At 48.5% G+C, this 113,653-nt stretch overlaps 3 protein-coding genes across 15 annotated transcripts; 1 reads left to right on the top strand and 2 right to left on the bottom strand.

Moving 5' to 3' along the window:
• Positions 1-28,913: 28,913 nt before the first annotated feature.
• pde1a (phosphodiesterase 1A, calmodulin-dependent) lies at positions 28,914-71,125 on the top strand. Of its 6 annotated transcripts, none has more exons than XM_018728955.2 (15): positions 28,914-29,226; positions 32,274-32,300; positions 60,338-60,451; positions 62,138-62,320; positions 64,032-64,098; positions 64,293-64,409; positions 64,774-64,914; positions 65,396-65,496; positions 66,425-66,550; positions 66,684-66,785; positions 67,026-67,146; positions 69,032-69,113; positions 69,375-69,495; positions 69,759-69,946; positions 70,087-71,125. In XM_018728955.2, the coding sequence occupies exons 1-15, from the start codon at positions 29,144-29,146 to the stop codon at positions 70,425-70,427; spliced, it is 1,914 nt and encodes a 637-aa protein (XP_018584471.1). In that variant the 5' UTR covers positions 28,914-29,143; the 3' UTR covers positions 70,428-71,125. The 6 variants fall into 6 exon arrangements, with proteins under 6 accessions (XP_018584471.1, XP_018584470.1, XP_018584472.1 ...); XM_018728954.2 differs by having other exon boundaries at positions 29,144-29,814; XM_018728956.2 differs by lacking the exons at positions 28,914-29,226; positions 32,274-32,300 and adding an exon at positions 45,813-48,894.
• Positions 71,126-72,761: 1,636 nt separating this feature from the next.
• ppp1r1c (protein phosphatase 1, regulatory (inhibitor) subunit 1C) lies at positions 72,762-83,234 on the bottom strand. 4 transcript variants are annotated; one of them, XM_018728906.1, is made up of 6 exons: positions 83,128-83,234; positions 82,031-82,091; positions 77,708-77,745; positions 76,944-77,010; positions 74,240-74,455; positions 72,762-73,141 (listed from the first exon to the last, which is right to left on the bottom strand). In XM_018728906.1, exons 1-6 carry the CDS (start codon positions 83,206-83,208, stop codon positions 73,077-73,079), a joined length of 528 nt encoding a protein of 175 aa, XP_018584422.1. In that variant the 5' UTR covers positions 83,209-83,234; the 3' UTR covers positions 72,762-73,076. The 4 variants fall into 4 exon arrangements, with proteins under 4 accessions (XP_018584422.1, XP_018584424.1, XP_018584420.1 ...); XM_018728908.1 differs by having other exon boundaries at positions 77,708-77,742; XM_018728904.1 differs by lacking the exon at positions 83,128-83,234 and adding an exon at positions 82,213-82,381.
• A 3,950-nt stretch (positions 83,235-87,184) lies between these two features.
• Positions 87,185-108,948, bottom strand: itprid2 (ITPR interacting domain containing 2). 5 transcript variants are annotated; one of them, XM_029247192.1, is made up of 19 exons: positions 108,851-108,948; positions 100,124-100,359; positions 99,900-99,936; positions 98,615-98,664; positions 98,016-98,069; positions 96,117-96,159; positions 95,949-96,032; positions 95,639-95,847; positions 93,475-94,118; positions 93,271-93,322; positions 92,310-92,398; positions 90,634-92,031; positions 89,790-89,864; positions 89,581-89,708; positions 89,315-89,459; positions 88,682-88,747; positions 88,043-88,384; positions 87,743-87,855; positions 87,185-87,623 (listed from the first exon to the last, which is right to left on the bottom strand). In XM_029247192.1, exons 2-18 carry the CDS (start codon positions 100,314-100,316, stop codon positions 87,748-87,750), a joined length of 3,717 nt encoding a protein of 1,238 aa, XP_029103025.1. In that variant the 5' UTR covers positions 100,317-100,359; positions 108,851-108,948; the 3' UTR covers positions 87,185-87,623; positions 87,743-87,747. The 5 variants fall into 5 exon arrangements, with proteins under 5 accessions (XP_029103025.1, XP_029103023.1, XP_029103024.1 ...); XM_029247190.1 differs by lacking the exon at positions 108,851-108,948 and adding an exon at positions 108,418-108,646; XM_029247191.1 differs by lacking the exon at positions 108,851-108,948 and adding an exon at positions 104,463-104,734.
• Between the last annotated feature and the right edge of the window lie 4,705 nt (positions 108,949-113,653).

Genomic DNA, 113,653 nt, shown 5'->3' with positions numbered 1-113,653 from the left:
TCATAATGACTTTGTCCTCTCGGTTCCTTGCACGTTTTATATACATAACTACACATTACACAGTGTAACACAAAGTTTATTATGTCTCTTTTTTGCATTTTCCATTCACTTTTGTTAGATTAAGCATACTTTTGCCGTTGGTTCATACTACATATGAGTTTTTGAAAAAATATTCCACATTCTTGAAATTAGCAAATTTTGGCACCGGGTTCCAAGCAAGGAGTATTCCAGTACCTTTTAGGATCTGATGCTTTCTAGAATGTTCTGGTACCTTCTAGAATCTTCCAAAGGCTGCAAAGTACCAAAGTAAAACCGATACTCCAGTAGAACTAGTGGTATTTTTGTAATCGGTAAACTTCAACCAGGCGTAATCAACGCAAAAATTCACATAACTAAGAACTCTGAAAAATTGTGTCGTGTTGTATGCTCAGCCCTGTCAAGAGGTGTTGCAGAAGCTTCTGTTTCTTGTTTGGCTGGATAATAACTGAGTATTTATTATATTTGAGTGCTTACTTTATAGAGGGGTGCGGTGGCGCAGTGGGTTGGACCGCAGTCCTGCTCTCCGGTGGGTCTGGGGTTCAAGTCCCGCTTGGGGTGCCTTGCGGCGGACTGGCGTCCCGTCCTGGGTGTGTCCCCTTCCTCCTCTGGCCTTACGCCCTGTGTTACCGGGTAGGCTCCGGTTCCCCGTGACCCTGTATGGGACAAGTGGTTCTGAAAATGTGTGTGTGCTTACTTTATTTATTGTAATTTAATCTAAGTAATGCCAACATGCGCTTCATGCACTTGCTGTCTGAGTACCCACAGTGATTCCGACACACTGGTGACACATATAAATAGATATTTTGAGCAAGAGAAAGTATAAAAGGCAGGACACAACATTCCGGGTGTCGCTGATGTAGGTGCAGGGCTTGTTCTACTCTAATGGCTCGTTTTCGTGCTGTTCTACTCATAATGGATTTCTGCATTTCAGGATCACGGCTGAGCCCAGTGTACTCACTCACTCTCTCTCTCTCACACACACACACTGTCTGAAGCCGCTGGTCCCAAGCAGGGTGGTGGTGAACCGGAGCCTATCCTGGCAACACAGGGCGCAAGGCTGGAGGGAGAGGGGACACACCCAGGGCGGGACGCCAGTCCATTGCAAGGCACCCCAAGCGGGACTCGAACCCCAGACCCACCGGAAAGCAGGACCCGGTCAACCCTGCTGTGCCGCTGTGCCCCCTAGTATACTTAGAGTTTGTGTAAATTTAAGAGGGTGTCATTTCTCAGTGATTTTGGGACCGACGTGATGACAACACACATTGCGTGTAAAGCCGCAGGTTGCGCCATTATTGTTTATTAACATCTGTGGCCCCTTAACTGTGTATTCTGCGCACGAGAGCTTTAATAAGGGTATTTTCAGCATTACAAATGTTACATGGTGACCATCGTTAAGGTCGATATACACGTGTTTTCATGATTGTGTGGATGTTGTCCTCTGGCAGATAGTAAATGTGGTCGCTTGTTCAAAAATCTACCCCTAAATGAGGGACTTCACTGTAATGTCGATAACATGCGAAAGCGACAGCGTGCGTCCCCCCATAATATCGAGTGTCTCCCTTCTTTTCTCACAGTTTATAAATCGCATGCAGTATAAAATATTTATCATTTATAATAATTCACAATAAATTCTGTAAAAACGAATACAGGTGAAAATGTGAAGTCATGGCAACCTCTTATCATATTATTAGAATATCATTAGTGCAGCGCAAAACGCACGCTGTGCACAGAATGAATGAAAATGGTCAAGTCTTGATATTTTTCAAGCATCCTGGACACGCTTGTTTGAGCAGGCAGAACAAAACCGTGGAATTCATTATATCTCCGTTCTGGCCGGTAGACTGTGCTTTGCGGAAAGAGGCCCGATGAGCTCTTTATGGCTCTTTCTTTTATACTCTATATGTATTATTATCGATTTTGTCGTTCTTATTCGGATGGCTGTGACGGAAGTGCTCAAGCATTTGTGCTGTATCCCACAGAGGAAGAGCTGTTGGGCGAAAGACACATGGCGTCTCCAGGGGTCGGTGGGCATAGAATTTTCTAGAACAGCCCCTTAAAGAACGGCTCCTTTGTATACAGTATTTCCTCTTTGTTTTCACCGGTGTCCCTATGGAATGAGCGAGCGGATTCGACTGACCTGCAGACTGCACGCACTGCCTGTCCGAGCTGTTGTCTGTAGTTAATGCGCTGTCTTTAACCCTGATTTACTGTGGTCAACAGCTGTTGCTCTCCAGTTGCCGCCGATGGTCACTCACAACATCCTGTAGATTTACTGCGCTCTTGCATTGCACCGTGCGTGTTTGATATCCTTAACCGTGCCGACGTGCTCTGCCATCATTGTGTCACGCTGCAGTCCAGGTGCAAGTCGCCCATGTCTAAATAAAGGACGGTAGGAACTCCATAGGAAAATCACGCGGAGATGAGGAGGAGATGAATCACATAGTTGTGGTCGCTGGCTGCGGGGTCTTCATGTCCGTACTCACACATACAGCGCTGTTTCGAAGTATGTGAACCCCTTGTGTCCTGTAGTTTTACCATGAAATGTTTATTTAATGAGAATCGGCCTTTCTCATGTGACATAAATTAAATTTATTCGCTTAGCAGACGCTTTTCTCCAAAGCGACTTCCACTGCACTCTATGTGGTGTTATCTGCCCACACACCTTATTCACCAGGGTGACTTACACTGCTAGATACACTACTTAGAATGGGTCACTCATCCGTACATCAGTGGAACACACATACTCAGGGTGCTGAACCGCATGTCTTTGGACTGTGGGAGGAAACCAGAGCACCCAAAGACTTACACTGCTAGATACACTACTTATAATGGATCACTCATCCATACATCAGTGGAACACACTCTGTCTGTCACTCACACACCATGGGTGAACCTGGACAACATGTGTTTGGAGTGTGGGAGGAAACCAGAGCACCCAAAGACTTACACTGCTAGATACACTACTTATAATGGATCACTCATCCATACATCAGTGGAACACACTCTGTCTGTCACTCACACACTATGGGTGAACCTGGACAGCATGTCTTTGGAGTGTGGGAGGAAACCAGAGTACTCAAAGACTTACACTGGGTCACTCATCCATACATCAGTGTAACACACTCTCTGTCACTCACACACACTATGGGAGAACCTGAAAAGCATGTCTTTGGACTATGGGAGGAAACTCATACAGACACGGGGAGAACATACAAACTCCACACAGACTGAGCAGGGATCAAACCCATGTCCTCTTGCACCACCCAGGCGCTGTGAGACAGCAGTGCTACTCACTGTGACACCGTGTCGCCCATAATAGGTGCGTAATGACCAATTCCATATGTTGCTGTAGAGGAAATCGTGTGTAGTAGAAACACACAGGTAGTGCAGGTGTAAGAAAAAGTGAAATAAGTTTATTGTAATATTTTATGCGATAATGATGACCATCCCTACAGGCAGGGTTCGCCTACTTCCAAGCAGCGCTGTACACTATACGTTAACCCACCTGCCTCTTGTGGTGAGCAGTGCCATTCCTCAATAAACACTAAAATAAATATTCTTCTGCCATTATGTTGCGTTCGCCCTTATGTGTTAATCTTTTGCCAGCACCACACAATCGTTCATCGCCGTGTAGTTCAGAGTGTATCGCTGCGTTTTCTCTGCCTGCATTCCGAGAGGCGCCTGTTGGAGTGTTTACACCGGTGCGGACTCGGGAATTTTTGGCGCTGCCGTTTATGAGATGTTTGACAGGTGACCCGTCCAGCAACTCGGGGCGGCGGCGATGCTTCGCACGGCTCGCTCCTCCCGCACTGGATGTCCCAGACAGGCCCCAGGGGTCTGCGCTCCCTGGCTGCTCACAGCTCCCCTTCCTTCCCCTGCTTCACACGTTTCTTACCACCGCTTGCGCACTGTGAGTCTCAATTTTGTGTTTTTCTGCTTTTGGAGACACTCTGTATATGGTTTCGTTAAAGGAGAGTTTATTAAAAATTATTGTATAGATAATACGTGAAATATTCAATAAATATTTTATACCTCATACCTATAATAATAATGATTTATTACATATTTTTATATTATTAATTGATTTATTTGTACAGTATATGTTTTATTCTATGACCATGAGGACCAAATGAATCCAAGCCCAACACCTTTATGCAAAGATTTAGAAGGATACATCAGACCAGATCTTTCTGAGAGGAAAAGGGAGAAGTATCAGAAAATACACTAATTCTCAGGCTGAAAGTGGCAGAGTAAAAAATTCTCTTTTTTTTTCAGTTTATTTTTTTGCATCTGATTTTGCCTTTATGTGCTTTTTAAATTTCTCTTTGTAGCGGAATGAACCTGACCTGTGTTTACGCACAAATGTGGCAGACCGCAGTAAGATGCACCCAGACAGAACAGACGTACGAGATCACCAAATTCACATTGCGTTCACAGTTTTTACAGCTCATGTCTGGTATTTCAGAGTGTTGGTTATTCTAATAGTGGCAGTAAGAAGAGGCGTACTGTTACCATGGAGACCTAAGTGCAGAAAATAAAGCTGAAAGTGGTGAGAAGTCCACAAATGTTGCACATATTTATTGGATAAATTGGCAAACATTTGCGACTAAATTGGAGTTTGCGGAGGGAGTGCATTATTGTTTTCAGCAAATGAGTTATTATTTTAATGTAGTTTGAATTAAATATTGCATTATTGCATTTTTTAAAAAATTGTTGTAGCTTTTTTACATTTGCATTTATTCGTTTAGCAGACGTCTTTCTTCAAAGCGACGCACATCTCATCGAATTTTTCAAGGCCTGACTTATTGGCCTAACCTGAGAATAAATCGAGTCCATCAGCATTATTAAACTCTTGTAAATATCGGGGTAAAGGTGACGTTTGAGTTACGAACAGAGGGAGTTATGAACAGCATCCCAGCACCAGCCTGTTTCCCCGTCAACGCCGAGCGCACGGAAAGCGCAAGTCCCAGCGTGGCCAGCAGAGGGCGCCCTGCAGCCGTACAAATTTCATCCTTTTCATTAGAGCCAAGTGACAGTTGTGGGACATGTAAAGTATATATTTCCAGGTTATTACCCACAGTTAACAAGCATCCCCAGAAATAAAGCATCGATATGTGTGGGTTTCAGATAATTCATTAGTGACGTGCCAGCGTGTTATATGTGCCCGTATGGGACAGATGGGCTGTGCTGGCAGCGGAGGCCTTTTGGGCGCGTGTGCCTGCAGGAGGGCAGTAAACCCAGGTCATGACATACTGCCTCGTCCTGGTACCGCTGATTGTGATGGTGCAACGGTCTAATCCCTTCTGCAGGAATTAAGCTTTTAGCCTCAATTTGATGTGCTTTTTTTTTTTATATCGAATTTGAACAATAATGCGGGTCAAAACACTCAATCTCCAGACGAATCATCACTAATGTTTCCGAAAATATGTTTATTATATACTTCATTAAATAACTTAAGCAGTGTGTCATTTATTATTGTATATACTTACTGCATATACTTAACTAACCCTCAAGCTTCTATTACAAACTTTGTGAAATTATGCACAGTATTAAGATATTAAGCTTCTTGGTGTCCGTTGTATGACTAAGCCTGTAACAGAGCGATATTTAACTTTTTCTTTGCAATTGTCCCTTTCTGATAGCTCTAACAGGGCAGAATAACCAACATGTACATTGTCATTACATGCAAATTTGATAACTTGTTTAGAAGTTTAATCGTCATGTAGAAACTGAATATAATTCAGTTTGAAATTTTTCTTCCATTTTACGGTTTATTGTGGGTTATTTTTCATACTGCACTCTACAAAACTGGGACCGATTCAGTCGGAACTGGTAAAATCATCCCCCGGGGTCAGTTCTTCATTAAACCATTAAAGCAGCCACATGTTTTGCTTTTCACTTTTTTGGGATTCATACTTCATTTATATGTACGCCTATAATAAACCGAGCTTCCACATGTGGGATTAAAGTCGTAGTTTTAACAGAGGTCAGGATTACACCGAGCACTTGATCCACTCTCTGATAATAAACGTCAGAAGTGAAGCTGGCGGCAGCAGCATCCCGGAGTTTTTCCAAAATAAGTTGTTGTCACATGGGCTGCGTGATGCTGTTCAGCAGAAGATGGGTTTTAATTTAGCCACCTGATTAAACCTTTTTGTCTCAATAATTCATTTAGGGATGTCATGCACGACTGGGTTTTCCATATCTGCCGCTGGGCGGTGGGTTAAATGCTGGAAATCAGTAGGGTGTTGTGGCTTGAGGACACCAGAAATGAAAGAGAGGGGAGAACTGGAAAAGAACATACCGGAGAGTCGTGTCATGGCGTTCAAATGCGGTATGACCACAGCAAACAGTGACTTTCTCTTTTTCATTCTAGGATTTTGTTCTCCTAAAAAATGTCATCTGACTGAAAGATCTTAGTCGTTTTCTACACGTTTAATTTTCGGGGGTGTCCCATCGACTTAAGGATCTCAAGTGCTACCCTGCAGTCGGAAGGAATTTAGACTGTTTCCACGTTTTGTTCTGTTGTTCCCTACGCTTGAAATCTCTGCATATTTTCCCCTTCGCTACCCATCTGTCCATTGTCCATAATCATTTTCCCTAATGCATGATCACGATGGTCCAGAGCCTATCTCAGAAGCATAGGACTTAGGCACGGTACACCCTGGACAGGACACCAGTCCATTGCAGGGTAGCCACACATTCACACCTTACAGGTAATCTGGAGTCATCAGTTCACTGGAAACACACATCTTTGGGCTGTGACAGGGAAGCCGCTCCGGCACAGGGAGAACATGTAAATAACATGCAAACTCCACACAGGCTGAGCTGGGTTCAAACGCACATCTGGACTCTCAGCCTGGGAACGGTGAGGCACCAGCGCTACCCGCTGTTCCTCATCCTCTTCGCTTGCACAGAAACATTGAAGACGTTTAGGACGCAAAGAAATTTTTCAACAACATTCTTGCCAATAATGAAAATTATTTTTCTTACTTTGCGGAGAGGCCTTTGGCAGCAATTACAGCTGTGTCTTCGTGAGTGTGTCTGAATGAGGGCTTAGACTTTGGAATATTTGCCCATTTCTTTATGCAAATTTGCTCCAGTTCTGCCAAGTTAGATGGAGAGTGTCGGTGGACAGCAATGTTCAGGTCATCCCACAGATTTTCAGTGGGAATCAAGTCTGGGCTTTGGCTGATCAGTTCCGGAAGATGGACTTTCTTGTTTTCAAGACATTGCTCTGAAGCTTGTGAGGTGTGTTTGGATGAACATCCAGGAGCAGGAAACTCCTTGCAACATTAAATGTTTGCAGTAAGGCTCTTGTGCAGAGCTGTGTTTGGCTTTCTCCATCTTCCCCTTGAAGGAAGCAAGCTTACCCAGGCATGCTGTTGAAAAGCAACCCCGTGGCATTAAGCTGCCACCACCACCCTTGACAGAAGTGGAGGAGATAGCTGGGTGATTGTGTTTGGGTTGTGCCAAACGTCATATCACTTTCTGGCCAGATGACTTTAGTCTGGTTAAACCATATCTTTTTTTCCTGGAAGGTTTTATGGTTGATGACATGGCTTACGGTCAGCTGTCATCCTAGACCAGTCACAAACTCCTTCTGCAGCCTGATCGAAGCTAAGGACTATGGCCTACACAAATGTTTAAAATAAATCTTGACAAAATATGTAAATAAACGTGGAAATGAGTTTATTTAAGTGAAACCTCATTTCATTTACATTGAAGTATGTTACATATCGCAGTAACGTTGTAATAATCTTATTTTATTATTTAGTTAGTGTTGTTTTCAAACTAAGCTTGCCCTTCACAGGTCAACTGAAGTTCATCCACGGACACCAAGGAGTCCATAGACCTTAGGTGAAGACCCCCTGACTTAGACACTCTCTGAAAAAGCATAAATGTAGCTTGTTCTGAAGAGACTGTTGATCTTTGCATCATGGCTTCCCTTTCATGCACTGAGCTGTGTGCCAGCCTCTTAAAGTTGTTCGTTTAGCTGATGCGGCTCTCCAAAGCAACTTCCAATTATTTACACAGCTGAGTAATTTTACTGGGGTAAAGTAAAGTACCTTACGTACATGCACTGCAGGTGAGAGTTGAACCTGCAACCTTTGGGTTCAAAGAGAGTAGTTCTAATCACTATGCTACTTTCTCAGGAGGCTTGAGTTGGTTCTCACTCCTTTTCATGGTGTTTGATCAGTTTGGTTGGAGGCCTGTTCTTGCAAGTTTGTACACACACACTTTCTGAACCGCTTGTCCCATGCGGGGTCGCAGGGAACCAGAGCCTAACCCGGCAACACAGGGCGTAAGGCTGGAGGGGGAGGGGACACACCCAGGATGGGACGCCAGTCCGTCGCAAGGCACCCCAAGCGGGACTCAAACCCCAGACCCACTGGAGAGCAGGACCCGGTCCAACCCACTGCACCACCATGCCCCCCTGCTAGTTTGTAGGCTGGGCTAATTGTAAGTGTGCTTTGGGGAAGTTTTAAAGCGTGGCCAATCTTTTCATAACTTTCTTCAGTTTTTTTTCCTCTTGTAACAACTTCCTTCATGACGATCACATCTGTCCCTTCGATCAGTAGTATTTATCCTCCACTCTGCAGCTAAACACAAACAAATTGCAAATCCAAACAGGCAGATATTGTTTCAATTCATTTTAGAAAATGTAATACACCATGATAAATTTTACATACAAAAGGGCTTATACTTGCAAATGAAGCTTTTTTTTTTTTTTGTTATTTTATTCAAGGGAGATGTACTGTTTGAAGGCACGACATCTATCATCCAAATAAATGGTTTGGCCCACCAGCTAAGAAGGCAGTTTTTTTTTTCTGGGAGTTTTTAACTGCTAAAAACTGTATTTTCTACACATTTCACCACTTTGTTTCATAACAATTATGTAATGCATAATTTTACATAATTTGAGGGCGCTTGAACTTAGCTGTGTTGAATACGTGGAACAATGTTTTCCTTTCAATTTACGCTGTTTCAAGTAGTGTAATTAAATCAAAAGTTGTTAAAAATGACAACGTATAGTGTACCTTTGCACTTTCCCTCCCAGGTGTTTTTCAGAACACCTTCTTGTGTTACATAAAAACATTCTTTAAATTTAGTATATACCACGTAATTAATAATAGTAATGCATAGTGTAATAAAAGTAATTTTTTTGTCCTGTTTTCCACCAACATCATGATGTGTCTCATATGTCCAACAGTTAGTAAGGCATGAGAAACAAAGAAAAGAAATATACAGATACAACACATTTTTTTTCCTGGCCTTGGAACTGAAGAAAAGGCTCCAGCGGGAAGGTCAGATGACACAGAGTCCTCTTATGAACCATCATGTCGCATCTTGCTCTCTGGAAGATCTTTATAAAATGAGCTTTATGACATATTGCTCAATAGTTCTAATTCTGGGGCCAGCATTTGGAATGTGACGATAATTTGCCCTGGGCATAAGAGGGTGTCATTGAAAGATGAGGCTGGTGATTGAACAAAGAATCAATTATCTTTTCAATTAGGAAGCTATTTTTGTGCTGGGGGGACGTGAGGAATCATTTCTTAATGTCAGCTATGTTTAATTCAAGACTTTACATTACCTTTGATGCGTTCTGAAAGTAGAAAAGTGGGAACCCGAAATGAAACAATCGTTCTGCGCACCGTGGGCTCTTTAGATCGTAAGCGAGCCAAACGACTGAACCCTGGCTTGCATAAATTCTGCTTTGTCTTTGTTTATCCCTGGAAGATGGACTTGGGAACACCTGCCAGCAATAGATTAGCGAAGAATGCGTTTTACCAAATGTCACAGACTCTGGGGTGTCCCAGCGAATCCTCCCCTGAGACTACATAGTGTGATGCTCAGACGAACTGCAGAGAACTCGCAAGCTACATCTTCAGGCCTCTGTAAACACAGTAGATGTTGGTTTATGACTCCAACTTTAGGAAAAGCTGAACAAAACCTTTGCTTTCATGAAAGTGTCGACCAGTCCAAACTCTGTCGCATAGCATAGGCTTGCAAAGTTGCACATGAATGAATGAGATGGTGCTGCTCATTTAGGTCTGTTTTAGAGCTGGAGGACCTGGGCTGCTCACAAACACTGGGGGCACCATGAATTCCTCTCTACGCAAGTGTGTTCTACAGGAAAATGCGAGACCATCTGTCTGACGGCTAGAGCTAAGCGCAAACTGCACCGTGTTAACCATGTTACGGGTCAACGAACCCAAGCGCTCCAGTCGCACGTCTATGATGCGAATGGGCGAGAAAGAAAAGAATTGAGGTGCCCCTCACCGAGAGGTTATGGTTTAGACATTAAGAGAGCTGTGCAGAAAGAAAGTCGTCAATCACCTGAGCTGAAACGGCTTTGTAAGGAGAGCGGAGCAGACTTCCAGAAGACCGAGAAGCTCATACAGGACGCGACCACAAGGCATTGCTGCTAAAAGGAGTTCCACAGGCTACCGAATCATGGGCCGCACTTGTTTTTGCACACATGACTTCAGCATGCAGATGTATTTTTGGTGGAATAATCGAAATTAAAATCTGATATGTTATTTGTCACGGAAGGTCACATTTATCTACTGTTTGGTCTAGCGGAGAACTACACTGAGGGGGGCACAGTGGTGCAGCAGGTTTGGCCTGGGCCTGCTCTCTGGTGGGTCAGGGGTTCGAGTCCCGCTTGGGGTGCCTTGTGATGGACTGGTGTCCCGTCCTGGGTGTGTCCCCTCCCCCTCCAGCCTTACGCCCTGTCTTGTTGGGTTAGGCTCCGGCTCGCCGCGACCCCGCTTGGGACAAGCGGTTTCAGACGGTGTGTGTGTGTGAGAACTACACCAGAGTCAGTCATGTCCTAATATGTAAAACCAGAGAATTCAAGTGGGATGTACTTTTGAATGTGTTCCTTTTGTATCGCCAGACTCTGTTTCTTGCCAAAAACTGCAGGCCACAAGTGTGTCTGGCCCCTGTGTAGGGACCATTTACAGAGAGGCCTGGGTTTACAGGGAGGAATTTACAGGACTAGTCTCAAATGATGGGACAGGCCATCTTATTTTTGTTCATTTTTCTTCAACGCACTGCAGGGCTGTTGATATCTAATTAAAATATAAAACAAAACTGATGGGATATGCAAACTGGCCGCGTGAGTCATTAAAAAATCTCTGCACCGGAAGTAAGACAAGTGTCAGATGAAAGGCATGACTGAATTCTAGCGTGCTGAAAACAAAAGGAGCCATGGAGACAGATCTTCTCTCATCATGTGGCTGGGAATGATTCCAGCTGGGCTTCTGTGATCTCCAGAAACAAACTGTACATGCTCTTCTTTTTAACTCATTTATTTATTTATCTATCTTTCTTTGGACGCTGTAAGTGCTGTATTCTCAAATGCGTATGCATATGCACGTGTGCTCGTACGCTGTGCGCTGTACGCTGCTGCAGTCGAGCAAAATTTCCCTCCGGGACTAATAAAGTTTAGCTCGTTCGTTCGACCGCTCGTTCAAAAGGGCTTTGCGTTGTTTCCCATAGAGGCATCAGGTGTCGTTTCTGCTTCGGTGACACAGAGTCTGGAATCCGCAGGTTGGTGCTCATGTGGAGAGGAAACGGACAACGGGGAGGATGACGAGGGACGAAGGGAACGTGACGCCAGCGGTAGCAGCAGCACCTCTGAGGGCCTTGCACGTTCGGGAAGAAACGGTTGTTGGGCCCTGCAGGGAGGAGGAGAAGGTCATGTGTAGTAACACATTCGTGATTCATTGCAGTTTAAGGAAGAGAGACCCTGAGCACAAAATGAGAACTAGAGAAGGATGATGTTACGGTAAGAAGGCCTAATCCTTGGCAGATGAAAGTTTACTTTGAAAGGATAGTCATTTAAAGAGAAAAGAGGTCGATAAAGACCTCCTGCAGTTAAGGTTAAAGCAGCAGCTTCATATGGAGATGAGTGAGAGTGTGTGTGTGTGTGTGTGTGTGTGTGGTGGGGGGGCTATGCCATTTTTTGCTGGAAGCTGCATGAAGACCTTCTACGGATCAGTCAGGCACCAGGACTACGTGAGCAGTATGGGAAATAACTGAACCGGATTCAAAATAGAGGCGAATTGAACGAGACGCGGTGCGTGGAACGACGGACTCATTCGAGAAAGAATTTTCGTCATGTCATGTGTGCCAGTCCCAGCGAGGCTCCCCGGGGTGGGGTTATGACTGAGTAGGCACACAAGCACACAAGCACCAAATGGCTTTCAGTTTCCAAGTGCTGCTGTGACCAGCTGGGCGGCGGAGCCATGTGGCAGCGCGGTGGTGTCCCCGACCCCCCTCGACTGGATGGCCAAGAATTTTTCCCAGCTTCTCGCAACACTGCAGCTGAAGTGCTCTGTTCAACCGCGAGCAGGTGGACACGGCAGATGTGGAAGCTTGTTGATCAGGAGTTTTCTGGAACGCGACCCGCTGCGAGGGTTTCATGGATGAGCTCCGTGGTCGGCGGTGACCCTCCGTTCTGCCAAGCGCTGCGCTGGACTGCTGGAGCCTCCTTAAACTTGAACATCAACACTTCCTGCTTAGGTTTATCAGCCGCTCTGTATTTCTCATTTTACACCAAGACGGCACAAGCTCAGTAGTTTTTTGCGACAAGGTGTTTTGTGAGGAGCAGTGATTTTTAAGCGTAGTACAACGCCTTCGATTCGTTCAGAAACCCTTCTTCCATTCATGCGTCGCAGAGGTTCATTTGCTCCCCCGGTGCATCTTATTAATGTGAAAGAGACTAAGGGCATTAGCCTTTTGTGGGATCCCTCCCCGCTTCAGCGGGTCCGTTAATGCTGCAGCCGAGGGGGCCGAGGGGGTAATTCCTCTCTCCCTGTCTGCCCAATTAGGGAGCCCTGAACGCCAACATGGCCTGTAATTAGTTTTGTACAACACAACTGCAGGGACAGGGTGCGAACACATTACTGTCAAAAACGGACATTACAAGCACCTTTTGAGGGTATGGCTAATCTGTCTCTAACAAGAAGCTAGAAGAGCTGTGAATAAACATAAAGCACTGAAATGATCTCCGCTCAGAGGTGATGACACAGGGCTACAATGCTTCTCTCTTGTTATAGTCAGCAATTATTCTTTTGAGTGTCAGTTGCATACATTTATCAGACACTTTTCCTCTAAAGCAACTTACACTGCTAAGCTATTTACTCCTATGCGCAGGTGGGTGGTTTTAATGTAAGACCTTCCTTCAAGGCTAGTACAGCTGGAGGTGAGACTTGAACCTACAACCTTTGGGTCTAAATTCAGCAACTCAAAGCAGTATTCTACAAGCTGTCTCAAGCCTCGTTGAGGTGCTCCATGAAGGATTGAAATCCTGAAGAAAAATAGGTTGTTTATTGGTTTTGTGATGGTGCAATCAAATTTCTTTTTACATTTACATTTATTCATTTAGCAGACGCTTTTGTCCAAAGCGACGTACATCTCAGCAAAAGTACAATTTATGCATTACATTGAGAGAAGGAGACATAGCTGCAGACATGAAAGTCTCAAGCAAACCTAATTTGTTACCTACCACTTGCTTCACTGAGGTTCATCGTTCAAGTAGGTGCATAAAACACAGGATAGACAAATCCTGATACCCTCCCACCAAATTTCTTTTTTTAATATTATAAGATACACAAACAAGCAAATACAATGCCAGAATAGTGGCTGAATAAAGGCTTTATCTGGTGATGCTCATGAAGTTACGGCGCATGAACATTTACACTTTACATGAGCTGGAGAGATCTTTTCGTAACAAATGTGGAATAATTACTGCTCAAAATAATTTTTTGCTCAGAGCCTATAATTCACAAAAAAAGGCTGTTTTTTTTTTTTTTTTTTGCAATTCTTATCCAAACACCTTGAAATGTTAGCAGTGCAGATGTATAAATGATGTTACCGTTAGAGGTTTCTGAGAGACAACCTGAATTTTATAACATTTAATAGTCAAAATAACAATTTATATACAGTGCATCAGATATGTAGTATATACAGTATACACACACACACTTTCTGAACCGCTTGTCCCATACAGGGTCGCGGGGAACCGGAGCCTGGGTGGACACACCCAGAACAGGACGCCAGTCCGTCGCAAGGCAACCCAAGTGGGACTCAAACCCCAGACCCGCTGGAGAGCAAGATGCGGTCCAACCCACTGCGCGACTGCACCACCACACCCCTGTGCCCCCCTCTATATACAGTATAACCACCTTATAATAAAGTTCTCCACCTTACTGGCTGTCATTTGGATTTTTTAGGCACTTATCCTTAGAAGCATTAATAATTGCTTGTAAGGAGTTAACAGTGAAAAATGTACTGACTGAAGGGACAAATAATACGTCTTACTCTCTTTCAGTTAATTTGGCTCTTAGCGTGTATTTTATGGACCCTTATGGACAGATATATTATAAAAAATGAGCAATGCAAACAATAACTGGGATGCTGTCTGTCACTGGCAGATATTGACTTTCCTCAGCATATTTTGAACAGAATTTTGGTCTCTGAAACACCTTGTTGGTAACTACAGGTCTTAAACTGCAGAGTAATCATAGTAATATTTTTACTCCGCACTAAAATGTCCTGTTTATATACCTTTCTCATAACTGCTTGTATTATAATATAAACATAGCTCTGCTCTCTTTGTACACAGACAGGTGACACATTAATCTTACTTCAGGGCACCGGTAAAAGTGTCCTTTGCCCCATTCTTCGTGTCTGCTGTCCTTCAAAGGGTTTCGCCGCACAAGCGTGTATTTTATTTCTCCATAGCAACGGGAGGAATTCAGCGAGCCTGTTCTCGCAAGCCTGCCTTGGCCACGATCAAATCCAATTCTCTAGCAGCAGCTCGCCTCGGTTCAAAAAGCGTGCGCTGTCCGCCCGGGTTTATTCCATGCCTTCCTCACACAAAGGGACAAGTTCCAGTTTGCCATCAGTGTGTGTGACCAGGGATGTGCCGCTTCCCCGGATGCTTCCGCAGAGCGCCGGAAAGAGGTGCACCAGTCATTCAGCAGGAACAGCGTCACCTTACCGCGCTTTTAACCCGCGTGAACGGCCGATAACTGCAAGGCGTGATGGATTGGAGGAAGTTGCATAAATGTTTTCTCTTTTATGGAGTGGAGGATGAAACGAGGGTATCGAATGCATTTGTATGTGAGTGAGAGAGTGGAGGGAGGAGAGGACTCTCATCTGTGTAACTGGCCCTTGAAGGACTTTCGTTTGCGTTCCCTCAAATTTAGCCTGCAGTGGGAAAAAAATCCCCTGTATGTGTTCAGCTCTGAGTCACCGCTCTATTGTTCTCTGCGGGCGGACAAAGGTTAGGAGACGCATGAGGTTTTGCAGTCCTGCAGACATGTTGAGCGCTCCAGATTACCGTCCGCATTATTCAGTGTGGAGGTAAGGCCATTAGTTATTGCCTTCGATGTGCTTTCTGCATGTCTCCCCTTAGTCGGGGTAACCTGCCTAAAAGGCTCATCTACTGAAATGATCTATTTTCATTTACTTTGGCTTCTAAAGAGGTAAAAAAAAAAAAATTGCAGGGCAGTAGAAGTGATCAAGTAAACCAGTAAGGATGATAAAATATATATTATAAGAAACCAAAATTAAGGACAAATACAAGTGACTTGTTGAGTACTGGCCATGGTGATCGTGATGGGTGTTGGTGTTGATAAGACGTGGTTGTAGAAACGCTAACGTGTTAGAAAAACTTCCATTGCTCCAGGCAGCCGTACTTGACATTCGATGCTGGTGCGTCATTTCGACTGAACGCTGCGGAAAAGTCGACGCATGGGGTTCCGCTGTGGGACCCTCGCCGATCCATCCACATGTGAAGATGACATTGGGTTCATTCAAAACTGAAGGATTGTTACACATCCTAATTAACACACTCTCTGTCTTTACCTGCTTGCCCAAGTAGAAGCGTAGTGGTCCAGAGCCTATCCTGGAAACAAAGGACACTAGGCAGGTCACAGTAGACCCTGGGTAGGATTCCAGTCGATCACAGAGTTGCTCCCCCCCACAACACATATACACGCACTCTTCTTCACACATCCAAATTTACCAAAACCGATTTGCAGGAAACCTCAGGCATCGCGGGGCGCCTTGGTGACAGGCAATTTAAGAAAAAGCTGTTTTTACCACAGACATTCATGAAAAGGCTGTTATTGATTGGTGGCAGTTCTTATATAATCATAATTCCGTTTAACATTTTTATGGCCTGTGCTCCTTGCGATGACCATTCTGTTTCATTAACTGGATCACTAAGGAACCATGTAGCTGTCTCCATGACATTTTGATTTCCATGAGCCTTTGCCATTTGCAGGAATCAATCAATTTTTTAGTCAACGTTGACCACTAAATAAAGAAGGATTGCGTTCTGCAGAAGAAAAGAAGACGTCATGATCTGCAGAGCTGAGGACCTAGTAGGTCTGACTGTGCTTCGCATGACAGTACAATACAGTGAGATGTGGTATGGTCCATATATGGTCGTATATAAATCCCACTACTCGTTGAACAGCGACATTTTGTAAAAATAATAAACGACATTTGTATAGCTTTTAGATGGAACCGCTGTTTTGTCAAAGGGAAGTACTGTATGACAAGGTGAAAACTAGGTAGGTGATAACAGTAAAGCTGCAAATTATACAGCACTTTGTAGATGCATGCCAATTCCTCAGCATTCTTATCAAGGATCACCGCATCTCCTTCGCTATAAACCTTGGATCTCATACTTTAGACACATCAATCCCAGGGATATGATAGCGACTGGGAAATTATTTAATTTCAAATTTATGCGCCAATGGCAGGAAACGACTAAATTTTCTAAAATTAAGCCTGCTACAATAATGCATTCTAATTTAGAGAGCATCATCAGACCTTCATATTTCAGCTGGAATTACAGGAAGAAATTATTCCAGAAAAAGAAGTCATTAATGGAAGTATTTTTAAACATGCGCTGCGGAAATGAATTTTGAGAGTCAAGATTCATGTGTAAAACTTAGCTTTTCAAAATCTGCAGTTTTTTAAATCTATCTATTTTGTCCAAATCACTTCTTTACATTATGAGGAGTAATAAATAGGAAATAAAGGGAATAAGAGTGTTATGAGAGTCGGTATTTTGTGTAATACATGACTGTCATTACCCAGTGATACACAGGACCTTAGACTCTGTATCAAGCCCAACCTGAAATTCCTAATAAAGAATATCTATGCATTCCAAGTGGTGGTTATTAGATCAGGGGTATAATGTTGTACAGTCTGAAAAGTTACAAGGCTGTGTGTTAAAAGCGTGTTTAGCAAAGAATATTTACAAAGCACATTAAAGCTAAAGGTGCTGTTTTCTTCAAACGTGTTCTTATCATCATGTCTGTGAACTGTGTTGTGTGCAGGTGAGATGGGTGCGTCCTTCTCCACTGCACAGCGCACATCCCGGGTGTTCAGGACAAGTGCCTATAGGAAAAGGGAGGCCAGCAGAGCAAGGGGTCGACAACATGTACAGATGGAGACGGACAGCATCAAAGATCCCAGGACCAGGTAAGGTCTCAAGAACTATTCCGAAAATTTGTCATGTTTCATTCCCATTTCTATACCCTACTCCATTTGTGTACTATATGGCATGTTGTATGTTTTCAGCAGGTCTCAACGATGTACCAGTGTCAAAAGCAGCTGGGCACATGGTAAAAACAGAAAAGAGTGTGCATAGAACAACTAATAAGGAGTTGGGTGACCCTTTGCGATCCGATCAGCTTTCGTCCTCCCTGGAATGCTGTCATGCTAGCTCTGAATTGTCTCTAGTGGGTCGTTTGCCTCCAGCACTTTGAGGGATGCAGGAGGTGCGGAACTTATGATAAAGGTTCTGTGATGTCTGGGATTTGCGACTGGGAAGTGCATTAGACTTCATCTCTGTTTCCACGAAACCTCCCTTGAGGCCGTTTAGTAGCGTGTAGGAACATTGCGAGGAAGCAATGATTGCGCAACAGGGTGCACCTGGTCAACGAAAGTGGGTTCGTATTCCTTGGCTGTTATTAGAGCACACGGAACGTCTCCAGACCCATTGACTCACAAGGTATCTGCCCATGTAATTACAGATCCACTAACAGTTGGGAACTGGCTGTGAGGCTTGACAATATCCTTTGGGCTTCTCCCAATGGGTGTAGGAGTAAATGATGACTTGTGAGACCACAGTACTGTTTTCCATTGGCCAGGGGTCCAAGTTTTATACTCTTTTCTCTAAGTTCTGCATTTTTTTATGCACTGGCTTTGAACAGCAGTTATATCATAAATACCAGCTTTGTGAAGCTCACAATGTATGGTTTTTATTGACTCTGTCTCACACAGGTGTCGATTCAGCTCAGCAATTTCCCAGACTGTTGTTTTTCGAATAATTGCCTTAAGTGCCTATCTATCCTTTTTGGGAAGCTTTTTTTGTTCTTGTTTCACAATTCCTGTCATTACTTTTTAAAAAACAGTTCTCCTTTGAGCAACTTTTGTTGTTTTGCATTTGTAATTCCAGCACTCTTTGGCCTCTTTCAAACTCCGTTACTTGCCTTAAGTTGCTTGAGAAACTTGCACATTAAAGCAGAGAGTTTCAGGCTTCTTTCACAGATGACACATACTTTAAATTGATATTAAAATCCATGACTCATCCATGTAGCTGCTTTTCTAAAAGTAATTCACATGCTTAAAATTTTCAGTTCTCTTTGTGTTTCCTTTCTCTTGTCCACTTCATGATTTTTTTTTTTTTTAAATTGACCATTGGTTCTTCAGTCAAGTTAAAAAATTGACAAAATAACAAATTCTGGTTTCTGAAAAAAATAAAAAACTTGCAAAGAATTATAGGATTGTATTATTACTGTTAGTACTTCTGTTGCACTCGAGTTACATATCTGGCAAGTGATGAGGTATTTAGCTAGTTGCTGTTGTGCATACGGCAGACTGAAAAACTGAGATTTATTCTTTTGTACTTTCTGGTTATTATACGTAATAACTGAATTGAATTGAGGGGAGTGCGGTGGCACAGCAGGTTTGACCGGGTCCTGCTTTCCGGCAGGTCTGGGGTTCAGGTCCTGCTTGGGGTGCCTTGTGATGGCCTGGCCTCCTGTCTGGGGTGTATCCCCTCCCCCTCCAGCCTTGTGCCATGTGTTGCAGGGTTGGACTCTGGCTCACCACAACCCCACTGGGGACAAACGGTTTCAGACAGTGCGTATGTGAATTGAATTGAAGACTTTATTGTCATTGTACTGCTGTACAATACAACAAAACTATAGAGGTATTCCCTGACTTCTTTAGACAGCAATATAAAACACAAACACTTAAGTATAAAAACAGAAAATTACACAATTTACAAAGATAATACAGTAAATAAATAGATGATACGATATTATACAAAAAAAAAATCCGACAGTGTTCAGCTGTTTCACAGCCCTGGGGAAGAAGCTGTTCCTCATTTTTGTGATGTGTAAGTGAATTGTCCTGTATAGCCTTGCAGAGGGGAGCAGTTTCGAAGAGGTGGTGTGCAGGGGGAGTGGAGTCCCTCATTGTTTTGGCGACTCTGCTCTGACATCTGGACGGATAGATGTCCTCGCTTGCTGTTTGCTGTGTACCGATGATGTTCTGAGCCATCCCGATGACTCGTTGCAGAGCCTTCTGTTCTTCTCTTGTGCAACTGGCGTACCATGCTAAACAACAGAAAAAGCAACATGGACAAAAACAGAGAACTTTTCAAGTCGAGGTCCACTAATGACACAGTGTACGCTTTGGAATAACATATATTCACATATCCTAGCTGTTACCGACTGTTCTTGCTTGTTTGATTTTCAGTGTAAGATAATCCTTGAAGAAGATCGAAGATGTAGATCACAATGGGAAAGAGCATTTCTTACTGAATTCATTAAAGTATATGCATGGGGAAAATGCTCTATTTGTAACTGTCTGACCTGCTAATGACATCGATCTTCTGATTCACTGCCTTGTTCATGATGAGGTGCATTTACTGCTAAGGAAAGGGTGGTCAATGACAAGAGATGGAAAGAAACTTATTGTGACAATTTCCCATCATTGTGGGTGGCTGTATGGGTGTAATGTGTTAAAAAATATCTTGTACGTGTTGTATTTACATATCTTCTGTCGTACGTCTGCTTTGCATTTCTTTCGATTAGTTTTTCGGAAATAAGAGGCGTTTATGTAAAATTAAGTTTACCGTTTGCTCCATTGATACAACTCAAAATGCTGTTTGCGGTTTTATTTAGTTTTTCTGCACAAACCGGTGTAACATAAATTAATAGGCATGATAGAATTAAAGGAGGGCAGGGTGACGCAGTGGGTTGGACCACAGCCCTGCTCTCCGGTGGGTCTGGGGTTCGAGTCCCACTTGGGGGTGCCTTGCGACGGACTGGCGTCCCGTCCTGCGTGTGTCCCCTACGCCCTGTGTTGCCGGGTTAGGCTCCGCGACCCTGTATGGGACAAGCGGTTCTGAGAATGTGTGATAGAATCGAGTCTGATGTGAAGTAATTGTTTCTTTTCTCAAAAAATAGTAACGTGTATGTTATTTATTTAAATCACGGCTGTGAACCCCTGCACCAAACACTGGTGGCTGGAGGCCTTGTTCTAGCCATCTTTGAGTTGCAGAGATACTCGTATCTGTCACATTCTTCCAAAATGAATGTGACAGGTAGCCATAGCAACATCCCACTCCGTTCAGCTGCTCACTTGAAATGCAGAAGACGACCCCCTATCAGTTGTGAACTGAGAAACGGCACATGGTCAGCAAGTGCACATTCACAGAAACGCTTTCAGAAGTAATCAAGTGGTCCAGCATGTTGCAAAAGTGATTAGATGTGCGGGAAGTTGATATTTGCATATCTACGGCTTCCTCTGGATTTTTCTAGCAGCGTGGAAGAAATACAGCTATTGGATCACGTGGAGACGAATGCTGTCGGTGTCCTGAGAAAGAACGATGAATCAACAGAGCTCCTCACAATGCGTGAGTGAAGGACAGGGCTGTACTTGGCACTTGGGTTGCACAACTGGGTTCCCGTCAAATCCCCATCAATACGGACGCACGCGCTCTTTTCTTTGTCATTTATAACACACGTCTAATTGTATCAGACAAAACACCTTCCACGACAAAAAAGCATCTAATCACATTTTTAACCAGCCAAAATATGAGAGGATTCATCCTGCTTAAAAACAATTCCAAATCTATACTGTATTTTGATAGAAGTTTTGGAGAACAGCCAATTCATAAGCATGTAAAATATTTAGAAGACATTGTAAATTATTTACATTTACATTTATTTAGCAGACGCTTTTCTCCAAAGCGACTTCCAATGAACTCTATGTAGTGTCATGAGCCCACACACCTTATTCACCGTGGTGACTTACACTGCTAGATACATTACTTACACTGGGTCACTCGTCCATACATCAGTGGAACACACACACACACACACACACACACACACACAAAATGGGGGAACCTGAACAGCATGTCTTTGGAGTGTGGGAGGAAACCAGAGCACTCAAAGACTTACACCAGTAGATACACTACTTACAAGGGGTCACCCATCCATACATCAGTGGAACACACACACACACACACACACACTCTCTGTCACTCACATCAATATTCTTTGAATAGAAGTGTAACATGAACATAATGTTAGTTTTTCATCACACTTACCAAATTGACAAGCTACATTAATGACAGCTCGAAATGACAATGTAAGTGGTGCACTTCCCATGGACAGCATGTCTCCTCTTGATGCTCGAATGCTTTTTTCTCATAGTTTTTTGACAATTTACACAAACGTAGCGCTTCCATTGAACGCTGCTGCCCTGCAGTTAAATCCTACTGTCGCCTACTGCAATGCTGGAATCCCTTTACACTAAAGGTGCGTTTTCCAACGACTGCTGGCTGTTTACCGAAAATAAGACAGGTGTAACTGCACTTGAACCACATGAGTCACCTGCTCCTATTGACTTCGATTACAGTGCATATTAATGTCACATTCCCACATCTCATTAAAATGCTAATCTCGCGGTACACTCCGAGTGTTCATGTGGAACCATGACGAATGTCCGAGCTTTCGCTGTTCATGTGACTGGTGGCATGTTTAAATTCCATCATTTTCACCGTTTGTGGAGTCATTTAAACAAAGGAAGATCGACTGCTCTTTTGTTTGCCTATGGTGGCATAGTTGGCAAGATCCAAAGTCATTCATTTCAGCTATGATAGTACCAGGAGCTTCTTCTTGACAAATGTTGCAGTATTGCTGTAAATGTTTATGACTCTCTGTGGACTTGTGGCTGTTTGGAGGACCTTCAGCAGATGCACCAGCCTCCCAGAGCTCACAATTGCAGCAGAATAGCATGTAGGGCCACATGAGCAGCCCTAAATGGCCAGTTTTACATTAGCTTGATGGGCAATACCTGGGGTGGGTAATGATCCTTGCAAATAGCATGATTCCACGGGTCTTTTTTGAAACTGGGCACTTACACGGTACTCAGAGAGGAAAACAAGAGCCTCTCAGGATGAGACCAGCCTGCTTTTCCAGGGGAGTTCCATCACAGCGAAGGTGTCAAGTCCAGCGCGAACCCAACTGGCTCTGAGCTGCTTGTGTTCCCGTGGTGAAAAAACATGTTTCTACTAATGAAGGACAAATTGACAGGCCGTGAAAGAATATGCCAAACTGCCAGATTTGAATTTGTGATTCAAGCCCTGTAAATGAGTAACAGTGTCCCATATGAATTAAGCCATCTATTTTGTAAGCTTCTGCTTGGGATGATAAAAAAAACCTTACAACTTAATTGTCAGGCATGTGCTTGTGTGCCGATACACAAGCGAAGAATTATTTTCCTGTGTTCTCGTTTCACTGGTTGCCCAGACCAGGGGATGGTTTTTCTCGTGGATTGGGCGTATGTGTTACACCTTCGACTTGTCCTATGCCTCATTTTTAATGAGCTGTTTTGCAGCGAACCCCTTTCATCAGATGTGTGCCTGGTGAGGTTTTTCCCTGGGTGGATAGTTGTCAGATATGATTATAGAGCCTTTTACCTGGGGATAGACCCAGTTGGGGCCAATCAATAGAACTTAAGACGGACCTCTTCTGCCTCCTGTAGGATTTCCAGCTGATGTGCTTGATAATGTCCTGAACTGATACGGAGAAACTGCAGCGCAGTCAGTCAGCATTCTCATCTCTTGTGTCAGATGTAATAAGAAAAACTATATTTCAAGCTCATAACATCAAGCTCCCAGGGTAGTTTGTTCACCATTTCGGTTTTGTTTTCCTGTGAATGGAGATAAGGAATACCATTCCTCAGATTTACTGTTTTAGGGCTTCGGATGAGATTTTCTTCTTTATTACGACAACAGGAACACTGGGTCACAGCAACATACAAAGGCAACAACACAGAAAAATCCGGCAAAAATCATGAGGGCAAAATGATGAGCGTTTCACTGGGCTTGCTCTGCAGAAATTGTCTCGAGGCTTCTGCCTCACAGTAAAAAGTCTTCTGAACGTTAAATCTTAAAGAGAATATGATCTGTGCATATAGCAGTATGTAAGTTAGCCTTGCAGTTTAGGCATAAGCATATTCTTAACCTTACATGAGGGAGTCTGAACAATTGACCTTTTCGAGAACTTTAAAGTGCACTTTAATGGCTGTTATTTATTTGGCATGCATGTTCAAGTTATTATATTAATTCTGCCTATCTTTTGACTGCTGTACCAGTGAATTCATGGCATTCAAGGTATTTTTCTTTCACGTCTTGAGAGGTCCCATTGTCCTCAATGTGGTTATCGTATTAAGATGTCTGACCTCTTTATTCCTTCTGTGTCCGAGGTGACTGTGATTTATTCCTGGTGGCATCAGCACTTCAAAGGTCAGACTTGAATATAAGACACTAGTGTTTGAATAGATCCACCCCCCACCCCCCCAGGGCAGTTTCACACTATTGGATAGATTGCAGCCTGCCCCACCCAAATCAGCGCCCCACATATTGCCATGGCATAAAATGGTCCTGATGTTAGCTCCCTAGCCAGCCGCTCATATGGCCTTTGGAAATAGAGCATGTCACATTCCAATGGTCTGTGTCACTCAGAGTTAACTTCTTTTCTCTAGCTGGAAATAGCCCTTTTTGTACAGCGTCCACATGTGGCATTATTTTACAGTAATTGCTGTATGATTCGGCGACGCTGCATTTATAATTTTCCATGGCTTCGAGCCTTCCTTTCTTGTGAACTTTAGCTTAAAGGTGTAGATGTGCTCATAGAAGCTAATATAATACAGTATTAAAAGTCACAGAGAGATTGTGCAGCTCAACTCTCAGACGAAGGAAAGCAGCTCTGAAAAATGGTTTAATCTGAAAGCTTTGCATGTTGCCCTAAAAGGAAAAAGAAAAAGCACCACCCAAATAAATAAATAAATAACGTGTGGCTTTAAAGCAATCCTTTAATTAATGTACATTTTACAGGCTTTTGACCTCACAGGCTGTTAATGAACCCTTTTTCCAAAGTGAATGTGAACAGGCTAATGGCTCGCAAAGGATTGCCGTCATATTCTGGAGCCTGCATGTAAATGAGCTTTATTTCTTACCCTCTCCTATAATGGGATAGCGGCGCATAGAGAGATAAGGGACGAGGGAATGGCCACCGAGCGTTCCGCTTCCTGGCTGCAGCACACAGGATGTTAACATCCCAGCACTGCAAGGTTTGATTTAGTAGCCAATTAATTAAGATGAAATATTCAGCAAAAGCAGAAGGCCGGATAAACAGCTGGGTTGTGTCTGCTCAGCATCAGGGACATGGAGAATCAGATCAGCGTGCTTTCATTTAACCTCTTTAGGCCAGCTTTGTAATACTGGCTCTGCATCAGAAGGATGTATCTAGAGGGCTACAGGGGTATTTTTTTCTTGAAGAAAACTCTTAAAGCCTAGGAACCGAGATAAGCAGAATAAACCCTGTGTCCTTGGGATATCAAATCAAACACTGTTCATTGGTCTAACTTCTGAAGGACTAAACTGTAAATGAATGTCTTGCTGTATTTATGTATGTGGCAGAAGATGGCGATAGAAATTGAAGTGCCAGTAATATTTCAGTGACGAAGCCTAGGTGTCCTTCAAAGCAGACAGTGAATTGCTTATAACATAATGAAATCTGAAGGTGTTCTGTTATTTCTGATTAGGTTCACAATCGAATAAGTAAAACCCATTGCTTTCACAGTCGACGGTGAAAAGCTGTACCCAAAGATTTTAATTGCTGGATGTCAAAGACCTTGATTTTATAGCAGTTTTATTGCTCATCAGAAGGGAAAAAAAAATCTACTGTTTTGTGGGACTCTTAATAAACACCCCTGAAGACAAAAGTTACCCATGCATTCGCAATTATTCAAGATGACTGAAAATTTTTGAGGATTTTTTTTTTTTTTTTTAAAGCATTTGTTCTTTTCACAGCATTCAAACGCCCTTTAGATGCATGTGGTTTGGTGTTCTGTTTAATGTTAAGATAACAGCAATACACCATTCTTTTAAAAAGAAATATACTTTATCAATCATTAAAATGTGCTTGTCTCAAAACAATAGCAAGACTAAATGAGGATTATAGAAAGCAATAATCTGTCCTAAATGGCAATCGCATTTAGCCTTGCAGAAAAATCATGCTATTGAAATGGTAATGACACCCTCCTTGTGACAGAATTGAATGTGGGAGTCAGTGATTAACCATTCAGCTTTTCATTTGAATTTCTTTGTTGGGAAGCCAGGCTTGTGTTGCCAGCCAGTGTGGCATTGTGAAGCTGATGAAATCACCTCACCGAAAGATCATTTGATACTTAGGGTTAGGGTATAAGTACATTCTCCCGTCGTGGAATAGCATTACACTCAACAAATCATGCCGGAGTATCAGACGCAATATGTTTCAAGAGTCGTGGTGCAATGAATTATTAATTGATTATTTGTGTTTTCTTTGCAGAGCTCAGTAAGAGAGATTTGCAGAGCATGAAAGCAACGCACAGTAACGCACAGATAAGAGGGGAAATGGACATCTCCGACTATAAAGTAATGGAACGCCACCTAAGCAACCATATACCTTAGCATATACATCAGCAACATAACACATGGGCGTATGTTGAACACAACACATGAATGTCAAATACAAAACCCAGCTATGTACTTGGACTTTTTGACCATATTAAAATCAAACTAATACTGAATGACATGTTTGCAGATAAGATCCTAACTGTAGTCACTCTAGCGTACCGCAATGACCTCCTGGTCTGAGAAACACCATTACATTTTAAGAGAATATCGACCGGTGTAGGCAGAGCGCCGGAGAAACTGACCCTAGATCAGTGTGAGAATTACTGCATTAAAATCAAGTGCCACACTGGAGAAGAGTTAACTGACTCCAAATCAGTTCTTCAGGGGAAAGTGGGCTCAGAATATGAACATCTATCTGAGAGGGTCTTCGTACTGTTTGTGTCGCTTTGTAAAGGATCGTAAGACTTTCCTATAGAGAAAAGTTTTTTACACTCTAAATGTTTGAAAATGTGAGTGACGGTGTGTCCGCGACTGGCATCACATTCAGGGTGCACCATCCTCAGCCTCCCATCCTGTGCTTCCGGGACAGGGTCAGGACCGCCGCAACCCTGAATTGGACAAACAATTACTGATAGTGAATGAGTGAAGATTTCTTGTTCTTGACCATGTTGTTTATATATGGTCATTAACCAGATATATATGAAACATCACTTACCCTGGATTTATAGATGTATTGCAGAAGGTTGTTTAAAACCCTTAAAGTCAAAAAATAACTCTAACAGTAATCTGAATTTTAATGGTTGTTCCATGGAGGTTCTTACAGTCATCAGATGTCAGCCAAAATTATAAAGCTTTGAAATTGGGGTGGCACGGTGACACAGTGAGTAGCGCGGCCGTCTCACAGTCCATGGGTCGTGCGAGAGAATGTGGGTTTGAGCCTCGCTCAGTCTGTGTGGGGTTTGCATGTTCTCCCTGTGTCGGCGTGGGTTTCCTCTGGGTGCTCCAGTTTCCTCCCACACTCCAAAGATGTGCTATTCAGGTTCCCCCATAGTGTGTGAGTGACACATAGAGAGTGTGTTCCACTGATGTATGGATGAGCGACCCAGTGTAAGTAGTGTATCTAGCAGTGTAAGTCACCTTGGAGAAGACGGTGTGTGGGCTAGTAACACTACATAGTATCTATTGTAAGTTGCTTTGGAGAAAAATGTTGCTAAATGAAAAATAAGACTTTACTTCTTTTAAGTTTTTTTTTAAATGCTGAAATCCCAGTAAACACTGTAGGCAAATGCTGTAAAAGGTAGAAAAATCTGAAGGAAAGCGAGAAGTGGCTGTTGTTACATTATTGATTATAGATATTGAACCCCATCTCTCTCCACAAAGAGAGAAAGAGACATTTTTGTCTTTTTGCAGAAGTGAGCTACTAGCACGCACTGGATAGGTGCGCCCTTTGTCCGATGTGTCAGCGAGGTCGGGACTCTTGTCAGGAGATGAAGAGAGCAGCAATCGCCCGGCATGCAACCTGTGAAAGAGACCGACACGCAGAGCTCTTATTACTGCAGAGTGGCCAGAACAAAGTTCTCCCACTCTTCTAGAGCATGCAGCCATGATAAATGCAGCAAAATTATGTAAGACCGAAAAACGGTGGGGAAGTCAAGTGCTCAAAGTGTCACGAAGCCTGTTGCTGCTGCTGTTTGTACTTGAGCGCCGGGCTCCCTTTGTCGCAGTGAACATGTGCACGCTCTCAATGCCACCACCACTCCCGGCATAGCCATTTGTGTAACAAGGAAATGTGGGTTGCCATGGAAACGCCCATTATCAATAACCACTTCTGAGAAAAAAAATGACCCATGTTTTACGTACAGATGCAGAATAAGAGTCGTCGTGGTTTAGGTTTTATGTTTTAATTTAAATGGACTCATTTGAGCTGCTGTAAGGCATGTTATGTTACCTTTTAATTTATGCATTCTCAAACAGCGCTGAAACCTAGCGGTGAGCCCCCATACCGAAGAGAAACGAAACGAACGAACAGCGTTCCCCCAGTTCGTTGCTATGGACCCATAGCCCTGCCCTGCAAGTGGTTATTATTCGAAAAACAGAACGGTACCATTTTTTGCGTTTTGCAGTCACTGTTATTGTTGTTACTAATAACAGACCACTGGTGAATTAGTTTGCCAAGTGCTCTTGGATGTGGCTCGCCTTGAATATTAATTGCATTAGCCTGAAATGCCATTGCGGTTTTCCTCCAAGGATGTGGAAACGTGAATGCGGAAACTAGAGCGGACTGAAGGACAGCAGGACTGAAAAACGAGGTGCTCCGTGAGACAGACAATTTACGAGCGTAATTCGAGGGAGGAAATCTCCTTCCTTGTTGCGGCCTGCTAATTTCAAAATGATTAAGTTGCGCCCTCTAAATCAACGTAATTTGACAGAAGACAGACCCTGAGGAATAATTAGAATTTAGTCTCCGCAAGAATCGTCCGTGGCATGCTGAGGCTCGGTCTAGCTAGTCTGCTCCAAAGGGGCACCGGTGGACTTCCACATCTCCGCAACATCCATCGCTGCTTCGGGTCTTACCACCAGGCTGAGTTTTCCTGAAAAAGTATTGAAGACCACAAAGGAGCGTGAGGGGGCATCCTTGTCTAATGTCACCAGTTTACACTTAATTTAGATACTCTCTGCACTGCTCTGGCCTACCCACAAGCCCCTGTTCCTATCCTTCTCGCCCCTCCACTCATCAAGGCTGGCTGCTTATTGGCAAACAATCATGAAATTTTCATCAGTTCTTCCTGTCTTCCGGCAGCAGCAGAGAAAGGGGGATTACGGGGGGTCGCCCGGGCTCCGTGCACAGCAGGGATTCGGGATGCTGTTGCTCGGGTTAATTCCATTACCGCGCCTCTCTGATACGGACGCTTTTACGGTGCTGCGTTATCCCTGCTTAAGCTGTCTGTTTCATGCTTTGTGAGGAAGACGGGCCTGGAAGCAGCATCCAAGACCGGCTCCACACGCACTCAGCTCACAGCAGCTCCACGTCGTGCCTTCATTTCCCCGGATGCATCGTCACGACCTCCGCCTGGCACGTCCATGTCGTCTGTTGCTCTCCGTCCGCCTGCGGTGCAGCCCTCGCCGTCTCTGCTCTCCGCGTCCAGCCGTGATGCTTCTGTTAGGTACGTCCTGATGCCAGCCAGCTGCCGGTTGACTGACAGGTGAACTCTGGGGGAGCACATCCGTGTGTGGGTGGGGGTGACTTTGCGAGTGTGTGGTTGTGTTCCATCGTGCCCACCTACACACCACTATAAAATCCAGGTTTGCTTGCGGTTAGGAGCTTTAATCACAACGGCGCCGCTGGGGTGCTCGAGATTTTTGTGTGCTTGGAGCACTCCCAGCATCACCGCAGCGAGAGCGAGAGAGCGAGAGAGAGAGCGAGCGAGCGAGAGAGCGAGGTGGGAGAGACAGATAGATTTGACCACCTGACAGCGGCGGAGAGAGCGGCCCCTTTGAGAGTCGCTGCGTTGCCGGAGAGAGTCTCTCGGCGGATCGCCGGAGCTGGGAAACACGCCGAGCCCCGAGCCGCAGCCATGTGCTGAAGACGCCGAGATCCACGCTGTGGATGCCGTTCCCAACAGCCTGCTGCTGAGCCGTAGGACACTAACCATGGAACCTCTCACCGGTGACACCGACAGCCCGGAGAGGGACTCGCTAAAGTACCCCACAACTGAGCAGACTGAGAAAATGTGGATGCGACTGAAGGGAATGTAAGTTCCGTGCTAAACATGTCTTTATTCGCCAGGTTGTCCCAGAGACTTCAGAAGCCCTCAACTCCTCCTGCTCACTTGTGTTTATTTTCCCCTCGAAAAGCGAAGTGGCATGATGAGCGTGCCGAGGAATGGGACGAAGAGGAATTTGTCAACTGATGGGATTTAGGCTATCCGGTGTTATTTGGGTGAATGGCAGATGATTTCTGATTGCTGACAGACAACTGATGTGACCGCGGTTGAGAAGCTTGCGATCTGCTGTGGGGTGAAATGTCACCTAGCGTCTGCAACGTTGAGGCATTCGCTGCTCGCCTTCCTAAACGCAGCAGTGAGTCGTTTTGCGGAGTTATCACACTCTTGTGCCGTTCTTGTTAGGGTACGTTCTGGTTTGTTGCTTCGCTCGCGTTGGTGCGTTTCCACGGACACGCAGCGCACGTCGGTGTCACCAGCAAACTGTGCTCCTGTTTTCAGATGCCCCATAAGGAGCATCCTGTCTTACGGTGATCGGACGTTACCCGGTTGCCCGGTGCCGGTCAGCGGATACTAGTTCTCCAGCGCTCCCGTGCTGAAACTACTGCACCGAAACACAGCAGCACGTCTAGCGAACCTCCCTTCGTTGCATGTCTAGGTGCTCACACGCTCACCACCCCATCTTCTCCTCTGTCACTTCTGATTTCTGTCTTTTGCAGAGCCTTAACTGCCAGTTAATGACCAATGGAAGCTGCCCTCCTCAGCTGAGTTGGAGGGAAAAACACATAATCACAGGTTGCAATTAGCCTGTGCTGGGGAATGTAAATGTACTTTTGCTGCAAACATGACTCGCAGGCAGCATTTCATCACTATGGCTTTGTTGGTATGGTGACGGATGCTCTAATGCAATAATTTCCTCAGGAACAAAACAATGGCAGAGCTCCAGTACACCACTGATGAAGAGTGCTCCGTGTGCCATGGGGGGGATTGTGGGGGAGGTGGGGTCCGTTTGGATAATCACAAGTTGCAGTGCATTTCAATGATTGTTCCGGCAAATCCGTGGAGGTTTACCGCAGTGCCATCGTTGGACTGCGAGCGCTCGTCCCTCACACACTTCTGTCTGCGGTCACGGAGGCATCGCTACCGGTGTTCCACCTGAGTGTTTTCGGAGACTAATAATGTCTGTACGAGTCAGTGATCACGGTGAGGAATAAGCGGTTGACCCAGTGATGACCACGAGGAGAACATTCTGTTGGTAAAGTGGGTTCTGTGATCCAGACCCCACTTTCTCCCCCAAAACCAAGGTTCTCGCCAAATTCCTCCCCCCGGTCTTGGAGCTGTGCTTTTCAACAGCTTGACGTTCAGCAGGGAGGTAGTCATTCCGCCCGCGACCCTCCCCGAACATCACTGTGCAGCCGAGAGTGGGGGGGGGGGTGCCGAGAAACCGTTGCCATGGAGCAGCGCAGACAGGAAGCCCGTCCATCTCAATCCAGAAGAAAGGTGTGGACGGCACGGCAGCGTGACGTTCTACTGGATGTGAGCATGCAGCGGGGCCACTATCCTATCGCAGGCACGAGTCTTTGTTCAGACCAGGATAGCGTTGCAAGCCAGAAGTTGTGTTAAAATCAGTTGTATTTCCCAAACACCTTTGAGAAACGTTCCCAGGTCATACGTTGAGGGCGGAACCTTGCGCACGTGCATCGCCGCAGCTGGGACCATTTAGCCACGCAGCCTCGACCGCTCATTCACCACCACATTATAAGACTGTTAGAGGTTGGCGGTGAAAAATTTTCCCTCCTGTATGTGGTCATGCCTGTTGAGTGCTTTCCGTTGGCTGTCTCAGAGTGCACATTTACGTTTCGGGCGCCTATTCTACCGATTTGCTTACGGCTGCAAGTTAGCGTTTCCTTCCAAAACCTGTGGATTCCAATTGTAACCCTGACACCTCTGTTTCGTGCCGCCGAAGGTTGTGGCCCGCGAAATGGGATCCGACACCACTTAACCTCCGCCGCAGTTCTTTCGGAGGCATTCGCACCGCACCTGCGCGATTCAGTTAGGAAAGAGCTGTGAACCGCCGAAGCAGCGAGGAAACCAAGACTTATACCACACGGAAGCGGAGAGGGCCGAACCTCACGTTCGTAACGATTAGTGCCGCTTTTCACCTTCTTTATCACTTTTTTAAGTGAACCTATTAACGTTTGATGTAACTCACCTAAAACTGGTATACTGAATTCGCAGTAATTCATCATTTAGGCATGGTTTTGATGGCTGTGATTATCATGTGTGTTATACCATCTGCTCTTCCTCTCTCAAAGGAAAGGGGCATATGCCAATCTGCCTCAGCTATTTAGAATTGTGCGAAAAAAACACGGGTACTAACGCACATAGTATTTGTTATTCAGCGGAGCAATATGTTTTTTTTTTTTTTTCGGCGATATTCTAAACTGCATTTGTACATCGGTCTAATGAACTCCCGTCTTGTTTTTCAGGCAGAAGTACAAAAACACCTCGCAAAGGTAAGCACTTGGTCTATTTATTATTGCTTATATCTTTGTCTGCGTCATTTTTTCCGGTACATTGCTGTTTGACTTTAACACAGCCGAAGCTACTGAGCGGTAGTAAATTTTAACCTTACTCGAAGATCACCAACCTGGTCATTCTCAGTGTTGGTCTGGTGAAGATCATAAGTCTGCGGTGCGTCGCAGCGCACATTATTAATGTCAGCCTGCTGTACAATCTTACTCGCAGTGTATGAAAATTACTTGTTTACCTAGATTGAGACAATTGGAGATACTAATTGCCAGGTTAAGATTACTGTGACTTTATTAAAAAAAAAAAAAAACATGACAAAGGTTCTGGGAAGGTATAAAAATACTATGACTAAATGATTGTAGTCGGAGCTTATTTGGATTTTTAACTTTTAACTGAGGTTGCTCCGTAGCTTGCGTTATTTCTCTAAGTCATGTAACTAAACATGTAATGCATTGTCGCCCTGGGAGGCTTTAGACTGAAAAATTTGTAGGTTATGGCTGGTATCTCTGTTGCCTGGGCGACACATCTGAATAGGGCTATTAGAAGTAAAAAGACAGTTGCACTGTAAGGATCCTGTGAAGTGAGTAGAGCCGTTCTGGCTCAGCACTTTCAGTGAGTTAGTCACAATTTCCATTTTTTTAATCCTTCTGCCCTTCCCCCCTCACCTGAGCGGTACCCTACCGCGATGCCCAACTCTAACGTGGCGCATTGCCAGCAAAGGCATAGTAAAGCGTCCGAGACAAACTCTGTGACCTACCCTACCTAAAAATCCTGCACTTTGCCCATCGGGAAGCCAACATTTATGTCGAACAAATCAGAGATGTTTTTTTTTTTCTGTCCTCTTTCCATTAATGTACATCCCACTGCCATCAGTGGGCCTTATAGTGAATATGTGGGATCGGTAATTCAGTAATAAGCACTTGAAGCTGGCATTCCTCTCCTATGGCAGTCACAGAAATCCTCTCACCAGTGCCGTGGTGTCCCATTTGAGCCACTCTGTCCCATCCAGCCCACTGACTATCATCAATACATTGGCTTGGTGTGGCTCACCAGGAAGATTACTGTGCTGCATAAAGCCCGATAAGTGACACTTGTGAAGGCGGCATTATGAGCTGCTGGTGTGAAATCTAATTCATGTACTGGTGTGAAAAGTGCCAGCACATACCTGTTGTTATGGGGAACACCTTCTCACCCCGATTGTACAATAGAGCTCCAGAAATAGGAGAAAAGGAAAAAAGTCAAATCTTGACTTGACCAATTACTCATATCGTTTTCACACATTACAGGGCAAATAGATGCAGATATGTTTGGTGTGGGATGCAAGTCGAAGCTGAACACTCGTCAGCCGAATACTTTGATGGGCACGCTGATTTCTCGCACGAACAGGAACGTGGCTTTTTAGTGTACTTCGGTTTATTTAAAGACAGCAGGATTTTCCTGGAGAATGCTAATCTAAACAGGTCCCATCTCTCCACCTTAATCAGTCTGAAGTCAAGAGTGTCATTTCGAAAATTGCAGTTGGAAAATGGAAAGAACATCCACCAAATTATCGTTTAAAATATTGTTGCCGACTTTCAACGTGTTCTAAGCTTTCGTGTCTCAATTCGAAGCTGGTAACCCCGAACCTCGTCGTGTCTCAAGGTGTCCACCTGGTTCTGGAGCACACGAATCTGGGTGAATTACAATTATCATTTGTCATTCGCCGGTTTTATTAAACATTCTTATCGCTTTCATTTTCCGTTGTTAAGATGAACTTGACAATGAATACGCATAATGCTCTCCTCTCCTGGCAAAATGAAATCTGACTCATAAGCAAAATGTACAGTTAAGTATGAATAGAAAATGGGTTCTTTATTTTGGAGGACAAAAGCTAGGGAGGGACTGCACCCAACTCTAAGGTTAATCAGGATTTGAACAAATCTGTATTTCAATGTCTTTGCACTAATATTGAAGCGCTGTTGATATTGCTTTGTGTTTGACTTAGCTTTTTTTTCAGCTCATGTGCCAATGGCAGTTTCTTATATGGTTTTCGGCAATGTTCATGGCTACTAAAACTTGACTTTCTATAATTTAGTCTGACAGTAAGAAGTGTGAGTTGAGAGCAGTTTAATAATGTCTTTCTTTTATCATTATTGAAGCTCATCATGGCGATAGCTCAAAGTGGCCAGGCTCCCAACTCCATCGAGACATCAGATGAGAAGAGAAGTTTAATTTCCACTAGGGGCCCCCATTTAACTGTTCATCCAAGCCCACATAGTCCGTACTCCGCTGAGGTCCTCTAAAAACGTGCTGCCTCTTATCCAGCTCATACCCTCAAGGTTAAAAGATACTGCTGAGCTACAGACCTAAATACACTTAATTACGCATTTGACTTTTTTAAACTGGTGTGGAAGTCCTAGGTACTTTCAGTTATGACAGCCTCCTCTCTCAAGCCTGATAGTTTCACTTTTTCCCTCAGGCCAGCCATGCGAGTTGTGGTGTTCATTATCGACCAGTATGCGTCCACTGGTATGTGTTCAGTTCAGAAGTACCGAAAGGAAAGAGCAATTCATTTTGACCACAAGATTAGAAAACAGCCTGTTGTGTTCTCATCGCCTCTTGTCTCAGTGACTGAGAATCTAATTCTCAGCGATAGAGGAGTGCAGTATTATCTGCGAGGAGAACGTTTACTGGAAGATTCAGTGTGCGTCTCCTCACATGTTCGCCAAGCGGTAAGAGACAGGACATTCACATCAATTTGTTCATTTAGCTGATGCTTTTCTCCAAAGTCACTTATAATGTTAAGCTACTTACAATTGCACCACACACACCGTCTGAAACCGCTTGTCCCATGCAGGGTCGTGGGGAGCCAGAGCCTAACCTGGCAACACAGGGCGTAAGGCTGGAGGGGATACATCCAGGACAGGACGCCAGTCTGTCACAAGGCACCCCAAGTAGGACTCGAACCCCAGACCTACCGGAGAGCAGGACCCGGTCCAACCCCCTGAGCCCCCCTACTTACAATTACTTACCCATTTATACAGCCGGGTAATTTACTGGAGCAATTTAGGGGCGATAGCTTGCTCAAGGGTACTACAGCTGGACTCCGTTGGTTCCAAAGACAGTAGCTGTACCCTCTACTCAACCAGCTGTCTCTGCAACACATACCGTGCACAACTCCATTGCAGCAGTATACTGAAAGTAAGGTAAAGCCTTATATATAATTTGTGGCTTTACATTACTTCCAGTATAATGATATTGTTCCTCTCTATGTACTGTGCTTGCGCAGATGAGGAAATTTCAGATCTCTTACTGCTCACAAAACACAGCCTTCAGGCGCCTGGCTGACCTGCAATGGGCGTTTTCGCAGCAGCCAGGCAGAAAACCCAGTCTGTCTTAAACCCTCGCTTACACAGAGGAAAGATAACAATTACGTTGTGGATCTAGGAAATTTCCAGTTACAGCTGGTGGTTAATTGGTGGTGAACCACATTCTGAACTAAAGGGCCCCATCTATAGCTGCGGAATCAGGAAGTAAAGGATGAGGGCTGAGAATTGAAAGAGTACCACATGAATGTATGTGAATCTATTTTGAAAAATGTACAGTGTGAAAAAATATTAGATTAACTGATTGGTGAACAAGCAAATTCATTATTAATATCACTAATCAATAATAAAAGTTAAATACCTGTTCCGCCTGGCTGTTCTGGCTGCAGTCTTCCAGTGTGTCTCTCTAGCTGAACTAGGTCAAGAACATTAAAAACAAAATAATTAAAATGTCAAGAAGTGTTTGTTTATTTATTTTAGGAGTCCTTCAAGGTCATTTTGGCTAGAGGAGTCTGTAAAACCAGTTCAAGCGCCTACTCTGAAGAAACTTCAAAACTGGAATGCTCAAAGAACTGAAGCGCTATATCAACACCCGTATCTTTGTTAAATCTCAATCGCTCTTGAAGGGGCCATAAATGGCATGAAATAAAAATAAACACAGACAAGAGGAGTCTTATTTTGTTGCCTTTTCCTTGCCGGGCAACTCAACGTATCTGCGAGAGCTGGTTTTCTCATGTCTTCTGTCTTTTCAGGAGGGGATTACTGGAATGCTGGTCCGGTGAACCACATCAGACGTGTAGAGATTATGCTGAGAGGGCACGGGGGACAGGCCTTTGACGCAGTTTCTCCGTCAGATATAATAAACTTCCAGAAAAACTGATGTTGTAAACAAGCTCATATTTTTTGCACTCCATTCTAATTTCACAAAGGCAAAAACAAAACATATAGCAATGTAATTGTCTACCAAATTTACACGCGCGCGCACACACACAGACACATGGTAAAAATATATGAAATATGAGTATATGGATGTAAAAATTCACTGGCCAAAATATGCATATATAACTATATTTTAAATTATGCATATTGCTATAGGTATCCCCCTTTAGGACCGAGAGAGCCATAAAATTCATAGCGGGTCTTCTCCAATTCAATCCTCATGGTGAAAATATGCTAGAAAAAAAGGCTGTTAGTTGAGGAGCCGGTCCTTGGCGTGATTACAGGTTCATGGGCCCTATAGTTACAGCCTCGTCACCTTAGATCACATTAAGCAAAGAACGCAGAAAGCTACAGGACACCGACAGATTAATCGTCTGTGGGCGTCATTCCCCAACGGCGCTTATGCACTGCAGAGATTCACATATTGTGCTTTTACCCACCGTCCATGGTAGTTTTGGCAGAAGTGATGATGGAAGCGATGTTTAAGATGAACCGTGTCAAGTTCACTTACAGGTGTCCCTCTCGCTCACAAGTGTCTAGTGTCTGGACTCTGTGCTTCTCGGTGGGCCTTCCGAGTAACTAGGTAAACTCGGGGTCCGTGTGGAGAGGGACTCGTCTCACCCAGCACATACTTGTCTTCCGGACTCCTAAATAATTGCACCAAATTTGAGAAAGCGGCGATAGGAAAATATAATGAGCTCGATGTAATGGGGACGCTTGAGTAATAGGCTGTTTGTTCTAATTCAGACGTCCTCATGAAACCTTTTCTCTGCGAAACCTTTTACAGTGAGCTGTCTATGAGGGTTTCCTCAAGCAGCTGTATCTGCACCACGGCAACTCGAGCAAAGAGGCATAGTAGAAGAGTTCTGCGTTCAATAGAGGACATGGGCTGTTTTAATAAACAGAGGAATTTAGTATGTTCAGTCTCTTAAGGACGCCAAAAGAGCTTTGAGGTGGGAGATTAAAAGGGTACAATTTGGCAAATGCCATTTTCCACATTATTTTCCCCATTTGTTCGACTGCACAAGTTATTTATATAGACATACTGTATGTTAAAAATTGAAATCAAAATGTGTTGCTCTGTTTCGAGGTGCTTCAGCTTCCTTGTGGAGCATGAGGTATGGATAGGGAATGGAGAAGGCTGTTCATGGGTGATGTGAAATAAATGCTTTTATGAGGGGAAACTTCTGATAGAGTCCATCCAGAGATTCTGGAAAAACATATTTCACCAAAAATGGAAAGAGGTAAAAAAAAAAAAATTAATTAATGAAAAATGGGGAAAGGGACGTGGTGGTGTGGTGGGTTGGACCGGGTTCTGCTCTCCGGTGGGTCTGGGGTTCAAGTCCCGCTTGGGGTGCCTTGTGATGGACTGGCATCCTGTCCTGGGTGTGTACCCTCCCCCTCCAGCCTTTCATCCTGTGTTGCCGGGTTAGGCTCCGGCTCCCCGTAACCCCATATGGGCTGAACGGTTCAGACAATGTAAATGGGGAAAAACACACACACACACACACACATTGCCTGAAATCTCTTGTCCCAAGCAGGGTCACGGTGAACCGGAGCCTGGCACAGAGCTGGAGGGGAAGGGGACACACACAGGACAGGATGCCAGTCCATCAGAGGTCACCCCAAGTGGGACTTGAACCCTCGCCCCACCAGAGAGCAGGCACAGTCCAACCTGTCGTGCCACCGCGCCCCCTAAATGGGGAAAAAATTTAAATTAAAAATAATAAAACAAAAAAACAGGCATTAAAAGCAATAAAAACTTTTAAGTACAGATGCAAATACATGCAAATGTACATTTGCACATAACTCTCTATGTATACACAAAAACTTGGTACATGTACTTTCAGAATGTGTGTACACTTATAGTTTGCGTTATAGCGTATATCAGCCTAGCACATGACCCAAGCGCCCGTTCTCAAAATTTGCAGAGCAGATTCTTTCTCACATGTGTCTTGCAGCCCTTGTTATTGGTTGTGTTCTGAAAAATGTAATTTAATTCAATTTACCTTTTTTACTTGACTCACATTGTTTTGTACAGGGACATACACACATTTGTGCATATTTATTTATGTTTTCATGTAAAACATCTATACATCTACTATGTGAACGTGTATATACATGAGCACATGGGCATGTATATAAACATAATATATAAAAATGAGAAAATTCAGGCACAAAGGATTTTCAGGCACACTGCCTCTCCCCATGTAGCTCGTTGTTCCGAGGACGGATTATATAAAATTTAAACATCCCCGCTCTATAACGTCTACATGAAGAAGCCCGCAGTTTGCAGAATGTAAATAGCAGGTCTTTGCAAACCCCTTGTTTGATTTTACGCACATACAATCTGTACATGCAAATAACTTGAAAGCTGTGTTTGGCGACAACCTTTTTTCCTAAAGGAGTGTAATTTTAACTGTAACACGTAAATCGGAAGTACATCAGGTGAATCTCTGAGAAGGACTCCATATGCGCCCGAGAAGGCCCTGGCCCTGTTGGTCCCTCGCCTTTCGTTACGCCAATTTCTTTTTTTATCATTTCTCCCCACCGGGCTTTTCCTCTCTGAACAAGGAGCAGCTGCGGTCTCGGTGGTGAAAGCAATCAGCGAGAAGTGGCCATCGGCGCAGGCAGGTATGCGCAGGCCTCTCAGTCGGGCTGGCACGCGTACAGCGAGTGGCGCGGGTGCCAGAGTGTTGCGGCGGCCAGCTATACCGGAGCGGGGCCCCTTCACATCCCTGAGCTTTCAAACAATTAGAACCTCATCTCATTGTCCGCAGAATGCCTTAAAGACAATGTTTATGCAGATCACTTATTGCCGAGGATTATGTAATATGCATTAGCACCAGTAGTACCATTTGCAGTCGTAGTATTTAATTTGACCACTTCGCAAATTCTGAATGGTATAATATAAAGCATTTATTTCTAAGTGAAGTATTAAAATGGGTGCGGAGTTGCTGTTGGCTTTCAGGCTGCTCTGAAGGTTTCATTTAACTTTGGTCAGTCACTATATACTTAAGGCTGACTGTATAAGCAGAGGTACCACATTTGTTCACATTATTAGAAGAGCCCCCCACCGCCCCCCCAAGCCAAGACTCCTTGTCAAACAATCTTGATAGAAAGCAAAAGTGCTGCTGTGCAATTTCCCCAAACTGTAATTACCTTTCGAACTCTCACTTAGAGGAAATGAGCTTGGAGGCTAACCAAATGTTACCTATATTGGGTATTTTTGCAAAATTTAAGATTTTATTATTTTGTCAAAAGAAAACACAGAGCCCCAAGAAACGTTTTTAAGGTTTCTTAATGCATGTGATACTAAAACTGAACACATGATGGAAGTGATTGCAAAGTACGTGTATTTCTTTCAGCTGCTCTAGCTGATCCTAATGCTGCGATACCATCAGTGGTTCAAAGCGTTTTTAAAAATGTTATCCCGGTGTTTTATAATTGCCGTCAACAAGAGAGTTTTGAACCCTGTTGCGGGAATAAGAGCTGCAAAGGACAAAGCATTGCTTCTCGAGATGAAAGTGAGTACAGTACGATTTGTGTACTCGCCCCCGAGTTCAGAGAAAGGTTTCTCTTCCTGTGAATTCTTCAGATGTTTTTGGTATCCTGCAGTCAGCTGTTTTGATTTATTTATTTATTTCGCGAGGGTTCAGAACACTCGCACCAGTCAAGCATAAGGTACGCAGATCATCGCTTCCGTTCCCTTTCTAAGGTGATGTGTCATTTTACGGTGTGCGAAAGGAAGGAGGGTGACATGACTGCGGCGCTCAAACAACACGCTTGCCTTGAGTGCGATCAGTGGCCATAATGCTCCAAAGAACCTGTCTCACGCACAGTCGAACCCCTGCTGGCAACATGTGCCTCCAAAGCCTGACTGAAGAGCAAGGCTATGAAAAGCAGCTGTGAAGTTTCTCTTTCCTCTTTTCCATGACATCACTTCGACTTGGAGGAGCTAAAGGCAGTCACCAGACTGTAACTTTTCCTGTCACACAGAAGAAGAACAGGACTCCTGGATGTGTCAGAAGGAGTTTAAACATGAAAAGCAGAACAGAACATATGGATTTTTCCGTGAGGAAGACGCTCAATGCAGATGGAGCACTATGTAGTGACGTGAGGATGTTTGCCGCATTGGACCCCGCACCTTCCTCTTGCTCGCTCTACATTCGGCATGCAGAGTCTGGTGAGCGTGAACCTGGTCAGCCTCGGACGCACGGTTCTCTCAACGCCAGTTTCACGGGTGGAGTATTGGGTCTGGTTAGCGTGACCCTGGTTAACCTCGGCCCTGAAGTCCTCTTGCCATTAGATTGCTTGGCATGAGCCAGTTGTTGTCTACCACAGCACTGCTCTCTCTTCTGACTTTCTTCCTGTCTCATAAGACAGCCAGTATAGAGACCTAAAAGTCTTCATAGCTCCGAAGTACCAGTTGCAACCACAGTTCTCCATGTAGGTGACAGCTGACAAATCCAAAGCTGTCTATATTTCAGCAGCAGAACATGACCTCGAAATGCAAAATGATTCTCCACTCATAGAAATCCTCCAGAGTCTTTCGTGTGCGTGATACAGGTCTTCCATTATTGCCTCTATCTCACAGTGGCATCATCACCAGTTGCGTCCCATTAGTCGCCCATTATTAAAGGTAATGGAAGTAATGCGCAGAAAGCGATGCCGTTACAGCGAGGGCTCTGTTTCCTCAGTGTGTGTTTGGCGTGACGCCGTCGCAGTATCTGAAGTTGCCATATGTGGCGAGAGAGCGTTTTTAAGTGAGTTATTGGAGTGGTGGGAGTGATGTCTCATTCGTAACGTGATGACTCAGAGGAGCACCTTCTGGAGATGTGCTGTGCTCGGGTAGGGGCGGGCTCATTAACGCGGCAAAGTCCTGCATTCAGCCCCGACGAAGGCCGGCCAGTAAAACATATCGACTTCATTTCCTCCTCGCGCTTCTCATTCAAACAGAGCTCCGAGCTTCTTCGGGTCTGATCAGTGACTCAGCTCCGCTAATGTTGTTTGTCATGGAAACCCTTGTTTTGATAAAGTGCGGGACGAAAAAAGAGAAAGTATCGCTTCCAGATGATTTTCATCGTTTCCGAGGCCGAGCAAATAAATGCTTAATAATGTCAGAACTATAAACCCGTTCATAACAAAGACAGAGTCCTCATACTGTAGCTGACACTGTCCAGAGTTCCCTTTTCTCAACTGCTTTTTACTGCTGTTTATAAAATCGTGGAACACAAAGCCAGAGTCCCGATGCGATACTTTCAAAAAGCCTGCTTTTGCGAACGAACACGTTTCATTCAGCGCAAATGAGTCGTCTGTGAATTTATAGTATAACGATGCAAAAACAAGCAATAAAGGGGATGCTGGTACTTTAGGAAAACACTGGAAAAATGCATGGTAAAACAGTTATAATGGCATCCAAATATAACCTCGGATTCCGTGCGACATGGCCAATACCAATACTCTGCTGGCACTCGCCCAAGGCTGGACGGAACGGGACTTAACATCCTGTGTGCCGATTGACGTTGCTCAGGTCCTGCAGCAGGAGGGTGAACAACAGCTGGAGAGAAAAGGGCTGAAGTGTTCGGGGGGGTCAACAGTGTTCTGCTCAACACCACCCCCCTCTTCTGCTTTTATGAGGTGCAGATTTGTGAAGCAGAGTGGAAAAAGTGTTTGCTTTGTCATGGTGGCTAAACTGTGCTGCAGACTGTGCTCCCAGTCTTGGGAAACACAGCAGGAGCGACGATAATAAGGCAGAGGGGTAACTTCTCCTTTCTCCTCGCCTTTCGGGGTGTGTTCCATTGGGCTGAGCTTGTCGGCAGGGTCAAGACAAGGTATACTCATGATAATGGCATGGATGCGATGGTAGAGCTGAGCTGGCTGATAAGCCAAACACAGCCGTGGGGGAATTAAAAATGCAGAGGGAAAGCCGATCAGTGTCCATTTTTTGCGATATTTAAAATTGGTGCCACCTAGTTAATGACGCTGAACCACATGTTAACACTAGAATAGAACTGAAAAGCAATCAATGTCCATGCATTTAGCAGGCAGTGTAAATGTAGCCCGTGATGAAAGAGCAGCCAGAGTCTACAGGGTAAGAACAAAGTTATTGGTGTTTTCCTCTATGGTGCATGGTCGTGCGGAAATTTTTGTTGCGATCGGTCGATTGAAAAATTCTAGTAAAGACGGGCTACTTTGATGAACAACCAAGTTTGAACGAAGCCAAAGACACCAGTACTACGGATCAAGAGGATTAAAATGTAAGAGTTATTTCATGATAGCGTGACACCCATTCCAAAAGCTTTGCCAAAAAATTTTTACATGAGCATGACTCATAGAGTTTTAAAAAATAAAATGTATTTTACTTGGATTGAATGTTTATGGCCTTTGGTCGTTTTTCTCTCTGCTTCTTCCATTATTTACCTGAATTTGATCCAACACCTGTATTATGGAATGCAAGACATCACGCTCAACACACTCAACTGACCACTGCGTTACCTGGTATCACCTTGTTTGCTCACGAAGCTGAGCTAATAAGGAGCTTCAAAATTAACCTCAAAAGTAGGAGCCCAGAAGGCTTTTCACGTTATCTCAAGATATAAACTTTAAAACGTACAAAATATGCCAGCCTCCAGTATAAATACGCTCCCTGTCACAGTTTCCAGGTAACACATTTCACAACAGCATACTTTCTTTTACAGAAATATGATGCTGTTCACGACTACGGAAAAAGTAATTACAAAATCACATATTTTTGTTCTGACAATTTTCTTTCATTTTCAGGCAGGCAGTGTTTTTATTACATTTTTCAACCTTGACAACACTTTCCATGAGAAAAGGCAACCGACTTCCTGTAGTTGGGCCCGTCATCTGAGTTCGTTCTTCATGAACATCACTAACAGCTCCTCACCTCTGTGCATACAGCACGCTACGTAGGAAATGCGTGCAACAGTAATAATGAAACTCAGCATCGAAATGTAACACCTAAGATTTATAAAGATCCCTTTCAACAAAATACTTCCAGTATCAAAGAGGTAAACAAACAGCACAATTACTTTAGGGAGTATCCATTCAAAACAAGCACCCACTGAGTACACTCTTTCAGGGGAAGACTTTCATTGTGTTGAAAATAGCATAAAACTTTGTAACTTAAAGTTATTAACGACCTATTGATGTCTGTAGACTCCGTTTCCAGTGTAAGTCTCCTAGGCCTCAACACTACTTTTGACTCTGTTAACCATGGCATTTCACTATCCCGATGTCATACCGTCTTTGGAATTTCACGTCCTATTTTACTCACTGCTGCTTTGGCGTTTCTCTCAATATCATTTTTGAAGTTACGAATGTAATGTGTGGTGGTCCTCAAGACTTGATGCTCCGCCCTTGCATGTACTGTATACGTGTTCCCACTTGTTCACACATCAAAATTACACAGGCTGAATCATCGTTTTTACGTGGGTGACACCTAGATCTGCATCCGCAGCTAATCTTGCTGTAAAGCAGCTGTCTCGGCACTCCCCGGCTGCATTTTTTTATTAATTCATGGATGGCTCAAAACCCTCAACATCTAAACTGTAACAAGACTGAGGGCATGCTTCTTGGTAGCTCCCATGACTTGTGCAAAATAAGTGCTGGGTCCATATGTGTGGATGGTACGGCACTTCATTTTCAATCTAAATGAAGAAACCTATGATGATGACGATGACAATAATAATAATAGACACACTGGCAGAAGCCGCTTGTCCCAAGCAGGGTCGTGGTGAGCTGGAGCCTAACCCGGCAACACAGGGCATAAGGCTGGAGGGGGAGGGAACACACCAAGGATGGGACACCAGTCCCTCACAAGGCACCCCAAGCAGGACTCGAACCCCAGACCGGCATTATTATTATTACTTTATTAATCATTTTGTTAATAATGGCTATCTGGATCATGCCACAGTGCCCAGGATTATATAACATGGACCAAGTATCCATTCATTTTTCCCTTCACTGAATTGTTAATCTGTGATTGTATTCTTCTCAGGGACATTCTAAGTAATGATGTATTACTAAGGTGAATGCAATGTCCGAAGAACAGGCTGTATGCCATAACCTTACATTTCACATTTTTGCCCTTCCTTTGATCCTGAATGTTAGTATTTATAGTTCACTGACTAAATGGTTGAGGTCATGAGAATAGAACCACCACAAAGTTCCTCTGAATTGAAGGAAGAGCTCAAATTCTATGTGCAAGTCTTTACATACATTGTTTCTTGCACTAAATTTTACATTTACCTGACACTTCTCACTAAAGCAACTTACAAGTATTTACCCATTTATACAGCTGGGTAATTTTACTGGACCAATTTAAGATAAGTACTTTGCTCAAGGGTACTACAGCCGGAGGTGGGATCAAACCTGTACTCTTGAGATCCAGAAGCAGCAGCTCTAACCAATACATTACCAGCTATTCCTTTCATATCCTTCTTGCACCAGATTATATGTTGATGGACGTTTGCAGCATTTTAAAGACCTGAGGTCTGAAATCCATATGGTAAGAGCAGAGCCAGCTGACCAGGCCAGAGCTGCTCAATTACTGTAAATAAGTTCTCAGTGTACCTGAACATTTAAGTACAAGAGTTGAATCATTATTTCCTGTGTTAACTAGCCATAAAAACGTAGACTTCTGCCAAAACTGAGGCAGCTAAGAGTTGAAATTGAAGCACATACACTTCACTCCACTAAAGATGAGAACCAGTGTAAGAGTTTTGAATTAGTGTTGCTATTTTTCCATTATCTGTTTATTGCATGTTTCCCACTACACTAAGTAACAATAATTATCTCATTACTACGCAGCACGACACAAAATGCAGTGCCTTAAGAAAGTATTTAATCCTGACTAGTTTTTCCTATGTGGAAGATATAGAGCTGGTAGTGTAGTGGTTAGCACTACTATCTCTAGATCAAAGGGTTGCAGGTTTGAGTCCTCTCCTCTAGCTGTAGTTTAAGCAAGGCACTTACCCTAAATTGCTCCAATAAAAAATTAGTCAGCTGTATAAATAAGTAAAGAGTTGTAGGTTTGTAACTATAATAATCATTATAACCTTAAGACTGTAAGCTGCTTTAGAGAGAAGAATCAGCTAAATGAATAAATATAAACTGCAGGTATCAAAATATATGTAAAGGGAATTACTTTGTGAGCTCATGCATGTAACTAATTTCAAAATGTGATAAAGTATGTTTTTTAAATATATTAGAAATAAAAACTTGAAAATGACTTAAGCAATAGATCAGACTGAAACATAGATGTTACAAGTCTACCTGTGTCGATCTGGAATCCATCTGTGTTCAGTTACATGAGTGGAGTACAAATATTATTGACTTTGCAAACTCTCACATCTGAAACAGCAGATCTGATCAGTTACACTGTCATAAACACCAAGGAACTGCCTGTGGAGCTTTGACATGCAGTTGTTAGGAGGCAAAAAGCTGGAGAAGGTTATGAAAATATTGGCAAAGCTCTCAACTCCTCCCAGGAACACATTGTTACAAAATTGAAAAAATATGGTGCAACCCAGACACCAGTAAGACCAGGCCAGCCTTCAAAAATGAACAACTGGATGTGAAGGCCAGTTGTCGGCAAGGAGATTCACAGGTTAGCTACACCACTAAGAGTGTAGCAGAACTCATTGGCTGAAATGGCTCATCTCGCTCCAGGTGACAATAAGCTCTTCAGCACTACACAGTTTCGGCCCCTTTGGAAGAATGGCTAATGTGACACAGTTACATCTGGAGACAGCCAAAAGCAAGACCCTGAGAGCTTCTGGGAAAAGATTTTGTGGTGCTGAGTTTGAAGTCGAGTGCTTTGACCTGAAGATGAAGGATTATGTTTGGTGCAATCAAAACATTGCTCTTCACTCAGGTAACACCTTTGCTACCGTCAATCATAGTGGTGGCAGCGCTGTGATCTGGTTGTGTCTCAGCAGGAGCAATTGAGAAGATGATTTCCTTCTAGGGTGAGATGGACAAATACAGGCTAATTTTGAAGGAGAACGTCTCACTTGACCAGAGACTTGATTTCTTGTGAAGATTTCTGTACTAATAGGGTATGACTTGAAACACATTGCAAAAGACTGAACTCTTCTAGGATGGCCCAGCCAAAGCCAACCCTTAAATCCAACTGAAAATCTGTGCTATGACCTGAAAATATCCAGAAAACTGACGCGATTGCTCTAACATAGCAGAGATGGGGCAAATTTGCATGGAGGAATGATTGATATTCTTCAAAATTTAAACGTCGAAAGCTCATACATACAGTATAAATCCACAAATACTGAGAACTTTGATAACGAAAATGAGAAGGACGCACTGGAAGAAAAAACATTTTCGAAAGAAACATTTTTGCATAACAATTGCACTTCATTTCTTTCATTCATGTTTAATTTCATTCTTACTGAACAAGGGAAACATTGCATTCCTGTTATGAATTTTAAGGTGTAACACAAAAGTGACGAGAGCTAAGGGGGGGATGTTTTCTGGAGCAACTGTACAGTACACATCTTGCACTGGCTACAGAAGTATACACTCTCCTTTTGAATGGATATTTATGAAGCACATAGTGAACATGCTGAAATGTCATGAAGTTTATGGTGACTTCAGAGACTTCAGCAGTCCAAAATGTCACTTTTAGAGCTTCCGTGGGGCACAGCTGCCAAAAGAGGCTTTCGGCACTATAGTGGAAGCAGCAGAAGGAGGCAAAGCGCTCAGTTTCTGGTCTGACGCAATGCAAACTGACGCAAGGTAGGAAGGAGAACTGCGCCCCCGTTGTTTCCCATGGCCACTGGATTCCAATTATTCAGCCTGCAAAGCTCTTATAAAAGCAGCATTTTGCCATCACACAGGTCTTATGCTGTGGGCCACCGCTAGGGATAGGGTTTCTTTTCCAGAATGCAGCTTGTTTCCTCGAAATCCGAGACTCTGAATAAACATGACTCATGCTGGTCATATACCACTCATGCCAGTCACACACTCTGACGGCCGTACAACATTCTCGAGCTCATCGAAAGTTAAGCAAACAGGCTTGTGACCAAAAGGTTGTTTAAATCTGAGGACTCACACTCCTATGACTGATGATGGGAACTTGGAGATTTAAGATAAAAATTGTAGTACTGGCTTTTCAAACTCCAGCAGCCATTTCCTGCATCGCAATTGCACCTTTCTGAAATTTTCTTGACTGAGAATATATTTGGAACACAGAAAGAAAAATATGAAACTGGGGTTCAATAGCAGATCTCCATCCCACAGGAAGAATAGCTGCTCGAAGTCCCTTCAAGGGAAAATAATGGCATATTTTCATATTGTTTCACTTTGCCTTTGCGCTCCTGACTGAATCACGTGATGCCTCTGACAAAATTTGAGCGTGCTTCGTTAAGGCCCCTCCAGCTATTACACTTGTGATGTTTTCTGTGCCTCTGGTTTAATCGCATGACCTTTGCTCGCTGTTTGAAGGAACTCCAGTGAGCTTGCGAACACCATCTTTGCCGAAGAAGAAGTGCGAGAGATAAAAAAGCTCTTTTGCATGATGATGCTCTTCTTTTACCCTCCTTGCACACGTCACTACTCTCGCAAGGACTGACCTTCCGGCCGTTTCCCCCGGCGAGGTGTCAACGCGCTTATCAGCCATCTCTCCTGCGGATAGGGCGGTCCCCCCCCCCACCCCCCGGCACGGGGGTCTCCCAGCGATTAACACTGTGCACGAGGACCAGAGCCTAAGCCTCAGCCTGCGAGAGCTGGCAGCCACGCCTCGCATAGTTCCCTCCACACATCATCCACAGCGAATCAGAGCCACATTGGGACATAATTACCACTTCCTGACACGGGGCCAATCCGTCCGACCAGCCATATCCGTCTTCATTAGAGTGCGTACAGACCATTCACTTAACAGCCGCTCCACAAAAAAAGAAAAAGCAGGAAAAAAGAAAACAGTCTTGCATGGGACAGCTAAGGCTGAGCAAAGGAACTTTCTCTCCACCAGAGTTGTAATATCAAAAAAAAAAAAAGACTGCAGGGCTCTCCGGCGGGGAGGGGCTGGTGAGGCTAACGCCTACAGCAGCCGAGGGTCTGGACAGGGCTCCCCCCGCTCTCCTCCTCTCCCGCTGCGGAGGAGCGCCTCTCCGATGTGGCCCCTGTGGCCTTTCTCACTGAGTTGTCAGGGAGGGAGGCGGCCGCAGGCTGGGCGCGCACTCCGCCGTGAGTAGCAGCCGGGGCAGCCACACGCAACCGGATTGCACCTCCGCCGCTCCATGGACGACTGCGTTACCATCAAGAGAAAGCTGCTCCACAGGCCCATCTTCAGGTACTGCGGGGTTGGGGGGTCAAGGGGGCTCTCGTGCGGCAACTTGCTGATCTTTGTGATTTTTACCTGTGTGGGGCACCCCTGTGTGCGTGCGTGTGTGTGTGTGTGTGTGTGTGTGTGTGTGTGTGTGTGTGTGTGTGTGTGTGCTTGCGCATGATGCGGAGCAGGAGAAGCGTGCAGGATGCCAATCTGACATCACTACTGACCCTAAAGGTGTCTCAGTCAGTGTTTGGTGTCACATTCTTTTGCTCTCATCTCCCTTCCTTCCTTCCTTCCTTCCTTCCTTCCTTCCCTATCAGGCTATGGGTGATATTCAAAGGAGCTCGAATTGGCTGAAGTCCAGGAATTGCCCTCGTGTGTTGTGGTTCGACAGCCATTAGACGTGGAACATTGTGCTATGGTTCATTGCTCTGCCCCATTATTTCGGGCAGGTTGCTAATAGCTTTACTTGCATGTAAAACAGTGGACTTTAACAGGAACCAGCTGTGTAGCAGGTACTGTCCAGTGCTTTACCGTTGCATAAACACTCTTCAGTCACTTGCCCGATGAGACGTTATTCAGCTCTGCACTTGTTGGTGAAACTGGAGTCGTTTCTCGCGGCACAAGCGCTCATCTTTTCACTCATCTCCAGTCCCTGTGGGCATTTACGGCTTTCCGAGTTGCGCACGAGCGCAGTTTTGTCTTTTCGCATTTGTTTTTTTGTAAACCAGATTCTGGCAGCTCAATGTGTTTCAAGGGGTGGGTCGCACCACTTGATCTGTCCCACGGGATACGGGAGGGGTTCCGCACCCAGGGCCGCCCCCTTGGGTCCTCAGGCCTCAGGCTAATGGGAAGACTGCATGGGAATAACATTTTTCTGGCATGGCATCTGGGCCCTGGCTCTTGGAAGAGGAAGCGAGGTGCTTGCTGTCTTCTGTTTATAGCTAGTGACATCCAAGGCTGAGTTTCAATTCCCACTGGACGTGGCATGATGACATCTGCAGTGGATCACGGCCCGGGTAGCCCAGGACAATAAACAAACCGACGTTTACTGTGAGACCAGAGGGGCCCAGTAGCTTTGCCCCCTCTTTGAAAGCCTCCGCACCGACCTTGTGACTGCTCCTAGAGCGCGGTGCTGGATTGCGGAGTCCTGTAGCTTTGGGCAGCAACACTGGGGTACGCACCGGAGCATGATCATCCCAGCACGTAGCAAACCACGACCGCAGCGGCAATATTTCGCAACGCAGATTGCGTCACATCCCAACCTGAGGGGAATGTTTTTAAACTTGCGATTACCGAACAATACGCCGTGAAGCAAAACTAAGGCGTCGATGAATCGAAAGAGTTCGTGGCACTTCTCCTTAGGTGTGTGCGCGCAGAGGAGACTCCTCCAGACCCTTAACTAAAGCAATGAGCAAATATTTCCCCTCCAAGGTAGACAGGTCCAGAGAGAGTCTGGGTGTACCTTATCATCATCCCTTCCAGTGCTGAAACTTGTACGCGTGTAACGCTTTCCCGACCTAAACGTGTAACAGAAAGCAGCTGTGTGATTGTTTCCCTTGGCCCTCCGGTGCAATCCAGCCTTGACATGCTACCATGAGGTACCGTATGGAAAGGCCATGTGCCACAAGGGCAGCTGGTCCGTTCGGGTGCTCTACAGTATGTGGCCGCGGTCTCCTTGTCTCATTACGAGAGGCTGCAGGTGGGTTCTATCTGTGGAGCCCTGCGGCTTCTCCCACTCCACCTCCCACGCGAGCGTTGCGCTCAACTCAAAGGATCTTTCAGGAAAGGACCCCAGGTGCGATACGTGCCAAAAAAGTGTCAGTGGGGATTTCAGTCCACCCACCGCTCGTTCCAGACCAGATCTCGCCGAATTACGAAGTGAGATTTGCAGTGCGCTCACACAATGACGTGCTTCAAGATTTTGCTGATTGCTCAAGTTTTTGCTCGAGTTTTTTCCCGTTTTGGCTCTTGCGTTTTAGGCTAATTTGTAGACATTTGTTTCGTGAATTTGTTATTGTTCTCTTGATCTCTTGCCCATCCTGACTATGAATTAGTTAATTAAATAGAATTAATCATTCACCCATTAGGCAAATAAGGTAATGTATTACGGGGGATGCGGTGGCGCAGCGGATTTGGCCCGTACCTGCTCTCAGGTGGGTCTGGGGTTCGAGTCCTGCTTGGGTGCCTTGCGACAGACTGGGGTCTGTTCTGGCTGTGTCCCCGGAGCCCCATGTTTCTGGGTTAGGCTCTGGCTTCCCGCGACCCTGCTCGGGACAAGTACTTTCACTCACTGTGTGTGGGTAATATGCATGATAATTACCTTCTGGTAAAAAAGTTTCACAGTCTTACGTTTACACCGCTACGATCGTTTCGTGTGCTGTTAACACAAAAAATTAGGTGACAATGGGGATGTGCGTTTTTCTCACCTCAACAGAAAAGGAATAAAGGTATTTCAAGTCACTTCTCCTGCTCCAAACTGGTCTCCGCCCCTGAAGAGCAAGTCCCACAAGCGATGCTTGTTGCTGAGGCTTGCATATTTTTGCTTTGGTTTAGGTAGGTAAGGTTGCCATGTTTTGGATTTCGGTTTGGTTGAAATCCCCAGCGGTGGGAACGTCCTGGCCTTGCACATATAATAGGAGGCACAGAACAGAGCTTCTCAGGAACATGAGTAAACAGGCCTCCTAAATGGCGCTGAAACGGGGCTCTGGCGGTTTTCGGCTCTTGGCCGGCGTGTCGCGTGTCTCGGCCGACTCTTGCCCCGTGTCCCCGCGCGTGGCTCCCTGTCGCGTGCCAGAAAAATCCGCCCCCTCTCGCTTCCTCCTTTGAAAAACTATAGGCTGACTTACACAATTAGGGGAGCCGCGTGATGTGCGCTGTTATGGAATAAGTCAGCGCAGCTGTTAGGGGGAAACAGCGAAGCACGCGGCCTGACCACCTTCCCCCATCAAAGGCGCTCTCAGTAATGAACTGTAAAGTCAAAGAGGAGAAATACTGTGACAAGGCCTTGTTTGCTCCAGGGACCAGTTTCATCTGTTTTACATTTGGCACCATCACGCGTGTTCTGCGTTTTCACTCACCCGGGTATCGTTTCAGCGTTGTCTGTAGTTTGTAAATGTTGATTTTAGCTGAAACCAGCAGATAAATAAAGAAGATTAATTAACTTGTCGAAACGGGGTTTTTTAGTAAATACGTTTTAAGAAAGTGCTCTTTCGGGTTTCCGCCACGCGAAAGACCCACTGTGACAGAATAGCACGTTACTTGGAGCAGATGAGTTCGAGCAAAATCAAGAGCGACGTGAGCAACGTGTTACTCAAAGTGTTCTGTTTGAAATGCCCTATAGTTGTTTATTCTTTAACATCGTATCCAGTGTTTGAATTTGGCAGCGTCTCCCTGAAATTGAACCCATATGATGCTCGCAAGAGACTAAATGAAAAGGTAAAGGCTACATTGGGTTTCCTCCATAAGGATTTCTATGCAAAGGCTCCGTTGATCAATTCTTTTTTCTGCAGGGGTTTTAACTTGAACTTGAACAAATCTATGGACTAACCTCTACGATCTATGAAGAAATCGCTGATCTCACGTGAAAAACGCACGGCCTATTTTCAGTCATGATGGCGTGGACCTTCAGCGGACCTTCAGCGGACCTTCATTCTACGCTCTTCCCATGTAAAAGATGCATTGCAGATGATGTAAAGGCATTATAGTTCAAGTTCAGTTCGAGTTCAAGTTCAAGTTTATTGTCATTCCTCTATATAGCTTGTAAACGGCGGAACGAAATGTCGTTTCTCCGGAGACCATGGTGCAACACAGAACAGGAGTACAAGACAGTAAATAAATACCCAGGACAGGAGTTCTTACGAGTTCATAGGCCACGCTGTAGAGGAAAGAGCTAAACTGTGACCTGACCTGTCCGACGTTGCACTGGTCTCATAGCATTGCTTAAGCATCCCATGAGAGATGGCCCGTCCCTCTAGAAAAACACACAAAGTTAAAATGAGATGGAGAATGGGGAAATGGAACATACAAGACAGACAGCTAAGTATAAACATCCCAGTGACGAGAAAAAAATCTACATTGGAGGCAAGTTTCTGCCATGTGCCATGTTCAAGCTGTTGGCCTCGTTTTCCTGTGATTTGGCAGTGCCGGTTCATAACCTCCGTGTCTCCTCTGCTTCTCCATCAGGTGCGTAGGGACTCCTTAGGTAGGATAGCGGAGACGGAAAGGCGGTGTTTGTTAATGCCGTGTCACCCGTGTTATTCTCCCGCACGCTCTCTGACGTCACCCCCCAAGAAATACCAGACTGTTACTACAATTTTCTGAGTTCTGGCTGTGCACTGGTTAAACAGTAACTATTGTGAGTACAGCACAATGCTGGGGACTGCGTGGAGGTGTCACACAGACCCATAGACACTATGTGTAGCCTGCACTGAGCAGCAGACATGAAAGGTTGTCTAATTTTATTGGTTTAATTTTTCTCTTTTGTTCTGTATTATACACATAGTGTGTTCCACTGATGTATGGAGGAGTGACCCAGTGTAAGCAGTGTATCTAGCAGTGTAAGTCGTTGGGTGCTCTGGTTTCCTCCCACACTCCAAAAACATGCAGTTCAGCACCCATAGTGGGTGAGTGGCAGAGTGTGGGTGTTCCACTGATGTATGGATGAGTGACCCAGTGTAAGTAGTGTATCTAGCAGTGTAAGTCACCGTGGTGAATAAGGTGTGTGGCCTGATAACACCACACAGAGTTCATTGGAAGTCACTTTGGAAAAAAGTGTCTGCTAAATAAATAAATGTAAATGTAAATATTGTAAAAGATTGGGATTTCAGTTTGCTTTTCATTATTCATTCGGTTTTTTATGACTAGATAGATAGATAGATAGATAGATAGATAGATAGATAGATTACAGCCCAAAGCAAAATAAGAGAAATATAAAATTAATTTTTTGAACCTCTTCTTACTTTTTACCAGGTAATGCCATGCAGCTGAACTAGCGCTGATTTGATCTATGTAAAGAAAAAAAACTTTTCCAATACTGGATTTATTATAGGTGTGCAAACACTATAAACTTTTAAAGTGAAATTTGGTTTTAAAATGATCCATATAATCACACACACAGTCTGAAACCGCTTGTCCCAAGCAGGGTCATGGCGAACCGGAGCCCAACCTGACAACACAGGGTGCAAGGCTGGAAGGGAAGGGGACATACCTAGGAGGAGATGCCAGTCTGTCGCGAGGTATCCCAAACGAGACTCGAACTCCAGACCAACCGGAGAGCAGACCCTGGCCAAACCCGCTGTGCTACCGCACCCCCCTTTGACCCATGTGGTGCTGTATATAATTTTTGAAATGACAAAATCTTTAAAAGGCCTTATATAAAATCTTTTGCACAAACAATTCATTTTTTTTTCCACTGGGTTCATCCTAAAATTAATTGAGATGAATACATCTCTGACCTCTAAATTCACAAAGATCAGGAATATTTTTCTGAGAAACGATTATGTGATATCTTTTCAAAAATAACTCCATTTATGAAGTTTCACAGGGGGTATGGTGATGCAGTGGGTTGGACCAGGTCCTACACTCTGGTGGGTCTGGGGTTCGAGTCCCGCTTGGGGTGCCTTGCGACGGACTGGCGTCCCGTCCTGGGTGTGTCCCCTCCCTCTCCAGCCCTTTGCCCTCTGTTGCCAGGTTAGGCTCCCCAGTTTTAGGCGATGAAGTCTCGCTTAACCAAGGATCCGACCTGCATTTGTACTTCTTATACAAGTAAAAAGGTAAAAGCAATTCTCTGCAATGTTTAAAGGGTCCCGTCTGAGCGGACCAATCCCTAGCTAAGAAGCTGAATAAAACTTTTGATTTTGCACTACAAGCGTGACAGTAATACTGTGGTGAGCCCATTTTAGTCCCATGAGCTCTGCTACACGTACGGAGAATCTGAGTTGCGAGGCTTTTTACACGAGCTAAGTGAGTGCTACGTACCCCCTCAAGACCATTCTGTCAGATATGGCCCACTGAAGATTTTTATCATCATTAGATCTACTGCAGTGATACGGATCTACTGCTCTAGCTCCAACCTGACGCCACTCTGCCGAAAGATTTATAACAGTGACACTGCTGAAGTGTCTTTAAGTGGAACACTATGTATCAGGCAGCGAGAAATAAAGCAATGTACAGTGAAGAAGATCTTATGGGATATGTTACGGGTATGTATTTGGAGGAGGAAAAGGGCTGTTTCTGTTCTGTGCCCTTGCTAGGGCCTCGTTCATCGGAAGCATCGAGGAGACCCGTCAATCTGCGTGTCCGCGGGGGAGCGCTGGCGTTGCCGTTTCCTTGAGCCTCGGCCAAGGCTGCTGGGTCTACGTGTCGGCGGTCCGGCAAGCCCTGCGTGGCCCTTGACGCTTGAGAGCGTTCTCATAGAGGGCAGCCGGTGCTCTCCACGTCTTGGATGTCAAGGGCGTGAGCGTGCGAGCTGGAAAATCCTCCCGAGGACAGGAGCAGCCCGCTGTCTCATTGTGGTCTAATAGATCGTCCGGGTTTCGTGTACATTTCCTGAGACTGCTGGTTCTTTTTAAAAACAGGTTTTCCGCTTCGAATTGATACTGCATGGGTTGCACAGCTTTGACAGGATCCAGACCTTCCTGGATTATGCTGCTACTCTAAACGAACTTCTCAAACCACATGATTTGCTACCCTGAAAAATCCATACGAATCATTAAATTACGCGCAATTCCCGCGCGGAGAATACGTGACACCGTGCGAGCCGTGTGGATCTCTTCATAGATTGAGCAAAAGTCTCATTCCGCGGACTTTGACATTGACCCGTGAATCTCTTTCAGATGTTCGGAAGCTGTGTCATACCCTTTTTTTTTTTTACGGTCTGTTTTGCCAATTCAAGTTTTGTTGTAGAACCGCCGCTTTCCAAAGAGGCCTGTAGTCATTTTCCACTCTAAAAAAGGATGTGCCTGCGTCACTTTCCAGATTAATGGCGTTCCCCGCTTTCATGTCTGGGACGCTGTGAACTGGTCAGCGGCAGCCCTCCGGGTGCCCCGTTCGGGGGCGAAGAGCCGAAGGCCGCGTCTTCTCCCCTTCGCCCAGCAGCGCTCTGTCCCGATGCAGAGACGACGGAGGTTCTTGCCAAACGCCGAACAGGAGAGGGACACCAGGGGCTCATGGGAAAAATGCCGTCTGTCCAGCTGTGTTTCCAGTCCGCAGACTGCGAGCCCCCCTTGGCACTTTCCCACTGGAAATAACTTTGTTCTTGTGCAGATCCTTGCCACGCCTTTGCTCCTAATCGCTCCAGAGAGGATCTCAGGTGCCAAACGCTGCTGGAGAGCTTCTCCGTATCGAGCTGGCTCTTCTGTTTCAGAGTGTGTATAAAGTCGACAGTTGGGGAGCTCAATAGGCCTGCATCTGGAGAAGAGGGGCCCACTCAGAGGCTCTGACGTGGGCCGCGGCGCCATCGTCCCGGAGCGATGCCACACAGAGGGCTTTGCCCTTCGCCGCCTTGTCCAGACACAGCTGAGTTAAGTGCCTTTGTTTTCCTTACGGAGTGCCAAGCTTAGGAACAGAGAAAGCCTGTTTAAAAAATTATCCTTTCGCTCCATCTAACCTTGCAGGAAAATATCCGTAAGAAGAGTTACGGTGACGGCATTGCAATACCTCCTCCCGCGCCGCACATCCGTATCCCGTTGAATATAACGGATGTTGTTTGGAAACAGGTTGGGCTCAGCCGCTACGCTAGGTTTATCTAAAAAAGTTTCTTATGTTTAGATCTGTTTAGATTGAGAGAACCACCAGTGATCGGGTGGAAGGGTATAACATATGGGCGCTGAGGGGCATTGTTTTAAAGCAGCTTCAGCAAATGTCAAACATGACTCTTTGGCCACCGTCTTTTAAGTAAACTGCCATGCCTTTTTTTGGCTGAATACCGCTTTTCAAGGGAGACTGAATGACATAATGCATCATTTTTTTTTAAAAGCTCCAGCCCTTTATATGCCAGTAAATGAGTGCCTGTCCAGTAATGTTAAGACAATACACCTCTGGAAGAGAATTTTTAAAGGCCGGCGCCAGAACACCAGCAGTTTTTAGTTTTTAGTCTTTTAACCGAACAAATCGTGGAACGCAGAGTGCGCTGCTGCTCAGCTGAAGACTGTGCTCTTGAAAAAAAAGGCTCCAGGGAAACAAAGGCATTTCATCGCAGCGTGGAGGACGTAGTGTTACGAAGAAAATCCTCTCCACGCGTGACACTGAGGTCCTAGCAGGTCATCGCAACCGTCATTCCGGCGACACTTCGGCCGATGTGGCCGAGGGTGAGAAGAGGCAGGTGAAACGGCGAAGTGCTCGAGCAGCTCCCGTTCCCCCTTTGCCCTGACTGTAACGGGACAAAAAGGCGTATGTGAGCGTGGGTGCATTTGTGCTGCGCGGCGGCGTAGGACATCGGAAGGGGCCCCTTGTGGCCTTATCGGTGTCATAGCTGTTTACTGTGCCACACTCTCCCGTGCCTGGTTTTTGTTGCCCACACGCTGGCCAGAGCAGCCCCTGATAAACACAGGCTCAGCAGAGCCAACCCAGGCCTTTGCAATAGAAGCTGTTATCCTCGCTGATTACGATATCTTTTTTCTTTCTGACGCAGGTCACGTCTAAGGCACCTGATGCCTTTGCTCACATATTTTGTCAAACTTTTTTTTTTTTTGCTTTTCTTTAAACATCCGATCAAAAATATAAACGTACATGTGTCTTCATTGTGATGGGGTGCGGTGGCGCAGTGGGTTGGACCGCAGTCCTGCTCTCCGGTGGGTCTGGGGTTCAAGTCCCGCTTGGGGTGCCTTGCGGCGGACTGACGTCCCGTCCTGGGTGTGTCCCCTTCCCCCTCCGGCCTTATGCCCTGTGTTGCCGGGTGGGCTCCGGTTCCCCGTGACCCCGTAAGAGACAAGCGGTTCTGAAAATGTGTGTGTGTGTGTGTGTCTTCATTGCAATCTTAATCTCAACGCTCAGCATTTTTTCTGTAGTCGCCCAAAAGAGTTTAACCTGATGATCAGCTCAAGCGATGCACTACCACTTCCTTTTTTGTTTGTTTGTTTTTGTTATTTTTTGTATTTATTATTTTCTAATTTAGCAGGGGGTGCGGTGGTGCAGTGGGTTGGACTGGGTCCTGCTCTCCGTTGGGTCTGGGGTTCGAGTCCCACCTGGGGTGCCTTGCAATGGACTGGCGTCCCATCCTGGGTGTGTCCCCTCCCCCTCCGGCCTTACGCCCTGTGTTACCGGGTAGGCTCCGGTTCCCCGCGACCCCGTATGGGACAAGCGGCACAGAAAATATGTGTGTGTATTTTCTAATTTAGTATCATGCCCTGCACCACCTCCCAGGACAACGCTGTTTCTTCGGCAGACTGGTGTGTGCACTTTTTTTAGAAGACCTGATAGATCCTGACTGCCAAGGGTCGCATTTTCTTTAGTACCCTGATTATCAACAAAACCCAGGGTAAGTTTAATTCAATTCAACTCAATTTATTTTTATAGCGCGCTCTTCTCACGCAGTGACACAGAGCGCTTTAACACAGGCATAAAGCAAGAAAAACAGATAGAAACAAAGAAGACAGTCAACTAATGGCTACGGTAATGAAGAACTTATTATAGAGCTATAAATATACCTACTGGCCACTGGGGAAAGGAAGAAAAACTGCCAACTGAAGTTTGAGGGAGAAAAAACCTCTGGGGGTCCACAGGCCAGTGGTTGACCACCCCTCCTGGGCTTTCTAGATTAAGCAACAATTTGTAAGCCAATGTGTAACAAGTAATAATGATAATGTTGGTAAATGGCATCTTGGACCCCCAGCTCGGCATCCCCAGTTTACTTGGCATCCAAATCATTACTTAAATAAAGCAAATTCTTGCTGAGGTATAGCAAAGAACATCATTCAGCATTCAGTGCAAGAGTTCAGGATGAGGGCTGACCAACCCTATCCTCTGTGATCTGAACCAAAGCAGGACGGGGTGTCACTGTCTGAAGCAGAGGGAGGGAGAGAGAGGTATCTCTCGTGTGGGTAGCAGCCAGCAGAGACGTCCTTGTTGGAACAATGGCAAACGAGTCGCAGCTCGCAGAGGACGTGGATCTGACTCCAAGCCGGACGTAGATCAGCTCGAGTGTGGGGCTCGAGCTGCTGTAGCATCTACGCAGCCGGACCCGCCGGATGCAGCGAAACCCATCCGCTGGCTGCTCTTGTCCAGCCCGCGGCTCTTTCATCGCAGGCCATCTCCCGGAGCGCTTGTTTCCTTTCCGCGGTGGCCGTCACCGGACAGCGACGTCCCCCAGCCTTTCAGCTGCGCCGTCAGAGCAGGTTTTTCATAAACACGGAGCAGCAGCTGAAAGCCATCTGCACTTGAGTCCCGGAATACGTTCCAGGCTGTTCTTGTGGATCGTCCACATCTCCTTTCAGTTTACATTGACGGTGAAGCCAAAGTACAGCAGATTCCTGCCAGTTCTTCTTCTTCATCTTCTTATTTTTCTGTCTTATTCCCAGAGTCCTCCTCCCCTGTTGCTTTTTGCCTCCGACAGAATGAGTTTAGGCGTAAGTGTTATCAGTGGGCATCATGCTAAGCACACGACGTGATGTGCTGCAACATTTATATTTGGAAATGCGTTGCTATGTTACCAGTGGTTTTCGTGATCCGACATGCAATAAGCTGGCGAGGACAACATGTGACTACTTGCGTTGTGGACATGCAGGACTTGTTTTGGTCTTTCTCTGACATGTTGTGTGTGACACAAATGTCATTTTGTCAGATATCAGCCCGGCGTTCTGTGCGCATTCCACCAAAGAGGGATAGCCCAGACTCATCTGGAACTGTCTCACCTTGGTGTTGATCAGGCCATCTGAGAGTCTAATACTTGGATTCCCCCTCATGTTTTGCGAGACCAGTTCAACTCATGCCTTACCGTTATATATGAAAAATATAAATTTCTGCATGGTATTTTACCATTTATTATTATTATTATTATTATTATTATTTTTATTATTATTATTGTTGTTCTGTTTTGTTTTGTTAACATGACTGAAATGAAGATTCAGAACAGTTCTTTCACTGTTATTATTGTTGTGAGGTATATACTTGAAGACTATATTCAGAGCTGGCCATTTACTATAAATATTTCCAGACATCTGCAAATTGTACAGTAATTCATTCCGACACAAAGTGGGACGAGCGAGTAATTTACAAGGGTAAGTCAAAAAGTATCCGTAATAATGCTTGCAGATGCTTTTTGACTTATCCGTGTATTTCGCAAGAATATGCATATTTGAACAATGTACATATGTGTGTTGGGATCTTATTTTGAGAAGGTTATATTTTCAATTGAGCTGTCTGACATTGCAGTAGCCGTACTCCTACGTTCGTGGACGTGTGGGCGCTTTGCGTTCCTTCTATCGGTACACGCAAGTCGTGTCAGCAGCGTCACGCCTCCCCGCAGGTTGAGATGTCTGCTGAAGCAGCTGGAGAGGGGCGAAGTCAATGTTCCGGACCTGAAGAAGAACATCGAGTATGCAGCCTCGGTTCTGGAGGCAGTCTACATCGATGAGACCAGGTGAGTTTGCATCAGGGTGTCCATCATCGGGAAAAGAGCAACCTTGGGTACTTCTTTAACAATCCGAAAGCCTTATGATATGCCGGGTCTCTCTGTCTCTTTTATCACATAACATAGTATTATTATACACATTGTTATGTAATGATTGTTACAAGAAGAATAAGCCGTACATTCTTTTTTGTTCCGCTCCGTTGAGAAGGGTCACCCAGCACTGCTGTTGCTGGCCTTCGGGATACAGTTAAACCTCATGCGAGGTTATTCCATCACTCTTTTAACCCAGCAGCCTTATTTATGGGCTGCTATTTAGTTTCCTTTGTAGTCTCATTTCTCTCGGCCTGATCCGGAGATGAACGAACGGTTTCCGGTTTAATACTGGCCAGCTGATGTGCTGCCTGAGGATTATGTGCAACTAGTGGCTGCTGCAGCCTGTCTTGCGTTTGCTGTCAGTCTTTCTCCAGTCTGAATTTCCCTCACCTTTATTTACTTATTTACTGTGTGTTTTCGGCCCCGGAAACGATGCGTTTATAATGAGTCGTGTGCCAAAATGGCTAATCTCCCACCTTAATTAGACCGTTAAACCGACATCTTATTTCTCAGAATTGCAATGCGATTTATCGCTTTTTCATATTGTCGTTTTTAAGCAATTACATGAGATTATAGTGACTTTGCTCATATTTTTTGTTTCTTGCTGTTTAATGTGATTTGGGAGCTTAATGTTTGGCTCCAGATATACAGTAATTACCTGAAAAGTGAATCGGGGGGATCGTTCACTGGTGGTCAAACGGAAGGTCCATAAACAGGGTGAAATTTACCAGTGCGCTCGATGCCTTCCCGCACTTGTTAGTACTATATTCATCAGTGAGGGGCAGCACTTACACCCGTATATCCCGTGTGACCGCTTCGTCGTGAGTAAGGAGGGATTCTGGGAGGCTGGAGGTGACCTGAATGGTGAATCGGCTCTAAATCCATTCCTTTCTGACACAAACGGAACCTGCACATCTGTATTTGCAATTTAAATAATATATTGGGCCGGACATTTCTGCACACTGTGTTCCGATACACTGAAAAAAAAAAAACGTTAATAGATTTTCATGAGGTATTTTTGTTAAAAATTAATTTCTTCGGCACGTTCGAAACATCAAAGAAAGAATTTCCTATTAATCCGATCTAAGTATGGCATTGCGTAAATAAACATACACTCCGTTTCAAGGTTCGTACTATGGAAGCACAATAAATGAGCAGAATCTTCACACTTGCGTAGGTAGCCGGAGGGTTTTAACTAGCGCTTTCCGGCTCACGCATCGAAACAGTCCTGTCGGTTGACTGCGTACACATGAGTCACCTGAGGCAGCAGCCAGCGACTTCTCCCTCGCCGAAGTCCTTACGTTTGCCGCAGTCCACAGTCACACGATGCCCCTCAGAGGCTGCGTCGCCAAAGTGGAGATGCGCTCATGGCAGAACCCGCCCCACGAGCCCACGCAGAGACCACATATGTTACTAGGATCACATATGGGTCTTGCGTCCTCCAGCAGAAGGGCTGCCGCAGAATGGGAGCCATTGCGTCTGGTGCCGCGCTAGAGGTGCCAGCACAGTGGGAACCGGTGCCCTCTTTACTGACGGAAGTGGCGCACGGTGCACGTTTGATGGCATTTGATGGCATTTGACAACACGCGTTCTCTCCTGCAGGAGGCTGCTGGATGCTGAGGATGAGCTCTGCGACATCCAGGCCGACTCCGTGCCCATGGAGGTTCGCGACTGGCTGGCCTCCACGTTCACCAGGAAGATGGGCGTGGTACGACGGCGGCCTGAGGAGAAGCCGCGGTTCCGCAGCATCGTTCATGCGGTGCAAGCTGGTATCTTTGTGGAGAGGTATCACCCATCTGTCCGGTTCCATCTCAGCAGGATCTATACAGGGACTCGGGAAGCGATATCACGACTACACATTAAACATAGCTAAATACACTGTATCCACAGCGCTCACATATATGCAGGATAGGCAGCTATTGCACTAATAAAAGTTTCATGAAACGTTCATTTTCAGTCCGCATTTTCCAGACATTAACGCCCTTCTGCATCGCGATCGGTGAAAGCGAATAGATGGAATACAGTATGATCGTGACTGCCGTACAGCCTGAAAAGTATTTGTACTCATATCATTACATAGTGCACAAAATCCTTGCATTCCTAAATTTAGTGGTTGTTAGGACAGGAAAAAAAGCCTCGCTGGTTGCCATGGTAGCTGTTGGAGAGTCGGTGTCACCTGTTGCTTGAAAAGATCTCTGTCTTTCGACAAAACGGAGCGCAATAGAGAATGTGGCTATTGAACAATGGCCCGGCTCTGATGAGGCCTCAGTCATTGTAACTGTAAGAACCGGTCATAAAAGGTCACCTTGAAAAGGTTACCGCAATTAGCGTGCGCATTTAAGGCTATTGTTTGGATCTAGGAACTGCGTGCCAGCTGAATATGAGGCAATGTGCTTTTGCTGTGATACATTAGCAATCAAAAAAAAAAAATCAGGGTATTTGTTGATATGTGTGTACTCGCTGGGGGGGGGTGTGGTGGCGTGACGGGTTTGACCGGTGCCTTGCTGTGTGGCGGGTCTGGGGTCAAGTCCCGCTTGGGGTGTGCTGTGGCCCCGCCTTTCTCCATACAGAGGGAGGACCTGGCAACCCACCTCTGTTCCTCCCTTGACTTGCCTTGAAAACCGCATGAGTGATCGCTATGGGTCCGGCTTGACTCGGCACCTTCCGCGCATGCGTTGAACTCAGTAAAACTCGCAACTGGGGTACAATGGAGAAGGCGTTTGTGACTAAGGCGCTGGAGACAGCTCCACCTAAACGGGTTCGGTCCAGGCAGTCTCGTGATGGACAAACGTTCTTCCTGACAGGCATCTGAACGGAACCCAAGGAGGTGGCTTTGAACACGGGATGCCACAAGGTGCTTGCCTGTAGCTGCCAGACCCCCAAATACGGTCTTCTCTGCTTGAGTTTAGGCCTCAAAGCAGCTCAGGGAGCTTCTCCGCAGTTTTACGTAAAGACAGACGGCCGCACCGAGCCGGTCTTTGTGTGAGGCTTTTACCTGAGTGCCATCTGCGTGTTTGTTGGACCGGGCGCAGGCGATGGCCTGGCGAAAGGCCCACACCCTTTGGCAGGGCTTGGCTGAGCCGTCTGGTCTTAACCTTTGCGCTTGTGTTGACTCCCAGTCCTCCACCAGGAACCGGGTCCTGCCGACCCCAGCTGCACCAGGTTCCGCAAATAAGCACACTAATGCGGGCACTCCTCTTTCCTCTTGATGTTCTCTCAGACGCGGTTACTCTCTCTTGCACGTTCGCTCATACGTGCTGCTGTTCCGCTCCTTTTGCCAGTTTCAGTTCTATGAAGAATACATTTGCTTTATCACACTGTCAAAACCTCAATAATACCGGGCTGCAGAGGAGCTGTATACATTAACAAACACTCTACCGAGGAGAATAATCTCAAGGTGTTCATATTAACAAACGCTCTACCGACACTCAGCGCCGAGCTGAACTGATGTACCTTTGAAGAGATAACACCTAAACTCCCAGTGGTCTCTCTCCAGGATGTACAGAAGGACGTCCAACATGGCTGGCTTGACATACTCCCCGGCTGTGATCGCTGCTCTGAAGGTATTAACGTTATTGCGAAATTAAATTTTGTCACTATCAGAGTTCAGTTCATGGGTTTCAAATAATAACTGCAGGATAGACATTTAAAGTTGAGCCCTTAGCAGATTTGTATTAATCATTGCTTTTACTTCTGCATTTTGCCCTGATCTCTTACTGAACAGTTAATAATTGTACCCCACCCCCGGCCCCCGCAGGATGTGGACAAATGGTCCTTCGATGTTTTTGCCCTCCATGAAGCCAGCAGTGATCATGCCTTGAAGTTCCTGGTCTACGATCTCCTCACGAGATATGACCTGATCACCCGCTTTAGGGTGGGTCCGCCGTGCCGAGTCAGCTTCTCCCCTTGTTTATGTCTGCGATCGCTTTCGAGGAACCCTAGCTGTTGCCAGGAACCACCAGCAGATCGATGGCAGCGTTGAGGCCGGGTACAGAGGGCTGTAGCTCACTGTTGTTTTGACATGTACCGAAAATGTGTGGCGCGTGGAGTGATCGCTCCATTTGGACAGTAGTGCTGTGCATCCTGCTTTTACCGTGATTGAATGTTGGGGTTAATCCCTCCGACACTGCCTGAATAGCCATTGGTGCACTGCTCTCCAGTACAGCGCTTCGGGGAGACGTAGCGTTAAGTGGAGACCCCACAGGACAAACTAAACTGTCCCTCTCCATTCCACTCAGATACCAATCTCTGCCCTGGTCTCTTTCGTGGAAGCACTGGAGGTGGGCTACAGCAAGCACAAGAACCCATACCACAACCTGACGCACGCCGCTGATGTCACTCAGACTGCCCACTACCTAATGCTTCACACTGGTGTCATGGTGAGTCCGCTGGGGGGACCAGTCGTCCAGGGAGGTGCACTCTTTTGTATGGCTGGAAATGTCTCTTCCGGGTTTATGTTTACGTTTAAAGTTATTCATTTAGCCAGTGCTTTTCTCCAAAGTCACATACGACTGAGAAAAGAAAGGAAAGAAAAGTGCTTTTCAGTATCAGGCGAGGAGATACAAACACGCTATTCTCAAAGTAGCGTCAGTTTGTGCAGTACCACTGTTCTGCACACATCCATAACACGCCTGGTTGTATAAATAATTGTCAGTGGATACCAAGGTTTTTGACAGCTGTAGCGCAACTTTACCGAACAGACAGGGTTATTAATCCATCCATCCAATTTCAATAATCGTTCGTCCTGAGCAGGGTCACAGTCATCCGGAGTCTATCCTGGAGCCAGTGGGTGGAAGGGCTATTAATATGTATGGTTATTAGTGTAAAGTGGTTTATGGAGATGAACTGGCCTTTTTTCAGCACTGGCTCACCGAACTGGAAATACTAGCCATGGTGTTTGCAGCTGCTATCCATGACTTTGAACACACTGGTACGACCAACAACTTCCACATCCAGACCAGGTGAGCGCGATCTCATGGTGCTCTCGCGACGGTCTGTCGCTTGCCCTCATATGCGTTGCGTCCGACACGTTCCTAGGCAGGATTCGGACCTTCGGGCCTTCTCAGCACGCTCCCGCCCGACACACTGAAATATCATCTGCACGTTCTGCATTCTCAGGTCCCACTTCAGTAGCTTCCTAATAGTCATGTGACTGGGGGGGGTTGTGTGGGGGAGGGGGCACAGCTACTCTAATTTAGGTTTTTAATTTTTTTTTTTTTTATCTCCTGCCAAGAAAGAGCTGATGAGAATCTGTCGAACAAATGCGCACCTGCTTCTGGGAAATAGCGTGTAATGGAGTTCTTGCATTTTGGATGCGAGGAGTATTTTTGGTGTGTATTAAAAAGGATACGGAACGGTACACCGTTTCACCTGCCGAAAAGTCGATACAAATTGGCTGTTTCCACGGGGAATGAAAATGTCTACATTAAACCCCTTATTATTTCTCTGCGCCGCTCAGATATTAAGTGACCACCACAGACGTTTAGCGTAAGAGCTGGGAGTTCTTTGAGACAGAAAATGAAGGTATTGTGAGCTAGTTTTGTCTTTCTTTGAACAAGCAAAGCGGAGTCCCTTTGTCTCCGCATCTTTGTTTTCTTTTCTCCCGTATGCTTTTTTTTTGACCTCACGAAAAAGCTTTTGTTTCACGAGCAATTTGCATAGGCCCCGTTTTTTGAGTCACGCCGCTGCAAGCGACGGTTTTAAAAACGACTGCCCGCTTCATCTAAGATTTTGTAGCAGGAGATCTCTGTGTAACAGACACGAGGTAGAAAAGCGCGGCAGAAAAAATCAATGTGGCTCGTACTACTGGTACTTATTGTTTTTTTGTCTGTAAAGAGCGCTGAACCGGTGACACCGTGCAGATGAGCCCGGCTTACTGATTTTTCGCAGGTCCGAGGTGGCCATTCTCTACAACGATCGATCTGTCCTGGAAAACCACCACGTCAGCGCAGCCTACAGACTCATGCAAGAGGATGAGATGAACATCTTGGTGAACCTGTCGAAAGACGACTGGCGGTAGGCTGCTCCTCCGGAGCCAAAGCAAACGAGAGCGGCGGTCAGCCTTTAGAAACAACAGCAGCGCTTGCTGCGGTCACTTTCCTGGGTCTGACCCCACCCCTCCCCACCCTCTCGGCCCATGTGCCCCCAGGGAGCTGCGCACGCTTGTCATTGAGATGGTCATGAGCACGGACATGTCTTGCCACTTCCAGCAGATCAAGACCATGAGGAACGCCCTGCAGCAGCCTGAGGGGTGAGTGGACATCCTGCCCCCATCCCCACATCCCAGTTACACCAGCAACCAGAGGGCTTCAGGTTCGACGGCTGCTTTCCCCTCTCCCCTCTCTGTCTTTGCGTGGCCATGTCTGTGTGTGCGTGCGCGTGTGCGCGTCTGTGCAGGCGCGAGAGTGCGTGTGCCCGTGCGTTCGTCGACACTTTGCCGGTGTTTGTGTGCGCGAGTGCTGGCTCATGTGATGTTGTCTGTGGTTGACAGAATAGACAAGGCTAAAGCCTTATCTCTGATGCTGCATGCAGCCGACATCAGCCACCCTGCCAAATCCTGGGATCTGCACTTCCGCTGGACCCAAGCCCTGATGGAGGAGTTCTTCAGACAGGTACATTCTTGCATCTGGCCTTCTCATCCTTCAACACCTTTGGATACGAATGTGGTCTTCACTACTAACTCTCACACTCCACTTTCCTGCCCTCGCTGCAAAGACGTTTTCACGTGTCATTCCTAAGAAAACGCAACGGTGAGGGGCAGGAAGCTGTTCAACTCTTGGACTTGTACCAAGAAGACTGCTGGTCCTAAGGGTGTCCCCACTGTACAGTAATTGTCATAAGCAGCGTACCTGAACTGCTCCAGTAGAAAAGTCAAGCGTGAAATTAAAAAACTGTGTAAGCTGCTTTCAGTAAATACCTGTTGAGCAATTTCCATCAATTCATCCAACCATTTCCCAACATGCTTATCTTGATGAGGGTCATGGTAGCAAGAGGCTAAACAGGGTCAGGCCATAATTCTCTTTCTGGAGTAGCAGTCTTCAACTTCTCCAAGGGCATTACCAGCCATTCCCAGGCCAGCCATGAGATGCAATTTCTCCACATACCCTTGATCTACTCTGGGGCCTGCTCCATGTGGGGTGTGCTTGGTTCACCCCCCAAACAAGTCATCAATGAGTCATTAGAGCTAGAAACCCAAGCAACCTCATCTGTATTCTCTTGACCTGGATCCCTTCTAGATTAAACTCAGCTAGGAACTGCTGTGGAAGTTCAACTATATGCAGAAGATCATGGTCCCATGAGGCCAACAGAACCACGTTATGTGCAAAAAGCATTGATGAACCCTAGTGTCCCCAACACCGAACCGCACCTTCATTTCCACAAATAGAAGAGGAGATAAGACACGCCTTTGGCCCTCCACTCAACATTAAAGAGCAAGTTAGCCAAGAAAATCAAACATCACCCAATGCTTTATGCATTTCTAGTCCCATCTCATCTACCCCTGCTGCTCTACCACTGTGGAGCTGCCTTATGGTCACAGTAACCTCAGACTGAGAGAGGGACCCAGATCCACCCAAAGCTTGGACGTTGTCTACTGGAGTCAGGATTTCCTTCCATCTCTTAACGGTACACCCAGCTGAGGTCAGCACACCCCCACCGTTTGCTGAGAAGAGCTTGGGTGACAGTCTACTTTCCCCCTTGCGTCATCGGAGAGTTTACGGGAGCCCCTCTGAGGATGTCCAAAAGTCATTTTAAAATGCCTAAATGAACTTTTCCCCCATTCACATTGTTCCTCTTCAACTGGTGTCACTGCAGTCCTCTTTACCTGACGTACCCCTGTACCAAACCCCAAATTTGCCATACTAGTAATGCCAGATAGGCCTTTTTCTTTTGCCTGACATCTTCTTTTACTAGTGGTTCTCAATCTGCTGCCATGACAAGCACCTTTGATGAACCACAGCTCCTTGCTGCAGTCTTCATAAGAGCAGTCCTGAACAGGGTCCATTTTGACTCCACATTTGCCCGGCAATCCTCAGCATGCAGGAGGAATACTTCCAAAGATGGGAGCAGAACTCATCATAAACTGGGACCTCCACCCATCGTTCGCAAGACACTCTTACTACTGACTTTGTCCGCCCAGGTCTGTGTTGCGGTCCTTCCAGCTTCCTGATCCGGCTCACCACCACCTGCATAGCAACTGTTTGACTGATCAGTGCCTATTAAGCAATTACAATAAGTAGATTAATAATTAGCTCACAGCTTAGCTCACATTTTATCTAAATCAGCTTACAGTTGTACCCAGTTATACAGCAGGGTACTGTACAGGAGCAAGTCAGGTGTGGTACATTTCTTGACTGGACTTCAGCTGTCTGAATGGAAGTCCTTGTTGTTAAGCACTCTGCCCCCTGCTGGCCCACTCCTGCCCTACAGGTGCTTCCAGGTTGTTGTGTGGAATCAGCAGTTCACCACTTGATGATTTCGCTGTTTGTGTGCTCACAGGGTGACAAGGAGGCAGAGCTAGGGCTGCCCTTCTCTCCTCTGTGCGACCGCAAGGCCACCATGATCGCCCAGTCACAAATAGGTGAGGCTCGCTGTTTACAGTGGTCTCCGTTTCCATGGTAGCTATTAAGGAGATAAATCTTCCATGGGGAACATAAAACACTTTGTTGCCACCTTGTGGCTGTTCAATAGCAGCAATAATTATTTTGCCCTATTAGTTCCCTCCGTGCCCTCTGGCAAAACACGCATTTCCCTTTTTTCCAGTAAATAATGAAATTATCTGCAATTTTCAGACATCTATTAAATGTTATTGGTTGTGAATGCTATTATCTTTCTTTTTCAGGGTTCATTGACTTTATAGTTGAGCCAACCTTCTCTGTGCTGATTGACTCGACAGAGAAAATCATTTCTCCTCTTATAGAGGAAGCCATAAAATCGGGGGACTCTGGAGTGCGGAGGTCCAGGTATGCTCCCTTAGGGCCTGCCAGAATTCATAGGAAACTGAAAAACTCTTTGGTGCATGGAGCGTCCTAACTGTAAGTCAGGATCACAAAAGGGTTGGTTAGCCATCGCTTGCATTCACGGAGCGGTGCCTCAAATGTCAAAACGTCAAAACATAATGACATACATTAAGATGAAAAAAGATGTGCTGCGGCCAGTGGCGTCCACAGCTGGTTGTCTCTCTGAAGCGACTGTGCCGGCTCATTTCCCCTACCCTGTGCTCCAGCTTGACTGGCGGAGGCTTGGGGACAGTGGTGGAGTCGGTGCAGAGACACAGTGACCGCGGCTCCACCGCTGACCAGGGCACCTCCATAGACTACTCCCTGGCCGCCATCAACCTGAAGCACGTACGCCACACCCTGTCTGATGTCATCCAGCAAAACAAGGAGCGCTGGAAGGAGCTGGCAGTGCAAGGTGCCCCAAAGAAAGCCCTTTAAGTTCCTCAAGTCGTCTTCCTCCCGGAGCTCATCTCCCCAAATTTAGCCCAGTTTAAACATTGTGTGGGTCAGAACGGGGATAATGCTGGTGTTGGTCTTGTTTTGTCCACTCGACAGAGCTGGCAAATAAAGAAAAGGAGATGTCTTCTGGCAGAGAAGCTCCAGCGGAAGAAAACAAGGCCAAGGACACGGCTCTGATGGACATGGCGTTGACACGGACACAGCAGCAGACGGCCAGCGAGACGGAATCGAACCCAAACGAACTGAATAATGTAAACTCCCCGAACTCCTCACAGAATTCACTGAGCCTGGAGCCAACGTCCCCTTTGGAGGAGTGTCCTGGCTCACCCGCGCAGACCCTCGACTCTGGGCATCCGCCATGGAACGGTACCGATACCCCCACCAACAGCAGCCTGCATGCAATGACAGTAGTGCTGAAGCCCTGTGGTCATTCATAAAATCATGGTTATTTTCACCGAGGCACACAGTCGTGTGCGCAACGTGTTCTGGAAGAATCCATTCTGATTCTGAACCCTTGTAGGTGATGTTCTCCTTCTTGGTACTTGCACAACTGTGTCCAATTTGTGTGCTTGCGTTTACACTGGTTACTGCATCATCGGGGGGTGCCTTGTGTGCCCTGATATCCTTCCAGCTCTAGGCTGTACCTTGGTGACCACTCAACAACATCGGTTGTAAAAAAATATCTTTTTTGCATTAATTGTTGGGAATTAAACTGAATTGAAAGTTATGGGACAGTCTTACTGTTGCTATAATCACCCCCAGTACCGAGCCAAATGCCATGGATCAGACATGTGACTCTATTGTATACTGTGTTTACTAATCAGCGATGCCTTGACCTTCTTGCCGTGGTAACAATTGAGTGGCCTCGCTTCGCTGACGTTGTTCTTTTTCAGTCACACCTTTGCTTACGAACCATGATCTGACTTCAGCGCGATACCATTAACCCCTTCCTGCCTTGGTAACACATGTTATGTCATTGCAGGAGAGAAACGAGCGGCCGACCGTGACGATGCAGAGAGCCCGTGACGTCCAATGCCACAAATTTGCTTCCCAGATATTATTTTTCTGTTTTTGTACATTTGTTTTATTTTAAGTCTAATGTATTGTTATTTATTAAAGATGGGTTACTGTTTCCCTTTGCAACACAATATCCTGTTTTTTTTTCCTCCATCCTGTTCAGTCCCACACAGATCTCAGTTATTCTAAGCGCAACTCATATTAAAAGGAAATTCAAATATAGAGTGTGTGCATGCATACACACAGACTGAAACCACTTATCCCAAGCAGGGATGCAACGAGCCAGAGCTTAACTCAGCAACACAGGGTGCAAGGCTTGGGGGGCACCCCCAGGGCAGGATGCCAGTCCATTGCAAGGCACCCCAAGCAGGACTTGAACCCCAGACCCACCAGAGAGAAGAGACAGGCCAAACCAAACCCACTGCGCCACTGCACCATTACGGGTAGTACAGCACTTGACCGATGGATGCGAAAGCTTCATGTTACTCAAAACATTTTATGTCCCGAACATGAAATACATCAACGCTGTGCTCATTAGGCCCATTAATGTGTGTCCAGAATGATGTATGAGCAAATAGCAATGCACCAAGCCTTAGAAGAAGCCTTTCATTACAGGTAGTTATCAAGCTGAAACCAGGGAGCCCCTGACAAGTTGCCATGGATATTATAAGATGAGATAAAACGCTGTTTGCAGAGCCAATTTGTTGGAGACGCTCAAGCAGAACCCAAAGAGTTTCTGAAGTCCCTCTAGCCAGTCTAAAATACATTGTGGGGATGTCACTTTAATTAAATGGACTCCTGAAATAAAAATACATAGATATGAAAGGTAATAAATCATTTTTAATGCATTTCAACCCAGGCTGAGATTTTTAAACCCGATTGTGTGTGTGCTATTGCTGAATGAAATCTTAAGCACACATGATGTTACGCTGAAAGCGAGCAGGAATTCAAGTGGTCGTTTGTAAGAACCATCGATTTGCTCTAAGCCTGAATGTCTAAACAGCAGAAATGCATCAAGCTATAGCATTAGTATAATTAAAGCTCTACTGATGTTTTATTGCTGTGCTGCTGCCTTGCAAATGAACGGCAGATGTTTGAATCCTCCGTCTGCTGTAGGACCCTTGATGGAGATATTTACCCTGAAGAATACAGCAGGACCATCCATCCATTTAAATGGGTAAATAAATGTAACCAAGTGCAGAAACTAATAAGTAAGAGTAAGCTGTCCTCAGATAGGTGTCAAGTATATACTTAAATAAACTGATGATGATTATTATTATTATTATTATTATTACTCCCAGAATGAATATTGCTTCCCCCATCAGTTCAAATCCCACCTTCAAATATAGTACCTTTGAGCAACAGACCGATCCAGTTTCTCCAGTAAAATGACCCATGTTGGTAAAACAGCTCAATGCGAAAATGGGAAGGATGTGGTAGTGCAGTGGGTTTGGCCAGGTCCTGCTCTCTGGTGGGTTGGGGGTTTGAGTCCTGCTTGGGGTGCCTTGTGATGGACTGGCATCCCATCCTGGGTGTGTCCCCTCCCCCTCCAGCCTTACGTCCTCTTTTGCTGAGTTAGGCTCCGGCCTGCTGCGACCCTGCTTAGGACAAGCGGTTTCTGTGTGTGTGTAAAAATGTGCACAATACAGAAAAGAAGAAACTGATATATTCTGCTAAATTCACTGTAACATGACATGCAAAGAAAAAGGGCTCTTTTTTTTTTAAAGAACCTATTTATTCAATTTGTCACATTCCATAGGCAGATTAATTGCATCACTAAGGCCAAACTCTGTCAAAAAGCAGGAAACACTACAAGTTTCATTTTTAAAAAGGTAACTATGGTGAAAGTCCAAGAAAATCAGTCATCGCAGGGTTTCCATCAAAACGAAACTTTGATAAAAAAATGTAATTTTACATAACAAATAATTACTTATATAAGAAGAAAACTATTGCTGAACAGCAGGCTACGGGTCTGGGTGGAAACGGTCAGGACGGTCTGCAGAGTGAGATGCATCTTGGGAAAGACGGACGGCTGTAGGCTGCAGGGAAGCAGCTCCTCTGAAGCCTGGTTACCGCGAGATAGATGATGGACTGGACAGGTTCTCCTGCTGGCCCTCTGATGTCATCACCTCCCCTTTACAGACATAAATCCAAACATGTCACAACAACAATTAAAACGTCACATCAAAACAGCAACAGGAGGAGGGAGAGGAGAGGGATCGCGGGTTAGCCGAACGAAGGGCGTAAATGACACGCAGATCATCGATTTCCAAAGGGTCAGAGGTCGGGATGCAAACATTTAGTCCTGCGCACGTCACCAGCAGGACTCCAGACAGCAGGCGTCCAGATGGTGACCCTCAGCTAGATAGTATTGATGTTCTAATGAGTGAATAAGGCAACCTACACATGCGGGCGGAAGCCTGAGAAAGATGCAAGAAAAGGGCAGACAGGAGAGCCCGCCTGATGTGTCACTGCCATGGAAACAAGGTTCGTCTGTCATACACGCAGGCTTGTTATCCCAGCGCCCCATCAGCTCTTTGTACTGGTGCTATATCTGATATGTGCTACTAAACTATCAGATGGAATTCCTTCTGCTTACTCTGATCTTTGTATCAAAATTTTTTATTGTGAATATCAAAACTGAGGGACTTGAGCAGCACAGTGGCACAGCGAGTAGTGCTGGTGTCTCACGGTGTCTGAAGGGTGCGGGAGAACGTGGGTTCAATCCCTGCTCAGTCTGTGTGGAGTTTGCATGTTCTTCCCATGTCTGCGTGGGTTTCCTCCTGCAGTCCAAAGACATGCTGTTCAGGTTCCCCATAGTGTGTGAGTGACAGAGAGGGTGTGTGTGTTCCACTGATGTATGGATCAATGACCCAGTGTAAGTAGTGTATCTAGCAGTGTAAATCACCCTGGTGAATAAGGTGTGTGGGCTCATAACACTACATAGTGTTCACTGGGAGCTGCTTTGGAGAATAGCCTCTGCTAAGTGAATAAATGTAGAGCAAACTGATAAAAATGGTCACCAGCCACATTATAATAATGATCATAATTAAATGACTGCTGCATAATTAGATAAATCCTGATTTCTTTGAAAACATGGAGAGGATGCGGTTGTATTTAGACAACAATTTAACAGATTATTTTGCAGTACATTATTATATTATATATTAAAATATTTTAATGTTTGAAATATACTTGCTGGCGGAAACTATGATGGGGCCTCAGGACTTACCCTTAGTAATGGTGCTGTTGCTGCTGTCCTCGGGAGTGCATAATGAACTGACATAGGCCTCGTTGCCATTGGGCTCAGGCCCATTGCGATTGGCCCATTGGGCAGCGCTGGGGCAGTGTTGCTCCACGGTGGGACCGAAGGGGTCCGAGCCATTGCCTGGCCCCGCCTCCAGCTGCTCCTGCTTCTGAAGGTGCTGCTCCATGACCAGCTGCAGCTCTGCGCAGAGGACAGAGAGGGGCAGCCGTGACACCGGGCCGGAGCACAGTTCGCGTTACACCAGACAATTTGTGCGTCACAACACTTTTCACCGTATGCTCCCCGGGATCCTCCTGTCACGCGTTCCGACCGCTCGAGTCCAAAGCCTTGAGAACGCAGCTTCTTAACTCATTCTTTTTGACTTCATCTTCAGCGACGGATAACCATCCTTTCTCCGTGAGCGCTCGGGGGAAATAACTGTGCTTTCAAATTGTCTGCGAAACAAAAGGCCTTCCACGGGGAAGCAAGCGCACCCCAAGAACACGTAAAAGAATGGGAACACAAAAGGTCGAGCCGTGCGGTAACACGTGACGGTGACAATCCGCTGCCGAGGGAAAACATTGAGGGGACCGAAAGGCCGAGACAAGATGCACCGATTGGAAACGGTGAAGATCCTGGCCATTAAGTCACCCTTCATAATTCACTTTTTCTCTTGGCATTCACATACTTGTGCTGGTCTCTTTGTTCGTGGCACCACTAATCTGCTCTCCAGATTCCCAGGTAAACATCCGATGTAAGAAAGTAAACAGCCGATGCCCTTACTATCAGCTCATTGTATTCTGAGTATTCCACACGCTGTATAAAACACATCATGTAAAGGATGTTCTTTGTGAAGTACTTGTAGTCTGCAAAACCCAAATGCTGTTGGATCGTCCGTCCATCCATCCATCCATCCATCCATCCACCCAGTTTCATTAAGCACTTGTCCTGACCAGGGTAACAATGGTTCAGAAGCACTGGGCATAAGGCTACAGGGTGTACCCTGGACATGAAGCCAGTCCATCTCATGGTAGCCACACATATACACACTCACTCATTTACACACTATGGGCAATTTGCTCTATTAGAAGATATTTCATGACAAAAATGCTCAGGACTGGTGCTTTAACATTTGCCTCTACACCAAAGTCCTTTTGTGTCTAAGTGTGATGTTATCTTCTCATCTACTTTGGTGCAGATTGGGCAGATATTCCATTACTGCTCCTTGCCAGATGTAGCACAGGGGTCTTCTGTTTGTTTCGCGTGATGAACAGGACTGGGGGTTATGAAAAATCCCTGGCCGTTCTCCAGGATCACGACACGTGCGGTAATATGGGTACATGTAGGAATGGCACTTCTCCCCCCTCCAGCTAAGAGCAGCTGCACGAGTTCCGTGATTCAACAGTGAGGCTTTCGTAACGCATTCCCACATGTCTGCCGACACACTCCTACAGTGTGGCAACGGTCCTTCGGCAGACGCTTTCACTCGTGCTGGGTAAGCGATGCACCAGGTGAGCAGAAACCCCACTTCCTTTCTGCAAAGTGCTGCATAATTTAACCAGTTACAGATGTTCGGTCACCGTTGCTTCTTCCGGTTGGGCAGAAATACATCCCGAAACAACACTGACCTCCGATCGTGCTTGAGGAGCATGGCAGAGCTATGCGAGAAGATGTTAATCGTATGCGAAAGTGGATTTGTGTCCTTACGCCCGCCTGTATGTGGCGCAGCAGATGAAATACACAGCGTGGTTCAATCATGCTGCAGGAAAACCAGCATCAAAAGAGGCTAGAAGAACAAATTGCACTTTATTGCGTAATTGAAGGCACCTCAGCGGCGCGCTGCACGCAGCCCAAGCTGCAAGCAGCAATCATGCAGTCCCCGAAGCCCAAGCCTCTCTTTATCCTAATGGAACTATTACACCTCGAGGAAGAAAAATGCCATCATCAGCTACTGCATGTCGCCCTCATTCATTTTCCACTCGCACTCAATCTGCCGTACCTTCGCATCGCTGTCCGGACCCAGAATGCTCTAAATTGCATTGCGTAGAAAAGCATTTTTCTCACATTGGTCTCGCAGCCCATTTCTTAAAGATTCCATGAAGGCTATGCGACTGGACAATCATCAGACTCTTTTGTGGACAGTGGTGTCCGGCACATCCTCTGCATTAACAATGAATCGTTCTGTTTCACTACAGCCTGGGCTAAACTCAGCCGATTGTAGTTGTCCTAAGGGGTGTGATTATGGTCCACTAAGGTCCATTAGTGAGGGACAGACTAGCGGACATCAGAGCGGCAGAGCCTCGGTTCTCACAGCTGGACTCCCAGAGGAAGCCCAGATCCGCTGGCGGTTGACCCTTTCCTAAAGGCTCGTGCCCTCGTACCCAAGCCTTTTCCCAGCGGCTTTGCTTTTTGGACATACTGCGGATTTTGTGACCAATCCAACACAAGCAACATGCAAATTCTGGCCAACAAATGGTGCGCAGCGCAAACAGCGGCTTTGAAAGACAAATGTATGGAAAAAGACAGGCCGGCACACACCGCTTCCTGAACCAAGTATTTAGAAATACCACGATCCTGTGAAATACTGTGTTTTGCAAGAGCGTAGGGCTTTTTCAGCAGCAAGATCGCTGACACTGGCTCTCAGACCCTCCGTGCAACGGCTGATGGGAGATGAGGATGCGGAGAGTACCTCTCATGGTGGGTGGAGAGTACGTGCTCTGGTCCATCTGCGGGGGACTGGGCTCTGCACTCTGGGCCTGGCGTAGGGAATGGAAAACAACAGTGCTCGGGCCGATCCGGTTTCAGCGGTGCTATTTCAGGAGCAGAACCCATTCAAGCAATCAATGATAACTGCATCAGGCGGGCCTCTGCACAAAGCAGCTCGGGGAAATGATACAGCTTGTGCGTAGTGCTTAAATGGTGTCTGGAAAGCAAAATTGTGGGCTTGCCTTTCATTACCCGGCCTGGAGCATAAACATTAACAAGAGTATTTCGGACCGATATGTCAGTCAGTCCCCGAAAAGTATTAGGGCTCCTTCACATTTACTCATTTAGGAGATACTTTTCTCCAAAGGAACTCGCGCTTATTCACCAGCTTCTACATGGGAGTAATGTGAGGAAGGCTATCGGACAGCTGGTAGGGTTAGAGCTGTTGCCTTTAGATTCAAAGGTCGCAGGTTCAAGCCTCACCTCCAGCTGAAGTACCCTCGAGCAAGGTACTTTAAATCGTTCCAGTAAAATTACCCAGTTGTATAAATGGGTAAATAATTAAGAAGCTTAACACTTTAAGTTGCTTTGGAGAAAAGTGTCAGACAAATAAATAAATCCAAGCAGCTGGTGGGTCTTGACCCTATGACCTTTGCCTCTGAGCACAAGAGTTCTAACGACTATGCTATCCGCTGCTCTAGCCTACAAAGGGGACGCTAGCAAAATCTGAGAAGGTGAGTGACATACCTCTCCTGGATTGTTAGCTGTCCTCTTGTCATCTGCTTCTAGAAGAAAGAGGGAATCAGGCAGCTGTCTTTGGGCGCGCTCACTTGGGTTATTGTCTTTACAAAGCCAAGGACACCTGCCTACACACGATGTAACTCCGCAGTTAACTCAAGACCGATCGCCGTACGACGACACACGCCGCATGCAGGTACCTGTTTGCGCGGTTAGTCATCGACAATAGCGGTCTCAGTCCACGCATCGCTGTCTGGTCACGGGTTTGGACAACGAAGATGAACAGAGGGCGACTCGCAGCCGAGCGCGAGATGGGGCCTCGCTGCACCGCTGCGATTCATCATTCTTCTAGACTGACACATCCTCAACTGCCATTGACAATCTTACCCCTCAATTAATTGCTTCCCTGGCAACATGTTACAATCCATGAAGCAGAGTACAATAAAAAAGTATTTGCTGAGTAGACCCCGTTAGATCAACGTCCCCATTTCCAGGTCCGCCGTCTTTAGCTAAACCCGCCTCTCCTCACAAGAAGACAACCGGGATTTGGGCAATTTCTTGGACAGATGACTGCATTGTATGTTACATGAACACATGGGCAACGGGCGCTGCCCTCCTACACACGTATGGATGAGAAACTCGGCGCAGGTGGGCCGGAGAGGGAACGTTGACGATTCCGTGGACGTGAAAAGATCTCACCGGTATTGCTGAGGAGCGAAATACACACGTTTGTCACGTCCGCTTGCGCTGGGATGCCGTGTTCATGCTCCCACTCTTTAAACTGAGCGGGACACTCTCTTAAGAGCTTCGGTTTCTCAGTCTGAAGGACACAGAATTATATTTCGAGCCTTTAATGTCTTATTCTCAAATGGTTTGCAGACTTATTTACTATTTACCATTCATACAGAAACCTCTCGCTGCCAAAGACTTTAAAAAACTGGTAGAAATGCCAATGGTATCATCGTCAAACATTATTGCACTGTTAATGTAGTTAATGAACTGCCCGTTAGAAAAAGCTGAACTGACGTGGAGGGACATTCGAAAGAAACACGGCTCTGGAAATGGCTCGAAGTGCTGCTCGGCGACTGCAAACGCATCCCGTTGCGCACAGCCGCGTTTGCAGAGATGTTTCACGCAGAAGCTCGTGATTACTGGAAACACTTTGCAGAAAAGAGCACACGAAATGCCTGCGCTGCCTCTGCAGATTGAAAGCCGGGCAGTGATGCGGAGCCCTTTTCGAAAGGTTGTCAAGATCTTTCCGTATAGAGCTCGTGCGAAAGCAGAGGCAAACCCCCAAAGCCCAGCCAAGCGTTGCAGATTGCAGCACGGCCCACCAGAAGCGGGAGCTCTCTAGCAGGAGCAGTCCTCAAAGAGCAATTTCTCAATTTAATGTAAGCTCACAAATGTTTCCTTGTCCTCATTGGATTAGTAGGTTGTATTTTTTTAATTAGATGGATGATTTTTTTTTTTTCCTGAAACAAACATGAAATTAGGTATGAATGCGCTTTAAAGAATTGCCTTGAGGGAAGAAGAGTCTTTCGGAAGAACTGAGTAGCTTTGTGGCAGAGGAATAAAACTCATTGGCAGATATTAGACTCGCATGGAAAATTATTACAGACTGGTGATCAATATTGCCAGTTATGTGCATCCAGCAGAGGAAAATGTAATCAGCCCTTATAGCGAACCTGGAGCTTTTCCTCAAACACCAGAGGCCAGAGCGACAGAACCCGCTGCCGAGCTGGCGCCTCTCAGGGCTCATAACGGCACCGCCATTTGTGATAAAACCCAGCCGAGCCAAACACTTAGCGTCCATCGGTGGGAATGGAGGCCTCCTTCGGCACACGACGGGGGGAATGACACAGAGCATCGGTCGGCTGCGCATCGCGAGTCCGCCGACCGAGGCCCGTCAGTCCCGAAGGACTCCCAGATGCGTGGGAATTGGAGGTCATACGACGCGCCGCGGGACACGCATCCCTACGCATCCCATCCATCTATGTCCCTAAATACCTCTCGCCTCCTCCGTTACGCCAAGCGTGATGCCGGATCCGTCTGTGCTGCGAGCAGATGGGCGCCGATACCCGGCAATGGCGTGGGAGGAACAGCGGGCTCCGCAGATGTGGGTGTGCGAGTGGGCGCGGAGGCTGACCTTGCCGGCGGACGCACGGGAGAGGTCGCGCAGGCGGCGCAGACGGCAGAGAGCGGCAACAAGCCGAGATGCGCCCTTCAGACATCCGGCTCGGGCGGGAACGCGGCACGCATCGTCCATTAGCCGAAAGAAAGTCAGCTGAAAATAACCTAATAATCTGCGATTGACCACCAACACCCCACCCTGAGTTTCGAACCCTTTCCGCCGTCATACTCCGTTGATGCGAGTGCATGTCATCGATGTGTTCATGCTTTAAAATAAGGAGTCCTCGGCTGCGGGCGTCTTGGACGTTTTAAAATATTTTTGAATCCGTGCCTGATTTACATATGAAGCACCAGGCGAGGTTGCTTGCTGTCTAAATAATTATTTCGATAAAGCAATTAGGTGCTCTGGCTGAGGAAAGAAACTGTGGCCCTCGGGGATCAGAGAAAAAAATCTAATTAACTTCCCATTAGCAAAACTGACAAAACATGGTTGGCCGCTGTTGTCTCTGAAAGGATTTATGCGAAAATGAATGTCGATAAAACACGGTAAACACAGTAAAAGGGGGGAGAAAAAGGGTGAAACCAGTTTTCCTCTCTTCGTGCTTACTTAAAATGTGCATGGATGTTGACGCTCGCATTATCGATAACCGCTTGTCATATGCAGCATTGGGGGGGGGGGGGGTTCGGATCCCATCTCAGAAGCGTAGGGTAAAAGGCAGAGCACATTATGCAGAAGCACTAGCCTATCAGAGGGCGGTTCACACACAGCAGCACGCAAAAGGCAAATCGGAGTCACCGGTTCACCTGAAACACGTCTTTGGGCTGTTGCAGGAAACCAGAGCACTTGGAGGAAACGCACGCAAACACGGGAAGAACACAGAAACTCCCCACGGACACACAGAGTTGGGATTAAACATGTATCCGGATACATAGCCCGTGAGCTGTGAGACACGGGTGATACCTGCTGCGCCGCTGTGCTGTCAGGGTGTACAAAGAGCGCGGTGCCTGCGCTGTGTCTCCCATGCGACGTGAACCCCCAATAATTTGCGTTCATCACGATCGGATTGTTTGAGTTGGCACCGCTGCACCAGCCTGTCGCTGACCAGCGTTTTGATCACTATGGGTTATGAAGTCCTCCACCCCCCACATCCGAGCCAGAGGACAGAGTGCTCCTAATAAGTGTCCTTCCGTAACCCCCCGTCCCCAAGGAGGTGCCCCCCGCCCGACGAAAGGAGTGATCTCACCTAAAAGCCTGGGGCATTATCAGATCGACTATAACGGCAGCGCGTCACACACAGCGGGACATTTCTGAGCGTGCGTTGAGTGGCAGGCGGTTCGCTGCGGTGTGTTTTTGCAGCTTCCTGCTGGCCTTGTGTGTGTGTGTGCGTGTGTGCCCCCCCCCCATTTCACTGGGCTCTGTTGGTGCGCAGACAGTTCCGCTACGGCCCGTCTTAGGGGCAGGGAACTGAGAAACGGGATGCGGGCACACCAGCGCAGACCTCTGAACCGCATCCACGACTCCTTACACTCCATCTTTACCGCAACGGAGCCCAACGCCCTCCAAGGTTTAAGCTCATAAGCAGCTTCGAAGACCGTTGGCAAGGCGCTCGCGTCCGCCCTGCCGTTTCGACCCTTCGGACTTTTTGGACTTTGCGAGAGCTCGACCCTCTGTTAAGCTGCATGGAGTAAAATAACATTGAAATGAGAGCAAGGAAGGAAACAGTGTTACTAATTAAGTTTTTTTTTTTTCCATCCAAATGTTTCTTCTCACATTTTCCAAATGTTTGATTAGATTTCAACTCCCTGGCAACAAACAGAAGCCTGAAGACCTGATACGATAACGATATTTACACGGGAAGTCCTCGAGATTGGCACCGTGTGCAGATGGGGCCCTGCTGGCGCTGGCATTCTGTTGGACGCGGGCAGCACCGCACCGCGCCCTTTGAAATCGTACGCGGCACCAAGGCACTGACCCATTCACGAATACTCGTAAAGGGGAGCGGAAATGTCTGCTTAAAATCCTGTTTGAAAATTACTTGCGGAAGTATCGCGCAACCGACGTCGACATGACGGGGGAGGGTGCGGGCACAGAAAGGTTTGCGGGTGCCCCTCGGCGCACATGAGGGCACCGATGCGGGCATCTTCCGGGGCATCGTGGCAAGTATTTCCACGGTAAAGAAAGTGGCTCCTCCCAGGACCTACCTGCAGCAGATGGGTCGCTGTAGATGACCAGCGTGGCTGGCGTGGGTCGTCTCCTGCGGATCTGCGGAGAAGACCACGGTGGAGTTAAAATGCTCAAAACCACAGACGAGGCATCTGCTAATGGGCTGCCTGTGTAGAAGTGCACAGCGCTACTGGGCGTGGTGTTTTCCGTGGGGTTTTACCTTGTTATGTACCAGCGCACTCCTCAGCGAAACATCCCGGCTACCCACCCGGAGATGACCGGGATGGGTGACGCTCAATGTTTCAACTCGCGCCCAGATCGATGGCCACTTAACACACGAGATTCGGCGACTCGCCTCCCGACACGGATCCATTACCTCATTTAGGGAAGCTTGCAGAAATCAGCAAAGTGCACGAGGAGAGGCACGCGCCGAGCAGCCTCCCGAGAGGGAGCGAAATCTACGTGTGGAAAAGCGCTGAGAGATGACAGCTAGGGAAGGAACTAAAGAGCGTCCTGCAATCCAGACCCTCAAAGTCAACATGACTCAACGGTGAGTGCTTGTTCGTCTCGTGGGGTTAGCTCGGTCTAAGTCGCGCTGTGCCAAGAAAGTCAACTATTTCGACATCGACGGCTCCTCTCGGACAAAAAGGACCAAAGACGTGGCTCATCCGCGCAGCTTTACCGCTTCGTCAACCGCACCGTAATACCGTTAATCGCAGGAGGGAGCGTGAAACACCTTGTGGAGCGTTCCTGCGTTCTGCTGCGATGACGTGTAGATGATCCGTGTTGACGGTCGATGTAAACATCACGGGAGTGCGAGGACGGAAAACAAACAAACGGCATCGACGTGTGGCCAAGGATGCGACACACAAAACGATTGCCGATCATATTTACTGAAGCGCTGCGTTGATTATAAATGAAAAGCTGTAAATATTTCATTGCGAAATCCCACGGAACGTTTTCCCCCAAAACCATCTCGGTCAGAATACAAATTCCAGCGACAAGAAGATACGAAAAAACACTGACAAATTCGTAGGGAAGCGTCACACTTCGTCATCCTATCGAAAGTGCGGGCCTTCGTTAGGCCCTCATTTGCATATGCAATCATTAAGAGTGATTGCAGCCTTCTACTCACGTGTTCGGCCGCCTGCGGGTCCAGCTGGTTCTGAAAGGGAGGGACGGCGAACTGGATCTTCTTGGGACTGTTGGGCTCCATGATCCGACCAGGAAGACAGAAAGAAAAGAGATATAGAGAGAAATGTAGCGGGAGGGAGGAAGGGAGGGAGGGTGAGCGGGGGGTGGGGAGAGAGGGGGTGTGTGCACAGAGCAGCCGTGCGGAGGGGCACAAAGTGGAAAGCTGCTGCAGTGTCTTCTGGCAAGCCCTGCAACTGTCCTCACTTGGACACGGTTCCTTTTCGAACCCCGGCCGCAGCTCCGCCCGGCTCCGGGTGCGATGCCCGGCCTCCGATGGGCTTGGCGCCTCCCGCCTCCCCTGCCTCCTCCGCCTCCTCCCCTTGCAAGGTCTGATTAGCAGCCCAGTGAAAAGTGCAATATAAGCTCCCCGTGGGACCCGCTGATGCACTGTCCATTATTGATGAGCCCAGCGCAGGAAGCTTTTATTTTTTCACCCTCGCCGACTTGCGTACGTTCCCCCATCTGAAGCACGTCTGCCTTCGGGCGGCGGAACGACTCATTTAATCGCAGGTCCTCGATCTGTGTTCGACTTCGCTTTAGCGTTCCTCAAATATTGCTCCTGCGTGCCACATGATGTACTTTGCAGAACTTTCGCTTGTCCTTTAGCAAACGCAAATCTGGGCATTTCAGTCCGTTTTTGCAAAGTCTGCTTATTACGGTACTTATTCTACTAGTGCCACAGAGGGAGAGTTCTGATCTGGGCTGCCATCTATCTAATTACACAGATTTACCATGCAAAGGTACTGCTTTTGTTTCATTGGTGGATCCCAGCTTTGCATTACAAGTAGAAGGTTTGCTGTACAATGCCATTACGCGATGTTGGAGTGCATGGTGACGCAGTGGGGGGGGATTGCTGAAGCCTCAAAGTACCTGGACTTCGCATCCAGATGCGGGTTCGAGTCTGACTCGGTCTGTGCGGAGTTTCCGTGCTGCCCTCGTGTTCATGTGGGTCCTGCTGGGTGCTCTGGTTTCCTCACACGGCCCAAAGACGTGTTCCGGGTGGATAGCCCATAGTGCGTGTCTTACTTTGCACCGTTGTACTAATGAGCAAGAGGCTGCCGGGAGTTTGATGCAGGGTATCTAGCATTGTACAGGCATGGGCAAAAATATTGGCAACCTTGCACTTACTGCAAATAGATCAAGTAAAAAATTAGCTGAAACTGACCAATATTTTTTGGTCTCCGTGGTTCATTATTGTTAACATGACACAACCTTCTTCTTTTGATTCAGAGCTTAACATGTCATTTAAATGAAAAAATACAAAGAAATGGTGCTGACAAAATTACTGAGACCCCAGATCAATATTTGGTAGAGCAGCCGATCATCAAAATGACTGCAGCGAAGCATTTCCTTTAGTCACCCATGTCGTCCCACATTGAAGGGTTCCATCTCCCAGCAGCTGCTTTCAGATCTCCGCGCAGGTTTTCAACGGGATCGACCTCTCGACTTATCTCTCCAGGGGAGTGCAGCGTTTTGTCTCGGACCGATACCTGGGTGCTTTATGGGACCATCGTCATGCTGGGGAACCCACGACCTTCCAGAGAGACCCAACTTTCTGACACCGGGTATGACGTTGCTCTCCGCGAAGCCTCGCTATCTTCCTGACGTCACGATGTCACGCACGCGTTCAAATCGCTCAGTGCAAGAGGCTGCAAAGTAACCCTGAAACATCACCGCACCTCCTCCGCGTTCCACCGTAGCAGGTCTTCTCGTCGCGGAAGGCTTCGTTTCGCTCCGTGTAAACGTAGAGATGACGCGCTCTACCGAGACGCTCCAATTTGGTCTCGTGCGTCCGCAGGACTTTCTCCCAAAAGGACTCTGGCAACGGGGTCCTCCCGGGTCTCCGAACACGCGAGGAATCCAACTTCTCGATTTATTTTTAGAGATAATCGGGGGGAGAAAAGTGCAAGGGTGCCAACATTTTTGACCTGAACTGTACGTCAACAGGGCAAAGGGAGAAGCCAAGTACCGGTTGATAATCGCAGCACGTTGCTTTGGAGGAAAGCATCTGCTGTGTGAGGAAATGCCAAATGACATGGATTCCAGGTCCATTATTGCGGTGTTTTAGATGCACTAACCGGCTCAGATGTTTGCGGAGGAGAGGGGTTGAAGTGGCTGCAGGGCCTGGGAGTCGTTACCTTCAGCTTCCGGAAGCATGAAATGTAATTACGGAAGGCAGAAAATGCACGAGCGGAGTGCGAGAGGGGGCCCATTTCCGCTGGCCTGCGTTGCCTTCGGCTAAGTGCATTTGGACAGGGGGTGTTGAGATGAAGCAGCCTTGATTCCATAAAGATTACCAGCTCTCTGTGCCTCCATCCTGGAAAGACCGCACCGGCACGCACACACACACACACACACACACACACACACACACACTGCTGGCCAGATGACCGCTTTCTTCCCAGCCCACGATGGCACGGTGTGGCTCCGGGGTAACCAGAGCTACGCACCAACACACCGTCGGTCTGAGCGAGAGCGTGCAGGGTGACGCGCCAGTCTTTCCGCGAGCCTTTCTTCCCGTCACATGTCCCCAGCGAGGACCCCGGTCTCCCCTCTCCGTCCATCTGTTTCCTGGCGTTGTTCTGCCTCCAAACCAATTACGCACTAATGGACCAGTAGACCGAATCCATACGGAGCAGGAAAGAGTGACAGTTTTCCACACATTCCCACCCAGAACTCCCCCTCGTTGCTTCATATTCTAATACCGCCTCATCGATTTGCGCAGGAAAACAGACGCGCCGCCGAAATGCACGATAGACCCCGAGAGGAATTAATCGGCTGGGGAAATAAGCCCTAGGGGCGAGGGCCTCGACATGCAGAAAAGCGACTTGGTCCGAAAACGCGTTATTTCCGACTCGCCCACGGCCTCCCCTCGACGGGAACCGCGTTTCCATGGCGATGAATTGCGAGAGCGAGGGCTTTTAAAACAGGCCGCGGGGCGAAACCGGAGATACGTTACCTCAAAGTGTTGGATTTACATCTCTCCCGAAGCCCTCGAACGGGAAGCTGACCTTTTAATACATGCTTTGTGCCGAAAAGAACGTCGCACTTGAAAATTTCCCCTCGAGCCGCGGCACCCGACAAAACACAAGCGCGCCTGGTGTATTCAAAATAAATAAATCTTTATTAATGCTCAGCTCTTCCCTCATGAATCCCAGAGTGACAAAGGTAAACAATCTGGTTTAAAAATCATCTCCGTTCGCGAATATAATCGTTAATTCATACGCTCATTAGTACGGGTTTTCTGAAGTAGAAAAATGTCAGGCAGGAATTACTTCTAAAAAGGCAGAGAGCGGAGAAAGACAGGGGTGTCCTAACACTTTTAAAGGAGTGGTATGAGGATGAGTATCCATTGGGGGTGGGGTGGGGTGGGGTGGGGTGGGGGGGTGTCGGAGAAACGGGTTCAATTCATAAAGCCTACTCCACAGCCGGAGCCCCCCAGGGGTCTCTTCGACTCTCACTCCCACCTCACCGACATCTCCCATAACAGGTCCTGCCGTGTAACACTGGTTTTAGCAACGACAGTTCATCCCCACATGACTGGATGCACGGGTGGGTGGGGGGTGGGGTCCGGTTATGCCGTTGATCCGCCGTTCCAATGTGTCATAAAAATCATTTCCATGTGACTGTAATCTTGCGACGCACAAAAAAAATGCTTAACGAAACGCAGCATAATATGACAAAACGAGACAGTAAGAGAGACCTGTGGTGCTGGTAGCTTCTAGAACACTTTCTCTCCAAATCTGCAAGTATAGTATTTTTGTTAGAAAAAGCTTTTGAAAATTCTGGAAAAAAATTACTATATATTATCTCTATTATTATTATTATTATTATTATTTTTAAAAATAACATTGTGGTGCGCTGGACTGGCTGGTCAATCTAATGTCCGTCACCTGAGGTCCGGTCATGTGCGGATGAACCGTACGGACGTGATGCCGGACCATGACAGCAAAAAAAATGAAGGGGGGGGGAGAGACAAAAAGGTCACCGAGACATGCTTGAGAACAGCAGATTATTTTTTTTCTTACAGTTCAAGTTGAGCAGCAAGTATTGCACAGCTACTTCCTCACTGAGGTTGCATTAGAAGGCGGAGCAGTTACAGTAGTCACCACGGGGGGGCGCTCTCCCCTTTGTCCTCAAGGCCTTCCCGGATCGGGGCCCCGCTCCTCGCCGACATTCGCTCCTTTCCACCCGCACCACCTGCTGCAGTACAAGCACCGGACCGCACACCAGCGTAGTGAGACACGGGTTAGTGTTCAGAGTGAGGGACACACGCACGCACACACTCGCACGTGCGGCGTCCCTGAGGGATGCTGCCATGGGGTTATTGTGAGTAGCACGGCACACAGTAGCATTAGTGTGTTTTCGGAGTGTGTCGTCAGCGCTCCGTTCCAAGTGTTCAGAGTGATGCTGCTCTGCAGTGTTGGTCCTCTTGAGCTGACGGGAGAAAACAAGAGTCCCTTTTAGACCTGGCTGGAGCAGAGCGCGCCTCCCCCATACACACACACACACACACACACACACACACACACGGACATGCTTGTAGCCTTCACTACCGTGCTCACGCGACGGGCTCTCTCGCCGACGCGGCTGATCTGCACGGCGCCACGGCGGCCAGAATCTCGCCGAGAATCTCCTGCCGCACCTCGTCGGCGATGCTCTCCTTCACCTGCCAGCGACGAGGACAAAGGGAAGGAGGAGCTCAGCGGGCCTCTCGCTTTCACGGGCGCGACGGAAGCGGCTGCGTTCCGCACGATAGACGTGGCGCCGTGCGAACGGTCTGGCGGGACGGCTCCCGCCTTGTACCTGCGGAGGGGGACGCCGAAGGGGCGGGGCTCCACCTTCGGACCTCTCACCTGCTCGATGAGCTGCCGCAGGTGCGGACTGACCGCGCGTCCCCTCGCTCCTTGCTCCCCGGGGTCCGCTTCCTCGCGGGGAGGGGGCTGGACGCCGGCGGAGACCGGGGCCACGCCCGGCCGAGGCGGAGGGGTGGGAGTGAGGCTGACGGATGCCCGGTACACCCCCGCCTTGGATGAGCCGTACCTCTCGGGGGTATGGGACCCGCGCTCCCGGGCGGCGCCTCGACTACGGAGGGCCCTCGCGGGGCTGCCGGATCGGGAGGAAAAGCCCGAGGCCGTGGAGCAGGCGGCGCTGGGTCGGCCCTCGTGGCCGGCGTGTTCCCTCAGGATCTCCAACGCCTGGCAGCACAGAACACCTCGTATAAAAGGGCAGCTGGTAGCGTAGCGGTTAGAACCGCTGCCTTCGGACCCGAAGGTTGCAGGCTCGAATCCCACCTCCGGCTGCACCACCCTTGAGCAAGGTACTTACCCTAAACTGCTCCAGTAAAATTACCCAGCCGTATCCATGGGTAAATCGTTGCAAGTCGTAGGTTTTTGGAAAAAAGCGTCAGCTACATGAGTACGTGTACAACGCTGTGAATGGAGAGGGCAAACGGGCCACCGGGGTCCATCCCGGAGGCGGACGGCGCCACTCACCGGCTCGGCTGCGCTCAGAGACGACGCGCTGGACAGGCTGTCTGAGCTTCTCGCTCTGTGCAGACCCTGCAATAGCGAGCGGGCGTGAGCGGGTGACAGCAGGTGACGGCGGGCGGCCGCTCGCAGGACACGCGCGCAAAAGAGGACGAGTTCTCCGCACATTACAGCGCTCTGCGGCGTACAACCACGGTGCAATGTATCCACTCAGAGATGCCTTTCTCAAAAAAAAAAAAAAAGAGGCATCCAACACAGAACACACACACAGATAGAGGTGCGCATGGTCACTTTGTCCAAAACCAGTTTAGCCCACACATATTACAGGGGAGGCTGCACATACAATTGACGGGGAGTCTTTTTTTTGAGAGAAACACTACAGCGGAAGTTTATAGAGCGGACAGGACGGCGCGTAAAGGTGAGGCGAATGACCGCAGGGAGCCGAGCGCTTCGAACGTGTCCTTGTAAGTGCCGTACATAAACCGTCAGGTACAATCTCCTTAATGCGTCGTATCGTTTCTCCGAAGCTCCCGGGTGAATAAACGTAAAGGTGAGCGTCACCGCGATGGCCACCCTCCTCACCCTCCCGACTCATTCCGGGCGCCGAGCTGTGTTACGGCTGCAGTTGCGGACACTGACCGCGTGGTGGCGGTAGGCGCTCGCGCTGCGGGAGGAGCGCAGCTGCTCCTCTAAGGAAAGCAGGCGATCCTCCAGCTGCAGCTCCAGCTCCTGCAGCTCCTGTCTGACCGCGCTGCGCAGCTGCTGCAGCACCTGGGCCTCCTGCCTAAACACACGCACGCACACAAAGGATCAGGAAACGTCCGAGGGCCGCGGAGTCATTTCCCGTTCGGGTTATTTTTGCCCCGCGGAGGGACACGCTCGGCACGGGGGCGCGGAAGTCCCACCTCTCGCCGTCGCTCAGGTTCTGGTAGAGCGTGGACTGCTGCCGCACCAGAGCCAACTCCAGGTCCATCATCTGTGTGCGGAACAGGTTCAGGCTCCTCTGCACGTCCTGCAGCTCCTGGAAGGTGCTCTGCCGAGAGGTAGAGCGGAGCAGCGTGAAACCCTAACCCCCCGAACGCCGAAGCCGACCGGCCTGACCGCGCCGACGTACCTCGTAGAGCGACAGCACGGGGCCCTGCTGGTTGAAGGCGGGGGAGGAGAAGCCGTCGGAGGCGAGGGACGAGCACTGTGTGCAGAGAGAGGGCAGTAAGAGCTTGAACTCAGGAAGCGAAAGCTTCTAATGACATTTACGACATCATTTATTCATTCAGAACAGACCCCCCCCCCCCCCAAAGTGACGTACAACACAGAACAAACAGCAAACTGCACAACCGACGAAGAGCTTCAGCCAGAGACATACGACTTCTGCAGCACAGTTGTCTCACGTTAGAGTCGAGTCTGATGGGAACTACTAAGATGAACGTGATGCTCATTTATGGAGCTGTCAGGAGATCAGGAGAGAATCGGTCTGAAAGAGGCATTCTGAGATCTTTTTTCAATTTCGGAAGGGATTCGGCAGTTGTGAGGGAGGATTCTTGGTTCGCTTCTATCCGAAGAGCCTTGCAGCTGCGTGCGATTTACGTTCGCATTCGTTCATTTAGCTGACGCCTTTCTCCAAAGCTACTTGCAGTGATTTAACCATTTATACAGCTGGGAAATTTTTGCGTCTCACTGTAGAGCGCTTTATTCGCGCGTCTTCCGTGGATGCTTTTTTGGTTTACAGGTAAAACAGCTCCATTTCGTGTTAAAGGGCAACAGGTGGCATAGTCGAGCCGATGCCTTCCGCTGAAAGGACCCGGATTCAAATGCCGCCGCTTGCTCTAGTGCCCGTGATCAAGGTACTAACCCTAAGAAAATGACCCAGTTGTATAAATAGTCGTAAGTAGGTTAACTCCTCGAGTCAGATTCGAACCTGAACGTGCCCCACGCTACAGGGCGAGGACATGGGCTCTTACCTGGGCCAGATTTTGCACCGTGTTCCTGATGTCATGCAGAACTCGTCTCAGCTGCATCTCCGTGCTGGAGACCGAATGGGCTGACCTAGGGGGGGTGGGCAGGGGGCTGCTGGGGTAGGGGTATGGGTACGGGTATGGGTGGGCAGAGTACGGTATGGAAAGAGGGTCACTGAACGCTGGGCTACAGGGGGAGCCATGGAGATGGTGATAAGGGGCGATGGGCGGGACACCATACGGTGACCTGTAGGGGGAGCTGTGAGAGCTGGTATTGATGGCACCGTGGGGGCAGTTGCAGGACAGGCTACAGGGGGCGCTGTGGAGGTTGTGGCAAGAAGCGCTGTGGGGGCTGCCGAACGGTGCGTTGCTGGGTGTGCTCCAGGGGGCGCCGTGAAGGCCACGGGGGCCGCCCAGGCGGTGCAGAGTGGGCACGCCGCAGGGGGCGTTGTGGAAGCCGCAGGGGGCACCGAGGCGGTGAAGGTTGGGCACACTGTAGGTGCTCCAGGATCGGGAGTGCTCCCCCAGTGGGCGCTCGGGCCAGTCACCCGGGGCGCTGTGCAGGGAACAGGAGGAGCCCGACAAGTACGGGGGCACGGGTAACGGGTAGGGGGCCGCCCTGTCGGGCTGTTCCTCTGCCTGCTGGGGCATGCGGGGCAAGGGCATCTCCAGAGAAGCATGCTTCACGGCGGGGCTGGAGGACCTCACTTGGTGTCTCTCCTCATCCTCGCACTCTTCCGCGGCGGACTCCGTCTCGTCTTCCTGCTCGGGGGTGTAGCTGTAGGTGAAGGTAGGTGGCGAGCACTGTCGGACGGCGCCGGGGCAGATCTGTATCTTGACGGAGGATACGACGCGGCAGGGGCTCAGCAAGGTGGAGGGCAGGGAGCTGGACCTCCTCAGGGAGAACCGCTGTCGACAGCTCAAGCTCTCCCTCGACACGAGAGCATCCTGTTCCTCGCACAGAGAGGAGGCCTTCTGCTGGACCCCCAGCAGAGCCCCCCTCACCCTGTCGCAGGAGTGGGGGCCATCGGGGGAATCTGTCGTGCGACCGGGTTCCTTGACGGAGTCGTGCTCGGCAGACGAAGGAGAACGAAGCTCAGCGGGGACACCGGACTCCGAGGTGGGGCCGGACTCGGAAAAAGTCTCAACGGAGCCTTCGTCCCCAGATTTGGACAGGGGTTGGAGCACGCAACCGGGTCCCTCCGTGCTGCTTTGGGCTTCGATGCGGTCCTCGCTCAAGGCGTCCGCGTCGACGGAGTCCACGACTCTCGGAACATCGGCGAGCAGGACCTCCTTGGAACCCAGCAGCCTTTCGAAGGCCGGGTGGTCCAGCAGGACGTTCAGGTCGCAGGTAGGGGATGTGATGGTGTGCTCGCTGTCACAGCTGTCCGAGCTCTCCTGAACCTGCACGGGGCACCGGAGGTTCAACACGAGTAGGGAAACGACGCGTCGTGAAAATGCTCAGAGTACAGAAGCAAAGCGTAACCTCGTCGCCAAAATCTGCACGCTAAAGGAGGCTCGAGTAGAACCAAACCCAAGACTAGAACCAGACTGTTTGGACCCTCAGCGGTTCACGAGCACAGTCTCTAAAGCACACCTAGGAGCTGCGGGGGACCCGTGTTTGGCAGCGGACCACGTGTAGCTCCACGTTGGGCTCCGATGCCGAGGGTCCCGCTGCTCACCTTGAGAGAGGCGGCGCAGCTGTCCGCGGAGGGGTCCTCGGCGAAGCCGCTGCTGTCCGACTGCTGGCTGGCCATCCTCAGCAGGTGTTCTGTTCGGGGGACACATAGCGACAGGGCCGTGATCGTCCAGTAAGGCGTGTAAGAGCACGGGACCGCGCTGCCGGTCCGGTCGCCCGCCCACCGGCAGGGGGCTGGTTCTACGCGCTCGTCGCAAGCCCTTCCCCGCAGCCCCGTTCCGAGAAGGCCTTGCCTTCGCAGGTAAGCGTGTTCTTTTCCAACGTCACGTGCCGAACGTTCAAGTTGCATAAGGAGCCGTCGGCCCCGCGGTCAATTGTGACGGTGCGGTCCGGCGGCAACCGGCTATTTCCAGCTTCCTAGTGCGTCACAGATAATCAATGAGCGGTCACGGGTGGAGGTATTCTTAGAAAACCGGGTTCTACGGTATCGGAGCCGGGCCTAATTTAATCATTGTCCTAAAAGGCTCGACGTCAGTCGGCTTCTTTGTTCGTGCCACGCAAACCTGAAACTCGTGACTTGGCTTAGATAACGCCAGCGGAAGAATTTTATCTGCTACAAGTCTTCAACTGGCCGAGCTGCGCCGAGCGTTTGCGTACAACCGGCGGGCCGAAACAATGCACGGTATCCCGTTTCCAGCGGGCAAACGCTAATCCCCGACCTTCGCGGCACCTCCGTTCACAAAAGGAGGGTGTAGCGAACCCAACTGGCACTTCATGACGTGTATTCCTATGAACTATCACGCCGAGGCTCTCAGCAAAGCGACAATTGTGGCTGCCTCTATAACCGTCCGTTTTACGGGAGCGATATAAAAATAACACTTTCCTCCTGGATACCGCCAGAGGAAATGTGGGACTTGAACTCGCAACCTTCAGGCGCCACCTCCACGTCTCCTCAACCGACGAGGCTACGCCGCGCCTTAAACGTCGTCGTTTCTCAGACTCACCACTTCCGGCTCCGTGGGTCCCGAGAGGGGCTTCTCCTTCGATACTTTGTACCTACAAGGGAAGCACAAGCACACGTTTAAATAATTCCGAGCCAAAGAGACAAGGCTGACCACAGCACACATGACTTCCAGGACAATCGTTACGCCTGGATTTGGGGAACAACATGTAAGCTTGAAAATGGACGCGCCGGTCTCATGCCGTACCTCCTCCATCTCGAAGGAGTCCTTGGTCTGCGTGAGGAGGAGGGCGATACGAGGGTTGGGTCGCTGGGCCAAGAAGTCCTTGTCCGCGTTGGGCACCGCAGCTGCTCTGTGCTCATCTGCGCTGAGGGCGTCTTCCCCCGAAGCGCCGGGACCTTCGGACGGAGCGCATGGTCCGACTTCCTCGTGATCCAAACCTCCGTTGACCTGATCGGCGGCGCCCTCCTTCCCAGGTGGCCCCGATCCCACGGGCTCGGAAAGGTGGGCTTCCTCGGTGACGGTCGCCAGACAGCTCTCCTTCTTCCGCAGTAGTTTAGGTTGTTTCTGCTCATTCTTGAGCTCCTGCGAGTCCCCGGCGTGGCCCTTCGACCCCGAATCGGAACCGGTGGCCGCGCCGGGGTCCGAGGACACGGCGGAAGCGTTTGGGGTTCCGACTCCATTCCCAGCTGCCTGGAGGTTGTGCCTGGTGAGGGTCTTCTTCAGGATCTTCGCCACATTCCTTGCAGAGTTGGTCTTCTTCAGCGGCGGGGGCTCCTCGCTGGGCTCGGACTCTCCGATCATCTGGACCGGCTGGCCTGACACTTGCGAGTAGAGCGAGGAGAAAGCGTTGGCCACGGTGGTGAGCACCTTGATCTGCCGGAAGCGACCTGCGTACAAAGAGAGGACGCGGTAACGCCGATAGCCGCCCTTCAGCTCTCGCCGCTCCGCAGGGGGTAACAGCTCATGAGCTGCTGGGGGTCAAAAACACCGGTAGAGGAGTTATTCCCCTCCTCTACTGACACAGCTGGGTAATTTTCCTGTATCAACTGAGGGTAAGTACCGTGATCAGGGGCACCATAGCAGGAGGTGGGATTCAAACCAATACCCTTCGAGTGGAAGGCAGGGTCTCTAGCCATTACACTACCTGCTGATCTCTCAGGAAACACTGGAGCCCTTTTACCCACGAACCCAAAATCCTGTCCGCGTGCTGCGTGTGCGTTTGGATGTTTCCCGCTGTGCGACCGAAAGAGAGCGTGATGTTGAGTCTCGGGCTCCCATGTGTTGCGCTCTTCACGCGTGTTGCGGACAGGATTTTGGGTTCATGGGTAAAAGGGTTCTAGTGGAAACACACCCAGAGAGGACCCCTGGCAGGAGGTCGACAACAGCTAAAAGGTTTTCTAGGTTTCCTCGACGCGCGGGATTACAGAACGGAGCGCGTGTATGTCCGAAGCAAACTGGCGCCAAACGACGCATTTCACGACCTGCGTGCGCGTCCCAATACCCATCCTGCTTATCGTGGAGATATTGGCGTCTGCGCTGTGTCACGAAGGGCCACCCTGCTCCATCTGGGGATGGCGGAGAACATCCGTTTTAGCTCAGGGGCGACAGGACCCCTAAAAGCCCCGAAAGTGACGCTGAGCAGACCGCTGTACCCTAGGAAGTACGGAGCAGAGCTACACTCTGTCCTTGTGTTCAGCAGCTTTTTTTTTTTTTTTTAACCGCAGTCTTTCTGCGCGGCCCCCCCGACCCCTCCTCTCCCTTCCCCCCAGCGCGGCACGTCGGCGCCTGCTGCTTTGTCCCATCCCTTCCAGCCCAGCGGAGCCGCGGCGTTCATGCAAATGCGTCACGAACAAAAAGGACCGGCAGTGAGGCGGCGAGCGGGTCGAGGGCGGCGTGGCGAGCCCGACCCGCTTCGTCACCGATCGGTCCCGCGGGCCGGATGGGAGAAACAAAGGCCCCCTTTGAGACTCCTTTCGTTCGCCCTAGCGTGTCCTCGCTCGCTCTCTGGCGGAGCACGATGCGCGCTGGGTGCAAAACAGGCCGAGCCGGCGGCCTAAGGTCTCCCAGAAGGCAACGGTAAAAGAGCAGCGCAGCTAACGGAGGGCGTCTTTCCACCGACACCCTGCGGTCCATCAGCAGGTGGCGTAGCGGTTAGAGCTGCCAACTTACAATCGAAGGCCCCGGGGCTCGAATCCCACCTCCTGCTGTCGTGCCCTCGATCAAGGTACTTCCCCTGAACTGGAACAGCACGGTGAAAATTACGCCGCTGTATGAAGGGGAAAATAAGTGAGGAGCTGAAGAAACGAAGGTACAAATAAGCGTCACACCCGAAGTACACCCTCGTCTCCCTGCGGTCTCTATCTATGGCGCCAGGCCACACGCGATACCAAGCGGCAAGCGGCCGTACTTGTCAGGGCACAGCTCGGGTTCTCGAGCTCCATGCGCTGCAGCTGGGCGCTCAAGTAGACCTTGATGTCGATCCCTTTGGCCGAGGATGAAGAGCCGAAGAAGCGAGAAGGGATTTTGGAGGCGATGTCTGGCTCCTCGGTGCCGAAGCCCAGGTTGTAGAGGGTCTCCTCGGGGTCCTCCTCATACAAGTCCAGCAACTCCGAGACACTGCGCAGAAAGGGCGCATGAGAAATGAAGAGGGACAGTCGGCGCGGGGCGCAAATCGGAGGCTCGAGCTCGGAGGGGAGGAAACAGCCACGGTGCCTCACCTGGACACCGTGGTATTGCTTCTGCCAGAGCCAGAGGAGGTGACGCTCATTCCTCGTTGCTGGAAGTGGCTCCTCTTCTCAAAACTGCGGGAGAACCGGGTGCTCAGCGTTGATGTCGGGAGGGTGGGCGGAGCGCGGGGACGACTACTGACGACTACAGTGACTTACCACGACGGCTCGGCTTTGGCGCCGCTGGGCTGGAGCTGGTTGGCTGCGGAGGAGACGGAGGGAGAGAGAGGGTCATGAGTAGACAACAGGCCCAAGCAGGAGGTGAGCGCCTCTGCACAGACATTGGAGCAGAAGATAAACAGAGCCCACGGTGGCCGGCGCATCACCGCACACACAGAGCTCCTGTTTCGGAGAAAATCCCCACAGCTCTTCCATAGCTCTACACGCCGGCATGGAAGCGTTTCCGCACACAGGTCATAACAACAAAGCCACGGTCGTACGCACGGGACGGTGCCCGAGACACGTGCGGAGATCCTGCTGATGGAGAACTGTCCCTGGAAGCTCAACCTTCAGCTGTGGCTGGAACTGATGAAGCCCAGCAGAGGAGTGTGGATGCACCTTTGGATGCCCTTGGCTGTGAAGTGAGCCACCTGACAGCTGCTTCAAGTCTTGCTGTCCCACCATTCAGTTTGGACTGATCATATTAAACCTAGACCTTGTATGGATGGATGGATGGATGGATGGATGGATGGATGGAGGGGTGGATGGATGGATGGGAGGATGGATGGGTGGACGGGTGGGTGGATGGATGGATGGACGGGTGGATGGATGGGTGGATGGACGGGTGGATGGATGGATAGACGGGTGGATGGATGGACGGATAGACGGGTGGATGGATGGACGGGTGGATGGACGGATGGATGGATGGACGGGTGGATGGATGGATGGACGGGTGGATGGGTGGATGAATGGATGGACGGGTGGACGGATGGGTGGATGAATGGATGGACGGGTGGATGGACGGATGGACGGGTGGATGGACGGGTGGATGGACGGATGGACGGGTGGATGGACGGATGGATGGATGGACGGGTGGACGGATGGGTGGGTGGATGGACGGGTGGATTGATGGGTGGACGGGTGGATGGACGGATGGATGGACGGATGGATGGACGGGTGGATTGATGTTGATGGGTGGATGGGTGGATGAATGGATGGACGGGTGGATGGATGGATGGACGGGTGAATGGATGGACGGACGGATGGATGGACGGACGGGTGAATGGATGGACGGACGGATGGATGGACGAGTGGACGGATGGACGGACGGACGGGTGGATGGACGGGTGAATGGATGGACGGGTGGATTGATGGGTGGATGGACGGATGGATGGACGGATGGATGGATAGACGGATGGATTGATGGGTGGATGGGTGGATAGACGGATGGATGGACGGGTGGATTGATGGGTGGATGGGTGGATGAATGGATGGACGGGTAGACGGACGGGTGGGTGGATGGACGGGTGGGTGGATGGACGGATGGATGGATGGACGGGTGGATTGATGGGTGGATGGGTGGAGGGGTGGATGGACGGATGGATGGACGGATGGATGGATGGACGGATGGATGGATAGACGGATGGATGGACGGGTGGATTGATGGGTGGATGGGTGGATGAATGGATGGACGGGTGGATGGATGGATGGATGGACGGGTGGACGGATGGGTGGGTGGATGGACGGGTGGGTGGATGGACGGATGGATGGATGGACGGGTGGACGGATGGATGGATGGACGGGTGGATGGACGGATGGATGGATGGATGGATTGATGGGTGGATGAATGGATGGACGGGTGGATGGATGGATGGACGGACGGATGGATGGACGGGTGGACGGATGGACGGACGGACGGACGGACGGGTGGATGGACGGGTGAATGGATGGACGGACGGACGGATCACTAAAAGTCAAGGAGCTCCCACAGAGGCTCTTCTCACAGGCTGGATGCAGTAAGGAGCTCCCTGGCCTGAGGTTGGACGTGACGCCGTGCGTGTCTGCGTGTGATGCCCCGCAGCAAGGAGAACGAGCTGAAAGGAGGGCTCTGACACTCACCCTCAGCTCCCAGGGACAAATCATCTTCGAAGCTGCAGCCGTTCTTCAGCACTCCTGCAGCACAGAACGATCCCTTCAGCGCTGAACACACACGTCTGGATTAAAACCGCGCAGCAGTTCAAAGACCGAGCAGTAAAGAGACTCCGCGCACGTTCACACGGGCAAATGGGGAAGTAAGCACACACTAAGAATGTGCGACCGCGCCGAGGGCCGGCAAAGAGCGTAACGCACGGCCAGACGTCAGTCGCCGGACCCTTTCTGTTCTCCTGATCCCCACACGTGCATCTGCTGACCTAATGGCAGAGCGGGGCAACAGGGGTAACAGGGGTGTGAGGTTTACACGTTTAAAGGGGAGGAGATGTTGTCACGGAGACACACGGCTGTGAAAGTGCAGCAAGTTGCGCCGGGCGGCCCCAGGAGGGCGAACACGCCTACGCGCACGACCGCCTGCCACCGCGTCACTGTGAGGTCACCGTCCTCACGGGGTTTCTAATGAAAGAGAAGCGTGTTCCGACAGCATCCCGCAGGGACGGGCGCGACGATTAACTCGCTCGAAGTTGTGCGTCGCGGCTCCCCCTGCTGGTGCTCGCAGTGCTCACCCCTGGTTGTGGTGTTTCCTTGTTCATCCAGAAATGCCCCATGAGGAGTCCTGTTGACAGAGCACAACCGTCACCACGTGAAGCATGTGCCCTTTCCCAGCTTCTCTCACACACACACACACACACACACACACACACACACACACACACACACAGAGAGAACCATAACACAAACATGCAGAGACAAACAAACACACACAAGCCAGCATTGTCCGGTGGATGGAAACCTTTCAACACGCACACAAACACAAGCAAAAGAGCCGACGGTTCTATCCGGACACGTGTGCTCACGACCCAAGGAGGGGGGCTCGAACCCCGCCGCGACCTCGCGTGTTCCTCGGCTCGCCCGCTTCGCCGCGCAAGGCCGAGGATGCGCCGCCGCGCATTCGCAGCCCTGCCTACGAGAGTCGTGGAAAGTTCCGGAACAGGCCGGGCAGACATTACATTCCATTTACTTAAGCCACTTACAGTGTTAATCTACCTACGACTATTTACCCATCTATACAGCTGGGTATTTCTACTGGAGCAGTTTCAGGGTAAGTACCTTGCTCAAGGATACTACAGCTGGAGGTGGGATTCGAACCTGGGATCTTTGGGTCCAAAGGTGGCGGCGCAAAGCACCATGCTACCAGTTGCTGGGCAGCGGCGCCGCCCTTTGACCGAGCCGGGGACGCGAGCCAGAGCAACGCTTGCGGGAAAAGAAAAAGTGCCGCACGTCCCGAAGCGGAAGTCGGGGAAAGAAGAGGAGAGGGAGCCCCGGAGGGACGTTCGCCGGACACGACACAACATCCGGAACAAGTGAACCGAAGCGGAGAAAACCTGCGGGTGAACAACCACAAAGGTAACTTTTGGAAGGAACTGGATGCGCTCTTTCAGAATCGCGCGCTTTTCCGACCCCCCCGCCCGTCGCTAAGGGACGGAAGGAATCGCGCTTTGAATGAAACGCAGTGCTTTGGAGAAGAAAGTGAGCCCTCCATCACGGCTGTCCCACGAGGCATCTGGAGAGTACAAAAGCAAGACTTTTCTGGGGCTCCGGGAAAACACACACACACACACACACACACACACACACACACACACACAATATATGGGGCTCGGAAGATGGGCAGCGTTCTAGCCCCAGCGCCGAGCCGGGTGTGCACCCGACCGACGTCACGCAATCGCACAACTCCCGCACCCGCACGCACTTCGACTACACGCGTTCACGCGCGGACGGCGCCCTTCCTCGACGGGAAAGCCTCCGGAGGACGACGACGACGCGGGAGCCGCACGGCTTCCCCCGTACCTGCATTCTTTGAGCCAGCTCGTGATCTTGTTCGATTCTGGGAAAATAACAAGAACGATATCAGAAATGCGCTCTGAGAGACGACAGTGGGAAAGCGCAGATTTAAAAGCATGTAAATCAGAGATAAAATAAAGCTTTAAACACATAAATCACAGCTCGCGCGGGAGAACCTGGCTACAGGGGGCGGCGAGGACGCGGTGAGGGCGGCGTGAGGAGACGCGTACCTGGCTCCTCCGCGGGGGAGGCTTTCTCCCGCCTGGATTCGGGGAAAGGCCGCCCCCCCGCGTCCTCGTCCTGGCTCTCGGAAAGCTGCCACGAGTCCCGGCTGAGCGCCCAGGCCTTCCTCCTGGCGGTGGCGGCCTTCCAAGGGTGCGCGCCTTCGCCTCCGCCTCCGTCCGGCTCGCGTTCCCCCTCCATGCCCGACCGCTCCCGGGAGGCACTACGGCACGGGGCGCTTCACCTGGAAGGAAAGGGCAGAGACGTTGAGTCACGTGACCGTGGTTTGCCGCCCCAGCTCCCCCTCCCCCCATATACTGGGACCGGTTTGCATCGATAATGGAATTTATTAATAACAGGAGGAGGAGCCCCTTTTCTTGCTCGTTTATTTAAGGTCCGGGAGACTCCAAATCAGCGCTGTGGGTCACCGAGAAAAAAGTGCACTAATTTCGAGGAACGGGGCAGTGGGGTCAATAATGCCGAATGCACTTTCAGAAGCGCGCGCGCGCACACACACACACACACACACACACACACACACACACACACACACACACACACACACACACACAGAGTCCAGGAGACACTCACTGACGGTGCGCCGAGGACGGAGAAGAGCAGCAGTGGGACAGCGAGTGTGATGAAAAAAGGCAGAAAACAAGTAGAACAGGAAATGTGTGTTTGGTTCAAAAGATTACTTGCTGTTGCGAAGTCATTTCCTGTTTTGGACCAGAACTTTGCGCAAAAGAGAAGAAGAAGAAGGAAAAAAGAAGAATGGACAGCGGGAGCGAAGGGGGGGGGGTTATTATTAGATCGCGCGCTGATGGACTGATGCCCGTAAATAGGCCTCAAGGAGGAGCCCCTTCACTTAGCGGACAAACGGGCCGAGTGTCCGCAAACGTCCCGGGCAAACACGCCAAACTGCGCAAACACGCATGATGTGAAACCCGGAGGGGGAGGGGAGGTGGGGGTGGGGTTTCGCTTCCAGCTCCGACATCGTTACCTGTCGCCTTATCATATCCCTCGGCTCGCGTACCCGTCAGATGCAAATATTCCGCCAAATACCATCCCAATATCTCCCGCAAGTGTTTTTCACAAGTTTCCCAAACGCTCTCCTAACGTCCCACTTTTACAACAAGCAGCATTCCGATAAAATGCCGAAAAGCTCTTTCAAAGTGGCCATAATGTTGTAAGAGAGGTGGTAATTTAGCCACGCGCTCGAGCTACTGCAGTAATCGAACGTATCTGTCTATGTGCGAAAGGGGGCGGGGCGGCGCGGCGGGTTCGGCCGGGTCCTGCTCTCCGGTGGGTCTGGGGTTCGAGTCCCGCTCGGGGTGCCTTGCGACGGACCGGCGTCCCGTCCCGGGCGCGTCCCCTCCCCCTCCGGCCCTGCGTTGCCAGATTAGGCTCTGGTTTGCCACAACCCTCCTTGGGACGAGCAGTTTCAGTCAGAGTGTGTGTGTGTGTGTGTGTGTTTGTGTTTCGTTTTAGCAGCTCGTTTCGGGCCTTCACTCCCGATTCGTGCTGCGACACGCACGCAACTGCTCCCAGCGTAGGTGTGCCGCAAAAACAGCGGGGAGGCGGCGGCGCTCGGAAGCCCCCCAGCGACGGTGGGCGGCGCTGTCGGCGGTCAGCCGTCAGTCGTCGGCGTTCGCGCTCAACCGGCATCACGCACACAGTCGCGGATCTTCAGTTTTGCTCTTGAGAAGGCAGCTGAGCCAACGCGCAACTGTTTTCAACACACACACACACACACACACACACACATAGGGGAAATACAACAAAAGTAGCCCCAGGTCTGGGTCAGCAGGTGGCGCAGCGGTTAAAGACGCGCCCCTCAGAAAGGTGTATAAACGGTTAAAGCCGCATAACAGGTAACCCACTGCAAGCTGCTTTGGAGAGAAGCATCAGATAAACGAATAAATGTCAACCGGGACGGCGATCGGCTGAGCGAACAGCGGTTATTTCAGACGCCGCCTTCTTCCTCATCCCGAGGCTGAGCGCAAGCGACACGCGCGTCCGACGCCCGACCGCGCTCGGGTACGAGCCGCCGCCACCGCTCGGCTCGGAGGCGTTCGAGAGCGGACAACCGGGTTCAGTAGGATGGACCCAACGCGGGGGCGACGCCGAAATTCAGTCGACGGTGAACGCAGGAGGGCTGTTACGTAAAGTGTGTGTGTGTGTGTGTGTGTGTGGGTGCGGGTGTGCGTGCGAGCCTGACGACCTGCTGCACGAAGGCTGTGAGCGAAATGGAGATAACAAGCGCGACGGCGGCCTAATCCATCACGTGCACCGAACCGAGCGCCGCGGGCACGGCCCGTCCAGCCGGGAAGCTCGTACGGCGGCGGCGCCCGCCGGACGTCTGCCAACAAACGACGGGCCGCGAGCGTCCGGCAGCGCAGGGCCAGGAGAACGGGAGGGGCTTCGGGCGCACCGGTCAGAAGAGGCGCGCCCGCAATCAAATCAAAGATGTTCGGGCCTCGTTTCCAGGCCTTGCCCTGAGCGCCGAGGTCATCGTCGTCACGGAGCGATGACTGCCAGGTGGATTACGACACCCTCCGGGCCTCGAGCCCGACCGTATCCGGGTCCTCGGGTTCCCAGAACTCCGCGATCGGACCGGTCGCCTCCGACGGCGGTCCCTTTTCAACGCAGAGCCCTTATCTGAGCGAGGCTAAGGTCCGGGGAACGCGAGGAGATAAGTGGGAAGGGGAAGTTTGCGGACATTTGACCTAGAACAACCTCGACGAGCAAATAAAAGGACGTTTAGCACGGGGCCGGTCCGGTGGCATTTATTGATCAGCGACCGATTTACGGATGCGAATGAGGCGGAACCCCGAGGTCTCCGTCGCGCCCCCCGATCGGTCCCTACCGTCCACCGCATTTCAGCAGCTGGTGCCCGAGCCAAAAACGGAGCCGCCGAAGCGTAAACGACCGCCCTCGCTTCCGCCGCTGTCCTCGACAACCGAAGCTTCTCATAGCCGATTCAAAGGGCGATTCTATTTTTACGCCGCGAAGCCGCCGCCCCCTTCCCCTGACCCCCGTTCCGCAGAACCGAAGACGCTCCGATTCCCACATCTTCTGCCAAGTCTGAGCCGCCGTCCACAGTGAGCGTCCCCGCGTCCCAAACATCCAGCTCGACCTCCTGACCCACGACGAAGCGCCGCTCGCGGCAAACTGCCCGAAATAGCCGAGCGCAAACTGGCACGGGGAACAATGGGCAAAATCGGCTCCGGTCGAGCCACCGGGACGCCGTCGCTCGTATCGCCCCCCGGATAGGGTCAAGGGTCGCCGGCGTGCTCTTCTGCACGAGGGCAACCGCATCGGGGAGAAAGGCCAGGCCCGGGGAACGAGCTGACACGCGTGGGCTGGACGCGCCGACGCGCTGAGTGACCGACTGCTGAGGGTGAGCGTCGCCGGAGGGACCACGGTCATCATTTCAACGGGGGCCGGATCCTCCAAAAGCATCATACCGCAGTAAATACGCCATCCTCTTTGTACTTCAATACAGTCACCAATGCTGCTCACACGCACGCGCGTCCATCACACCACCTTGAATGCAATCAGTCAGAGCATCACCGCCTGCTCGGGTACGAGCGCGACCGCTCAGGGTCACGGTCAGGGCTCCGTGGGTCTCGGACACAACGAGGTTGACATAACGAAGAAGTACAGGAGGCACAAGTGGCTGCGATTCACAGCGGTACGCACTCCTGAGCGTGGAGCCAATCCCTGTCGACGACCGCGACCGGACAGCACCGTACATCACGGATCTGACAGTCTGCTTATAATAACTGCACTTTTGGTAACATTCCTACTCGAACCGCGACTGGAGGCAATTTCCGTCGCAGTTTAAACATAACGGACTTTGTTTAATTCTGCTATAAATGGCCACGGCGACGAACCCGGAGTCGACCGGGGTCGCTCGCTTTCCCCTGGAGACGCCGAGCTGGACAAACCCCGGCCTTACCTTCCCGCTGCCAGAAACCGGACGCGCTCACCGCGGTACGCGAGTCCGACAGTGGCGCCGACAGAACGCGGGAAGAGCGGTGCTTTCGCTCACCCGGGTGTCTCTGACCGCAGCCGGCAACGAAGCCAGAACCGGGAAGCAGCGCGGAGCGCGGTCAAAGTCTGAGCCGGCCCACCTTCGACGGACGTCTAATTCGGAGTCAGCCGTACGGGCAGAAGCGGCCTTCGTGGAGCTGAGGTTCGAATCGAGCCAAACACGGGTGTTACCCATGGGTGTGTGCGTGCGTGCGTGCGTCTGAATGTGTGTCCAAGTGCGAACCGCAGAGCGACAGCAGATAAGGTTGCGTTTCGCCGACAGCTCCTATTGCTCTATTTGCTCTTTACCTCTGTGCTCCAACTCCCCGGTTCAGCTCATATCCCGGGTTCCCGGTTCCAGAGCCGCGCGACAGGTCTGCGGCTGGGGCCGTATCGCTTGCCCGGGTTCAAGTGCAAACACCGGACCGTTCTCGAAGCTCCGCGAGCAGCAAAATGAACCCAAGCGGTACAGTAAAGCACGAGTACGGGAGAAAGACTAAGGTTGACCACGGTCCTACTTATGAGCAGACCAACGTTCCGACCTCTCGAGAACCAAGCAAAGGAGCGGTGGGGCGAAACATTTCGGCAGGGACCGCACCGGTTGGGTTCTTCGCCTTACAATCCAAACGAATCCGCCTAAAACGCCACTCCTGCCGCTGCAGGTGATCGAGGGAGTCGCCCTGAATTGACAGAGCGGGAACATAAATGGGTAAATCGGGGTAAACGCGTAACGCGAGACGCCGCCTCGGAGAAAGGAGAGTAAACGCAGACGTGGGAAGGATTACGAAGGAATGAAAAGAGGGCAGTCCAACGGCGAACAGGGCGAGTCGCGCCGCGCTGCGTGTTTGGACAGCATCTTGGAATCCGGCACAAACCGAACCATTTGAAACCACTCCCCCCCGCCCCCCCTTCTTTTCTTTTGCAACTCTCTTGCCTGCGACCGCAGGGCCGTTCCGCAGTCGGAGCGCCACCCTCGACCCGAAAATCTACACGTACCCGACACTTCTCTCCAAAGTGACTTACAGTTATTTACCTGTTGATACAGCTGGGTAGTTGTGCTGGAGCAATTTAGAGTAAGTACCTTGCTCAAGGGTACTACAGCTGAAAATGGGATTCGAACCTGTGACCAGCAGGTCGAACCGCTACGCCGCCAGGTACCCTACTGTTTCTGAGATGGATCCTAAGGCAAGGTGCGAAAGCTCGGCGCCGAGCAACACGGTACGTACCGATGAATCATTAGCCTGAGCGCGGTCACCGTTACCTCGGCTTCAGCGTGAACGTAGTAAAGAAGGTAACGGGGGAGCTCAGAGTGCCGACGCAGCGGATCAAAACGGCTGGGCGGAGAGATCAGAGGGACCCCGATCCCGGAGACGTACGCCTTCATCTCCGCTCCCTCCTCGTCCTCGAGCACAAACGCACCCCACCTCCGCTGTCCGTTCACAGTGACCGTAACCCAAAGGAGTCCTACCGCCCGTAATCAATACGCGCAAAGCGTAATCAATTTGGCTGAGAAGGGACCCGCGGCCGACCGCTCGCAAACAGGGCAACGCGCGCAGGGCCGCGGTGTCGCGCGCGCCGGCTCGGCCGCGGTTCCTCCTTCCGAGAAAGGAACCGGAAATGCCACGGTCGGAGTCCTTCAACCACCACCTCGCACTTCAACTGGCGCGAAGAAGACGGCGCCAACTTCCTTACTGGGGGGGGGGCTTTCGTCGACCCGCAGAACTACGAAACACGTCTGAAGTATTTCCTCAAATGACAGCCACCCGATGACCTCCCGTTCTCTCGTTTTACTTCACGGCGCTTGATCGTTCGCACCGAACGACGGGCGAGGCCGCGGGGTTTCGGAAGGCCTCGCGTGCGCCGAACGAGGCTCTCGCGGAACCGCGGTAAACGGGATCCATCGGTGCGGACGGAGCCCAATTAGCCCCCCGAGGCCTTTCTCGAGCTACGCTCAGGACAAAAGGGCCAAAAATCCGCAGCGATTCCGCAGCAACAAGCAGCTGGAGGCTCCAACGACGCTCCCCATCGGCAGCTCGGGCACACACTCCCACACCCCCCTCAAACTTCACGCATCGTTGAAGAGCCGCCGCTGTCCAAACCGGAGGAAACGGATCTTCCGGTTCAATCCGGAAGTCCCCGCGTGACCGCAAGCGGAACCGCTGCCCTTCTGCGAGACCCATAAACGGGTCGCGGAGGATCAGACCGTATGTGCTTTTCAAAGTCAATCCGCTGTTATGACAGCGGGCTCCTTATGCAAGTACGATCCTCGTGGCTGGACAAACGAATCATCTAGAAGCTGAAGTAATGCAATAATCCTCTGCGATATGCACGAACATGAGCATCATAAAGCAATCAAAGGAACATCGGGACACCATAAAGCAACGAAACGCCAGGGAAAGGGCTCACGCGGGCGGCTCGCATATGCGTTCGCTCGACCATCCCCTCCCTCCGCCGGGCTCGAGACCAGCTTTCGTAACTGGCAAGGCTTCTCGCGTCGGCACGGGTTGTACGAACAGCTCTGCCCGCGAGGAAGTGACAGCAACTGGAAAGTTTCCCGATCCTGGCTAAGAAAAGCAGAGAAAACGCGTCAGCGTCGCCCTGCTGATCACCGCCTGGGGGGGGGGAGCTGTGATCTGCTCGAGACCTCATCGCCATCCTTCACACAGTGGAGAGGAAGGGAGGTCCCTGGGTATACGTACGTTCGTTTACGTTGCCGTTCTTTATACAGCACGGCAATTTTATTAAAATCAAAAGCGGGCGGCTATTACTGACCCTCGAGAAAAGTGCTTATTCTTCCGGAAGATTCCTCTCACTATTCAAACTGTTTGCTCGTCAACATGGGAATGTCACGTGGGAGCAGGGTGCACGTGCTTCTGTAAAACGGCCCTCGTGTTCCTTGGCCGTTACAGGACCGTGCAGAGCAATCATCAGACCTAATAACTTCCACACCGTACCGTACCATACCACACCACACTGCTCATACCATGACAGATCCCTCGCCACGTTTAACAGCTGGCGACAGAAATTGTGGGCTTTCTCCAAACAAACACCCACCTGGATGTAGGAAATGGGGCGAAAGTCGATTTATAGAACCATTTTCCTTTTTTCAGTCCCTCAGGGTGCAGGTTTTGCGCTCCTTACACCCGGTTATGTACCTGCGTGCGCTGGCCGTGGATGGAGGCTATTTATGAATGGCAGCCCGCATCCGTTTAATAATTTGGCCGGCAAGACGGCCGCACGCGCCACAGATGTGCGAAATGTTAACGAAAGGAGAAGAACTCAAGGAATCCGGTGAGGATTGTTTTCGTGTGTTCAGATGCGGAGTGTAGAGGATGTCATGAACCTTCGGAGGGGGGGGGGGGGGGAATCACACTGATGACAGAAAAGGTGTAAAGGAGTCAGAAACGGTGTAAAAACACACCTGCCCAGCAGGCCGGTGATCAAACTAACAGAAGAAAGGAAAGGAAAGGAAAGGTAAGGAGGCTGAAGCAGTGGCGCCGCTCGCTCTCCACGCGTGTCATTCCCACGCAACACGGGCTCCTTCACACACTTCCCGCGGAGGGCGCGCGGGCACCGCCCACAGCTGGGCTCCTGTCACAGCGCTGCGACGTCACATGAGTAAAGGAATACACTGGTAAATAAACACATACACTGCTGTACAGTACATGACGACACCACTGGGACGCGCATCGAACTACTGGGTCCGTGCAAGGAGGTCCCGTCGGAGGCGCGATTGCGTTCTCTCTCTCTCTCTCTCTCTCTCTCTCTCTCTCACACACACACACACACACACACACACACACACATCGATCGTGCCGAGCCGGGCCGGGGCCGAGCAGAGCCGAGCGGAACCGGGCTGTACCGAGACGAGAGCAGCCGCGCGCGCGCCCCCGCGATCCCAGCCCGGCTCAGACCCACTGGAGGCGCGCGCTCGTCGCGAGCTTCCTGAAAGTTCCCCGGCGTCCGTTCCGTCGCGAGCGCACCGCGACGCCGCCCGGACCGCGCGCTCGAGACGTTAAACGCGGCCGCACGTCGCCGCGTAAAAAAAAAAAAAAAGCAGGTGCGACACGTTTGCGTAACACGAGGTAACGGACGGAGCCCAACTACTAAACTAAACTAAGTCTTAAGTTAAGTTGACCGGAGTGACAGCTCGCGCGCAACGCGGTTCCCCGCGAGCTCGAGCAGCTGTTGTCAAGTTACTCAGCGCTCGCGCCACCACTACACTAGTACCAGCAGCAGATCGCGGCGAGCCGCTCACTCTTACCATGGTACTATGACGGGCTTCTCGACGCCGCAGCCGGACAGCGGCACAACTTCGCTGAACTTCTCGCAACAAGGACGCCTTTTCCGCTTCCGTCTCGCGCACGGGAGTGACAGGAGGAGCGCGCGGGAGGGTGCGCGGTGGGAGGAACGCGAGGAGGAGGAAGGCGCGCGGGGAGAGGGACCGGAGTGGACGTGTATCCTGATCGAGCGAGCGACTGACTCACTCACTCACTCACTCACTCACACACACACACAAGTTCTTACGGTAGAAAAAGGACAGCCGCCCCTCCCGCCGCGTGCTCACTTGAGTCACTTTTTTTTAAATTATAAATATTTCTCGAGGCAGCAGCGACAAAGTAACACACACGCTGTCCCTTTTTTACAAAAAGTGCTCGCTTTTCCTGAACGTCTTTACTTCTCACACAGAAACACACCGTCTGTTGAACCGCAGCGACTTGTTGAAAAGTCCCGACACGGAAAGGAAGCACCTTCACCTGTGCGTAAGGTGGGCCGACATAAACAACTTAACAACAGCGCACAGTGTCGAGTTCCTTCTCGTGACGTAAGCGGCGGGGGGAGGGAGGGCTGTCCCGGTGAAACACCGCTGTTGACTCGTCCTCAAGAGGTGGGGAACACTTTGTGCTCACGCGGGTACAGGCTGAGTGCGTTGTGCGGGATTCGAACCTGCAACCTCCCGATTGTTTCTATCCACGCGCGGTCAGTTCTCCCCGTTCCTCTTCGCGCTGTGTCCAAACACCCGGCAGACTGGCAACCCGCGTGTCCTGCCTCGCCCTGTGCTTCCAGGATGGACTCTGGACCTCCGTGACCCTGGGCGTGTTGAGCGCTTTATGGACATTTGGAGATTTGGATGCAGACACGTGATTGCAAAGTACAGTCATTTGTCACTGTATGCCGCATGAAGCAGCGTACACACACCCGTGGCTGCGTAAAGGTTATCCGTTCTTTAAAATCATTAAACAAAAGCACTTACACATTTACCATGCACTTGTGAGATCGGGGGGATGTGAGTCCAAAGGATGTGTGTTTAGAAAAATTGGATAGTAAATGAAAGTGTAATACGGTGACATTTTCTGTGCTGGAATTGACCAAGTGAACCCTGTAGGGTATTTGACTCTTTTAGGCTTTTTTTTTTTTATTATTATTTTTAAGTCAACCTCATCCAGTTCTGTGATGGGAAGAACAGGTGTGATGCAAACACTTTGTTCCAAAAATCAAACATTCCTCCAAGGTGGAAATATGGAGGGATGTGTGATATGGCGAGAAAGGCCTGATTGATGCACTTCCAAGGCTGCTGGAGCCGCCCCCCCATTGAGCACTTGAACATCGCGGGGGGCACATAAGCCTGTCTTTTAACTCAAGTGTGGCCTCATATCTCATGTCTCACTCATGTCTTTTCATCTAAGGTTAAGAAAGAAAAAAGAAAAAGAAAGAAACAAAAACAAATATGAGGCCTTTTTACTGAAAATTTATTTGCTTTTGTTTATTTGTCCACATTGATAACGTTTTAAATTATTCCTAAAGGGGGAAAGAGCCCCGCTTGGTTCGCAATAAAGCACAATTTTTCGGTCTACTTAAGTGTCGTATAGCGGGGAACCCCGCGACAGTGTTCTTGTCTTGCACTCTGTTGCACTCTGTTGTACTGTGTTGTACTGTGTTGTACCCCCTTTCCGCGCACTGGGAGGCCAGTGAACACAGTGCAGTACGTGCGTCTGCTGTAATGTTACGTTTGCGCCACTAGAGGGCAGCGCTCCTCGACTGGTGAAACACCGAAATCTCCGCCCTCTTGGTAGGAATCTCTTCAATTACAGCCGAGTCAAAATGTTACTTTTGAATTTACTCCACAGATAAACTGTGGTAAATCTCAGCTTTCATCAAACACGGGCACACTTTTGTTGTTGTTTTTGTCCATCACCCTCCACCACCCTCACCACCACCATACATTTAAACATAAGATATGTTTTACTTACCCTTTACCAAATCACAGAGAATTTCTGTAAAACTAATTAATGAGTTGCTTTTGTTTTTTTTTTTTGTAAATGTGTGTTACATTTTAATATAAAGTTGCAGCCAGTTTCTGGTCTTCCTTCGCGTCTCAGTGGGATTTCAATTAAAATTCATAGTTTGCCACGAAAACAGATGGGATGGTAGATTGTGTTTCATGGAACATAATATTTATTTTGCCATTTTCCCTGAGGACAGTTAACATCGTGATATATGGATGGATGCCATCTTTATGAGACATGTGAAGTGAAGAAATTATGCTTTTGTTCCCCCTCATTCCATGTGCTGTCTTCCTGAATCCATTTCAGGTGTAATATATACAGAAGTGAACACATCAATGAAACTAATCTGAGCTGCTTTTCACACTTTATTAATTATTTGGGGAAACAATGGGCTCTCCAGTATATTTCATTTTAATCTTTATCATGTGCATCAACTGTCCTTGAACTATTCAGGAATTTTTTCATCTGTAAAACAATTCATAGGTTCCTAGTTTGAAGAGAACCATGCAAAAGAAAAAAGAAAGAAGAGAACTGAAAAATGAATACATGTATTGAAACATTCAGTCAAACTGCTATATTACATCAAACAAAGTTAATAAGAGTATCAGGGCCCAGTTCTGAATACATGTCAGAGGGAGGATCTTCATTATTTCCAGGAAAAGTGAACTCTGATCCTTTGAAAATTTGAACACCGAATCTGTATCTTTCGTGAATATAGTTGATATAAACTTGTGGACAGTTGGTATAAACTTGTCAGTATTTAATTCCCACTCTGCTGTAACCGCCATCAACATCGATGGTCTCTAGAAAAAACGGGACTCCGCCACTAGGTGGCGCTTTTATCCAGGGGAGAGACCGAGACTCTTGTCACTGCCCTGCGACATCTGCGGCTCTTCTAGGAAAGCAATGTCTTCAAAGGCATCACACTGAGCGTTTTTCACCTCACACTTAACATGAGTTGCATTATGAAAGAGAAAATTGGGATCTTAAAAAAAAATCCCTAAAATTTAGAGCTGCAGTAATAACATTTTCTGAGATTTTCTTTGGGGAAGAAAGAGATTTCCTCTGACATGAGTGCAAACTGGGATGCAGAGGTCCAATGTAACTGTAGTTTACCAGCAGTAATCTACAGTGAATAAGGTAAAAAAAAAAAAAAAAAAAGTGCATGTTCCTACTGATGTTAAATGCCGTAGAAAGGGCAGAAACGTAAGAGGTGTGAAGGCGCAGAGCAGCAGGTGTCTTTACCCGCAGCGACGGCCGCTCCCCGCTCCCTTTCGTATGGAAACTGTACTCCTTCCTCAGCCCATGTGGGTCAGCAGCCAAAACGCTGTCTGCACCTCTGTACCACTATGATTTATTAGGCGAAAATACCATGCAACTAATCAGCAGAGTTACTAATTAATACAAATCTGCATTTTTGCATAAGCAATTAGGGCGATGGGAGCGCAGTGAAACGGGGGGCTGAACTCCTTTTAATCTGAGTCCCTATTGAAGCGGAAAGGCGTGGGGGGTTGGGGGGTGGGGTGGGGAGGGCTGCACAGGGCCCCTGTTCGGGGGAAATAAAAGGTCATATCATCAATATTTAAATCGCATCCACTTTTACATGTCAGCAACAAAACAGCACGATTCTAAGGCAAACATGTACAACATGAGGCAGCGAAGTCAGTTTGTTCCATTTGCAACTGCCCTTTAAAACATTACAGTGACAGTGGGGGATTAAAAAAAAAGTACATTTTAAATTTCTGTTGTGCCAATGAACCTCTGTACGTCTTGAAATTATCAGTTGTCATTAGTCTTTATTTATTCGACGCCTTTGCCTAAGACGATTTACAGTGTTGGGAATCCGCTTTAGAATCATTTACCGGTGTATAAATTAGAGTATTCTTGCTGTCTTCCAATCAGGGTCGGTACCTTGATCAAAGGTGCTGCTGCGGGAGGGGATTCGAAACAGGAAGCCCGAAACAGGCCAGTCACTACAGTACCTGTGCTGCCAATAACAAAGTAATACAGTACTAAGGAGATTTATTATACATGTCTGCAAAATTGTCCATCATAATGCGGACAATGTTAATAACACCTCAGTTCTTTGTTGTTGGCGGTTTGTAGGTATGTGACCACATTTTTTGTACATAAATCAAAACGCTTTTTAAGCACATTGTGTGCTGTCGAACTAGCAGTAATGTCACGCACATCCGACATACACATTTTTTACGACGTGAAAAAAAATTAAATTATTCGCCCAGATTAATACCCTTCAGTAATAAAATAGTGGGAAAGTACATGTTGCATATTAATCACAGAAACGGATATATTAATGCCTCAAGTTGTGATTTCATGAATCGGCGTGCAATGTATATGAAATTAATACAGACATTTAAATGTATGAATGTTACAGAATGTATTTTGCTGTACGCAATGTACACACATCTAACTGCTTGCTTAACGAAAATAACCAAAAAGTTTTTCCTTCCAGCGTTTTGAAGTAAGCCCTAATGTTTATAATTCTCACTAGTTGTACATTTTTATTATTTTGACTATTGTTACAAATAGTGGCCCTAACAACAAACGCACCCCCCGGTAAAGGAAATTAGGAAATAAATGTTCCCAACAAAGGAAATTCTAAAATTTAATACGACATCATTATGAACCTGCACGTGACACTGAAACACCTAATAACTTTAAGTATCATTATTAGCCTTTATTTGCCTTTAGAGTGCTTGACAGCCCGTTCTACAATTATTCATCCATTGATTCACTGGATATTTCTACTTTTTCATTTCAGGGCCAGAGTCTTGATGGGGGGGGGGGGGGGGTGTAAAGTATAAAAAGTTCCACAGGATGCTGTAAAGTGTGGGAGTCGAGGTGCTACTGCGTGTGGAGCAGTGCGCACGTCCTGCTCACGATGCTTGCTGAGAAGTGGGGGAGTAGCTGTCAGTGGTGCTGAATCTCTCTCCCTCTCTCTCTCCCTCTGTCTGTCCCTCTGTTTCTTTCTCTCTCTCTCTCTCTCTGTCTCCCTCCCTCTCTCCCTCCCTCTCTCTTTCCCCCATCTCTCTCTCTCTCCCTCCTTCTGTCTCTCTCTCTCTCTCTCTCTCCCTCCTTCTGTCTCTCTCTCTCCCTCCCTCTCTCTTTCCCCCTGTCTCTCCCTCTCTCTCTCCCTCCTTCTCTCTTTCCCCCTGTCTCTCCCTCTCTCTCCCTCCTTCTGTCTCTCTCTCT

Source organism: Scleropages formosus, chromosome 21 (assembly GCF_900964775.1).
Source record: "Scleropages formosus chromosome 21, fSclFor1.1, whole genome shotgun sequence".
Lineage (NCBI taxonomy): Eukaryota > Metazoa > Chordata > Actinopteri > Osteoglossiformes > Osteoglossidae > Scleropages > Scleropages formosus.
This window is presented reverse-complemented; position numbering and strand designations above follow the sequence as displayed.

Bases quoted from the DNA above. Each gene is read 5' to 3' on its own strand.
- pde1a (XM_018728952.2), top strand. From the start codon at position 60,174: ATGTACATATGTGTGTTGGGATCTTATTTTGAGAAGGTTATATTTTCA. The intron at 64,915-65,395 runs GTGAGTCCGCTG...GCCTTTTTTCAG, and splicing joins TGCTTCACACTGGTGTCATG to CACTGGCTCACCGAACTGGA. The intron at 65,497-66,424 runs GTGAGCGCGATC...GATTTTTCGCAG, and splicing joins AACTTCCACATCCAGACCAG to GTCCGAGGTGGCCATTCTCT.
- itprid2 (XM_029247192.1), bottom strand. From the start codon at position 100,316: ATGGAGGGGGAACGCGAGCCGGACGGAGGCGGAGGCGAAGGCGCGCAC. The intron at 98,665-99,899 runs GTACGGGGGAAG...CTCTGTCAACAG, and splicing joins AGCTGGCTCAAAGAATGCAG to GACTCCTCATGGGGCATTTC. The intron at 89,460-89,580 runs GTGGGACTTCCG...GCGTGTGTTTAG, and splicing joins AACCTGAGCGACGGCGAGAG to GCAGGAGGCCCAGGTGCTGC.
- ppp1r1c (XM_018728904.1), bottom strand. From the start codon at position 82,365: ATGGATCCGTGTCGGGAGGCGAGTCGCCGAATCTCGTGTGTTAAGTGG. The intron at 82,092-82,212 runs GTAAAACCCCAC...TCTTCTCCGCAG, and splicing joins GTGCGCTGGTACATAACAAG to ATCCGCAGGAGACGACCCAC. The intron at 74,456-76,943 runs GTACTCTCCGCA...TCCTCTGCGCAG, and splicing joins CTCTCCACCCACCATGAGAG to AGCTGCAGCTGGTCATGGAG.